Genomic DNA, 118,687 nt, shown 5'->3' with positions numbered 1-118,687 from the left:
ATCCTAGGATTCTCTGGGAAGCCAGGGAGGAGATTGCAGAGCCTTTGTCCTTGATCTTTATGTCGTCTTTGTCGACAGGAATAGTGCCGGAAGACTGGAGGATAGCAAACGTTGTCCCCTTGTTCAAGAAGGGGAGTAGAGACAACCCTGGTAATTATAGACCTGTGAGCCTTACTTCGGCTGTGGGTAAAATGTTGGAAAAGGTTATAAGAGATAGGGTTTATAATCATCTTGAAAAGAACAAGTTGATTAGCGATAGTCAACACGGTTTTGTGAAGGGTAGGTCATGCCTCACAAACCTTATTGAGTTTTTTGAGAAGGTGACCAAACAGGTGGATCAGGGTAAAGCTGTTGATGTGGTGTATATGGATTTCAGTAAGGCGTTTGATAAGGTTCCCCACGGTAGGCTATTGCAGAAAATAAGGAAGTATGGAATTGAAGGTGATTTAGCGGTTTGGATCAGTAATTGGCTAGCTGAAAGAAGACAGAGGGTGGTGGTTGATGGCAAATGTTCATCCTGGAGTTCAGTTACTAGTGGTGTACCGCATGGATCTGTGTTGGGGCCACTGCTGTTTGTCATTTTTATAAATGACCTGGAAGAGGGTGTAGAAGGATGGGTTAGTAAACTTGCAGATGACACGAAGGTCGGTGGAGTTGTGGATAGTGCTGAAGGATGTTATAGGATGCAGAGGGACATAGATAAGCTGCAGAGCTGGGCTGAGAGGTGGCAGATGGAGTTTAATGCGGAAAAGTGTGAGGTGGTTTACTTTGGAAGGAGTAACAGGAATGCAGAGTACTGGGCTAATGGCAAGATTCTTGGTAGTGTAGATGAACAGAGAGATCTCGGCATCCAGGTACATAAATCCCTGAAAGTTGCCACCCAGGTTAATAGGGCTGTTAAGAAGGCATTGGTGTGCTAGCCTTTATAAGCAGGGGGATTGAGTTTCGGAACCACAAGGTCATGCTGCAGCTGTACATAACTCTGGTGCGGCCGCACCTGGAGTACTGCGTGCAGTTCTGGTCACCACATTATAGGAAGGATGTGGAAGCTTTGGAAAGGGTTCAGAGGAGATTTACTAGGATGTTGCCTGGTATGGAGGTAAGGTCTTACGAGGAAAGGCTCAGGGAATTGAGGTTGTTTTCGTTAGAGAGGAGAAGGCTGAGAGGTGACTTGATAGAGACATATAAGATAGTCAGAGGGTTAGATAGGGTGGACAGTGAGAGTCTTTTTCCTCGGATGGTGATGACCAACACGAGGGGACATAGCTTTAAATTGAGGGGTGATAGATATAGGACAGATGTCAGAGGCAGTTTCTTTACTCAGAGAGTAGTAGGGGTGTGGAACGCCCTGCCTGCAACAGTAGTAGACTCGCCAACTTTAAGGACATTTAAGTGGTCACTGGATAGACATATGGATGAAAATGGAATAGTGTAGGTCAGATAGGCTTCAGATGGTTTCACAGGTCGGCGCAACATCGAGGGCCGAAGGGCCCGTACTGTGCTGTAGTGTTCTATGTTCTACAGTAAGATTCTATGTGATTCTAATTTCTGAGAAGATACTGATAGGTCTCATTAATTCACAAAAATCTTTATTGTGTAGGTTTACATTATAAACTGCAGAATATTGATCCAGCAAAATGAAGGAATGTTGATTATATTGCCAAATCAGAATGGTTTGTGACTGGGGGGGGGGGGGGGGGGGGGGGTTGTGTCTGGGTATGATAAAGTTCCCATGGCATTATGACTCCTTTCTTTCTCGCTATTGAGGGAGATATGTTGTCAAAGTAACTTGTTGAGCTGTTATAGTCTAGCCTGTAGGTAATAAGTACTGTAACCATAGTGCTGTGTTGAACAGAATTATTTCAGTAGCATTTCTAGTGGTAGCTTTAGGTTTATTTTCAACCTTGTTTAATGCTCAATCTGGCTCACCTGAAGTAAGTCTCTTTTATACCTGATGAAGAGGTTAATTTCTCTAACTTCTCTTTTGCACTTTGTTATGCACATATCTTTTTTTCCATCCTAGGCAGTCTCTGAAATGTTATGAGGGTCTGTCTCCACTATCCTTTCAGGCAGCCAGTTCCAAACTTCCACGACCTCTGGGTGAAAAGGTTTTCCCTCACATCCCTCGCATCCCCCCAAACCTCCTGCCCAAACCGTAAATCTATGCCTCCTGCACATAGATTGCTCCACCAAGGGGAAAGAATTCTTCCTGTCTACTCTATCTATGTCCCACATAATGTCCTGCCCAGGAGCTGGTTTTGAGTAATTAGTGCCTCGATGCTGGGTATGTTGCTTGGGAGAGGGTGTTGATGTTGGTCTGACATTCTTGCCACCAGGTTTGGTGGATCCTCTGAAATACTGGTGGTATTTCTCCAGTGCTTGAGGTGCCTGTTGTGGGTTGTACAAGTGGACACATATTGGAGCACAGGCATCACTGCTACCTGGTCAACCATGATTTCTGGTTCAGATTCTCGTCCTCAAATGCACTTTTCCTTAGGTGACTGAAGACTGTGCTGCTACATTAGAAGCAAGAATGAATTTATCATCTGTGTGCCTTTGCTGAGTTAAAGCCCCTAAAGAGGAAAACGGTTCATGTTTTCAGGATCTCTGTTGATCTTCATCACCGAGCTTGGGGGGGGGGGGGACTAAGAATGCACAGATATTCAAGGAAAAGACTAGGTTTCTTTATAAATAAGTAATTATTTCAAGAATTTTTTTCTTTATCCACAGTTACTTCTGCCGAGCAGCATTTGCCTCTGTCTTTTTCTGTATGTTTACTTCAGGGCCTTCCTGAAGAACGAGTCTTAATACTTAAGTAATAGTGATTTACACAACCAACTGAAATCTGATTATCCCATGATTGTTATTGCTTCAATACGTACCACGTGTAACAGACCTTTTACAAAGAACAAAGAAAACTACAGCACAGGAACAGGCCCTTCGGCCCTCCCAGCCTGCGCCGAGTAAGCTGTCAAACGGACAGTTCTTCACTGCAATTTCAGTTAAGATTATAGACTAGGTCAGGGTTTTTCAAAGTTGGGGGTCACAGGTGGGTGTCGGGAGGGGTTGTGGAACGATTGATCGCGACATTCCCGATGCGGGAGAAGCGCCCAGTGGTCACCACAGGCATTTGAAATGAGAATGTGGCTGCTACTGGCTTATAAATGAGAACAGAATGAGGCTGTTATAGTCTTCTGACTATAAGCAACAGTAGTGAGCATGTCAGCACGCCCTGCAAGTACACTTGATTTCAAGTGCCATATATGTATATGCTTTTGGTGCCAAATCACAGAGGAGAGTGCCTTCCATTTTCTAGCTGCTAGCAAGCAAGGTAAAAGGATTGTGAAGATGGATTGTTTTGGTACAAGAAAGAGATGGGTACCCACTGACCAGGATCTTTTAGAACATAGAACATTACAGCGCAGTACAGGCCCTTCGGCCCTCGATGTTGTGCCGTCCTGTGAAACCCCTCTAAAGTCCCTCTACACTATTCCTTTATCGTCCATATGCCTATCCAATGACCACTTGAATGCGTTTAGTGTTGGTGAGTCCACTGCTGTTGCAGGCAGGGCATTCCATGCCCTTACTACTCTGAGTAAAGAACCTACCTCTGACATCTGTCCTATATCTATCTCCCCTCAATTTAAAGCTATGTCCCCTTGTGCTGGACATCACCATCCGAGGAAAAAGCTCTCAACGTCCACCTATCTAATCCTATGATCTTCTTGTATGCCTCAATTAAGTCACCTCTTAACCTTCTTCTTCTAACGAAAACAGCCTCAATCCTTCAGCCTTTCCTCATATGATCTTCCCTCCATACCAGGCAGCATCTTTGTAACTCCCCTCTGTACCCTTTCCAATGCTTCCACATCCTTCCTATAATGTGGGCGACCAGAACTGCACGCAGTACTCCAAATGCTGGCCGCACCAGAGTTTTGTACAACTGCAACATGACCTCATGGCTCCGAAACTCAATTCCTCTACCATAAAAGCTAACACACCGTACGCCTTTTTAACAACCCTCTACAACCTGGGTGGCAACTTTCAGGGATCCATGGACATGGACACCGAGATCTCTCTGCTCGTCCACACTACCAAATATGCTGGAGAGAGCTGCAGAGGAGAGTCCACGGCAGGACAGAGCTGTGCTCATGTTTGCTCTGTACAGAGCTCCAGGACCTCTGGTGAACAACCTACAAAGAAGAAATTTGACTCAGGAACAAAACAGTATAAAGGTGGTTTCTTGAATTATGGTTTTGTTGATTATGCCGATGCAAATTGGGATGCAAAACCCACTTGTGTTATATGGAGGGAAGTACAGGGAAATGAGAGGAAAAGTAAGATTGTAAAAGACAAGTGGTGGGTGAAAAATTCATTTTGAGGTTGAGACTGCAGAGTCAGTTAGTAGCTAACTCCAAATGAAGGACTAAGGCTGATGTACCTGACCTGTGGTGGCACATTAAAAGCATGCAGAAGTCCATGATGCTGTCAGCACTCTAAATAGCATCTCCCAGGAGTATCCAGTGCTGAGGTAAAGCAAGCATTTTGTTGCTATTGTCCTTCATGATGACCTACATGTCTTGAGGGTGGATTTTCCATTCTCACAAAGATGAAGATTTCACAAAGGAACTAGCTGAACTCTGCACCTGATCTGCACATTGCCCTCTCCTCCTGTGGAGTGAGGATCATGCGGACCGGAGCAGTCCTCCCCTTTCGCATTAAAGGTAAGTGAATGTGGTGTGGGTCGCGAAGGTTGGCCGGTTGACAAAAGTGGTTCCGGGAAAAAAACAGTTTGAAAACACTGGGGCTACATCATTTATATGGGAGGCCTGATCTGATATCCTGGCACTTAATGTAGGTCACGGTCAACAAAAATTATCTGAATACACTATTTGTACCAGCTGTCAGTTTTTAAAAAAAAAGTCTTTCCACATTGGTTTGATAATCTAATTATTTCATGAACAATCATACAGCTTGTTTTAACAGAAACACAACATACAAGTGCTAATAAACATTACTGTGTTTTCATTAACTGTGCATAAAAATTATCTTGTTTTTATTGATTTCATCCAAAATTCTGCTAGCCCGGTCTTAGCTCGCTTTGAGTCTTGTTCCCCTATCACCCCTGTGCTTGTTGACTTACATTGGCTCCCTGCTAAGCGATATCTTGATTTTAAAGTTCCCACCCTTGTGTTCAAATACCTCCATGACCGTGCTCCTTTCTATCTCTATAAATCTCCTCCAGCCCCACAACCCTTTGAGATATTTGCACATCCCAGTTAGAATTGCTCCACCATTGGTGACTTCCCTTCAGTTATAAAGGCCTCAAGCTCTGGAATTCCCGTCCTACAACTCTGCCCCTCTCTTTGCTTTCCTCCTTTTAAGATGGTCCTTAAAGTCTACATCTCCGGCCAAGCTTTAAAGGCACTATATAAATGTTTTATGTTTTTGCTTTTTAATGTGTTCTTTATCACTCTGTTGTTTATAAATCAAGTAATTGGGTTTCAGTTCAAGTCTGCAACCAAGTACAACATGCATGTAAATGTTCTGATAAGTATCAGTTATTCGGATTATAAATGTGGTTGTGGAGTACAAAGTACCATTCTTGCATGGAACTTAATGATATTATAATTACTATCCTAAATGTTCTACTTTTGTGTCACCCATTTGAACTGTTTTTATTAATAACCAGATTCAACTATTGTTCATTTCAAGTGGAAAGAAAGCAACATAATTGAGAAAACAATTTTGAGCACCACTGCAAAAACTTCCTCTCGTTTCTTACCAGAGTAATTCCCTATTTGGCCATTTTTGAATAATTATAATCATTATAACTAATAAACTTTTAATGCTTATTCCTTGATCTTTTGATTAAGCCACACTGTCTCCGGTGATATATTCCTGTTCAAATCTGCTTCATAGCCTACATAGAACATAGAACAGTACAGCACAGACTTTCAGCAAAAGCTCATTTTGTCAGCATCTTGCTCTGTTGGCCTTTTTACAGCTGAAGAGCATGACTAAGAATACCTCATACTATATATGAATAAAATTAAGGGCAGTTAAAATCACCTTGGTCAAGTACCCAATCTTGAGCACCCGGATCCTGCCACATGTGACTTGGGTAGGTTCAGGTACGCTAGTGGGGTTCTGCCTAAAATATACACGAGGAAAGGATTACATCAGTCAAATTTGAAGCCGTCAAGAACATAGTCAGATTGTAACTTCGGCTCTGAGCAGCTTCCTGCAACTCAGAAGAGGATGAGGTTTGAAGAAACTATGAAATATATGTATTTTTTGAAATTCCCCTTTGTGGGACCTGGATGAACTGTGTCCTGCAAGGAAAGCTTGGGCATTCCCATTCTCAGCTGTGAGGCATGTCCAGGCTGCACTGTTTTTTAAAAAAAAAGGAAGCCAAGGGCCATTGTGATGTATCCCAGGAGCTGAAATAGCTCTGGCCGCATTGCTTGAAACAGCAGGTTAACTCCCTCCTCTCAGCACTCATCCACTCAAACCTGCCACGAGTTAAATTGAGCCACCTTATATTTAGATTTATTGTCACATGTACCGAGGGTACAGTGAAAACTGTTGTTCTGCATACAGACGGCAGGTCGCCCCATACATGAAAACATAGGGACATGCAATAAATACATCAATACTGTATTTGGAAACGAAGAACAGATCTTTTCTGAATTCTAATTTTGAATATATCGGGTTGTTAACTGCAGCTATTACCATAGTTAGCATTTATTCTCCACTTGAGCATTAAGCCTAAGCTTGTACCCACCCTATTCCCAATTCTCTTTCCCCCTCTTTCCTTCAACTGCCTATTTATAAATGCAGTCATGGTCTCAATGCCAGGTGAGGCATTCTCTAGATTCTCAATGCTTTGTGAATAAACAAATTTCTTCTGCTTTCTGTCCTCCGGTCTTAAAATGTTATATGAATGAAACTTCTTGTTTTTGGTAGCTGAGCAGGTGGGATTGTCGGAGACCTTACCTTTCATTGACTGCTTGCTGTCAATAAGCATTGAGCTTCATAACAAATTAGACTTCATTTAGAGGCCTGCATGTCCAACATAATAAGTTCATAAGATTGGAGCAGAATTAGGCTATCCGGTTTCCTCCCACAGTCCACAGATGTGCAGGTTAGGTGGATTGCCATGCTAAATTGCCCTTAGTGTCCAAAAGGTTGGGTGGGGTTACTGGGTTACGGGGATAGAGTGATGTATGGGCTTGGATAGGGTGCTCTTTCCAAGGACCGGTGAAGACTCGATGGGCCGAATGGCCCCCTTCTGCACTGTAAATTCCAAGATTCTATGATTCAGCCTGTCGGTGTTTGCTCTGCCATTCTATCATGGCTGATATGTTCCTCATCTGCTATCTACAATGTTACAGATGCAGAGCTGGATTGCAAAATCTCCCTGGAACACATGACCTAGGAGCTAGGAGTAGGCAGTTCAGCCTCCTGAGTCTAAACACCCCCTATGTGATAATGGCTGATCCCATCCTGGCCTCCACTCCACCATCCTGCCCTTCAAGCCCATTACCAATTAAAAATCTGTAACTCCTCCCTAAATTTACTCACTATCCCTGCGTCCACCGCACTCTGGGGTAGCGAAGTTCCACAGATTCACAACCCTTTAGGAGAGTAGTTTTTCCTCAAATCTGTTTTAAACTTGCTGCTCTTATTTCTGAGATTATTGACCTCTCGTTTTAGAAGCCCCACATGAGGAAGCATCAGTTCCATGTCTACTTTATCCATACCATTTAGAATCTTGTATACCTCAATGAGATCTCCCCTCATCCTTCTAAACTCTAGGGTATAGGCCCAAACTGTTCAATCTCTCCTCATAATTACAGATACAGTTCAGAAGGATGTAGGCTGATGCAGTCCTTTGACTGCAAATTTTCTGAGAATTAGTTTTTTGTTGCCCTGCATACTCTTCAATCCATGCAGGTGCAAGGTATGTTAAGTAGGAAGTTATTTTACAGGAATGAATGACAACATTTATACTACACCATGCTTTTTTAAATCAACATGTTTCTGCTTTAATAAAAAAAATATATATTTTTGGAATCATGGCTCATTATATATTATGTGTAACCCATTCCCTTGAATGGCACACATCCTGCTATCAACTTCAAAACAAAATAAATGTTACTGCCAGAATTTGGTAAATACAAATGCTGAAATACATTGCTGGGCTCAGGATAAACTTGGCTGAGTTTCTGAATAGTGCAAAACTAATGACAAGTTCTGTTGCAGCAGAGGGGAAAGCACTAAATCTAATATGTTTTCTCTGGATATAGCTATAATGTAGTTCCATGACACAAAATAGTACACAAATATGACTGCAATTGAAGTTTGGTAAACTGGTGTCTTGAAGGTTACTGAAGTTGCTGAAATTATATATTGTAGCCTTGATTAAATCTATTGGCGAAGCAGTATTCTACCCGAGTCTTGGACATTGTGTTTTGGCTTATTTATACCCTTAGATCAAATTTACTTTTGTACAGGCATCAACAGTTCCAATGATGTTTTCTCACATGCAACTGCCCATCAGCCAGTTTCTATTTGAGTCTGATGACATTTATTGCAATATGATGTATTTAAATATATGTAAGATACCAGTGGGCTGCAGCTTTGAATGGTTAAACTGACAGCAAAGCTGTCTAATTTGAGATTGTCACAGTGAAAACTCTGTCATCAAACTCACTGATATTTTACGGCTCTGTTTTAGAAAATAAAATTGGTTTTCAGTGTACCATTTTTGGAAAAGTTTCAACATTCCCTTCAGAGTGGCATAGCAACCTTTTCTGATATAAAAGGCAAATACTGCAGGTGCTGGAAAATCTGAAGTAAAAAAACAAAAATGCTAGAATACTTAGCAGATCTGTGGAAGAGAGTTACACTTTTAAGAAGAACCACATTCAACACAAAATTTGAATCTCTTCTCCACCGATGCTACTAGGGCCAGCTGAGTATTTCTAACATTTTAGTTTTTTAGTTCCAATTTTTCTGATGTCAGTTCATAAGTACTTTTCAGCATTGCACTAAAATTTCTGAACACTTTTTTACAATCCCTGTTGGCATAACGGACCGGACAGGAAGATCCCAGAATAGAACCCTGGGTCAAAGACGGTAACTTTACTTTTATTTTAGGAAACATGGTGACAGTCACAGCACTGCCAATTAACTTTTAACAACTAACAAAACCATTTATTAAATATGAAAGGTTTGACCAGAATATGATACTTCTTCAGTCTCACTTATCTTCACAAATGTACACAGATTTAAAGATGACACAGATTACAAAATATATCTCGTGCCCCCAGGGTTTCAACAACACGCCGTCCCTGTAACCCAACAGGCCAACTGGTCAGACAATTACTTATTCTGAAACCAAGTGGCAGATGCCACTCAATCAATCTTCTGTTGATTTCTCTTCAAATCCCCCCCATGACTATTGAGTCAACTGATCTCGCTTCTACCTGAGTGTTTCCAAACTCCATTCTTGAACAGTCACGCCATAGAATCTTATTTTAAGCAATGCTTTCACTCAGCTGTTTTCAGCCAGGATTCACCTCCAGGTTTCCAACTTCCCTCTCTGCATTCCTTTTGTCTTGACTAGCCAGGAGGCTTTCAGACTTTCAATCTCTCGGGGATCCAGACACCAATTTCTTCACAATTGCTTCAAACATTTACTTCACCAGGCCTGTAGTAAGCTATCACCAACATTAAGAGTGCCTCAGATGCCACTGGGTTTTCACTAGCTAACTCCACCAGGTCTGCATTTTTCAGCTCAGACTTTAACTTCAACGAACAGTAGCCTGTTCCAATGGCAATTCCTCTTTGTTCCTTTTTACTTCAATCTTCCTGGAAACTTTTTTTAATTTCTTAGTTTCTAGAACCAACTGTCCTTTAGCTTCTGGACTTCTTTTCTTGTCTATGGTATGGCTTTTCTTCTAACAAAGCTGTTCCCGCTCTAGCTTCCTAGCTCTGACTGCTAGAGGTTAGGTTTAAAATTTAATTAAAAAAAACTTTTCCTAACCTTAAAATGTGGTGTCTGGTTGCTGAGCTACAGCTCATCGTTTCTCCAATGCACTTGTTTACCTTTCAAGTTGTAAACTCCCCAAATGAAATGCAGACACAGTTTGAACTGGAAACCTAACCTCCATAGCATGCAAAAGACTTTTGTCTAACATGAATCTAACCAGAGTTTTACTCTTTTCTACAAAAAAAAAACACTAAATGAAACTCAAACCTATACCTTATTCCATATCCAACAATACACACTTAGATTACCTACAACTACCTCTGCTTCCTGTCACATAGCACCACTGGCTCTATTTTAACCCGGGTACCTTCAGTGTAATGAAAGTATGCAAGAAAAACTATCTGGTTAGGCTCGCGTGAATATATATTGTAAAGTTTTTTTGAAAAACCAATGGGGGAAATAAGCGATCTTCACTGAGAATTTAAAATTAGTTGGTAAATTAGGCATTCCTCTTTTGTAAAGCAGCAACATTTAAATAATATAACTCATGGAAATATTTTGTGTGCACGGAACTGTGTTTTAAAATTGTTTCTACAGGGGCACTTACAATTAGGGAGGCTTAAGCAAGAACGGAGTAGTGGGGGAGCTTCCCTTCCCCTGTGGCGGCTGACTTCGAAGGAAAGATATTCAGAAGAGTGTGGTGGTTATATTTTGACTGAAGTTTACAAGTTTTTATTTTCCACAGAAATAGTATAATTAAATTTATATTTTTGTCTATTTAATTGCAACAAAGTGCCATATATTATAGATAGTGTTTTATACCTTGAATGAACAGTTTCTCGAACTAAACCATCATCATTCCATGTACTGAACTAATGTAACGAAGGCTAGAGGGTTGCTAGAGTGCAGTGTTTGCACTAACACCAGCACAAATCTAGCACTGATGGTACAGCTGCCACGCAACTAAGTTCCACAGACTTCAACAGAAATTAATTCTTTTGAGACCTAGAAAGTGGGAACAAGATGAATTGGTGACTGCTGATTGCACTCCAAAGTGCGCTCTATGCAGCATGCCCTTGACGTGATTTCAGTGATGACTAAAGGAACTGAAGGTCAGAGTAAAGCCTTCCTTTCATCTTATTGCTACACTGCAACTTCCCTGAGGGATAGTTTTGGCAGAACAGTTCCTACACATGGCTGCATCTTGTGGTAAAAAAATCTGTTTTGGATTGGCTTCTTGAAAAAAAAGGGGCTGATCATTCTGTGAAGGATAAAGAATCTGGATGGACAGCTCTGCACAGAAGTATGTTCTATGGACACATTGATTGTGCAATGTTTCTTTCTCAAGGTATGGTTCTCTTTTCTGTTTTGTGCATGTATTGAAAGTCCAGTTAATTTTCTTGCAAAAATTGCATAGCTATCTCATTATACTGGTTGGTTCTGGATTTCTCTAGGCAGGGAAGTTCCTTACCGCTGCCTGTAATATGTTGATTGGTGAAAAAAAATAAGCCAGAGGAAGATCAGCCCTTATGTCGATCTGACTTCCAATGCCATTGGTGGGAAAATATTTCTTTGTAAAAATTGAAATTTACAGCAACTTCCTCTTTAGCAGAGTAAAACATCTGAAGAAGTTTTACAGGAACATTATCAAACTAAATTTGACACCGAGTCTCATGAGATATTAATGGCCAAAGCTTTGTGAGGAAGAGGCAGATTTTAAGATGTATCTTAAAGAAGGAAAGAGGTCACGACGTTCAGGGAGTGATTACATGACTTGGGATTTGAACAGTTAAGCCACAGATGTCAATAGTGGAACGATTAAATGTTAATTTGAAGAAATTGCTGCTATTTAGTATGGTTGCCAGCCCTACAGGATTGGCCCGGTGTCTCTGGAAATTAGGATCAATCGTCAGGACACTGCTGTGTGCAAACCTGGAGAAAAATCACCAGAACATCAAAAAATATTGTTACTTTTGTCATTTTTCTTTGAGCGTTACTCTTTACAGGTACAAAATATTGAAAATGTGAAAAAAATGCTGTTTGGCTGTCAGTCAAGCATCATCCAGTTGGGTAATGAGTCTTTTTGCTTTCTATTTGGCGTAGGAAGGCAGTGCATCACAAGGTTGGATGTGTTAGGCTGACTAATGAGTAGGGTGCGGAGGCAGGGCATGTGATGAAACTGTCCATTTAATCACAGTTGGCAACCCTATCATCCAGTACTGAATGTTGGAAGCAATGTGGCAAGTTAGAAACAAGTTGAGGGGCCACCGCAGGTGGCGGTGAGATAGACCTGGGTGTCATCATCGTACATGTAGAAACGGCACTCTGTTTTTGGACGATGTATTTGAGGGCAGTATGTGCAGTCATGCGAGACCGACAGCTTGTATTAAATTGGATGCAAATCATAAACTGGCATCATTAACAGTGATTGACAATCCTTCGTCATCTAACACAAAGAAACTTGATTTTTGGAGCAGCAGGAGTTCCGGATCGGTCAGATCCCATGGGAAGTTGATAACATTGGCTAGGTAAATGGATAATTCTTAATTTGAGGGATGTAAGTAATAATTTGTGCAAGCACCTTTTAATTTATATATGATGGGCAGCACGGGTAGGACAGTGGGTAGCACTGTTGCTTCACAGCTCCAGGACCCAGGTTTGATTCCCGGCATGGGGTCACTGTCTGTGCGGAGTCTGCACCCCCCCCCCCCCCCCCCCCCCCCCCCCCGTGTCTGGGTGGGTTTCCTCCTGGTGGCTCCGGTTTCCTCCCACAAGTCCTGAAAGACCGCGCTGTTGGGTGAATGGACATTCTGAATTCCCCTCTTGTGTACCTGAACAGGTGCTGGAATGTGCGACATGGGGATTTTCGCAGTAACTTCATGCGTGTTAATGTAAGCCTACTTGTGACAATAAGATTATTATCATAGCATTGCTCCTGTACCTATGCCTACAGAAATTTACTGACACCACCAAAATTAGTAATATGGTGAGCAGCACACATGAATTCAGGAAAGATGGATGGATTAGCAGAGTAGGTGATGGGCATGCAAGTAGGAGGTATAAAAATAATAGTGAAGGAATATATATTGAAAATAGTTATATTATTTGGGAGCAAAGGAGATCTTCACACAGCTCATCAACTGCCAAAAAAGACACAAAGATAGGCTTTAGGTCATGGAACAAAACAGAAAAAGCTGGACAATCGCAGCAGGTCTGACCGTGTCTGTCGAGAGAGAAGGGAGCTAATATTTTGAGTCTGGATGACTCTGTCAAATCTGACATGATTTTAGATATGAAGAAAGCTTATATTGGGGTTGTATGGGATTTATTAGTTTTTCAAAAGAATGAGGTTTTGCATCAATAAAGATATATTGTTTCCACTGAATCAGGTATGGGGGACATAAACTTGGAATTGTTATTGGAATATCAAACAGGAGATTAGTTAAAATGTTGCAGATACAAATTATTGAAACAGAATTGTTAAATCACAAATTGAGACAAAGACTTCCTCCCGGAGATCACTCAAAGGATTAGATTGGTATTTATAAAAGGAAAAATATAAGAAGATATGTGGAAAGAACAGGGTATTGAGATTATAACCCCCAATTGAAGCTAACCTCTGACCAGAAAGGCCCAGTTGCTATAATTAATGTTTTAAAGTCATATGTGCTATTTAAAGTAATGTGATTCTAGACTTTCATGGACTTTCATTTCAGATTTCTGTTCGTTTCTTTGTAGATTGAAAATATCTTGTTACATCCTGTCTTTTTAAACATGTCGCAGTTTATACTTTCTGATTTTTGTTTGTCCATTTTTTCGCAGCATGGGAGTAGTCTTTACATGCAGGATAAAGAAGGTTATCAACACTTGACTTGGCCATGAAAGATAGACCATCACATGTGATTTTATAGAAAAACTGGTATTGTCCTCTCTTCATTGCTCTCAATATGTGTGTTGTAATTAAAGTTTACAAAAAAACTACGGAACATTTGAAATATCTGTTTACTGTTCATTGTAAAATCCTTACAAAACTCTACAGAATCATTTATGAATCAGTGACTGAGTTCTAACAGTTCTTTTAGGTATGGGTACCTGGGTATTTTGAATCGTTAGAAATCTTCAGTGTATACAATACAATTTCGCTGCCACTGCAAAGTGGAGTTAGAGGAGCAATTAGTGACATTTTAAAAGTGAGCTTGTTGCATTATTTATGCAACCAACGAAAGACGAGTGTAAAGCTGCAAATTGACAATCTGTTGATCCAGTGATTAATAGTCTTAAAAAGTCCTGGTTTGCTATGTGACTAGTTTCATTGAAGTCCAATAAAGATTGGGGAGATTCTGATGAGAAAAGATAGTTTATTGGAGGGAGGAAATAGAGGATAGAGAGACCTGCTGTTGGCATTATCAGATACTGTAAGCAGGCCCATCTGCTTCCCCTCTTTGTTGGTTGTGACAAGTAGCAATGCAGGAGGATTGGCAAAGCATTCTAAAAGCACCATAAAATATATTTAATTAGAAAACATGTGTTATTTCTTATTCTGTTCATTTAGGATTCCAACGTTACAGAAACTGATTTGAAATTTGTCCGAATATTTTTAATTCTTTCTATTAACGTCTGTTGAAGGTTGTATTTATTAAACAAACAACTAATTTAGCTATCTGGCTGATCAACATTGTACTTAAGCGGTTTAATGGCTTTTGAATTTTGACATGTATATTCAGATTTATTTTCTAGATCCTACTGAAGTCTATACCTGGGTAACAACACTAATTTTACTCTTGGTCATGGAAGCCACAAAGCAAGCATTCATCCTGAGCTTGTAGACTTCTTCTCCAGGTCCGGGTCTACATCAAGGAGGTACAAATCTTTCTTATGATGAGAATTCATGTTTTAAAATTTGCTCTTAGCTGAACACAGGCCTGCAGATATTAGTTTTTTGCCAATTAACTTGGGTGGAGTGTACAAACTAATCACCTACTAATCGTGAACACAACTAATCGCGAACACAAGCCCAGGTCCATAACACAAACGTGCCTCCCATTCCATTGACCTCCATCATCTATACCTCCCGCGGCCTGGGAAAAGCGGGCAGCATAATCAAAGACTTCCTCCCACCCGGCTTACTCACTCTTCCAACTTCTTCCATCGGGCAGGAGATACAGAATCTGAGAACACGCACACAGACTCAAAAACAGCTTCTTCCCGCTGTTTCCAGACTCCTAAATGACCCTCTAATGGACTGACCTCATTGACACTACACCCTGTATGCTTCATCCGATTGCCATGCTTACGTAGTTACATTGTGTACCTTGTGTTGCCCTATTATGTATTTTCTTTATGTATTTCTTTTATTTCCTTTTCTTTTCATGGTACCTTAATGATCTGTTGAGCTGCTTGCAGAAAAATACTTTTCACTATCTCGGTACACATGACAATAAACAAATCCAATCCAACCTGTGACTGCTTGGTTCAGTTGGCAGTACATTTGCCTCTTAAGTCAGACATTTGTGTGTCATGACCTACTCCAGGACATGAGCAAATAATCAGACTGAGGGAGTGCAATGTTTTGAAATGTGTTATATTTTGGATAAGATGTGAAGCCAAGCCCAGCCTGTTGCTTTTGGGACAGATGTTAAAGACTAAATAGCACTATTTGAAGGCCTCCTACTGGGCTTGCTAACAATTTGGTAATTGATCTCATTTTGCTGTTTGCAGAATATTATGTGAAAATTGGTTGCTACCACTTGTCCACAAAGCAGCAATAATTTCAAAAGTAAATTAAGTGGCTCTGACAGCATTTGAGACATCCTGAGATTGGGATACTGCATGAATGCAATTGTTTATTTCAGCATGATTAATGTTTACACTCCATCTGAAGCATATACATGATGCTGTGTTGTAGGAACGAGATTTTAAATATTGAAAAGGTGTGCAATCCAGTGTTGTTGAGTATTTCAGTTAACCTCCAAACCCATCATACAGAATGTCCCCAACCACAAAGATTAAAATCTCTAAATTTCTACATTTCATAGAAAAAAAAGCATTCATAACTTTTTTTGTAGCACATTGTGATTACCTGTTTGAAGTGATTTATAAGTGGCAGTATTTTTATTATTAATGTTGGTTAGTAGCAGTGGTGGAAAGGAAATTGAAATCAGACAAGTTTAAATCCTAATTGAAGGTGGTATGGAACTTACTAGTTGAGGAATGTGTGTAATCTGCAATAATGCTCTATGATGGAAAAGGAAAGAATGGTACCAAGTTTTGGACATTTGGTGCCTGTTTACCATTCAAACTGGAACATTATGGTGGGTGGTTTGTGCTGCTTTATTGATGATATAAATTTTTATTGTTGTAATACATCTTGAACAAGAGAAGCCGTTGTCAGTAGGTTTACTTCAGCATTATAACCTTTTAGTTGATTCATGGAACGTGAGAAGTTGCTGCCATGGCCAGCATTTATTACACTTCACTAATTGGCCTTGAGAAGGTGGTGGGTGAACTATCTTCTTGAACCTCGGTCGTCCATGTGCTGTAGGTACTTGCACAATGCTATTAGGGAGGCAATTCCAAAATTTGGATCCAGTGACAGTGAAGGAATGGCCTCATGTTTCCAAGTGAGCATTGTTTGTGACTTTGAGGGAATCACAGGTGATGATATTCCCATGCATGTGATGTCCTTGTTCTTTTGGATGGTAGGGGTCATGGGTTCAGAAGTGCTATTGAATAAACCTTAGTGTGTTTGGCAGTGTATCTTGCATATTGTGCATCTGTGGTGGCGGGAGTGAATGCTTAAGGTGCTAATGCTAATCAAACGGGCAGTATGCTGTTGAGCTTTTTCTTAATTCTTTGGATGTAGGCATCACTGGCAATGCTAGCATTTGTTGTGCTCCCTGATTGTCCTTGAAGTGTGGTACGAGCAGAGCAGAATCCCCAAGCTCTGACCCTTTCATAGTAGCACAACATTTGTTCAATGGTGATCTCCAGGATGATATTGGTGCATTCAGGATGATGTTGGTGCATTTTTCAGTGATAATGTTGTTGATGTCAAAGGGAGATGGTTAGATTCTCTCTTGTTGGAGATGGTCATTACCAAGCACTTGTGTGACACGACTACCACTTGTCTAAGGAAAATGTCCCTCCTTTAATCGTGATTTAACAATCGGCTATTCTTCAGTGGATGGCTCACAATCTCCGTGTGAATTTAAATTGCTCTACAGATTGGATAGGTTGCAATAGAAATAAATTAATGTGCTGTTGATCTGTTGAAAAACACAAAGTCCTATTCTATTGATCATACTTCTAAAAGTAATGATTAAGCTAAATTTGAAACTCTGTTTCTATGGTTTGAATCAGAAGTTGCTTTTTAATATATGTTTTGAAGACTGCTTTACAACTTTAAGGCAGATACCATTCAGATGTGTAAGATTGGGATAAAAAAGAAGTAACTATTCAAATAACATGCTTTGTTTTTTCGGTCCAGGTTGTGCTTTGCAAATTCCATTCCGTGTTCCTTCCCAAAAAGGTCAAGTGTACACCTGTGGACATGGCCAAGGAGGGCGTCCTTGGTCATGGAGACGAACAAACATACCTTGTAGGTAGAATTATATCGTTGTTTTTTTATCGTAATTTTTTCCCCTTTTTAGGGGAAGAGAATGCAGATACATTGAAAGTTCATGATACAGTTTTAAAAAAGCTGATACAGCTTTTCCCCTCAAACGGCAAAAGCTGAGCCGCTTGCTGCCAAAAATACCCATACATGCTTTATCTGTATGCTGCAGTGAAAAACTACCTCTTCCAGCAGCAGGGCCTTGTGTCGAACGAGCAGCAAGGGCTTCCAGTATACTGCATTGCTGGTGAAGCCATGCCTCATTTGACACCATGAACTGAAGACGTGCCCCTTGAGGCCAGACTTCAGCTTAGTGTCAGGTACTTCATTTTTCAATGATTTTTAATATTTTCAAACTTACAACTTTTAAGTGCTATTAAGACTTTTACAACAGTTTTTTAAAAAAGTTTGTTGGCATATGTCCCTTTGATCATAAATGTATAAGGGCCCCTCGTCCTCCTCCAAATGGGGGTTCCCCTCTACCCTTCCTCCCCCAGCACCTCATTCTCCTGCTCCAGTTCAGTTTCTGATTAATGGTAACCCCAGGATGTGATGGTGGGGGATTCAATGAAGTTAATGCGGTGTGGATGTCAAGGAGAAAATATTAGATTCTCTGTTGTTGGAGATGGCCATTGTGTGCCATGTGTTACTTGCTACGTGTCAGCTAGAGTCTGGATATTGTCCAGGTTTTGCTGGCATTTGGACATGGACTGCTTTAGTATCTGAGGAGTACAGCTTTGACAGGGCTGTTTTTGCTGTTGTTGTTTCTGGAACCTAGGTTCATCCGGATGATCTGCCCAGTTTTATTCCTTATCCATTTTGTCGTGGTTTTGGTTCAACTGTGCAGTTTGCTCAGCCATTTTTAGAGGGCATTTAAGAGGGCATTTTTTGGTCGTGGTTTGGTGCAACTGTGCAGTTTGCTCAGCCATTTTAGAGGGCATCCACATTGCTGTTGATTTAGAGTCATGGAGGCCAGGCCAGATAAGGATGGCAGATTTTCTTCCTAAAGGACATTCGGTGAATCAGATTGGTTCTACAACATTGACGCTAGGTTCATGGATCACCATTCGACTTTTAATTGAAGATTGGATTCAAATTGTGTGTATCTGTGTGTTGGGATTACAAACCAGGCCTTGGGTTTCTAGATTACTAGACCAGTGACAATACCAAATGCGACCTTAGTTGAGTGTGGTCTGGAAGTCAGAAAATGTAAAAATATCCGAGAGGTTCCGCTGGACTTCATGGTGGTTCCGGTTGCAACCATTGACCAAGAAAAATAGGAGAGGGTTGGTCATCGAATGCGAACAATCAGTAAGAGGGAAACAATTGATTGGCTTCTCTGCTCCTGATGTTTGCCGTCATGAGGGGCGAAGTGAATCACAGAGTAAGTGATCAGCATTTAAACAGAAGGAAGTCCATCAGTTAGTGGGAGCAGATAGTTTTTTGTATTTTAAGGATGACCTCCCTATTAGAATGGGTTGGTTGGTTATCTGCCCCCAGCCTCTTATTCTAATCCACCTCTGTTATGACCTGAAGTGGACATTATTGGTTTGTATTTTTAATTTTGTATTTTTAATTCTCACCCACCCGTTGGGGGGTTAGCGTTACCCCTTAGACTTAATTAATGTTTAAATAAGATTTGTGGAACAATTTAAAAAGTTACCAGAAAGTCTATAGCACTGGATTCCAGACAAGCCATTCAGGATTTGGCCCTTGGTCCTCTGGAAGAGGGCTGGTTCTGACTTTATTCTGAAAGACGAATTACAATATCTGTACAGTCCCTTGTGTGTTGTCATGGTAAGATATTATTGTGACTTCACATCAATGTGCATTTGCTAGTAGGCCTGGCAGAGGTCTACGTTTGCTGAATGTCTGTCCACTAGCCAGCTGCAAAAAGGTTCCCCAATTCGGGAAGTGGATATTGTGCAGCACACAATACTGGGATAACAGTAACTTTGAAATATCCATAGATGTGTATGGGTCGTCTTTCTTGAGGACTGGAATGGTGGTTCCTCATTCTCTTTGGGGGACAGGCGCCAAGACTCCTATCTTGACCAGGTGCTCCAGGTTAGCTTTGACTTTTGGTTGCATGGAATTAAGGCACGGTTCTGGCCTTTAGAAACTTTGGCTGAGAGTCAACTTTGATATTCAATTTAGATAATTTCCTTCCTGTATCTCAAATCTCCTTTGAAAAACAACAGTATGTTTTGTATAACAGCTGAGAGTCCAGTTTCTTCTTTTGTAATGCTGTGTACTTCCGCCCAGTTTAACCGGATCTTCTCCAGCCATGATCTTTCAAGTAAAGCTGGGTAGTTGCTTTTAACCGCAAACAGTGGTAGCTTTGGAGTTTGTCCATTTAGTTCCACGTTAGCTTGGGTTCAGCCCATCATAGGTGAAATTCCTATGTATTTGTTTTCAGAATGATTTTGCAGGCATCAAGGGAAGATGTTTAAGCTTTTCCATTATAAACAGCACCTGGGACCAGAGACACTGCTGCCCCTGTATCCAGTTCCATATGTATTGGTTTGCCCTTCAGCAGTGATATTATTTAACAGTCCTGTGACTGTCGCAGACGTGAAGGGAATTTCTTCTTTGGGGTTCTGTGCCTCTCTGGCCCTTCCGTCCCTGCTGTATGACGTGCAGATTCTTCTTAATATGTCAGACTGCAGATGTCTTTGCCTCTGCTTTGCTTTTCTGATTCAGCTCTTTTTTTTTTTTCACATGCATGCTCCATTGTATCCCTTCTTGCCATACTGACGGCATTCAAGGTCTCTGCACCAACATTTGGATGGATGGTGACCAGGCTTTCCACAATGGTAACCATCTTGACAGCTTACCAACTTGTGTGCATGCTCAGCTGTCACATTATTTACTCAAGTTGATGCATTCAGCTGCGGTGCTTCATTTTGTGGAGGACTGTAATCTCTATGCAAAGTGATGTTAGCCTTTGTCAAGTGGCATTTCTGGATTGTTTCGCCACTAAAGGCCACAGACCAACCTGTCACGGAGGAAATAGTTCATTACTTCACTGAATTTACAATGTTCAGGAAGCACTTAAGAACTGGAAACAGACTGCACAATTGTTTCTCCTTGTTCTAGGCTTCTTTTGTGAAACCTAAATCTTTATACTATGACAAGTGGCTCAGGGAAAAAATGCACCTCCAGGACTTTAACAATGACTTTAGGATTTTGTGCCAGATTTGTCAAGCTGCACCAAACCTCTTAATAACCCAAGATTTTAGGTCCCATCACACTTAAGAAAGTTGCCACCTTTTCTACTATTTTCAATTCCATTTGCAAGGACTTAGAACCTTCCATGTAGGGCTCCACTGTTCGACAGTACTCAAAATGTCCCTTGGGTTTGGTCATTCCAGCCCTTTTATTTGGTGTTTTAAATGCGTTGTCACTTTAAGAGCTGGAACCAATTTTTTTTGTTGTTTGTTCAAATTGCCACTGCAACTTTCGGCGTTCTTTGCTGCGAGTTCCCGCGATTTGGATGTTTTGGCGGGGCTCACCAGCAGCGTGGCTGCTCTGTGTTTAAAATGTTTCAAAACTTCTTAGTTGCTGGTTAAAGCACAGCAAAGATCTGTTCTTTTTTTCTATATGATTCGAGAGGTTATTTTCCTCTCTGACCTTCGCAGGGTCTTTCACTTTGTTTCCCATGCGTCGGGAGTTCTGGTGTTTTGTCGTCTAAACTGGAGCTGTTTTTTCACCAGTATTTTCTTTTTACTAGCTGTTTTGATTTTTTTTTAAATGTTCCAAGTTGTTTTTAACAGTGTTTCTGATTGCAGGCAGTTTCTTTTTCAGAACAGCCACAATTTTTGTAAAATCATACTCAACAGTTTCCTTTTTGTTTAAGTCTGCAGGTTTGTTTAGTTCCAAATGCTGCAGGTCCCTGTGTTTAACTGTCAGCCCTTTTCTGCCATGCAGTACAAATCCAACTTGCAGCTCAGGTGAAAATTAAAGTTTCCTGACTGAGGTCACTTTTGTAGTGGCATTATGTAAAGATCCGTTGTCCTCGTCGCTAGTTGTTTTGGTCCTGGTACCTTTCAAGATCAATCAGTACACAAGTAGATACAGGAGATGATTAACATTGCAATGGCCCTTGATTGCTGCAGCAGTCAAACTGATGAGAACACATGGATCCTGCAATCTCACAATGCACTGGCTATAAAACTACAGCAAGCATACAATACATAACACTGACCTTACTGCCCTATATTAGCTTCTACTTTTCCAAAGACCAAAATCTTAAATTCTGATCTTCCTTTTTAAATCCACTACAGTCCTTCCCCTTCCCTGTCTCATTAACCGCCTCAAGTCACATAGGCACCCCAGAACTCTATGTTCCTCTTGGGTTTAGACTCTTCCTTTGTCATTGGTAGCTATGCCTTAAACCCTTCCAGGTTTTGTGCTCTGGAATTTTATTCCCCAACCTTCCTGCCCCTTCACATCCCTGTCCCCTTTCGGACTTTTAAAAAGCCCACCTCTCAATATCGCTTTTGGACACCCCTTCTAATATTATCTTTGAGTCTATTTTTGTCCTGATTTTCTGTGAAACAATTGGGGATAGATTTTTGCATTTAGGGTACTGTATAAATGCAAGTTTTTGTTGAACCTTTCTGGTCCTCGTGACTCACCTACCTGGCAAGACATTATTGTGCAAGATGTGTAGATATTTCTAATGCGACCTCTTTATTATACATTACTTCATAACTTTATTGTTTTGTTAGGTTCCCCGAATGGTGGAAGGTTTAACAAACCATCATTGTTCTCAAGTAGCAGCTGCAAAGGACCATACAATTGTTTGACAGAAGATGGACCCGTTTTTGCTTTTGGGCTGAACACTTACAATCAGTTAGGTATTGCACCTCCACCGGCCAACAGCAGCATACCAAGACAGGTATTTATGGGATGTTTTTTGGGGTTGCGTGAAAAATGGCCAGTGAGGAGTCGATATCCTTATAATTAATCAATTTTGATTTGAATATTCAATGCAAACTGGAAATTTTCATGTCACTATCAAAAGGTTTTTCAAAATAATTCATCTAGATACTTTAGAGAGAATTTTTAGTGCAAATATATTTCATGAAGTTAAATTTGAAGAAAATTGTGGTTATACTTCAAAACCTGAACAAATTTATTAAGTTAGGTTTTGCCATATTTCATAGGGTGGGAATTGAATTTTGGGATTTGATATCTTCATAACTTTCAAATGTATACTTGAAAATAAATAAAAATTAAGGGCTATGAGGAAAAAGCAGGTGAGTAGGACTAATTGCATATCCATTTGTAAGAGTCAGCATTGAATAGCTTCATTCTGTACTGCAAGATTCTACTTTATGATTGTAGGAGACAAAGTACCAAAGAAATGTGTGACGTTTTGCAGCCACTGACGTTGAACAGTACGGAAATTAATTGTATATGAGGATTTAATCTGGAATTGCGCACTAAATGTCTGGAAGAATGAAATAATAGTTTTAGTTTAAAGCTCTAATTAGTAGCTCCAAAGAGGCTATTGATTACATTTGATGCAGGGCTAAGTATTAATTCTTATTAAAAATGTTGCTTTTGCAATCTAACCATAACCAGCACTTTTGAGTAATGTAGGTTTTATTTTTGAAGAAGTTATGCACTCAAAGGGCGGTAGAGGTTTGGAACTCTCTCCCACAAACATCAGTTGAAACTAGATCGATTGTTGATTTTAAATCTGAGATAGGTGATTTTTGTTAAGCAAGATATTAAGAGATGTGGGCCAATATATATGGAGTTGGGTCACAGATCGGCCATTATGTCATTGAATGGCGGGACAGGCTCGAGGGGCTGAATGGCCTTCTCCTGTTCTGTTTCCCAAGTTCTTTCAACCTAATGTTTCCTAAAACTTCTAACTTAAAAAAAAAACCGAGCTAAATTATCTGAGAAGGCTTAATGGAAACCTTAAATTAGCTTGGAGTAACTACACACTCAGCTTTACAGGAACCATGTTCTGGAATTTATGTTGATCTCAATTGCACATGCTGTTGACAGCTTTATGCCAGTGCACTTTTGAGTATGATGTACCATAATGTTAAGAATTTTTGTAAAACAATGTATAAAAACATGACTGGTTTGGAATAAATACAAATGGGAACTATTTTGAGCTTTTATTTACTTAATGTTTGTGGATCTAAACTTTTTAAAAAACATTTATGAAGGTACAGTCCAAAACTCTTAAAGGAAGAACTGTCATTGGAGTTGCTGTGGGGCGGTTTCACACTGTTCTGTGGACAAGGGAAGCGCTGTATACCATGGGTCTGAATGCTGGCCAGCTTGGTAAGATGTAGAAGCTGTTTCACTTCTAATGCTTGCATTAATGAATAATGCCATTCCAGCTTTGCATGTCATTAAAACCTAGCATGAAGCTGTGACATTTTATACACTAATTATTGTATTTAGCAAATTGTTCTTTTCACTTTGCATGTTCCTCCACTTTCTATATGTATATATATATATATAAGAACATAAGAACTATTATAATCTTTATTAGTGTCACAAGTAGGCTTACATTAACACTGCATTGAAGTTACTGTGAAAATCCCCTAGTTGCCACACTCCGGCACCTGTTCGGGTAACCTGAGGGAGAGGTTGAGAGTGTCCATCACCTAACAAGCACATCTTTCGGGACTTGTGGGAGGAAACCGGAGCACCCAGAGGAAACCTATACAGACACAGGGAGAATATCTAGACTCTGCACAGACATGACAGGAGTACAGACTCAGCACAGACAGGAGCAGGGGTAGACAATCCAGCCCCTCGAGCCTGCTCCACCATTCAATACGATCATGGCTGATCTCACCTCGGCTTCATTTCCACCTTCCTGCCACTTCACATCAACCTTCATCCTGCTGCTAATTCTAAACCTATCTAATCTTTCCTTAAATGTATTGGTGTTTCGGCGTCCAAATAGGGGGAAGACAGATGTGAAATATTGTTCAACACCCCACCAATGTCCTCTGATTCACCCACTGATTTCCCCCTTGGTCCTTAATGGGCCCTACTTTTTCCCTGGTTATCCTCTTTCCATTGATATACTTATAGAATATCTTGGGATTTTCTCTACTTTTACCAGCCAGAGTTTTCTCATATGCCCTCTTTGCTCTCCTAATTGCTTTTCTAGGTTTATTGCACCGTTTATTACCCTCGAGAGAACATATTGGGCTTGTACCCTCCCCGTTTTATCTTGAACGCTCCCCATTGCTTTTCTGAAGAGTTCCCCACAAGTAACTCTTCCAGTCTACAGTGGCCAGGTCCTGCCTTATTTTATTAAAATCTACTCTCCCCAATGCAAAACAATTATAGCCAAAGTTAAATGCAGGGTAAACCTCCTATATTTTGCTTAACCTTAGAAGTGCACACTACTACACGGGTGTGATATTTTAACTTTGAAAACTTTTTATCTTTACATTTGAAAGATAAGACATGGGCTGTTTGGTGTATGGTTGCATGAGCTTACGTGAGATGCCTGCAGCTATTTAAAGGAGGTGATTGGTATTTTAGCCAATCTGAGCAAGATTTGAAACTGTGGTCAAATAGGTGACAGGATATTGTGCCACCCCACTATCTTCAACTTTGCTCATCTTTACCCTCTGTTTTAACATTTTGAAAAATTATTTTGTATGTGGGTGACTTACTGGTTTAAAGCCAATTTATGAATATGAATTATGTAATATAATTTTTGAGAGAACCGTAGGTGATAAAATTGTTCTCCACATACTCTGATAATGTTGCTATGTTAAAAAGTGATAAACATTGGCCCACTATTCTTGCAAACCTGTCTCAGTTTTTAAAGATGCACAATATTTACATTCTTCTGCTTTAAGTCCTTACTTTTTGGTCTTGCCTTTCAAATTTTGGAATGCCAATATTTTTGAGTGTTATGTTACAGTTTACCCTGAATGTGTGTGACTTCCATGAGTACTCTGACATGCCAGTATTTACAATTTATCTGAATTATCGATTCAGGTTACTTAATGGATCCTAATGGTGAACGATGCGTGCTTGTACCTCGGCAAGTGTCAGCGTTGCATCATAAGGACATAGCGATTTCTCTGGCAGCAGCAAGTGATGGAGCCACTGTGGTGTTACAGAAAGAGGAGATGTTTACCTGTTGACAGGCTATCAATGCAAGAAAATTGCATCTAGGTATTTATTTGTCTTCAACATTTTAAAAACTATTACAGTAGGGTTGTTTCAAAGAATAGTCATTGTGTCTACAGGCCTGAAGGTACAAAACTGTATAGCTGATGGTATCTCTGTTGCCAGAGCACAGATTGGAGAACTCAATTTGAAGTAAGTATGCCCAGTTCTTGGTGTCATTGAGTGAAAGTCTAAACTGTTCACATATTATTCAAAGCTCCCAACATGAATCAGCGTGCCTTAGCTCCGGGGTTTACATTTTATGGGTGATTACTTTGATCTTGTGATTCCTGGAATGAAGTGGTTTAAATTATGAAGAAAGATTCAGCAGGTTAGGCTTATAAAAATTTAGAAAATTGTGAGCTGATCTTATTGAAACACAAAAGATTCTGAGGGGGCCTGACGGGGTAGATGCTGAGAGGATAATTTCCCCCTAGAACTAGGGAACTCAATTTCAAAATAAGGAATATCCCATTTAAGATGGAGATGAGGAATTTCTTCTTTGGTTATTAATCTTTGGATTTCTGTATCCCAGAGGGCAGTGGAAGGCTGGGTCATATTCAAAGCTGAGTTAGACACATTCTTAGTCTACATGGAATCAAAGGTTATGGGGGAGGGGAGAGGGCAGGGAGGGAAATGGAAGGATCTATTGATTGATAGAGCAGGTTAAGCGATCAAATAAATGGCCTACTCCTGCTGTTTCTTATATTACTATGTATCTCGTACTTGGGCTGCACTTTGATAAAACAGCATACCTCCTGAGGCATTTCTCTAGTCTTCTAGGAGGTGGCATATTTTTGAATTGAAGGTAATCCTCTTCTGTTGAAACCCTACCATGGAAAATTAATTTTAAGTAGTTGTTTAGTTATCTGTGCTGTTCTGAGATAACAATTTTTCTAAATTATGCAGGCATATTAGGAGGAATGTGAGATAATGAAATAATTAATATTTACTTCTTGAAGAAAGTCTGTTGGTAAGCACTGTAGTACTGCATATTTATTATGTCATTTGTCATGAGAATAATAGTGAATTTGTTACTGTCCAATACTTGTATGATTTATTAACCAGTTAAATGTGCTGTGCACTGTTCTAACCATTGGTGCTGCAAAAGAGATATCCTGACATTGGCAAAAGTAGAAAGGTGATGCGTAACAGTGATTTCAGGTGGCAGCATCATGACCTATGAGCAAGAGTTAAATAATTTAAGTTTACATTACTTGCTTAAGTATAAAATATTAAGTGGACTCGAGAATAAATACAAAGGTAGATAGATCCAGAGGTAGTGGAGTATAAGTTACTGAACATTTAAATTGGATATTAAAATTTCTACACGTAATAGGTTATATATATCACCCATCAGGGTAATAAAGGTGCAAACTCTAGGAACATTCAAGAGACATCTAGTTGGTAGTCTGGTAGCATTATGGAGTTAAATGTAATGCAAGGTAATGTTCTTGATGTATATTGGATTTTCTTTATTGCTGGCATTTGATTGTATGTATGATAATTATCTTTCCAGGAGGTGCTGAATTTAATTGTTTTCTTGGATGTGCAGGCAGTTAAAACTTGAAGAAAGTTCTTGTTACTGGTGGACACCTGGATCATAAAGTTGACCCTCAGGTACTTAATGAAGGAGGAGGTGAAAACATTTGCATTCTTTCCCTGGATGGAGCAGGCAGAGTAAGTGGAGATATTTTCCTCGATGCCTCTGATTCCTAATATTATGATGCATATTATTAGAGCAATAAGTCCTGAAACTCAGAGTATTTGATTTAGCGATGTTTTTTGGTGTTGCTAAATGAAGGCTTGTTGCATCATAAGTATGGAAAATTTGGTGTCCCCACTCGGCTAAATTGCTACTCTTATTTTTTTCAACGATAGGAAATGAATGGAGAGTATGGATGGGGAAAGGTATATTTAGAAAGAAAATTACCGTGTACCCCATCTCATGCAGCTTTAAGTACTTTTTAAAAAAATAGTCAAGTACTTACCTCATATATGGATGGATTACTTATTGCCAAAACTTTCAAAAAATCAATATCCAGCTAGTTGGATAACATTTTAAAGCTCTTTTTCAAGTGTTTAGGTGCAACTGTTTGATGTAAAGCCAACCACAATTTTGGGGAAGAAAGTCTTACCCAGTCAGATTCTATATTTAACTTCATATGGATGATTCTTGATATCCTCCAAAGTGGCCTCGCAAGCCATTCAGTTGGACAAACAATTGTTTTGAAAGTTCCAAAACCATCTTAAGGCAACTAATGATGAGCAATAAATGGAGCTTTGCTAGAGTTATCCACAGAACAAATAGAACAATGAGATGGTCAGCATCCCACTCTTCTCAAAATAGCTGAAAGAGAGCTGATGCTGAAGCAGGGATATAATTATAGTTTGAGGTATTGATTACTATAAAAGGGCAAAGGGTTGTGATATATTTGAAATACTTTGAGCACTGGTGCCATGAAGAGTCAGTCATGGCTGAACATAGGTGTTCAGTTGTGACATGTAAATTAAAAAAACACATTAAATTTACATAATTGTTCCTATTTTCTGATTTCTTCACATATTGAACTAATGCAACATAAAGGAAATAAACTACCTTCTATATATGGTTACGTGACTGGAAAAAAGGGAATGAGCACTAAGAAACTAAGGGTGGTGATAGAGTTCTTTATTTGGTTCAGATTCTCCCTTTGTAAGTAGGATCAGTTAGAGACAATAGTGCCACTTGGCGCAGAAATAGAAATTGTGGCATGTGGCATCTGCTTTGGATTATAGTGCAAATTATATCCTTAAATATTTGTAGAATATGAACCCTTTTTAGAAATTATAGTTTGCTGACAAATCATTTACATTATAAAAATGAGAAATCACATTTGTCAGTTAAGTGTTCCCTTCCAATCTTTGACAGTTTGAATTTCAAGTAATTCAGCATTTGCAAAAGTGCTTGGAAAGACCTTGGGCGTGATTCTCCGTTTTAGAACATAGAACTGCACAGGCCCTTCGGCCCACGATGTTGTGCCGAACTAGACTGAAACTAAGATCAAATCAACCTACTCCCAATCATTCTAGTGCACTCCATATGCCTATCCAATAACCGCTTGAAAGTTCCGATAGAACTTTTGCTAACGCCCGGGGGTTTCCCGCCGGTGTGGGGCTGCCCCACAATGGGAAACCCCATTGATTCGGATGGCGTAATGGAGAATTGGGGCAGAAATATGGCGTGGCGGGGCGGAGAATCCAACCCCTTTTATTTCAAGCTTCAATCTGAAATTTATTCAGCCCTCCATATCTGAGATTGTAGTGTCATGGCTGCCATCTAGTGGTCTTTGCATAGGTGAACATTTTAATCTCTAAAATTTCAGTTTGCTTTTTTGGAATATGGTATCGTTACGAACAATTATTTTTTTTCTCTTAAACGCTGGCCAGCGTGTTTGAGAATGTCGATGCCCAGGATCTGCTCATTCTTTATCAGTTCTTGCAGTTGGCTGTGGCGGTGATATCTGGAGAAGCTGTGAGTGGAGATTAGATCCAGGTTTTAGAAATGAGAAATTTGCTGATCAGGTTTGCCATTTGCCCATTGTGATGGAGTTTGATAATGCAACAAACTGAAATGCCTTTGACTTCTCTTAGATGAAGACTTTTGCCTAGGTTTTAGGAGAGAAATTTTCTTAGAGCCAGTGGAGAAAACAGTATACAAAACGCTCTGGTGTTAACCGCATTTCCAGGTACAGCAGTCTGGCTTAGATCTATGGAAAAGCATTGTTGTCTGTATCTGTAGATTCATCAAAATAATGTTTTTAAAATGCTAAGCCATGTGAGCTTATAGGCCTGGAGAGAATTTTTCTCTGATGTTTGAACTATGAAAGGCCATTTAATTCATGTTTTAGTAATTGAAATATCTGTTACCTTGAATGTATGTTGTGGATGCCATCTAGTGGCTTTTGCATAGTTTAGTATTTTATCTCTAAAACATGAAGCTATTGGTTTTTATATGCCGATTAACTGAACAGCTTGATTGGGTGGACAGAAGGGCCATTATGCATGAAATGTTACATTAGTGATTCAATAAAAATATGCCAGTATGAATTGTGAATTCTTGGAACTGTATCATTATTGTTTAAATTATATAATGTGCTACTAATTATTTGCTATGAGATTTCTGCTATCATGTAATTATCTTATGTATAAATAACAACAGTTGCATTTATATAATGTATTTTAAATAATAAAACGTTCCAAAGTGCTTCACTAGGGTGGAATACAATAAGGGATTTACTGCAGACAACCGGACCAAAGTGGTAGTGGGTGTGATGGTGGAGATCATTGGCCACAAAAATATTTAGGTGAGTGGATGGCCAAAGGCTAGGTAGTTGGGAGTTTGAAAATGCTGTTGGAAGTGACTTATGGGAGCGGATTTTGAGGTTGGATGGAGGAACCGGGCAAATAGATACACGGAAGTAATAAGAGATCTCCTTTGTGATTGAGACTCTATCTCTCTTCGGTGATTGTTGATCTGCTGGCAGAGAGGTGGGCAAAGGTGATTAAGGACAGGAAAGATGTTGACCAGATTTACCCCAAGTTGGCATGCTGGGTTGGAGGATCTGTGAGAGAATAGAATTGACCAGTTGGAGTTGGCATGCCTCGTTTGTCAAATTCAGAGAGGGCACTGAGGAAAATCATGGGCTTATCAAAGTTGAACCAAGACTAGGATGAACATGTAAATAGGAATCTCAAGAAATAATGAAGGTTTGAGTTGGATTTGAAATGGGAATTCACCAGTGAGGAGAGAAATGAAAGGAGGCAAAACCAGGTAACTTAAAGGCAAAGGAGACAAGAGAAAAGGGCACAAGAGGGGTAAGATACAGATAAAAGGGGCGATAGTGGAATCTGGAGCAGCTGCCGAGATGTGAATGCAAATGGACATGGAAAAAATTAGATTATATAGGCATGCCAAAGATTATGACTGACAACTTATTCAGTTATTACCAGGAATTATGAATATTAATTCTGAATCCGATGGATTCTCAAGGCTTCAGCAGAGCGAGGCAATGTACACCTGCTGATCACCACCTACTAGCCTCCCTCATTTGATGAATCAGTATGTTTTTCATGTTGAACATCAATTAGTGGGCATTCTTGTGGGGAAACAAGGATGTAGAATGTATTCTGGGTAAGATTCTTCTGTCTCTCCAATCACTGACCAAGCTTTAAAGTACCTAACTGCCAGCTTGGTTATCAAATGGTAAGATAATTAACATCAAGAAGTGACCGAATTTGACTTCATTCTCGCCAACCTATCTGTTGCAGACACATACTGGCCATGACAGACTGGTGCAAGTCCTTACTTCAGTTTTTCTAAAGACATGTCTCCACATTGATTGCACCATTCTTCTACTGTGAGACAAATTAGGGACAGATTTAGAAACCTAAAACTGGACATCTGAGATGTGAACAACCATTATCAGCAGAATTATATACCACCAGAAGCTTTATTTCCATGTCCCAACACTTCTCTTCGCCCCACAATCACCAAGCCAGAAGATAACCATGCTTCAAAGGGCACCAGATGTGGAGATGCCGGCATTGGACTGGGGTGGGCACAGTAAGAAGTCTTACAACACCAGGTTAAAGTTCAACAGGGTTATTTGGAATCACTAGCTTTTCGGAGTGTAGCTCCTTTATCAGGTGAGTCAAAGGGCAGTGTGGAAGGGCATGTTGGATCATCATCAGGGCTGCTTTAAAATAAGATATCAGCTTGCTACAGTATAGAGCTGCTTGCATGCTAAACATCAGTAGCAGTTGATTTAGTTGGATATAAATCCTAACTGACCGACCAGAGCAAAATTGCATAGCCCTATTATATTTAAATGAAAATTCAGGCAGTTAACTGGAGGGTGAAACTCTATCAACATTCCCATTCTGAATTATGGTGGAACCCAGTACACAAGTTTGAACCTGACTGAAATATTTGCAAGTCAATTTGAGGGAAAGTGATCTTATGATGGGTATGGCAAATTAATTTAGGAAAGTTCTTTAGATACGCAGTTCTATAAAGAGGGTGGCATAATTTAAAGAAAACATGTCAAAGGAAAATCAGAAACGCTGGCAATATTTATATAAAAACAGACAGATGGACTCCGTGCCCCACTGTGAATTCCCCATTTCCTCAGCTACCTCATCGTTCAGCTCTTATCCATGCCTTTATTACTCCCAGACGGGATTAATCCAATGCTCTCCGATCCTTCATGATCTATAAACTTAAGCTCATCCAACGTTCTGATGTTTGAATCGTATCCAATATGATCCATGGCAACTGTCGTAGCTGGTCTCCATGCTTCAAACTTCAACATCCAGTCCTCCAAATGCAATTGATTTAAAATTTTCACTCTTCTGTTTTAAATCCCTTCATTACATTGACCTATCGCTTAAACTTCCACCTCTGTTAACCCTGTCCCACCCCAACTCCGATACTTTTTTCTTGATGTTTCAAGTCTGGATGATGTTGAAACATTAGCTCGATTGACTCTCCACAGATGCTGTTAGACCTGCTGAGATTATCCAGAATTTTCAGTTTTTGTTTCAGATTCCAACATATGCAGTAATTTGATTTGACTATTTACTATTTCTCAAATTAGACAAGAACCAAATGGGAGATTTGGCTAGATAAGACCAGTTTTCTTAACAAAGCATTTGACTACATTATAAACACTTTTGCGGCACTCGTAATGTAAACACACAAAGGTGGATTTGTCCTGTACTGGTGGGATGAGGTCAGAAAGCATTCGCTGTAAATGTTGTCACTCTTGCAGCTGCCTTCCTCAAAACCATGTTGAGCGTGAAAGCCAAGAGAGAAATGGCCAAATTTTCTCTCTACTGCTTGAGCATTGAGCATTACCTGGAGAGAGCAGAGGAATATTGATCAGAGCTGATCACATGCCTATAATGGAACCTGCCTGATTTTCTAGCCATATAAATTAATGAACACAAATTTGGATTGGCTCGTTTTAAGTACAGTGTGGATCTGAAATTCTCTCCACCTGGTTGGTAAACTACAAGTACAAATAGCTGTGTGGGAATATGATGTTGCAATAATGGAAACATGGCTTAAAAATGGTGAGGACTGGACACTTGATATTCAAGGATACAAAGTTTTAGGAAAAGATGGGGTAAAAAAATAAAGAGTGGTAGTATTCATTAGAGAAGACATTGTAGTGTTGCCAGGATGTCCTGAAAACAGGATGTGCGTCTGGGGCAAGAGCAGAATCTATTTGGTTAGAATATGATCGCTGCTGGGGTATTTTGTTGGCCTCCAAATATGGGTGGCAAGGGAAGAAAGCCAATTGTCTTGATTCCTGTGAAGACAAGAGGGGCCCAGGTCAAGAGACTTGTTGAGAAGGCGCAAGATGTTCACACTTGTAGACATTGATAAGAGCAGTTGTGTTGACTGTGGTAGATTGTTTGTCTCCAAGTCACACACCAAGCTGTTAGGAATGTCAGGCTTTACAAATGGTTATACTTTAACTGTTAGTTCCAAGGTGGCATGGAGTTTGGGTGCCTAGAAGATAGCTAATTAGCATTTCCACCTGTATACAAGGCCCATGTGATGCAATATTCATGCAGAGGAGTGTTGAGAGGCAAAGGCCACTGTGATATAACATTAAGATTTTCCTATGTTGTCACTGAACCTCACAGACACAAGTTAGTCCTCAAGAATCAGAAAGCGAGCTAGAGATTGACAGAGCTAGCCCTGCACCTGAAGTAGAGTAAATGCTGACCATTTTGTTCACCAGACAGAAGACAGGTGGGAGCTCATCCACAGGTTGAAGAGACCAAGATTGTGATTTTGTAAAAGAGGCTGGAAGATTCACCGAGCTTTCGCTAATAGAGAGGCATCTGTAGTGCAACCGTCACAATGAAAGTCTGTTCTGGGATTAGAAGGATTCTGGCTGGGAAAGTAAAACAAGCAATTGCGAGTACAGAATAACGTTTGACTAGTTCTGGGTGAATGAAGTATGCACTTAAGGGATAGCATAATGTACAACCGTGACGGGATTTTAGGTGTTTTTATTTCTGTAGTCTAAATAAAAGTTGCCAGCAAAATTCGAGTTCAGTGAATGTCGCTTTTAATTTTTTACTGTAAAATCCTAAAAACGTAAAATCTTGCTATGTGATCTTTTCAGTCACTGGAAATTCAAATATCTTTTTAACAGTTACTGATTTCTACATGGATTGTAACACTGTGCCTGTTAAGACTGAAGCCAAATGAATTGCAGACCTAAGGGATTATGGGTGGGGTGGCTGGAAATACTGTACACTTAGCAACTTGTCAATATAAGCAAATGGGAAGTGAACAGAAGCATGAATCACCTATTGAGCAGAACTCTCTGCAGCAGACGTGAGACTAGTTATCAGTCAGAGGTTATTAGATGTTACAAATGGAGCTGAACACCGAGCAACAGCAAACACCCCTCTGACCCAATCATGGGTGTAAAGTTATTGAAGCAGCTGAAGATGTTGATATTATAGGCACTGGTGCAGAGAATACCATGCCATATAGAATCATAGAATATACAGTTCAGAAGGAGACCATTCGGCCCATCGAGTCTGCACCGGCTCTTGGAAAGAGCACCCTACTTAAGCTCACGCCTCCACCCTATCACTGGAACCCAGTAATGTCACCTCACCTTTTTTTCTGGACACTAAGGGCACTTTATCATGGCCAATCCACCTAACCTGCACATCTGTGTGAGGAAACCGGAGCACCCTGAGGAAACCCATGCAGACACGGGGAGAACGTGCAGACTCTGCACAGACAGTGACCCAAGCCGGGTATCGAACCTGGGACCCTGGAGCTGTGAAGCAACTGTGCTAATCAGCGTGTTACCGTACTGCCCAATATTGATTGACACAGATAATTGCATGCTTTAAGGGGAAATTGAATGCATATTTGAAATGAGTACAGGTATCAAAGAGCAGAGCAGTCAAATTAGTTTTTGAAATGTGATAGCAACGGACTAGCAGAGCCTAGCTAGGCCACTTGGTTTGCTTAGGTATTGTAAATATCTATGGTTCTAGTCATTAATCGCGCAGAAAATGTAATGAGAACTTAATTTTCAACAACCTTTTAGAAAAATAAATCCTGACCCCCCGTCTCTTTTATCAAGGGAGTGGGTATCTGGGTGGGGACTCTCTGCCTATTCGTTTTTTTCTGGCAAGTATATGAGGAAAATGGGTTTCTTTCAGCTTCTACAATACCTCTGTCCACCTCAAGGTCCTTGTTTAAGATACTTTATCTTTCCTTCTCCCTCACCATATTGTGTATAATAGTCTGACTAGGAGTAAAAAAAGTTAGAATTTTGTATCTTCAAGATCATGGATCTTGGGTGCAGTATTTAAGTGTCTATCCAGAAGAATCCAGTGCCAATTTAAAGCTTTTAGAGTTATAGTTATGCTCATTGTCTTTGTTCAGAAATTGATTGTTTCTTTAGAAAAAACCTCCATTTAGTTTACTTATGAACAATTATTTAATTTAATTTCTCTCTTCCCCATCAGGTGTTTTGTTGGCGATCTTCAAGTTGCTTCATGAAACAGTGTCGTTGGGCTTATGGGCGACAAGTCTTCATGTCAGACATTGCTTTGAGCAAGAATGAAATGATTTTTGTAACACAAGATGGAGATGGATTTACAGGACAGTGGACTGGAGCAGAAAAGACATATTTGGAAAAGAAAGGTAAATATTTTTAACTTGTTGCTGCTCTTGTAACTAATTTGATTGAATGGGCCAGTATGTTGAGGCAACAACAAGGGAACAGACCATCTTGGACTGGATGTTGTGCAATGAGAAAGGATTAGTTGGCAATCTAGTTGTGAGAGAACCCTTGGGGAAGAGTAACGATAATATGGTAGAACTCTTTGTCAAGGTGAGGTAGTTGATTCTGAGACCAGGGTCTTGAACCTCAATAAAGGTAACTGATGGTATGAGTCATGAGCTAGCAATGACTGACTGGGAACATTACTGAAAGAAAGAACAGCGTACAGGCAATGGCAGGCTTTCGAGGAACGAATAGGTGAACTCCAAAAGTTGTTTATTCCTATTTGGCGCAAGATTAGAAAGGGAACTGTGGCCAGGCCATAGCTTGCAAGGGAAATTAGAGATAATATTAGACTCAAAGAAGAGGCATACAACTTAGCAAGAAAAAGCAATAGGCCTGAGGATTGGGAACGGTTTAAAATTCAGCGGCAGACTTGGGATTGATTAAGAAGGAAAAAATACAATTTGAAAATAAACTAGCAGGGGACATAAAAACAAAGTCTCTGTAGGTATGTAAAGAGAAAAAGATTGCTAACAACTAATGTAGGCCCTTTACAGTCAGAAATGGGGGAATTCATAACAGGGGACAAAGAAATGGCTGAGCAACTAAATTTGTACTTTGCTTCTATCTTCACAAGGGAACACATAATGTACTGGACATTCTGAGAAGCACAAATTTTAGTGAGGAGCTGAAATAAATATTAGTAAAGAAATGGTTTTGGGGAAATGAATGCGTTGAAGGCAGACAAATCTCCAGGCCTGGTGATGTAAATCACAGAGTACTTGAGAAAGTGGCCTGTTGCACCTTTAAAATGTTTGATGCATTCGACCAGTTTACTTATAGGTGCCCTTATTTGCGAGATGAACAAAGGACAAAACAGGTTCACATTCCAACGCAATTTTATTCACAATTCTATTACTCAGGAAAATATTACTCAGTTCACATTAAACTAGCAGGGGACATAAAAACTAAGTTTCTGTAGGTATGTGAAGAGAAAAAGATTGGGGTTTTGCCCACACTTAGGCTGGCAGGCTTCGATCACTGGATGTTGATGTCTTCTCTGGGTTCGAAACCCAGGACCCTTCTTGTGATGGTTGTGCCTGGCCAACTCCCAGCTGTTTGATGCTGCTTATATTCGGAAGCTTGGATTGAGTCATATGTATACGCCCACAACCGACCATTGTCCTAGCCAGACCCCATTGGTTAATGGGAAATACAGGATACTCCAGTTTATCGATGGTGGTTCAATCAAGACCCATTGTCCTCTGAAACTGCCCTTGTCTGACCAACCATCAGCTCATTAAGGAGTCTGATGGCTTCTTTTGTCTGTCCTTCGTCCTGCTGCAAAGTTGATCATCTGCGTCTGGAGGTTTGTTACATATTCATAGACTTGGAGTAGGTAATCAAAGTCCATATTGCAATAACAGGTTTATGCTTTGACTTAAATGCTTTTTGCAGATGACCAGTATCGATTCCAGCCGGGGTTTCATGAGGCAGTTTCTGTTCTTGGCCTATGTGTATCTTCTCAGCCTGTTTTCAGTACCACAGGCTCTGGAAATGGACCCATTGGTAGTCATTTTCCAAATTCTTGGGACTCTGGAATGGTTCCTACAGATTGGAGAGCAGCGAATGTAATCCCGCTATTCAAAATGGGAGGTAGAGAGAAAACAGGGGACTGTAGACCAGTGAGCCTAATGTCGGTCGAAGGGAAGTTGCTGGAATCCATTGTCAAGGATTTCGTAGCACAGCATTTGGAAAGCAGTGGTGTAATCAGCCAAAGTCAGCATGGATTTCTAAAAGAAAATCATGCTTGACAAAGATACTAGAATTCTTTGAAGATGTAACTAGTAAAGTTAACCAGGGAGAACTGGTGGATGTGGTTTATTTAGAGTTTCAGAAAGCTTTCGACAGTGTCTCAACGTAGCAGATTAATATGTAAAGTTAAAGCGTATGGGATTATGGGTAGTGTCTTGAGATGGATAGAAATCTGGGGCGGCATTCTCCCCTACCTGGCGGGACGGGGGGGTCCCGGCGTAGGGGAGTGGCGCCAACCACTCCGGCGTCGGGCCTCCCCAAAGGTGCAAATTCACCGCACCTTTGGGGGCTAGGCCCGCTCCGGAGCGGTTGGCACCAGGCTGACTGGCGCCAAAACCGGCACCAGCGGCCTTTCAGGCCCGGCGCCGGGGCTGGCCGAAAGGCCTTAGCCGGTTCGCGCATGCGCGCTGGGGGATTCTCTTCCGCTTCCGCCATGGCGGAGGCCGTGGCGGCGGCGGAGGAGAAAGAGTGCCCCCAGGGCACTGGCCCACCCCCCGATTGGGGGCCCCGATCGCGGGCCTGGCCACTGTGGGGGCACCCCCTGGGGCCGGATCGCCTCGCGCCCCCCCCCCCCCAGGACCCCGGGGGCCCGGTCGCGCAGCCGATCCCGCCGCCACCAGAGGTGGTTCAAACCTCGGCGGCGGGAGAGGCCTCCCAGCGGTGGGACTTCGGCCCATTGCGGGCCGGAGAATCGCCGCAGGGGCCTCGCCGATCGGCGCAGACGTCACGCCGATCGGTGGGGCGTGATTTCCGCTCCCGCCAATTCCCGGGTGGCGGAGAATCTCTGCCACGGCGGGGGTGGAATTTTCGGCGGCCCCAGGCGATTCTCCGACCCTGCTGGGGGGTCTGAGAATTTCGCCCCTGGTTAGCAGACAGGAAGCAAAAAGTTGGAATCTGTTTTTTATTCCAGACGGGCAGCACGGTAGCACATTGGTTAGCACAGTTGCTTCACAGCTCCCGGGCCCCAAGTTCAATTCTCGGCTTGGGTCACTGTCTGTGCGGAGTCTGCACGTTCTCCCCATGTCTGCATAGGTTTCCTCAGGGTGCTCCAGTTTCCTCCCACAGTCCAAAGTTGTGCAGATTAGGTGGATTGGCCATGCTAAATTGCCCTTAGTGTCCAAAAAGGTTAAATGGGGTTACGGTGATTGGATGGAGGCGTGGGCTTGAGTAGGGTGCTCTTTCCAAGGGCTGATGCAGACTCGAATGGCCAAATAGCCTCCTTCTGCACTGTAAATTCTTTGATTCTATGAAATTGGTCTTTTTCTGATTGGCAGGTAGTAACTAGTGGGATACCGCAGGAATCTGTGCTAAGACCCCAACTGTTCACATTATATATTAATGGTTCGGATGAGGGAACAAAATGTATTATCTCCAAATTTGCAGATGATACAAAGTTGGGTGGGAGGGTGAGCTCTGAGGAGGATGCAGAGATGCTTCAGCAGGATTTAGAAAGGCTGAGTGAGTGGGCACATGCGTGACAGATGCAGTATAATTGGCTGAATGTGAGGTTATCCTCTTCGGTAGCAAAAATAGGAAGGCAGATTATTATATGATTGAGTAAATTGGAGAGGTGGATACTCAGCGAGACCTTGGTGTCCTTGTGCATCAGTCACTGAAAGTAAGTGCACAAGGGCAGCACGGTAGCACAAGTGGGTAGCACTGTGGCTTCACAGCGCCAGAGTCCTAGGTTCATTCCATGCTGGGTCACTGTCTGTGTGGAGTCTGCACATTCTCCCTGTGTCTGCGTGGGTTTCCTCCCACAGTCCAAAGACGTGCAGGTTAGGTGGATTGGCCATGATAAATTGACCAAAAAAAGTGAGGTGACGTTACTGGTTACAGGGATAGGGTGGAATTGAGGGCTTAAGTGGGTCGGTGCAGACTTGATGGGCCGAATGGCCTCCTTCTGCACTGTATGTTCTATGTTCTAAGTTACAACAGGCAATAAAGAAGGCAAATAGTGACCTTCATAGCAAGAGGATTTGAGAATAGGAATAGGGAATTGTATAGGGCATTGGTGAGGCCATATCTGGAGTATTGTGTGTCGTTTTGGTGTCCTTATCTGAGGAACTTTGTTTTTTCTATGGAGAGAGTGCAGCAAAGGTTTACCAAACTGATTTCTGGGATAGCAGGACTATCATATGAGGAGAGAGTACATTGATTAGGATTATATTCATTGGAGTTTAGTAGAGTGAGGGGATCTTATCAAAACCTATAAAATTCAAACCGGATTAGACAAGAGTAGATTCAGAAATAATGTTCCGATGGTGGGTAAGTTCACAACTAGGGGTCGTAGTTTGGGAATAAGGGGTAAACCTTGGACTGAGGTGAGAAGACATTTCTTCACCTAAAGAGTGGTGGATCTGTGGAATTTGCTACCACAGAAAGTAATTGAGGCCAAAACATTTAATGTCAAGAAGGAATTTGATATCGCTCTTGGGGCTAAAGGATCAAGGGATATGCGGGGGGATAGTGGGATCAATGTATTGAATTTGATTAGCCTTTATCATAATGAATGGCAGAGAAGGCTCGAAGGGCTGAATGGCCTCCTCCTGCTTCTATTTTCTCTGCTTCTATGAAACGAAACAGTTAAAGTTAGTCAAGGAGCCTGTCTATCTAGCTTGGTGTTTGATTGTTGATACATTTATTTGATTAAGACGTTTGGAGTTTTTTAAACATAAAAATATGATGTTCTCTCTGTAACTGGTTATCACTAAGCATACGTAATCTCAATTCTGCCTGAAAATTTAAAAATCAGGTTGTTGAAGTCATGGCACACAGGGAAATCTTTTTGACCTTCCATTTCAGAAAACCAAATGATATTTGAAGGTGAAGATTTAAAAAAAATATATATATTTTTTGTGAAAAGGCTATATCAGCTGATCAAAAGACCTGGATGCAAGAACTTCACAGGTGTAAATATTGATCAGAGATCCAAGCACAAGCTGCTCATGAATTTCCATGCATTTATTTTAATTAACTGATTTATCATGTCCACTTTGTGCGTTATTTTTTTTTCATGGGATGTGGGGGCCGTTGGCTACTCGTCCCTCATTGCTCTTGGGGAGGTGATGATGAGCTGCAATCTTGGACCGCAGTTTTCCATGTGTTGTACGAACACCCACAGGTGCTAGGAAGGACATTCCAAGATTTTGACCCAGTAACAGTTAAGGAATGATGATATAGTTCCAAGTCAGGAACTTGTAGGTGGGAGTGTTTCCCTTGTCTGCATCTGCTATCCTTGCCCTTCCAGGTGGTAGCGGTCACAGATTTGGAAAGTGCTGTCGAAAGAGCCTTGTTGAGTTGTTGCAGTGCATCTTGTAGAGGATACACATTTCTGTCACCGCATCAGTGGTAAAGGAGTGTATGTTGAAGGTGGGGGGTGGGGTGCCATTTGAGTAGCTGCTTTGCTGTGAATTTTGTCAAGCTTCTTTAGTATAATTGGAGCTGACTCATTCAGGCAAGTGGAGAGTATCCCATCAAACTCCTGACTTTTGCCTTGTGGGGGGATGGACAGGCTTTGGGGAGTCAGGGTGAAAGTTACTGGCCACATGATTCCTAGACTCTGACCTGCTCCTGTAGCCATAGTATTTATGTGGCTAATCTAGTTCAACTTGTCAATGGCAACCCCAAGATGTTGACAGTGGTGGGGGTTAAGGGGAGATGCTTAGATACTCTCATTGGCAGTTGTGTGGCATAGATGTTATTTTCAAAAAAATATTTTTATTGGCATCTTCCAGTGTGACAGTTTAACGTTTAGTGCAGCTGATATTTACACAGTATGACATTTCTTATTTACACATTTTACATACATTCCCTCCATTCTCCAACCTATCCCCATAACCCAGTAACCTCACCCAACCCCTTTGGACACTAAGGGAAATTTAGTATGGCCAATCCACCTAACCTGCATATCATTGAAATGTGGTAGGAAACAGGAGCACCCGGAGGAAACCCACGCAGACACGGGAGAACGTGCAGATTCCACACTGACAGTGACCCAAGCCAGGAATTGAGCCTGGGACCCTGGAGGTGTGAAGCAACAGTGCTAACCACTATGCTACTGTGCCGTCCATTATGTGTGCTCTTGTCTGCTCTCCTGAGTCCCGTCCCCCTTTTCTTTCGAGTCACTATTGGCTTCAAACAGGTCTTGGAACAGGCCGATGAATAGCCCCCACACTTTGTGGAAGCCCCGTCCGACCCTCGGATGGTGTACTTGATCTTCTCCAGGTGGAGAAATTCCGACAGGTCTGCCAGCCAGTCTGCAGTTGTGGGAGCACTGTCGTGGCGATTGCTCGGAGGATCATTCCTTTGCAGGGTGCTCCTCCAGCCTCATCCATTCCATGTTAGGTTCTTGTACCAATCCCCTCACCCTCTTGGCTGCCCAGTGGTAGTACTGCAGGTTCGGTAGGGCCAGGCCTCCCATATTTTTCCTCCTTTGAAGTGTCTACTTAGGAATCCTGGAATGGTAGACCTCCCAGTTGAGTCCCTCTCCCGCTCAGGATCACTGGGAATGCCACGCTCTTGCCCCGGTTGAGTTTGTAGCCAAGAAGGCTCCAAACTCTTCCAGGAACTTCATGATTACTTTCAGGCCGCTCTGTCGGTCCGAGATGTAGAGAAGCAGGTCATCCGCATAGTGTGTGAATCTGTGCTCTCTGCCTCCTCTGTGGATGCCCTTCCAGCCTTTTGCATCTTGCAGGGTGATTGTCAGGGGTTCAGTTGCCAGGGCGAACAGGAGCAGGGACAAAGGGTATCCCTACCTTGTGCCTCTGTGCAGCTGGAACTATTCAGAGCAGGTGGTATTGGTTCCAACGCTCAGCTTGGCATTGTACAGGCGTTTCACCCATGAGGAACCCCATCCCTCGCCCAAACTGCTCTACCACCTCAATGAGGTACTTCCATTCGATTCTTGTCGAAGGCCATTTCAGCATCCAGGGAGACAATCACGTCCAGTGGTCTCTCCCCAGATGGGGGTCAATATTACATTTAGCAGTCGCCTGATGTTTGCAATTAATTAATAATCTTAATTGGCATCAGTAGGCTTACATTAACACTGCAATGAAGTTACTATGAAAAGCCCCTAGTTGCCACATTCCGGCGCCCGTTCAGGTACACGGAGGGAGAATTCACGTTTTTCGTAACTTGTGGGAGGAAACCTGAGGAAGCCCAAGCAGACACAGGGAGAACGTGCAGACTCCACACAGACAGTGACCCAAGCCAGGAATCGAACCTGGGACCTAGCGCTGCGAAGCAACAGTGCTAACCACTGCTACCATGCCGTAGTACTTAAAACGAAGAAATTGGTAGAAATTTTTAAACAACTTAATAATGAAACAATGTTCTCTGGAACATGCTGTATCAATCATATACATGTTTTTTGCAAAATAAAATGATTTATTATGAAACACCACCGCTTTAAATGATGGGCTTTTGACGGTTTAACTTGCAAACTTTTATAATTTTCATCAATGATAGTTGGTGGTCTGGGTGGTTATAGTTTTAGGTTTGTTTTTCTTGTTTTTACATTAGTGGTGGGAAACTAATAGTATGAATTATTAAAAATAGGCTGGTTGATTTATTGTTGGTCTCTCACTTGGATTCCCTATTTGAAGTTTCCACTTTGGAAGTTGATATCGACCACAGAAGATTGTTTCAGTGCTTTGGGTAACTATTTTCTGTCCTTGGTGGAAAAGGATACCCGTTATAATATTGTAATGTAACTTGTAAGAATATTGTCATCCTCCTATTTAAAATTAAAAATGTCTAGCATGGTATTTAAACTCGTCACGCACCAAAAAATAGTTGTAGCTGTGACTTTGTAAAATTTGCATAATGCACATCTCAAATATGCAAACATATTGTTTTTCCAGTGGAATTTGTATACCTGCATTTTCACTAAGTAAATCTGACTGGTTTGAATCTAGACTCTGATTTGGCAGGGAAATACTTTATCGCTTGAACTGGTTTTCCTGTTTTTATTAGAGGAATTGCCCAACATTCTGCAAAATCCTTTGGGTCAGTTTGTTAACGCAGCTGGAATGAGCAACAGCTTGTATGAAAGGATTAAACTTGAAAAGCTTCCTTGTGTTCATCGTGCTGTTTCTGTTACCACGGATTTGAATGGACGCAACTTTGCTATTTTACAATCTGACCCAAAAACTAGGTAAGCATTTAGTTTATGCCAAATAACTGTAGATGATTTACATTTACAGGGAGCAAAAACCAAACGGAAGGAAATCCCCTCACCGTGTGTTTTTCTGCATAATGCCCATTAGATTGTGAAAATTCTAATTACTACGTCTTAACATAGCTGGTGATAATGAAGTGTGATAATTTGGTTTCAAAATTCAACTTTTTCTCAAAATTATGTGTTATGTACTGTCTTTAAAATAGCATACAAGACTGAACTATGACGGGGAAGAATTGGCAATTTAGGTTTTTGAGACTCTTATTCTGAAGGGGATAAATATATCATGTATAAATCAAAGACTAATACACTGCATAACTAATAAGGATGGGATTTGACCCATCCTTCCCGTTTTTACTCTTTGGTGAAGACGCTGGCTGGATTCTCCGATTTGATGACTTAAGTGCTGATGCTGGCATGGGGACAATGGCGTTTTACGCCAGAAAAACAGGCCAAAAGCTGCACCGATCCTCCGTTTGGTGGTGGTTGGGGGGGGGGGGGGGGGGGGGGTGTTGGCTAGCAGCCCCGCAGTGTATAGCCCAAAGCAGGTGATGGAATTTAAACTCAATAAAATATCTGGAATTAAAAGACTGATGATGACCATAAAACCATTGTCGATTGTTGCAAAATCCCATCTGGTTCACTTTAGGGAAGGAAATCTGCCATCCTTACCTGGCCTGGCCTACATGTGACTCCAGACCCACAACTTGCTGTCCTCTGAAATGGCCTAGCTTGGCATATCCCTCACTCTACCATTACCACCAAGCTAGGGGATCAACCCTGGTTCAATGAAGAGTGCAGAGAGCATGCCAGGAGCAACATAGGCATATCAAAAAATGAGGTGTCAACCTGGTGAAGCTACAACACAAGACTACTTGTGTGCCAAACCGCATAAGTAGTGTAATATACAGAGCTAAGCGATTCCACAACAAACGCATGAGATATAAGCTCTGTAGCCCTGCCACACCCAGCTGTGAATGGTGGTGGACAATCAAACAACTCACTAGAGGAGGAGGCTCCGCAAGTCTCCCCTTCCTCAATGAGCCCAGCACATATGTGCAAAAGCCCAGGTTGAGGCTTTCGCAACAATCTTCAGCCAGAAGTGCCGAGTGGATGATCCATCTCCGTCTCCTCCGGAGGTCCCCAGCATCACAGATGTTAGTCTTCAGCCAATATGATTCACTCCTCATGATATCAAGAAACGGCTGAAGGCACTGGATACTGCAAAGGCTATGAGCCCTGATAATATTCCAGCAATAGACTTGTGTTCCGGAACTTGCCGCACCTGTTCCAGTACACCTACAACACTGGTATCTATCCGGCAATGTGGAAAATTTCCCAGGTATCCTGTACACAAGAAACAGGACAAAGCCAACTCAGCCAATTACCCCCCTCACCCCTATCGGTCTCTTCTCCATCATCAGCAAAGTGATGGAAGGAGTCATCAACAGTGCTATCAAGTGGCGCTTACTCAACAATAACCTACTCAAAGATGCTTAATTTGTGTTCCGTCAGGGTCACTCAGGTCCACTCAGCCTTGGTTCAAACATGGACAAAATGAGCTGAATGCAACGAATGAGGTGAGAGTGACTGCCCTTGATATCAAGACTGCATTCCATCAAGTATGGCATCAAGGAGCCCTAGCTAAACTGGAGTCAATGGGAATCGGGGGGGAAACTCTACTGTTTGAAGTCATGCCTGGCACAAGGAAGATGGTTGTGGTGTTTGGAGGTCAATTGTTTGAACTCCAGGACATCACTGCAGGAGTTCCTCAAGGTAGTGTCCTCGGCCCAACCATCTTCAGCTGCTTCATCAATGACTTCCCTTCCATCATAAGGTCAGATTTGGGGATTTTTGCGGATGACTGCACAATGTTCAGCACCATTCACGACTCCTCAGATAATGAAGCAGTCCATGTCCAAATGCAGCAAGACCTGGACAGTATCCAGGCTTGGGCTGACAAGTGGCAAGTTACATTCATGCCACACAAGTGCCAGGCAACGACCATTTCCTACAAGAGAATTTTTAACCACCGTCCTATACATTCAATGGCATTACCATCGTTGAATCCCCACAATCAACATCCTGGGGTTATCATTGATCAAAACTGAACTGAACTAGCCACATTAATACTGTGGCTACCGGGGTAGGTCAAAGGCTAGGAATCCTATGGCGAGTAACTAACATCCTGACGCCCCAAAACCTGTCTGAAAGACCATAAGACAGAGGAGCAGAATTAAGCTACTCTGCCCATTTGAGTTTGCTCTGCCAGTCAATCATGGCTGATATTTTTCTCATCCTCATTCTCCTGCCTTCTCTCCAGATAGAACGTCGAACATACAGTGCAGAAGAAGGTCATTCGGCCCATTGAGCCTGCACCAACCCACTTAAGCCCTCACTTCCACACTATCTCCGTAACCCAATAAGCCCATCTAACCTTTTTGGACACTAAGGGCAATTTATCATGGCCAATCCACCTAACCTGCACATCTTTGGACTGTGGGAGGAAACCGGAGCACCCGGAGGAAACCCACGCAGACACGGGGAGAACGTGCAGACTCCGCACAGACAGTGACCCAGCGGGGAATCGAACCTGGGACTCTGGTGCTGTGAAGCTACAGTGCTAATCACTTGTGCTACCGTGCTGCCCACAAATTCTTCAAGTCTTTCTGATATATTCTTGTGGCTTTAATATCTTTCCTGTAAAGGGCTGGAAAAAGCGGCACACTCTGCTCCAAATATGGCCTAACCTTTTGTAAAAATTCAACATCACTTACTTGTTTTTATATTAACTGTTTCGATATATATATAAAACCCCTTGTCCCATTGTATTTTATAGCTTAGTCTGAGTGTATTTATACCTTTTTAGAGATGTATGCACCAACACCCTTAACTCATTCTGCTTAAGCTTTCCTTTCCCCTTCAGTCTCATTATCCTATAAATGTATTCTCATTTCTCCATATTGAACTATATTTGCTCATTTTGTTAACTTGTCCACCCTCTTGTAGTCACATGCATTCTGCTACCATTTGTTGTACTGCCTATTTTGGTGTTCTTGTTGTACTTTTGTCCTTTCACAGAATGTTTAACTTTTTTTTATAGCCTAAATGAGATTCCAAATGTGTCTTCCTCAAGTTTTAATGAAGACTTCAGCGAACTACTCAGGGAGGCCACTGAAACTGACAGTATCCATGATGTCACATGTCAAGTTGGCAATCAGATTTTTCCCAGTCATAAGTATATCCTGGCCATGCGATCCGACTATTTTCGAAAGCTTTTCTTTCCTGATGGTAAAAACACTGAGATCCCCGATGCCCAATTTCAGGAAGGTGATGCAGTGGGGTGTGACCTGTACATTCTGGATAAGATTCAGACCGACATGTTTGCCTATATTTTGCAGTTTATATATACAAATACCTGTGATTTGCTAACTGATGGCTACAAACCAAAAATCTACTGCAAAGATAAAATAGAAACTTATCAAGATCCACTGATATCCAAATTGGAAGGATCTATGCAAAAGTTCAGCTTTTGTGAAGAAGTAAAAGAAAAATCTGCATCTGAGGTTTATGAAAACCAGCCATGTAAAAATCTGAAGACCAAAAGTAAGAGCAGCAAAAAGACCAGAGGACTTAATGAAGAGGCTAATCCAATTAAATTGCTGCAGGCTACGGCAAAGAAATTTGGTCTTGCGAGTCTATCTGCAAGGTAAGACTAGGGGGAGAAGCCCAATTCGGAGTGCAATTTGTATATTTTTTAATAGACGTTAGAAGTTTATTTTTTTTTGTAGAAGAATGCATTGCTCACCTCCATTATTTCTGAACAGGTTTCCTTTTTTCACAGGATTTTGATTTATTTTGATTTCTTTGCATTCCAGGCCTTCGAAAGGCACTCATCTGGGTAAATTTTCATTCTGGACCTCTGATTAGGCATTAATCAGAAGGTCCAATATTAGCATCACCCACCTAATTTTCAGGGGGTAGTTTAATTTGCATAGCATTGTTTATTGTGACTGACATTGAATGTCCTCCAAAAAATGCATTCTCTTCGGTGGATTAGGATGAGGAAAATTAGCTTCAATTGTTGGTTAATTCTGAATTAGTAAGTTCAAAGGTCAACTAATAACTAGAAATACAATTACTATGCTGTTCTACTACAAGTCACATTGTGTAATTTGATGCTTCATTGCAATTTAAATATTGTACTTTGCAGATTAGATGGGGTCAAATTGGAAAATTGGAAGATAAAAGTTGTGCATAAGAAAGGTGGAAGCAAATTGAAGTTCAATCAGAAGAAATGGTAGGTACTGTATTTATCTCTTCAAAAATCTAAGGAAATAATATTAAAACCTGTTCATTGAATTTAAATGCCGTAAAATGCTCTTATGTTAGCGTTAAGGTATATATTCCTTTGCAAAGTTTATTATTTTTGCTTTGTTCCTAACCGTAGCATACTTGGTACATTGAATATCCAAGAATCTTTGACACCCTAACTCTAATTCCTCCATGGGTGGAAGAAAATTAGGCTATTAGTCAAAAAAAGGAATGTGAGAATGATTTGCAAGTACTTTACTTTTGAATTTTATTTGTTCATGAGATGCGTGTTTCACTGGTAAGTCCAGCATTTGTTACACCAGCGTTTTTCAAACTTTTTTTCCGGGGACCATTTTTACCAACCGGCCAACCTTCGATATCCACGTCGGCTGACTTTCGTGACTCACCATTTTCACTTACCTTTAATGCGACAGGTGAGCCTGCTTGGTCCTCACGATCTCACTTGCTTTGTCATTCAATGTTACATTTCTGTATGTGTTGTTCATCAGAGGTCCTGGAGCTCACACCACCACTGCTTTGTCCTGTTGTAGACTCTTCTGAGCAGTTCATACCACCACTGCTTTGTCCAGCTGTGGATTCGCCTGAGCCACGTTTTCCAGCAGGTTTAGTTTTGAAATCCTGGCCTGTTTGTGTCTCTGCCCCTCTCTTCCTTATTACAAAATGATCCATTTAAAATTTTACAGTCCTGTTGCTTGTTTGCTGCTGAGAAAATGGAGGAACGTGATGTCAGTGTTCGGGGTGCATGATGACCTGTACTGTGCCATCAATTCGGGCAAGAAGACTGCATTGAATAAAAACAATCTTCTCCTGGGTCAGCGCACTGACGTCAGAAGAAGCGGTGTTTCTCACTGGGCTCCGGGTATGAGCACTGATGAATGAGCACACAAGCGCAGTGCACCCACGTTCTGAAAGCGGGTCACAGCCGGCATTTTAAAAAAACCGGCTGCTGCGGCGGTTGCGCATCAATTCCCGCAATTGGTTGCTGCGATTGATGGCTCTTCGACCCTCCTGACTCCCGCCCATGGACTCTCTGCCGGGTTGCGACCCCGAATTTGAAAATGACTGTTACTCACCCCTAATTGCTCTTGAGAAGATGGTGCAATCTATGTGGTGTCAGTACACCCACAGTTTTGTTTCAGAGGTCATTCCAGGTTTTTGAGCCAACAGCAGGGTAGGAACGGAAATATAGTTCCTAGAATCCCAAGTATCCTAGATCATGCAAGTAAACAATTTTCAAGAATAGTGATAGCCAGAAAGATATTTATTGGAAATCTTGATGTATCAGAGATGAATTACTATTCTCAAATATTTCTTTTGTTTCTATGTAATTAATTTTAATGCCAAAATTGAAAAACAAATTCAAAGTAAAGTATTAAATGTCAGTTTATACTTTTAAGTATATTTTCTGTATTTTCCAATTTTTTTTCCAGTAACAGCATTGTAGGTATCTATTTTTATTAGATTTAGATGTCTTGTGATGAACCAAACATTAAGCTTCTATTGGTGATGGTGCTAATCTGCACAAGTGCACAAGCACATATTCTCTTCTGGTTTGTGCTGAGTTAGCTGATGTTCACAGCTGGGAGGTTCCTACGCACGAGATGGAAAAGCAGTCTGACTTTGCACATCTCATTGCCAGTCATTTACCTTTGCTGGCAAGTATGCGATTACTTCGGCTGAGATCAGCTCTGCGAGATGCAGATGATTTATATGACCATATAAACAGAAAGCACTTAACTGCCTAGGTTAGCATTTGAAGAATAGTTGCTTGAGGTACCACCAAAGGGCTGCCAAGGCAAATGGAACAAAACCCAAGCATATAGGATAGGAAGGAAACAAATCTCATAAAAAGCTTGTAAAGTGTTGCGTTTTATGTTTATAACCATCGTAACTATTCTGATTATACCTGCCTCTGTTGTAAAAAGTTGATAACCATTTAACTTCATTGTGATTTAAAAAAAATCTCCATGACTTTTTCCAGAAACCCAATTTTTAAAATCTCCATTATATAGATCTTGCCAGAAGCAAACTTTCATTCCTACCTTTGCTTTATTCCCCATTAGTTCCTATTTGTGTGACGTAACTTTGCGATCAGAAGATGGAAAAGAATTTGTCTGCCACAAATGTGTGCTGTGTGCTAGACTTGGTAAAGATGTTCATCTTTTTGACACATGTTTATTTATATGTTTGTTTATATTTCTTTTCAGAAATATTTATGAATTATATTTCTTTATTCCCCAGAATATTTTCACAGAATGCTGAGTAATGCCTGGATTGAGGTACTTATAAATTGTGCTTTATTGTGCAATTAAACCTAGTTGTACTAAACACTGTCGAAAGTGAGAAATATAGCTTTGAATTGTTAGAAATTCCAAGTAAAAATGCTCTGATCAACAAGTGTCTTTCAGTGCTTCAAGTTTAACCATTTTTCAGAACAAGTATTTTGCATAATAAAATGGATAAATGATTACACTAAAAAAGAGTGGAACATACCTTGTGCTAATGTTCTATTTATAATCTGAATTTGGAGGGAAGATTTCAATATGCAACGTGTGATTGGATCATGAAATAAAACTGTACTCCAACTAACTTTTTCTTGATACACTTTAGTTAATGTTGCTGAAGTTGAAAAACTGAACAGTTAAAGAAACGCCACTGTTTTAGGTTCACAGTTCACACAAATTTGCATTGTGTTGCTCCTTTTAGTAACACTTGTTCCTCCATCCCATCTAATTAATTAAAAATAAACTTCTAAACAAGTGTGGTAACTGCACATACGTGTTTTGTCGATGTACCAGTATAAACATCTGGACAAGTGTGTTAACTGCACATACATGTTCAGTCTCCTGCCCCAGTTTAGTAAATATTTTTTATAAGTAAATTTAGAGTATCCAGTTCATTTTTTCCATATAAGGGGCAATTTAGCGTGGCCAATCCACCTGCCCTGCACATCTTTTGGGTTGTGGGGCAAAACTCACGCAAACATAGAACATAGAACGATACAGCGCAGTACAGGCCCTTCGGCCCTCGATGTTGCACCGACATGGAAAAAAAAACTAAAGGCCATCTAACCTACACTATGCCCTTATCATCCATATGCTTATCCAATAAATTTTTAAATGCCCTCAATGTTGGCGAGTTCACTACTGTTGCAGGTAGGGCATTCCACGGCCTCACCACTCTTTGCGTAAAAAACCCACCTCTGACCTCTGTCCTATATCTATTACCCCTCAATTTAAGGCTATGTCCCTTCGTGCTAGCCACCTCCATCCGCGGGAGAAGGCTCTCGCTGTCCACCCTATCTAACCCTCTGATCATTTTGTATGCCTCTATTAAGTCACCTCTTAACCTTCTTCTCTCTAACGAAAACAACCTCAAGTCCATCAGCCTTTCCTCATAAGATTTTCCCTCCATACCAGGCAACATCCTGGTAAATCTCCTCTGCACCCTTTCCAAAGCTTCCACGTCCTTCCTATAATGAGGCGACCAGAACTGTACGCAATACTCCAAATGCGGCCGTACTAGAGTTTTGTACAACTGCAACATGACCTCATGGCTCCGGAACTCAATCCCTCTACCAATAAAGGCCAACACACCATAGGCCTTCTTCATAACCCTATCAACCTGGGTGGCAACTTTCAGGGATCTATGTACATGGACACCGAGATCCCTCTGCTCATCCACACTACCAAGAATTTTACCATTAGCCAAATATTCCGCATTCCTGTTATTCTTTCCAAAGTGAATCACCTCACACTTCTCCACATTAAACTCCATTTGCCACCTCTCAGCCCAGCTCTGCAGCTTATCTATGTCCCTCTGTAACCTGCAACATCCTTCCGCACTGTCTACAACTCCACCGACTTTAGTGTCGTCTGCAAATTTACTCACCCATCCTTCTGCGCCCTCCTCTAGGTCATTTATAAAAATGACAAACAGCAACGGCCCCAGAACAGATCCTTGTGGTACGCCACTCGTAACTGAACTCCATTCTGAACATTTCCCATCAACTACCACTCTCTGTCTTCTTTCAACTAGCCAATTTCTGATCCACATCTCTAAATCACCCTCAATCCCCAGCATCCGTATTTTCTGCAATAGCCGACCGTGGGGAACCTTATCAAACGCTTTACTGAAATCCATATACACCACATCAACTGCTCTACCCTCGTCTACCTGTTCAGTCACCTTCTCAAAGAACTCGATAAGGTTTGTGAGGCATGACCTACCCTTCACAAAACCATGCTGACTGTCCCTAATCATATTATTCCTATCTAGATGATTATAAATCGTATCTTTTATAATCCTCTCCAAGACCTTACCCACCACAGACGTTAGGCTCACCGGCCTATAGTTACCGGGGTTATCTCTACTCCCCTTCTTGAACAAAGGGACCACATTTGCTATCCTCCAGTCCTCTGGCACTATTCCTGTAGCCAATGATGACCTAAAAATCAAAGCCAAAGGCTCAGCAATCTCTTCCCTGGCTTCCCAGAGAATCCTAGGATAAATCCCATCCGGCCCCGGGGACTTATCTATTTTCACCTTGTCCAGAATTGCCAACACTTCTTCCCTACGCACCTCAATGCCATCTATTCTAATAGCCTGGGTCTCAGCATTCTCCTCCACAATATTATCTTTTTCTTGAGTGAATACTGACGAAAAGTATTCATTTAGTATCTCGCTTATCTCCTCAGCCTCCACACACAACTTCCCACCACTGTCCTTGACTGGCCCTACTCTTACCCTAGTTATTCTTTTATTCCTGACATACCTATAGAAAGCTTTTGGGTTTTCCTTGATCCTACCTGCCAAAGACTTCTCATGTCCCCTCCTTGCTCGTCTCAGCTCTCTCTTTAGATCCTTCCTCGCTTCCTTGTAACTATCAAGCGCCCCAACTGAAACTTCATGCCTCATCTTCACATAGGCCTCCTTCTTCCTCTTAACAAGAGATTCCACTTCTTTGGTAAACCACGGTTCCCTCGCTCGACCCCTTCCTCCCTGCCTGACTGGTACGTACTTATCAAGAACATGCAATAGCTGTTCCTTGAACAAGCTCCACATATCCAGTGTGCCCAACCCTTGCAGCCTACTTCTCCAACCAACACATCCTAAGTCATGTCTAATGGCATCATAATTGCCCTTCCCCCAGCTATAACTCTTGCCCTGCGGGGTATACTTATCCCTTTCCATCACTAACGTAAAGGTCACCGAATTGTGGTCACTGTTTCCAAAGTGCTCACCTACCTCCAGATCTAACACCTGGCCTGGTTCATTACCCAAAACCAAATCCAATGTGGCCTCGCCTCTTGTTGGCCTGTCAACATATTGTGTCAGGAAACCCTCCTGCACACATTGTACAAAGAACGACCCATCTAATGTACTCGAACTATATCTTTTCCAGTCAATATTTGGAAAGTTAAAGTCTCCCATAACAACTACCCTGTTACTTTCGCTCTTTTCCAGAATCATCTTCGCCATCCTTTCCTCTACATCCCTAGAACTATTAGGTGGCCTATAGAAAACTCCCAACAGGGTGACCTCTCCTTTCCTGTTTCTAACCTCAGCCCATACTACCTCAGAAGAAGAGTCCCCATCTAGCATCCTTTCCGCCACCGTAATACTGTCCTTGACTAGCAGCGCCACACCTCCCCCTCTTTTGCCCCCTTCTCTGAGCTTACTAAAACACCTAAACCCCGGAACCTGCAACAACCATTCCTGTCCCTGCTCTATCCATGTCTCTGAAATGGCCACAACGTCGAAGTCCCAGGTACCAACCCATGCTGCCAGTTCCCCTACCTTATTTCGTATACTCCTGGCATTGAAGTAGACACACTTCAAACCACCTACCTGAACACTGGCACCCTCCTGCGAAGTCAAATCTGTGCTCCTGACCTCCATACTCTCAATCTCCCGTACCCCAAAACTACAATCCAGGTTCCCATGCCCCTGCTGAATTAGTTTAAACCCCCCCAAAGAGCACTAACAAATCTCCCCCCCAGGATATTGGTGCCCCTCAGGTTCAGATGTAGACCATCCTGTCTATAGAGGTCCCACCTTCCCCAGAAAGAGCCCCAGTTATCCAGAAATCTGAATCCCTCCCGCCTGCACCATCCCTGTAGCCACGTGTTTAATTGCTCTCTCTCCCTATTCCTCATCTCACTATCACGTGGCACGGGCAACAACCCAGAGATAACAACTCTGTTTGTTCTCGCTCTAAGCTTCCATCCTAGCTCCCTAAAGGCCTGCCTGACATCCTTGTCCCCTTTCCTACCTATGTCGTTAGTGCCAATGTGGACTACGACTTGGGGCTGCTCCCCCTCCCCCTTAAGGACCCGAAAACACGATCCGAGACATCACTTACCCTTGCACCTGGGAGGCAACATACCAAACGTGAGTCTCTCTCGCTCCCACAAAATCTCCTATCTGTGCCCCTGACTATTGAGTCCCCAATTACTAATGTTCTACTCCTTTCCCCCCTTCCCTTCTGAGCAACAGGGACAGACTCCGTGCCAGAGGCCCGTACCCCATGGCTTACCCCTGGTAAGTCGTCCCCCCCACAAGTATCCAAAACGGTATACTTGTTACTCAGGGGAACGACCGCAGGGGGTCCCTGCACTGACTGCTTCTTCCCAGTCCCTCTTACAGTTACCCATCTATCTCCAGTCTTTGGTGTAACTACTTCCCTGAAGCTCCTATCTATGACCCCCTCTGCCTCCCGAATGATCCGAAGTTCATCCAGCTCAAGCTCCAGGTCCCTAACACGGTTTTTCAGGAGCTGGAGTTGGGTGCACTTTCCACAGATGAAATCAGCAGGGACACTGACGGCGTCCCTCACCTCAAACATTCTGCAGGAGGAGCATTGTACTGCCTTCCCTGACATCACCTCTAGATTAAAAAAAAAACAAGAAAAAGAAAAAGAAAGGAAGAGCTTACCTGATATTACCTCAAACCCTGCTTGAATGTGCAAACTCCACACGGACAGTGACCCAGAGCCGGGATCGAACCTGGGACCTTGGTGCCATGAGGCAGCAGGGCTAACCCACTGTGCCACCGTGCTGCCTGCCCAGTTTAGTAAACATGATCCTGTATGATTAATTTTAAAGTTGACCTGATTGTTTTTTTCTTCCTACCCCTGACCATCCACCTCTGCATTTTCTGTGTTTAGGCTTCTTGTTGCACAGCATTGGAAATGCCCATCCATTCTGACATTTTGGAGGTTATTTTGGATTATATTTATATTGGTGAAGCTCCAGCTGTTAAAGGTCAGAATTCCATTTATCATGATTTGCAAATCATATTAAATTATGTAAATTATTTTACAAGCCTCGCTTTTCTTAATCCCTTCTGTCAGTAGTTGAGTGCAAGGTGTTGCAAATCAGTTCCAGCACGGAAACAGGCTTTCAGGGATAGATCGGTGCCAGCGTTTGTGCTTCCTCTGAGCCTCATTCAACTGTTTTTCATCTAAACACGTTAAAATATCATTCTAGTTCTTTCTTGTTTGTGCTTATCCTTAAATGCATTTATGCTGGCAACCTCAACAATGCCTGTGGTAGCGAGTTCCATATTCTAACCATACTCATCACCAACAACTTGTCTTGTACTGTGCCATTGATGTAGTAAAATGTCCAGGGCTCATTACAGGAGTGTTATCAAAAAGAAATTTGAAACCAAACTGTTTATTACAGGATATTGGGAAAGATTTTTTAAATCCGTTCATGGGATGTGGGCATCGCAGACTTTGCCAGCATTTATTGCCTGTCCCTAATTGCCCTTGAGGGGGCAGTTAAGAGTCAACCACATTGCTGTGGGTCTGGAGTCACATGTAGGCCAGACCAGGTAAGGACTGCAGATTTCATTCCCTAAAAGACATTAGTGAACTAGATGTTTTTTTGTGACAATCGACATCATTAGAGTTTTTTATTCCAGATTTTTATTGAATTCATATTTCACCATCTGCAGTGGTGGGATTTGAACCTGGGTCCCCATAGCATTACTCTGGTTTACTAGTCCAGTGACAATACGACTATACCACCACCTCCCCCAAGCTGCCAGAAGGAGTGTCTTGAAGGCGGACAAGAGATTTAAGGAGGAAATTTGAGCTTTAGGGGCTTTGTGGCTGGAGACACTGCCATTATTGGTGATGCACTTAAAATCAGGGATGCAGAAGAATTCAGAATTAGAGGAATGCAGGTATCTCAGAAAATTGTAGCGTAATAGGAGGTTGCAGGGATGAGGAGGAGCTAGGCCGTATGAACGAAGGTCTGGGCTGATGAATGACAAGTAACATTCACCCACACAAATGCCAGGCAAGACCATTTTTAACGAGCGAATGTAGCCACCTCCCCTTGACATTCAATGGCATTACCACCACTGACAACTTCCTGGGGTTTAACATTGAGCAGAAACTGAACTGGACCACCCATATAAATACTGTGGCTACAAGAGCTGGTCAGAGACTGGGAATTCTGCAGAGAATAACTGGCCACCTGACTCTCCAAAGCCTTTCAACCATCTACAAGATGCAGGTCAGGGGTGTGATGGCATGTGCTCACTTTCCTGGATGATTGCAACTCTAACACTCAAAAAGCAGCTCCAACACTCAAAAAGCTTGAAACCATCCAGGACAAAGTAGCCTGCGTGATTGGCCTCCATCCAGCACCTTTAACATTCACTTCCTCTACTACCGAAGCAGTGGCAATGTGTGTACCATCTACAAGATGCACTGCAACAACTCACTGAGGCTCTTTTTGACAGCACCATCCAAACCTGTGTCCTCCACCAACGATAAGGACAAGGGCTGCAGATGCCTGAGAATGCAACCACTTGCAAGCTCCATTCCAAGCCACACACTATCCTGACTTGGATCTACATCGCCATTCCTTCACAGTTGCTGGGTCAAAATCCTGGAATTCCCCCATCCCTACCAGCACTGTGGGTTTAACTAAACCAGATGACTGCAGCAGTTCAAGATGGCTGCTCACCACCACCAACTCTGACAATTTGGGATGGGCAATAAATGTTGGTCTAACTACTAAATAACAAAGACACAAATGTGGCGGTGTAAAGCAGATTCTGTGGAACTTCTTATTGAATTATTAGTCAGTATCTTATACTTATGAACCCTAATTCTGGTCTCACTTGTAAGTGGGAAATATTTTCATAACATCTACCTTATCAAGCCCTTCCTTAATCTTGCACGCCCTCCATTAGGTTATCCCTCGGTCTTCCCTCGCAGAAAAAATAAACTCAGCCTGGATACTCTTTCCTGACCAGTATAACCACTCAGTTCTGGTGTCATTTAATTAAGTGCCTTTTGCACCTTCTCCAGTTTGGAAAGATAGAGGCGATCTCATTACAACATACAATATTCTGAAGCGGCTTAACAGGGTAGGCACAAGAGATTATTTCCTCTGGCTGGGGAATCTAGAAAATGGGGGCTCGGGATAAGGGTGGAGTTTATAAGTCTTTCAAATTCTCTAATCCAGACAGTTTTGGATGTATCATGATTGAATATACTCAATATAATATTAACCTCTCAGGAAATAAAGGGGAGTGGGTAGCAAAATGGAATTGAGGTGAATGATCACAATTGTGTGAATGAAAGAATAGATTAGAGGGGCCGAATGCTCTACTCCTGTTCTTGGTTTCTGTTCTTATGTTCAGTGCCTCTGCCTGTTTTATAACAAGATCATCAGAACTGTTGACAATAAATACTGTGTGGTCCAATCAAGGTTCGTTGCAGTTTTAACAAAAGTTCTTTGCATTTCAGTCCTAGCCCTGTAAAATGAATCACTGTGCTTTGTCTGCTTTATAATGGGCTTATTAGCCTGCTATGCTTTCCCAAGATCCTTTGTTCCTCTCCCCTATTTGGATACTTCCAAGTATGTGGCCTCCATATTATTCCTACCAAAATATTTTACCTTGCATTTATTGTTATCAATTGCATGCCCATTCTGCAAGTTTATTAATATCTGCCTAGATTCTATTTTGTCTTCCTCTGCATTAATTAAACCCTCAATTTGGGTGTCATCTGCAAATTTGAAATATTGTATTTTCAATTCCCAAGTGCAAATTGTTTTGTAAATAGTGAACAACTGTGCTTCCAGCAAGGATTTATGTGGACTGACATTGCCACAGGGCTAGGATTGAAAAGCAAAGTAATCTAACTCATTACCTTTAATCTCTACTCTGGTTTCTGTTTTGGAGCCAGTTTGCTGTCCATACTTGTCCCCTGACTCCACTTGTTGCGATTTAATCAAAGGCTTTTTTGAAATTAAATTATATTACACTTGCTGAAGTATCTTTATCTACCCACTCTGTTACTGCTTCAGTGAATTGTTCTAAGCCATACAGGAAAAGGGTCCCAGTCTGTAGGCAAAACTATTTGGTGAAGGCAGGATCTTGCTATGCTATAATGCCTTTTGAGGAAACACAGCCAACCAGCACTCACTGGGCTCATTCTTGAAGAATGGCCAGTTAATTCAGATAGTTGGATGGCAACTTGGCCTGTGACCAATATAATGAGTCAACATCATTGAAAGTTTTGGTTTAAACATACTAGCCTCAGTCACTGTTTAAGTGATGAATTTTTTGTTAAAGAAATGTGCTGAGTTTGCAATCTAAAGTTGACCTTGTACAGCAAACACTGGCACCTAAAATGAAACAATTTTTCTGGGTGAAATTCATGCTGCCTGTTGGGATAGTTCCCTTTGAATTGTTCTTTGGATGGCTCTTTGAAGCATCTCATTTGGGCTCTTAACATCTTTGCTTTCTATGAAATTGTAAGCTTTCATGCCATGATAGGTTTTTAAAATTAAAATTTGGTATTTAGGGTTCCCTGCCTTGGCGGCAAGCACAAACCATTTTTGTACCAACTTGAAGAACACTTCACTGCAACATCTTTCTTTTCCACTGTAGTCAGCCCTGCCAGTTCTGAGTAAGATTATCAGTTTTGCTGCTTGGTTACCTAGAACATAGAACAGTACAGCACAGAACAGGCCCTTCGGCCCTCGATGTTGTGCCGAGCCATGATCACCCTACTCAAACCCACGTATCCACCCTATACCCAACAACCCCCCCTTAACCTTACTTTTTAGGACACTACGGGCAATTTAGCATGGCCAATCCACCTAACCCGCACATCTTTGGACTGTGGGAGGAAACCGGAGCACCCGGAGGAAACCCACGCACACAGGGGGAGGACGTGCAGACTCCACACAGACAGTGACCCAGCCGGGAATCGAACCTGGGACCCTGGAGCTGTGAAGCATTGATGCTAACCACCATGCTACCCTGCTGCCCCTGTTTTTCTATTGTAGGTTCATAGACAAATCAAACTGGGCTAAGATGAATCTGCTAAGGTGAATCTAAATAATTGAATGTGTGGTGTTTGCAGTTAGCAGAGTGTATCAATCTGAGCTAGTTTCAAGCGGAATATACCATCCAGTTTAAAAAGAAAAGGTTTTTCCTCCCCACAGTAACATTTGATGGAGCTATTGGCTTTTTCTATTTCTGTTGCCTGGTGTGTGAGTGAAATGCACATAAAAGTTAAAGACATTTTAAAAAGTTCGTATCAGTAGCTCTTAGAACTGTTTGGAGCGTCTTTCATGCACCATGAAAAGCTCTGAATAATCAACTTGAATTGTCAATATGAAGAATTTTCTCAATTATGCTGAAGTTTGCTGACACTTTTGGTATTGATGGAGAATACAAATGACTATATTATTTATTTTTTCTGATAGAATCGCCAGATGTGGAGTTTATTTGTAATGTGCTCGTGGTGGCCGATCAGTTTCTGATCAATCGTCTCAAGGAAATTTGTGAAGTGGCTATTACAGAAAAATGTGAGGTTCTTCACTTACTTTTTGTAGTAAAGAACTTGAATATTGCTGAAAAGAGACATATTGTCAAAGCTTTTCATGCTCTGAACTCATGATCTCTGGATTACTCATTCAGTAATATAACCAGCACATGACCCTTTGGCAACATGCCTCTTTTCAGCAATACTCTTCCAGCATCCATGTTTAAGAGGTACTAAATCAAGACCGAGCACTTTGCAAAGGGATCCCTTAACAGACTGTAGTACAAATAACATACATGACAGCTTGACATCACCAAAATACTTGCACATCTTAGCTGCCATGTAGTGGTTTCCAAATTTTTTTTTTTTTTTTTTAAATAATTTTTATTGAGAAATTTTGATTTTATACAACAATAACGCACCTTAGTAAAATACCGAAAATAACAATAATATTAACAATCATATACATTCGCCCCATCCCCATGAACAACCCAGCATTTTAACAACAACGCAAATTAACACACTATAAAGTTACAGAATAAACACTACAATAATGCACCCCCCCCCCCCCCGGGTTGCTGCTGCTATTGACCCAGTTACCTATCTCTGAGCCAGGAAGTCCAGAAAAGGCTGCCACCGTTTTTAGAATCCTTGTGTTGATCCTCTCAGGGCAAATTTGATATAAATCCCGCCATGTCACTGATCCAGGTCTCCACGCTTGGGGGCCTCGCATCCTTCCACTGTAGCAGAATCCTTCGACGGGCTACTAGGGACGCAAAGGCCAGGACCCCGGCCTCTTTCGCCTCCTGCACTCCCGGCTCCACCCCAACCCCAAAAATCACGAGTCCCCACCCTGGCTTGACCCTGGATCCAACCACCCTCGACACCGTCCCCGCCACCCCCTTCCAGAATTCTTCCAGTGCTGGGCATGCCCAGAACATATGGGCGTGGTTCGCAGGACTCCCCGAACATCTGGTGCACCTGTCCTCACCCCCAAAGAACCTACTCATCCTAGTCCCGGACATGTGGGCCCGGTGCAGCACCTTAAATTGGATGAGACTAAGCCTCGCACATGAGGAGGAAGAGTTGACTCTCTCCAAGGCCTCCGCCCAAGTCCCGTCCTCTATCTGCTCCCCGCGTTCCTCCTCCCATTTAGCCTTCAGCTGTGGTTTCCAAATCTGATTAGTAAAGCTCTAACAATATTGTTTAGATTAAATTTGCTGTATGATCTGAAATTTTGCAACTCGATTATTTTTAGATATACTTTTTAATTAATTCTTAGGTGTGTGCACAGCTGACGAGGCTCTCATTTACAATCATCCCTAATTGCCTTGAGAACATTGTGGTGAACTATTTTCTTGAACCACTGCAGTTCTTCGCAATTTTTGATAGATTTGTGTGTCTTGCCTGAGCATTACAGAGGGCAGTTAAAAGCCAACACTCATGGTGTGGGGCTGGAGTCGCATATAGACCAGTCTGGGTAAGCGCTCCAGGTTTCCTTCCCTCACGGATATTAGTAAACTAGTTTGGTTTTAATGGCAACCCGATGGCTTGGTGACTAGTTTTATTGATTGGTAGCTTTTTAATTCCTAGATTTTTAAAACTTGAATTGAAATCTCACACTGCTCTGAATTCATGTTCTCTGGATGGCTAGTTCAGTAATATAATCAGCACATGACCTTACCTCCAGTTCGTAGAAATTGTGACCCGTAACTTCCTCAGAGTGGCAATCACTGGCGGATTGTGATTCTGGAGGGACTGCTGTCATTGAAATTCTAAAGCCCCTGTCTCGCCCAACCTTCCTCACTCAGGCTGGGTGAGACGGGAGCAGCAAAACATGCCCTTGGCTCCATCGGTGCAAAGTGACTGATGCACAGAAGGGAAAGAACCCCCCGCCACCCAATTACAGCACCAGCTGCTGTAAAGGAGGTGTTTAAAGGGACAATTTAAAGGGAGACGATAAGTTTGAATAGCGAGTGATGGTTCAGACATTGGTGGGTGGGGGAGCAGGGGAAAGTAGGAACAACGGGGGAAGACCTGGGTTTGGGTGGGGGGGAAAGAGTAGGAACAGTGGGAGATTGATTGAGGAATGTGGAGCAAAAGCAGGCAAATGGAATTAAGATGCCGATCATTCGTGATCTTTTTGAATGGTAGAAAAGATTTGAGGGACTTTAATAGCTTGTACTGTATTGCTATGTCTGCTTGAACATGAACAGACTTCATTATGATCTGTTTTCAGTAACTTTGAAAAATGCTTCAGAACTTTTGGAGTTTGCGGCAATGTACAATGCTGAACAGTTAAAACTGTCCTGTCTACAGTTCATTGGTCTAAATATGACAGCTTTGCTTGAAGCAAGGTAAGAACAATTGTCTCTTGATTTGCTACTTCTTTTCGAATTCAAATTTCTTTTATAAATAGTCTGTTTTTACCTTTTCATGAGGCTACAGATTGGACATGAAAAATGAATATATGATTCATTAGTCAATTTGATATTGTTCATGCTCTTCTATTCTACCATTGGAGCCCAACCTTGCAGGCAATCCTCCTGTAGCTATCTTCCAAAACCCCTATTGCCTTGTTTACCTCACTTCAAAAGCCTCTTAAATTCTGATTGAGGTATGATTACTGTATTATCATCTCCCTTTGCAAAGGATGCCAAGATCTACTACACAATAAACTCTATGTAAATACATTTTGTTATTTAGATTCTCTGAGAATTCTCTAACTACTATTACCACTATTAATATGCAGCTTAGTGCTTCTTTTGAGTTATTTTTGTAACTATAAGAACTATGAAACTGATAGATCAGGGTTGTAGTAGGATTCGCTGTCTTAAATATTTTTAAGAGGAACTCATAATATATATGTGCGCATTATACATTCTTTGAGGAGGTGATAGTGAGAATGCATTCTATATGAATTTTCAGAAAGCCTAGGAAACTAATCGGACATTTTGAATTAAAAAATTATAGGAAAGGAGGAAACAGAATACCGAATGAAGGGAAATTTCTGAGGGTGATTGGAAGAGTGTTGTGGTGTCTCACTGGGTTCTGTTCTGCGACTATTACTTTTCACTGTATATATTAATGATTTGGAAATAGAAGGAGAGGTATCGAGCCATGTACATGACATTAAAATAAATAATTCTGAGGATCAAAGTGGCTTTCATGATCATCAGTCATCTCAAAAATGCTTTACAGCCAAAGAAGTGATTTTGGTGTAGTTACTGTAAGAAACACATAGCAAGAATATTTGAGTAGGGATAGAGATGTTTTACTGTAATTGTATAAGACATTGGTGAGACCACACCTGGAGTATTGTGTGCAGTTTTGATGCCCTTTTCTGAGGCAGGATGTTCTTGCTATGGAAGGAGTGGAGTGAAGGTTTATCAGGCTGATTCCTTGGATGATGGAACTGTCATACGAGGAGAGTCTAAATCGGTTAGGATTATATACATTGGAATTTAGAAGATTGAAAGGAGATCTCATAGCAACTTACAGAATTCTAACAGGATTAGACAGGGTAGATTCAGAAAGATGTTTGTGACGGTGGGGGCGTCCAGAACTAGGGGTCTTAGTTTGAAGATAAGGGGTAAACCTTTTAGGACTGAGCGAGAAGAAATTTCTTCACCCATAGAGTGGTGAATCTGTGGAATCTCTTCTGAGCTCCAACCTATTCCTGACCTACCTTGCTTCATCTCTTTTACACCTTCTCTTCAACAGCATAAAATCCATCACATTTCCACCTCTCTTCATCTCTGAAGCACAGTAAGAAGTCTTACAACACCAGGTTAAAGTCCAACATGTTTGTTTCAAACACTAGCTCTCGGAGCACTACTCCATAGGTGAATGAAGAGGTTTGTTCCAGAAACATATATATATACATATATATATATATATACACAAATTCAAAGATGTCAGACAATGCTTAGAATGCGAGCATTTGCAGGTAATTGAATCTTTACAGATCCAGAGATAGAGGTAACCCCAGGTTAAAGAGGTGTGAATTGTCTCAAGCCAGGGCAGTTGATAGAATTTTGCAAGCCCAGGCCAGATGGTGGGGGATGACTGTAATGCGACATGAATCTCCGGTCCCGGTTGAGGTCGTACTCATGTGTGCGGAACTTGGCTATAAGTTTCTGCTCAGCGAAAGTTCCGCACACATGAGTGTGGCCTTAACCAGGACCTGCGATTCATATCGCATTACATTCATCCCCCACCATCTGGCCTGGGCTTGCGAAATCCTACCAACTGTCCGTGCTTGAGACAATTCCACACCTCTTTAACCTGGCGTTACCCCATCTCTGGATCTGTAAAGATTCAATTACCTGCAAATGCTCGCATTCTAAGCATTGTCTGACATCTTTGAATTTGTGTATATATATGTTTCTGGAACAAACCTCTTCATTCACCTGAGGAAGGAGCAGTGCTCCGAAAGCTAGTGTTTGAAACAAACCTGTTGGACTTTAACCTGGTGTTGTAAGACTTTAAAAAAAAAAAAAAAAAATTTAGAGAACCCAATTATTTTTTCCAATTAAGGGGCAATTTAGCGTGGCCAATCCACCTATCCTGCACATCTTTGGGTTGTGGGGGTGAAACCCACGCAGACACGGGGAGAATGTGCAAACTCCTCACGGACAGTGACCCAGAGCCGGGATTCAAACCCAGGTCCTCAGCGCCATAGGCAGCAATGCTAACCACTGTGCCACCATGCTGCCCCGTTGTAAGACTTCTTACTGTGCTCACCCCAGTCCAATGCTGGCATCTCAACATCATCTCTAAAGCAGTCAGACAGAATCGAAACATTAACTCCGTTTCTCTTTCCACAGATGCTGCCAGACCTGCTGAGGTTTTCCAGAGTTTCCTGTTTTTATTTGAAAAAGTATGATTGCGGTGATTGTGGGTGATTTGATAAAGATGTTTAAGATTATAAAAGGTCTGATAATTTATATGGATGCAGGCTTTTAGAAATTTATACACAGTGAATTGAGGGGCGTGGAGTTGGTGGTCGAAGCAGAGGTCATGGGGTCGATAGCACCCCTTGTCTTTGTGTGGTTTTGCAGCAATGTGCCAGTGACTGATGATATTGATTGAAAACATAGATCTTTGAGGGTTGGGTCTCATTAGCATGTCTGGTGGGCAGAAAAAAAGAGTCTTACTGGTTCTGCATAACTGTAATATTGGGCAGCCTAGCCAGCTTGTAGGCCTGGTAAAGTGGGAGTCTGCCCTTGAAAGGCACCGTAGTAGAGTCTGAAGAGATGTATCGGAGTCTGGTATAAGGGATGGGAGCATTTGAAGGGGGTCTTAAAGGTAGAGAGGTAGAAAGATTCAAGCGCATGGAGCCTATTGGAATGGGAAATGGATGCACAATGAACAGAGTTCTAATGGTAGGGAGGGAGGAAACCACAGAAATTTGAGCATAAAGATGAGAATTTTAAATTGGAAGCCACACTGTTCAGCCATCTGGGGTTGCACTCTTGCATTCCTTCCCAAAATGTCTTTACTTCTAGTCGTCTCCTTGTGAGATTTTGTTAGATCCCACCTCCTTAAACAAGCTTTTGGTATTCTCTGCCAAATGATCCTTTGGTTCGCATTCTATTCTTCTAATTACAAACCTATTTTCTGTGCTTCAACTTGTTGCAGAGGTGGAAATTAAGTGATGTTTCTATGTTTATTGTGAGATGTATGTTATCTAAATGTAACATGAATAGAAAGTCATTGGGTTTGTTGTACCTTCTAACCCACGGTGTGTCTTAACCCGTATACGGTGGACAAATGACTACAAGTCTATTTCCTGAAACAATTCAATATTTATTCGCCATCACACAATTGTTAGAGTTATTCAATCACAAACACATACAACAGAAGTTAAACTACAAAGCTAGTACGCACAAGACCTTAACTTCACTCCAAGTGACTGGCAAGTACCGGGCAGATATGACCTTTATCTGTGACCTGCAGTCTTGTAGTTATCGACGGTTGGTTGTTGGTTTTCTTCGTCCTTGACTCTGTTCTTCCTTCTGCTGGTGTCGTGGATGGTTTTCTTCTTTGGCCATGAAGGTTTGTTGGTTGCTGCTGCAGAGAGATAGGTGATGCAGCACCTTTTAACCTGCTTGGATTTTCGTGCCCTTTGGTAGGCGGTCTCTGGGTCATTCTCAATTATTTCATATGGGCTTGATCACCCTGATCGATCAAGTCCAATCAGGGGCTGCCACATTGATTTTCTGGTGGGCACTCAGTGGCCATGCCTGGAAGTGTTGGGGGCAGGTAAGCCCTTTCAAATATGGAGCTTAGGTGCCGCTGTGTCGGGTAAACAAGTGTGATTGACAGGACAGTTCTATTGTTCCTGGGATGGCCTGGAGGTGGTCTTTTTCTTGGGCTGTTAAAAATGTCTGAGCTGCAGCTTTTGTGTATCTGCAAGCGGAAACCTGTCTGTCCCTGGCTTTGACCATTTTTCCCAGCGTTCTTTGCGGGAGGCCATTTTAGGTGGCCACAGGTTGAATCTTGTGGACGTATTCTGGTCTTGGCCACCAGCTGGAGAGCCGGTGAAATCCCACCTGCCGAGAGCTGGTAGCCAATCGGAATTGAAGGGTCAGTCACAAGGGGACACAAGTTCACGGTAAGGGTCAGGACGTTTGGGGGGATGTGAGAAAAAACCTTTATACCCAAAAGGTGGTGGCGGTCTGGAATGCACTGCCTAGGAGGGTGGTAGAGGCAGGTTGCCTCATATCTTTTTAAAAGTATCTGGATGAGCATTTGGCAGGTCATAACATTCAAAGCAATGGGCCAAGTGCTGGTAAATGGGTTTAGGTAGATAGGTCAGGTGTTTTTCATGTGTCGGTGCAGATTCAATGGACCAAAGGGCCTCTTCTGCACTGTGTGATTTTGTGATTCTGGGTACCACATCCATTTGAGGTCTTTAATCGAGGTGGGAGCCAGGCATAGGTGAGTGATGGTGGAAAGAGTGTTGCGGAATGGGGTCATTGGAAGTGGAGCAATAGAAGGCAGTAGCTTTCAACCCAACCTCAAGGGGTTGCCCCTAACCCCTTTTCCTGAGGCTGGATCCCTCGACCAAAATTAAGTGCTTTTGAGTGAGTGAACTCAGGAACTCAAACAAATATGGCAGGGTTTGCTTGTTGTGCTCCCTGCATGGCGAGCCAACCTTGAGTACGTGCCTCAATTTGCAGCAGCTCTGGAAGGCTGCCCATAGGACTTCCTGCTATGGACTTGATCAGGGTGAAGGTGGGTAAGCACAGTATCTATTTTGATGCCTGTATACCTAAGAAGGAGGGATATACATCGAACATTGCTACTGATTTTTAATTTCAGATCTCTGGACATTCTTAGTGATGAAGTGCTGAAGGAGCTCTCACTTGCTTATAGGAATATGGTAAGAATTCTCAGACCTATTTATAGCATTTGCTACAATAAACCTCCTTGTTAGATTGACTTATCTCCTAGAATTATCAGATGTACTGACTTGCAAGTGAATGGGCACACTATTGTAAAGGGTAATTCTGGTAATGCCCTGTGGGAGCTGTTTGCTGCTGATATAATTGTAGTTTCCGTCTACAAGGGCAGTTCTACAATGATATTTGTATAATGGAATAGGAATAAGAAAACAAGAACTTGCATCTAAATAGTGCCTTTCAAAATGTACCCAGGTGCTCCCTAGCCTATAGTCACTCTAGTAAACTAGGCACATAGCAAGGTCCTAGAAACAGCGGTTAGACAAATGACCAATAATAAGATTCAGTACATTTGGTTGAGCATGACACATACAATTATCCTTCCCTTTGAATATTGTGGTGAGATCTTTCACATTCACCTGTGAGGACAGCTGGGGATTTGGTTTAATGTCTCATCAAAAAGATGAAACTTCTGTCAGTACAATGCTCACCAAATACTGTATTGAAGTACCAACCTAGATTATTTCCTTCAGTCTCTGGATAGTGAGACTTGAACACCTAATCTGGCTCAAAGGCGAGTGTTCTTTGGCAGCACCATCCAAACCCGCAAAACCAGAAGGTAGCAGATACTTGGAAATGCCACCACCTCCAAGCCGCACATCGTCCTGACTTGAGGTTATATTGCCAATCTTTTACTGTTGTTGAATCAGTACCGTGGAACTACCTACATCATGTGGACTGCAGCAGTTCAAGAAGACGACTCAGCATCACTTTCTCAAGGGCAATTATTGATTGTCAATAAATACTAGCCTTGCCAGTAATGTTCACATCCTATGAATGAATTGAGTCAAAGCTGAAATTTAAAATAAATACCGTCTTCTTCATCCACATTATCCTGTTCTGAAATATCAGTTTCTCTGCTAGCATGCTATCCAGCAAAAATATGGAAATAGTTGTCTCAGATGATCTGTACAACACTGAGAGAACTATTGATTGAATTCTGTATTGGTTATTTTTATATAAAAGCAGGATACTATGGATGCTGGAAATCTGAAATGAAAATAGAAAATCAGTAGGTCTAGCAGCATCTGTGGAGAGTCATATGGACTCGAAACAAAAACTCTGTTTCTCTCTTCACACATGCTGCCAGACCTGCTGAGTCTTTACAGCATTCTTCATTTTTACTTTGATATACATTGATCATATGGCTGCTACTATATATTTGTTAACTTTATTTTGCTTTAATATTATAAAAATAGATCATCTATGTTATTTTGCAAATGTTTATTATTTCCTGAGTAGCTATATTTATTATTTTGAGATATTTTAAAAATGCGACATTAATGTTTGTACTTTTGGGGGGGGGAATAATGAATCATTTTGTTAATCTCACTAGTTTCACTCTTGCAGATTAGGAAAGTTGTAATATTGTTGATTATTACCACCAGCAGTACCAAATTAAGAGAGAATTTGTTATTTTATGTATTTCCTTGATAAGTTGAGAGAACAGAATTCTGAAACTTCAGAGTTTTTAAATTATAGATTCCAGCCATGCAAAAAAGGATCATCACCCCTTATCCAAGTGGCCCAGACATCAGTTTCCTGGGCGAAGCAATTGATGATAACTCCATAGCCAGTAAAATTGAATTGGACCTTGAACAAACTTCCAAGTAAGTGAGACCAGGTTATGATAATACCCATGGGTTTTCCTCATCTCTGCTATCTGAAAAGGAACAATGTTGCTGTATGTATAGCCATGTTGGTTGTGACTTCTGGTAAATCTGTTCATATGCAACTTGTTTTTTAAACTAATTTGTTCAAATAGATCAAACAAAGGCAGTGTCTACTTAAATTGTTGCTAATTCTTTTAAATTAGCAATTAGAAAATATTTTTAATGGTTCAATAGTGAAGGCAACCATAATACATGGCTCCAGGAAATACAGCAAGCATTGGCCGTAGTCACCTGTTATGATTGATCTGTGCCTGTCCATTTATGCCGAACAGTAGTCTTTATTGACAGGTTTTATAAAAACCAAGCTGACCACTTGACTAATTCTGTAGAGGTGGCACAGTAGCACAGTGGTTAGCACTGTTGCTTCACAGTGCCAGTGTCCCAGGCTTGATTCCTGGCTTGGGTCACTGTCTGTGCGGAGGCTGCACATTCTCCCTGTGTCTGCGTAGGTTTCCTCCGGGTGCTACGGTTTCCTCCCACAAGTCCTGACACACGTGCTTGTTAGGCGAATTGGACATTCTGAATTCTCCCTCAATGTGCCCGAACAGTAAATTAGGGGATTTTCAAAGTAACTTCATTGCTGTGTTAATGTGAGCTTACTTGTGACACTAATAAATAATATTATTATTGAAATATCACTGGTGACATTTTTCTTGATATCTTTGTAAGTGCACTCGTATAGGAACTTATTCAAATTCTAATGTTGTATTGATGCAGGGGTACAGCATTGGTAACTGTAGCTGTCTGCATATGCATTTGTAAACTTGCTTTATGCTTAGCATGTTATAAGGAACGATGAAATTGGCGTTTCACTTAAGGTAGGTAGTTAGATTCATTTCTGCGTTAGACCAGCTGAGCTAGCAGTGGTGTTGAGTTTAAACTTTGCTATTATACCTTATTATTTAACTTGAATTATTAGCTACTTTGCACTGAATATTTTAGATTTCTGAATAAACTCTCACAAAGGAGTTAATAAATTAGAATTTAATGTGTGAGTAGGCGAAGATTATAAACCTGAAGTAACAACGAGCATGTAGCTTTTTGGTTCTTTAGATCTGGTTTCAAGCCCAGGTATTGGAAGTAGGTTTGTCTCGTGTTGCCCATGAAAATAACTTGGAGATGATTCCCTTTTATGCTTCATTGGACTTCTTTCTACCTTCTCTGGGAAGCATGTATTTTCTTCAGTATAGCTACAATTAGGGCAGCACGGTGGCACAGTGGGTAGCACTGCTGCTTCACAGCTCCAGGGTCCCAGGTTGGATTCCCACTTGGGTCACTCTCTGTGCAGAGTCTGCACGTTCTCCCTGTGTCTCCGTGGGTTTCCTCTGGGTGCTCCGGTTTCCTCCCACAAGGCCCGAAAGATGATGTATTAGGTGAATTGGACATTCTGAATTCTCCCTCTGTGTACCCGAACAGGCGTTGGAGTGTGGCGAATAGGGGCTTTTCACAGCAACTTCATTGCAGTGTTAATGTATGCTACTTGTGACAATAAAGATTATTATTATTATGGGTTCATGTACCAACCCCCCCAGCAACTTTATGCTCATGTTCCAACACACTGAACTGCCATATTATAGAACCCAGTTTGCATAATCCATTTTACACTGCAGAAAAAGTGAAGTATCTTAATTTATGGCATCAAACAATTTCATTTTGTGGTATGGGAACTTAGTAGTCAAGCAATTGGTTCCCAAGTTATAGCACAAAACAGCATTGCACGAAATACTTTCCAGACATTTCGAAGAAGTAAATATCAGATTGGAGAATTATTGAAATCCAAGATATAAACTATCCCTGGAGCATATGGGAGAAACCTGTATTTTAGGAAATGGCTCACTGACTTGTACACAGCTGTAAAAAGGATAAAACTAAATTTAGAAATATATCTTTATCACCAAACATTTGTAAGCTGCTTCTTGCTTTACTTGAAAATTCAAGAGTCTTCCATAATCCAGCAGTGAGATCACGGGATGAATTCTCCACCACGGCACGAATCAACTCCAGCCTCCCGGATTGCCTTTATCCTCTACAGTTCGCCTACCGCTGGAACAGGTCCACAGCAGACACCATCTCCGTGGCCCTGCACTCTACCCTGGAACACCTAGATAACAAAGACACCTATGTCAGACTCCTATTTATTGACTACAGCTCAGCCTTCAGCACCAACATTCCTACGAAACTCATCTCCAAACTCCTTGGCCTGGGCCCCTCCCTCTGCGACTGGATTCTGAACTTTCTGACCCACAGGCCACAATCAGAAAAGATAGACAGCAACTCATCCTCAACACCGGTGCCTCACAAGGCAGTGTCCTCAGCCCCCTACTATACTCCTTATGCACCTATGACTGTGTGGCCAAGTTCCCCTCCAATTCAATTTTCAAATTTGCTGATGACACCACCATGGTAGGTCGAATTTCAAACAATGACGAGACAGAGTACAGGAATGAGATAAAGAATCTGGTGAATTGGTGCGACGACAATAATCTCTCCCTCAATGTCAACAAAACAAAGGAGATTGTGATCGACATCAGGAAGCGTAGTGGAGAACATGCCCCTGTCTACATCAATGGGAATGAAGTAGAAAAGGTAGAGAGCTTCAGGTTTTTAGTTGTATAGATCACCAACAGCCTGTCTTGGTCTCTCCATGCCGACACTATAGTTCCGAAGGCCCACCAATGACTACTTTCTCAGAAGACTAAGGAAATTTGGCATATCAACTACGACCCTCACTAACTTCTCCAGATGCACCACAGAAAGCATTATTTCTGGTTGTATCACAGCTTGGTATGGAGCCTGCCCAAGACTGCAGGAAACTACAAAAGGTCATGAATGTGACACAGTCCATCACGCAAACCATCCATTGACTCTATCTATAATTCCCGCGGCCTCAGAGAGGCAGCCAGGATAATTAAAGACCCCACGACATACTCTCTTCCACCTTCCTCTGTCAGGAAAATGATACCAAAGTTTTAGGTCACGTACCAACCAACTCGAGAACAGCTTCTTCCCTGCTGCCATCAGACTTTTGAATGGACCTACCTCGTATTAAGTTGATCTTTTCTCTATACCTTGCTATAACAGTAACATTATATTCTACAGTCGCTCCTTGCTTCCCATGTATGGGATGCATTGTTTGTACAGCTTGCAGGAAACATTACTTTTCACTGTATACTAATACATGTGATAATAATAAATCAAATCAAATAAAAACCTTCCAAGCAGCGATGTTTGTGTTGCCGGAAAATGGGATTTCCTATTGTGGCCACCCCACGCTGCCAGGAAACCCCATGGTAGGTATGCGTGCCAGCGGAACAGAGAAACCCAACAGCTGAAAATTCACCCCCACAGTTTTATTAAATACTTGTTTGTATTTTTTAGTTAAATTAATTAGTTCTATGATCTTGAGCTTAAATTGGCATGATTTACAACTGTTCATTCCAAAGACCAACAAGTTACTGCAACTCTTTGCTTTTTATAAAAAAAATTTAAGTGAATGTTGAGAAACTTAAATTTAATCCCACATTTTTTGTGTGAAGCTTGTGGTATAAAGCAAGAGGCAATTTAAAATTGTTTTTTCTTTAGAGAAACGCTTCTCAAAAAGGCAAAAACAAAGGCAAAAAAGAAGCAGAGACGGCGTTCAGACAGTTCAGGAGGATACCACTTATCTGATCTCATTCAGAGTCCAACTTCAGCAGGTAAGCCCCAGTTGAAGTAACATAGTGAAGGAAGGGTGTGATCTGCTGATCATTCAATGTCTGGCAGGTATATTTCCATTCAAAACTAAGATTATGCTGTAGTTCCGAGACCGAAAGGTTTAGATGGTTTAGACTTGAGATACACAAAACATGAAGGATTATCTTTTTTGAATGGAGCGGCAAGGGATTGGGGAAGGATTTTTTTGGTTACGATCCTGTCCTTTCAATCTTCGAAAGTTGCCTACACCAGGTGACCAATGTTCTTGGGAAGACCTTTGTGCGGACCGAGTCTCACTTACTTGTGATCCCCTCACCTTTTAAATATCTTCTGAGGCTTTCATCTGAAAAGCCAATACCCATAGACTAACTAGCCTTTAGGAACCGTACCTTAGAACAAGTCCACAAATATGTGAGAGGAGGGGAGAAAGGTGCCTTGGGGAAGACTGTCTTCTAAGTGCTATGCTTTTGTCGTGATGCTTTTGTCATTCTTTGAAAATGAAGAGCCCTTGTACACAACAGTATCCATAGCTCATGAGGCAATGATGGTGGTGATGGTTTGTTGATTAGTGAATTATGCTTATTTTGTAGCGGATTAGCTTGAGAAAGCTAGGCTGAGCAATGTTTCTGAGAAATGGTATGAATTGGTCTTTATGGCTCTGGCAGCGATTTAAAGGGAAAAAACAGAATTGCAGAAAATGCCTCCAAATAAATTGAAATCTGAAATTGTATAGCATAAATCTTCCATCAGAAGTGCACTTATTTGTACCTTGCATTTGAAAATTTCTCCTTTGACTTCTGAAGGGACAGAATCTTGCTGGGATGGAGCTCTGGATGCTCAGCAACCTTCTGATAAATGGCAATGCTTTATGCCTGAACCTAGCCATGTAGTTTGGGAAGATTATTCTTCATGGAAGACAATGAGCCTGACGCGTAAACACATGAACTTTCCATACAGAATTAGATACTAAGTTGGGTGGGTTTTTCATCCGGTCCCACGCCCCAGTTATTGGAATCCCTTTCAACACTCTTGCAATCTGATGAGTTTTTTCTACTTGATATTGTTCAGTGTTATATCATGCATCCTTTAGCTGCTAATCTATGGGAGGTATAATGGTTCTTTTTTTAAGATTAAATATAGTAATGAGTGGGATTTTTATTATAAACCGATATTTTGTGACATAGCTTATACTAGAGGATCACCGTTCTGCTAAATCTCTCTGGCACTTGTATATGTTCCTGTACTGTGGTATTCAAGATTTAGCATACCTGATGTATGCAGGAAATGAGAGGCAGCGCATAGTGTTTTAGAGATGATAATGAGGAAAGGCTGCCATAGAGTTGGGCAGTTGAAAGAGAAAATGGGAGGGGTTGGTGTGGAGGAAGGAAAAGGACTGCAGTTGGAAGAAAGCAGCAGGTTAGGGTTCGTATGTGGGTGGCTGGGTTTGCGATGGTTTGTCGGAAAATGCAGATTTGGGAATACTTGTGTTACAGGTGGCTGGGTTCTGGCATGACATGATTCCTGCTGGGGTGTGGTTGTGTTTTGCTGTTGTGTTACAGAGAAGGACATGAGGTTGACTTGCACTAGAGGGAGGAGTGAGGAAGTTGATGTCTGAAACGTTTTGCCAGATTTGGACCATTCAAAGAAGTCTAAAGACTGATGTAGTGTTTCTGATATATACAGGGAAACAGGAGAAAGAAGTTTGGATACTGGGGAAGGCCAGACATTTTGAAGAAGCTGAGAACTTTGGGGCTTGCAATTTATGGGTAATACAAGAATCTGGGGGTCTGGAAGCACTGAAGAATGGGATGAGAACCAGAGCACCGAAGAAGAAAAACTAAGTATTGACCAAGTAGAAATTTTTGCATTGATGTGCAGCAAAGTTTGGTACACAGGACAAGTATTGCACAGCAGGTGTGTGGGTTACAAAGAATACACAGATAAAGAATATAAAGATATATTTCTAAAGAGAAAATGCTGGAAAACCTAAACAGGTCTGGCAGCATCTGTAGGGAGGGAAAAGAGCTGACATTTCGAGACAAGATGACCTTTGTCAAAGCTTTGACAAATGGTAATCTGGAGTCGAAACGTTAGCTCTTTTCTCCCTCTGCAGATGCTGCCAGACCTGCTGAGATTTTCCAGCATTTTCTCTTTGGTTTCAGATTCCAGCTTCTGCAGCAATTTGCTTTTACTTTATGAAGATATATTTAATTGACCAGTAAGCCAGAGTTCCTCAGCATGATCATATTGAGATCACTACACATTCTCTCTGTGTCTGCATGGTCTCACCCCACAAAACCCAAAAAAGATGTGCAGGGTAGGTGGTTTGGCCATGCTAAATTGCCCCTTAATTTTTTTTAATTGGCAAAAAAGAATTGGATACTCTAATTTTATAAAAAAATATACTGAGATCACTGCTTCCCTTGGGCTGGTCAGGGATAGGTACACCTAGTCAAAACAAAGCTGAAACTCTAAAGGAAATACCATATTACTAGTTCACTTCCAGCTTCTCATGCAACATGTTTGATTATAATTTTTTAAAATTATAAATTTGGAGTACCCAATTCTTTTCCAATTAAGGGGCCATTTAGCATGGCCAATCCATCTACCCTGCACATCTTTGGGTTTTTGCGGCTGAAAACCCACGCAAACATAGGAGGATGTGCAAACTCCACACGGACAGTGACCCAGAGCCGGGATCGAATCTGGAACCTCGGCGCCGTGAGGCAAGCAATGCTAACCACTGTGCCACCACGCTGCCCTGTGTTTGACTATAAATATGACAAACTAGTCACTTGATAGTTCTAAACCTTTGGGAGTCCTACTAAAGATAGTGATACCAGCTCACCTTCCATATTGATTGCATGCCAAGCCTTTCATTCCATAATTAATTCAAATACTTGTGAACAGAGCTAACAAATTGTCAATTGGGTAGTAGATGAATGCAACAAGAGCTATGCTAAAACTGGTAGGTAGGAAACTACGTCGACAGGAACTGTTCTGCTTGAGCTTCAGAAGCAACTGAACGTAAAAGGTGGGGAACACTTTTGGGCAGGAAGGACAGAGTGTAATGCAGATCTGATTCAGCTGCTGAGGAGAACATAAAGGATCAGACAAGGAACAGATCGGATCAAAGGAACTTGCAGCAAAGCAGTGAGTAAACCTAGATGAATGTAGAGGAGGAACGTTGCTGTGATTGATATAAATTGGGAGACGGGACATTTGCAGAGAATCTGGTAACAAGGCCCACCCTATAATTTCAAATTACCATTCAAATACTCCAGCTTGATCCCCAGGTATTCCATGAGGAAATGGACTTTCCAGTTCCTTCCAATAGTGCCAGGCAACTCTGAGTAAGAATAAATATCTTATTTAGATTATTTAATTTTGTATTACAAACACTATTTTTTTAACTCCATAGGTTTCCAGTAGATGGAAATTAAAGAGGTAGCTCAACTTTATAGAACTACAACTATTTTATTACGAGAATAGTACCTTTTCAAAAACATTTGGGCAGTTTGTTACATCTGTATTGTTGTTTACTTGTCCCTAAATGCTTTTAATTTGCTTAGAATAACCAATTTAATACTGCTAATTTAAGGTATGCCATTTAACCAAATTATCTGGATTTTATTTGCCCTAAGAATGGTTAACATCTTGAGATGTGATATCCTGAAATTATACTTTTTGTGATGATGGCCTTTGGTAGATATGCAATGGATGTACGGTAGATGCAAGCCTTTGTGATCTACATGTTAAGTCTTTACAAACATAGTCTGGAGACTAGATTGTACAAGATTTACACAATAGTTTGGCTTGTCATGTCCTTGTGCCAATAATGCATATCTTGTGCATCCTGGACGGTTAGAAATAGGGAAGATTGGGCAGCACGGTGGTGAAGTGGGTTAGCCCTGCAGCCTCACGGTGCCGCAGTCTCAGGTTCAATCCCAGCTCTGGGTCACTGTCCGTGTGGAGTTTGCATATTCTCCCCGTGTTTGCATGGGTTTTGCACCACAACCCAAAGATTTGCAGGCCACGTTAAATTGCCCCTTAAATGGAAAAAAATGAGTTGGGTACACTAAATTTTAAAAAAAGAAATAGAGAAGACAAATTTATGAGGCAGCATGGTGACGCAGTGGTTAACACTGCTGCCTCATGGCGCCGAGGTCCCAGGTTCAATCCTGGCCTTAGATCACTGTCTGTGGAGTTTGCACATTCTCCCTGTGTCTGCATGGGTTTCGCTCCCACAACCCAAAGATGTACAGAGTAGATGGATTGGCCATGCTAAATTGCCCCAAAATGGAATAAATGAATTGGGTATTCTAATTTATAAAACAAAACACAAATTCATGATTTATGTAAGTTGTTTGTTAAATAGTAATCTTTACAGCACCAATAGCTGTGAACTATTCAGCGAAAATAGTTGTTTTCTACTGTGCAAGCACAGCCATTATTTGACTCTACATTATTATTGTGCAAGGCCATAAGGTGTAGCCACCTGGACTGGCCCGTCCCGATTCCAAAATGGACACTCGCAAAGAGTGCAGGGAAAAACGGACAACACTTGAGAAAACAAGCAGGTGCAAGGTTTCCTGTGTATTGAGATTTTGCAGAAACCCAGACAGAACTGAAACCAATAGCCATTAGCATATTACTGAACTATCTTCCAGGGACAAAAAGAAACATTGAAACAATCGCGACCAGGACAGACTCCCCGGCGCCATTGGGAGCTAAACAAAGGCAGGCAAACGGTTACATAGAGCCCGCCCAACGATCATGGGAACGATGGAGAAAATTCAATACGAAACGATTGGGACATGGTCCAATTAATTGGGACCAAGTCCGGGGTCCGCACAGAAGGGCGCGAAACCCCTGGGGGACTTAAAACAGAGTCCCCCAAGTTCAGTTCGCTCTCTTGGAAGAACTCCCACTTGGCATTGGCTCTCAGCGATGAGAGGCCCCGCCAAGCATCAACCAAGTAAGGTCTAAGATCAACGCATGCTACGAGATAGACACTCTTAGCTACTATTCGGTACTAGTTCGAAGCCAGCAGTATCAGAACCAGACAACGGCCATTGTTCCTCTGACTTGAGTGGGCCACTCGAAGCTAAGTATAGGCTTTTAGTAATAGTTGTAGTTTAGTGAGTAGAGTTTATGCATGAGTAATAATTGACTGTAGTGTAAATAAATGTGTATTGATTTCAAACTTACTAACTGTGTGTATTGAGTCATTGAGCAGTACTTGGCTTTGAACCCTGTGGTGGTATCAGAAAGATACCTGGTGACTCTTGAGCAAAGGTAATTAAAACAGAGCAATTAAGGTAAAGCATAACGAGCAACAAAGGGGTCTAAGATTGTTCAGTTTTTCCCATGCTTACTGGTTTTGATTTTTTGCTTTGTGAGTAACGGATATATTTTGACAATTGTTACGGACAGGGGAAGATAAACTGAAACTCCCAGTTCCTTTCCATTCTGTCTGTGGTTCATTTTAGGAAAGGTAGATCTGTGTTTGTAAAACCCTGTTAATGTGACAGCAGACTTCTGTGCGGTTTAAACAAGTATTATTTAGTCACACATTCCCTCCCCCCACCCCATCAACCCCATTGAAAGGTCTAAATGTTACATCAGTCACACGCCACACGATCCAAAATGATGCAGTTGAAGAAGATGGTTGCAAATGTAAAACCGAAAGAATGGCTAGAAGTTCTTTGTGAGTCCATTGAAAAAGGAAACTTTTCACACTCTTAATTGAAGTCCAACATATGATGGGATCAAACATCAGAATTACTGAAGGATTCCTTCAGGGAAGTATGGTATTCAGGTCATGAAATCAGGCACTTGTGGCTAATGCATCACAGGGTTCAGTTATTTTGCAGGCTTACTCAGCTTTGAAATCTGTCCTGGAAAGCTTTTAAAAATATTTTTAAGCCTCTTGATTCTTAAAAGACAAAAGTGGAATAGCCATTCTCTGCAGCTGTTGTATCATTGGTGTTATTCTGCAGTCAGCCCACCGAGTCTTTTCTGAGCTTAGGGATAATAGGATTTCAGTATCAGAGATCCAGTTTAAGTCATATGACCTTGATACACCATTGAAGGTAGAAGGTGGTCTTTCACACTTAACTTGTGGGTAACTGATCTCAACAGCTTTTCGTGCTCCATTGCAAACAGCGTAAGAGTTTAGGAGTCCGTTGAATCTGTTTGGCGTGAGCTCCAAACCATCACGCCAATGGCAGGCGTGAATTCCACAGAAGAGTGCAGTCTGTGAATATCCATTCAAGGGGAAACCCTATAGCCATCCTAACAGTTCATCAGTGTCCATATGTTAGGAAACTAAAAGTAGTTTTAAGGGATTTATATTTGCATTGGTAAACATTAAAAATAAGGTCTAGTTTTAAGTGGGTTTACTTCAATGTTCCTGTGCCGGAAAGAAACCTATAGTTAGACTTCACGCTGGCCAAAGATGTTTGCATGCGTGGGGTTAGTTTCTGTTCCAGCTGGGATTCTATTTTGTTGAGAGAGCTGTGCATGAAAGGTGAATATAGGGCACGATCTGGGCACAACGGGTGAATCGCCCACATGCCCCAAATCGGGCTTGATGCCGCGCTGTTTGCAAGTCACCCGACTCGCTCTGCACAGTGCAATCTGGATCTCGCCCTTGCCTTATGGCTCATTTAAATGGAGTCAACAACCGTGCCTGAGAGACTTCGCCAGGTGTCCTTTTAGTACTGAGACACACAAATGTGGACCGGGGGGGGTTTCTCCCAGGGCATTGGAGACCCCAGGTAGTCGGGGACAGGGCAGGATAGTAATCTACCACTCCACTGGCACCTCGACACTTGTGCCAGGCTGGCTGGAACAGTAGGGTCATGGGGACTTCCCCAAGCTTAGGGGGGGTCAAAAATGTGGGGTGGCCTGAAAAAAGTGGAGTGGGACATCAGCAAAGAAAATGCGCCGTTCAGCAGACGTTAACGCTGAATCAATTAAATGATTCATTTAATGCTGAATGAAACAACATAGTTGTTTAGCAACCCGAGCCCTTGTAAAGTAAAGCAGAACACTATCTTCTTTCGTTTTTAGCTGGCAGCTAAGAGCAGTTGTAGACACGTCATGGAGCAGTGAATCAACTGTCTTTCAATGCTGCTAAGGAAAGCTAGAGAGAGACCAGCTGTCTTCAATGCTGCTAAGGGAAGCTAGAGAGAGACCAGCTCTCAGCATTGCTAGAAGAAAATCTGTATAATGAAATAATGAGCAAAAAAGCAAGCTCCAGAAGAACTATGGGACAGTTGGTTCTGGAAGCTTGAAAATAACACAGGATTTCATTCATGGACCCCAAACAAAGTTGAGGAGAAATTGGTTGGTGAGAATGCTAGAAACGGTTTTCTAAAGTAATCTTAAAGTTTGGAATGTCTTGCTTTCTACTTGGGAAGAAAATATTGGTTGTATAATCAGATTTTGTGCAACAGTGAAAGTCAGTCAAGGCAACAAAAAAAAAACCTAAAAGGGGTTGGTACAAAATCCTGGAAGGAACTCTCTGTTGAAAGTGGAGAGGAAGCTCTGGTCAAAAGAGGGTCGTTTGGAAAATTGGAGTGAATTACAGAAGGTGAAGCACTAAGTGGATGTATTTATACGAGTGTATTTTGGTGTGGAGTTTTGAAACTCTATCGTGACGATCATCCAAGTGGCTAATTAATGGCCACTTAAGGGCCATTTCTCTAGGCCTCTGGACTCCTCTCAGGCAAGGCGTTTCCACTGAGACCCAGATTGTGTCAATCACGATACGTATGTACAAAACATAAGAATTAGGAGCAGGTTTATCGGCCCCTTGAACCAGCTTCACCATCCAATAAGATCATGGCTGATCTGATTACAAACTTCAACCCTATATTCCCTTCCCACCCTCCATTCCCAAGCTCTTTGAGACCTTACCTACTCTCCCCACCCTGGAGCTCCGTACACTTGTCCTCTGGCTCAGGCAGAGTGTTTTAGTTCCTCCTCTACTGTTCCTGCAGGGGCTGGAAAGCTGCCTGCCAATCAGATTGGACGGCAGTTCTCTGAGATGGGACTTCCTCCTGAGTGAGGGGTGCAAATCTTGCCAGCAGCCAATGAACATTTGTTGGGAGTTTTGTCTGCGGGCAGTTGGAGTCACTTTCTGAGTCTTTGGCTGGCGGGAGTCTGAAAATTCGGGCCGTAGGTTTTGCTTTGTAGGCTCCTAATTTGTACTGGGAGCTTAAAAAAAAACATTAGTACAATTCTGCGTGAAATTTTGACTGGTTATTTGAGCCAATATTTGTAAAAATATACAACATTTTAAACGCTATGGATATATTACATTGTGCTCTACACATTGAAAATGGGGTGTATGCAAGACTGTATTGCATTTTATAAATATTACTTCAAGATCAATATTCATTAGTTTTCCAGATTTGCAAAGACCTCTAAAACCCAATTCTGTGGAATCCCTGCAGGAGATGTTGGATGTCTGATTCTGAAGGCAGCTATGCTGGTGGACTAGCCACCCCAGAGAATTAGCTTCACCTGATTTTTCAGCTGGACTCTGCCAGGAGAAATCTGAGGTCTGTATGCTATATGCAGCATGTTGTTGTGCTATGGTAGTATAGTCAATGCAACCAGGCTAAAACACTCTCTTCTTAAAGCAACCTTGCAGCTTGGCAGTCCTTTTCTATTTCCCTAATTTCCTGTCCTTTATCGTACACAGATCTTCACTATTTTACTGACGAGCTGTTGGATTTTGAACATGTGAATATTACTGTTTTAAAATTAAAAGTTTTGTGCATTAGGTTTTATTGACAAAGGAAAGTAAAGTGTACTTGATGGGAGTATCATTAAAAAATGTCTGACAAATATGAAATCTTGAATCAAATAAATATTGCAGAATAGGACTTAGTCACAGTGCGTTAGCAACATAAACATTGCAGCTTCTGGAATGAATTGCATATATTACCAGTTTCAGAAAACTTAATCTTTTTAAGACTGTCAGCAATATGTTTCTATTCTACATAAAAATGGCATTCTTCACATCTCAACTACTCAAATTGAGCTTTAAAATAAAAGCAAACGCTATAAAAGTATAAACTAAACTATTGTAGTTTGCTGCATTGTATTCCATATATTCTCTCGGTATAATTTTCATTAAATTCCAAACAATATAGTTTTCTAATTACTGAAACTGATCTAGCATTTTACCAAAACATTTTAGGTCTAATGTTTCATTGATTGCACTGCATTAACTGCATTAGAAATTGTACAAATCAAATTACTTGATACGTAGCCAATTATTGGCCAGTGTGTGGCTTATAATTTACAGGCATAATCTGGTATGATTTATTTCTGAGGAATCTTTGAGCCCAATTCTCAGCACTTAAATTATGTGCTTACAATATATGCTGTACTCTGTTACAACATACAAAATTAGTTTACTTTAGGCTAGTCCTGAAATTTTTGCCCCCTTGAGGCTGTAACTGGCTATTTTGTGACTTTTCAACTAAAAGATTGACCTTCAATTGCATGATCTTCTTTTGTGGCCAGTTATTAAAATAATTATTCTCCGAATCCCATTGACTTCAGTCTTACTAGAACTCTTTGGAGCCAAACAAAGTGGAATGTCATTTTGATATAAAAGGCAGTCACTCTTACCTCACCTCCTGGAATTTGGCTTCAGTGTCCACATTTGGATGTAATACAGTCTAGAGTCAGGTGGTTCCGGTGGTAACTCAAACCGAGTATCATTGGTGAGTAAGTGCTGTTTGATAGCATTTAAAACTTGTAATTTATCAACAAAGTCGATGACATTTTCCAGTTCATGGTGAGAGCAGGAATGGCACTGACAGTTATCAAAAGTGCCTGAAAAAATGGTGAGGGAGGGGGCTGATTAGATGTGGAATACAAAATGTTCACATAACTCACAAAAAGAGAAACATAGCTAGGACCCATGTGTGTACCCGTAGCAACACTTTTATTTGGAGGAAGTGAATGGAGTCGAAGGAGAAGTTGTTCGATCTGAGAACAAGTTCAAATAACTGGAGGAAGATGGTAGGATGGGGACTGATCATGCCTCCATTCAAGGAAAAAAGGGAGAAGTTTCTAACCGTCCTGATGTGGATGTCCAAGTTGAGAAGTCTGAAGCTTTGCCCTTGTAGTTTTACATTGTCAGAAACCCATCAATTTGGTTCACTGCATTGTAATGTACTAACAGCTATCCATTGCAGTATGTAACTGTCTGTGGTCTTTAATAATGAGAATTTAATGACGAGTTGATCAGTAATTTCAACAGTTTAAAGATATCTTTGCAGTGGTACCTTACGGATGATGTTTTCATGTTTTCAGAATGATGAAAGAGTCCACATTTTTGAGATGAAAAATCCAAACTGAAGATGGCAAAAATGAATGAAAATATATCGCCGACTAAGAGAGAGTCTAACCCAAAACCCATTCCTCGAACCAACTCTGGAAAGGCTACTGGCTGGACAAGCAGTCCTTTCAGGTATATAAATCTCATGTTCTGATTTAAAAGCAGATTTTCTCTTATCGACAGGAATATATAGATTGCAAGTTTGTATGTGAAGAATATTATATGTTGGTTTGTGCATGATAAATATTTTACACAAATGTAGAGATTAGGAGCAGTAGGCATTTGCCCCTACAGCCTGCTGTGCAGGCAGGGCTGACCTGCATTCCACTTTCCTGTCTGACCTTAACCCATGACTGCATTGTCTATTGAAAATCTATTGAGCTCTGCCTCGAGTGAATGCAATGTCCTGGCCTCCATTTTATTGGGGACGAGAACGAGAACTTAACGATCCTTGAAGAAAATAAGCTCTTTATCGCCATTGTAAAAAGGAAACCTTTTATTCTTGAACGGTGTCCCCTGGTTCTAGTTTCACATGAAGAAACATCCTGCGAGGTGAAGATATTCTTGCTAGAAATATGAGGATCAAGAAATGATTGATATTTGAAACGAATTTGGCATATTCTTCATATTAAAGTTGAAACCAAACTCTGGATATGGTAATTATATCATCTATAATGAGTCATAGAAATACAGGCGGCACGGTGGCGCAGTGGTCAGCACTGCTGCCTCAAGGCACTGAGGACCTGGGTTCTATCCTGGTTCTGGGTCACTGTCCGTGTGGAGTTTGCACATTCTCCCGTGTCTGCATGGGTCTAACCCTCACAACCCAAAAAGATGTGCAGGGTAGGTGAATTGGCCACACTAAATTGCCCCTTACTGGGGAAAAATAAGAATTGGATACTCTAATAAAAAAAAAATGAATAAAAAAAGAATCATAGAAATTAGAGCGCAGAAGACAGCCTTTTGGTCCATCATGTCTGTGCAGGCAGTCAGGTAGCCATCATCCCTGATCCCACTTTCCTGATCTTGCCCATGTAGGCGTGGCACTTTTGTGCTCATCAAAAGAACTTTTTAATTGCTCCGAGAGTTTCTACTTTTTTCCACTATTCAGGCAGTGAGCTCTGGAACTCCACTATCCTACAGGTGAAGGAAAATTCCTCCTGAATCCTCTCTAAACCTGTTCTATCTTACTGTAAATCTGTCTCTGAACCCCTCAACCACTCCACCCATATTCACTCCAACCATATTCACTCCAACTAAACCCCTCATAATTTTATATACTTCAATATATCTCCCATCAGGTTCCTCTGTTCCAAAGAAAATATCCTAATCTATCCAATCTTTCCTTGTAGCTAAAGCTCTCCAATTCTGGCAACGCTCCTTTAAATTTATCAAGTACAGTCACATCTTGACTAAAATGCAGTGACCAAGGCTGCACACAGTACTCCAACGTGGCCTGACAAGAGTTTTATATACTTCCAGCATAACCTCCCTGTTCTTTTATTCTACACCTCAGCTTCTAAAGCCAAATATCCCTTATGTCTACTGACCATCTTGACTACCTGTTAGCCACGCTCAGGGATCTATGACATGAACTCCTACATCCCTCTAATCCTCTATACTTCTTAGTTTCCTATCATTTATTATATATTCCCTCACCTTGTTAGGTTTCTCCCAAATGCATTACCTCATACATCTCTCCGTTGAACTCTGTTGTTATTGTTCTGCCTTCCTAATTAGTCCATTAATATCTCCAGCATTTTGCTTCATTATTAACACCTAGCAAATTTCTGTATCATCTGCAAACTTCCTAACCATATGTATTACATTCAGTTCCACATCATTGATGTATGCCACAGAACACAAAGGGACCTAATACTTGAACCCTACAGAACCCCTCTGCAAAGAACCATCACGCCACCAAAACACTCATTGAACACCCTTTGCTTTCTGCTTCTGAGTCCCTTTTGGATCCAACTTGCCACTTTGTTCGGATTATTTTGCTTCTGTGATTCGTCTGCCACCTGGAACCTCATTGTTACTCTCATCGATCCTCCTTGTTACCTGCTCAAAAAATTCAATTTACTTGCCCAAAAATTCAATCACATTAACCAGATGAGACTTTCCCTTAACAAATCCATGCTGAGTGTCTTTGATTAATCTGTGTCTTTTTAAAATTAAGTTTTATCCTATCCAATAATTTTTCCACCACCGAGGTTAGGCTGACAGGCTAGCAATTACTCAGTCTACTCCTTTCCCTCTTTAAACAATGGTACAATGTATTTGTTCTCCATTCCTCAGACACCACAACTATACCTAGAGAGGATTGGAAAATTATCGTCAGTACCTTGTGTATTTCCTCTCTTGGTTCCCATTACAGCTGTGGATCCTTTTCATCCTGGCCTGAGGATTTATCCAGTTTTCAAAAAATGTTAACCCCATAATATCTCCTCTCTTCATATATTAATTTCATCTGATATTTCGCACTCCTCCTCGATTGTTCTTTATTTTATATATTTACTCGCTCACACTCACTCACTCCACTCACTCATCCACCCACTCACTTCACACTTCACTCACTTTCACACTTCACTCACTCACACTCACTCACTCACACTCACTCACTCACACTTCACTCACTCACACTTCACTCACTCACTCACGCTTCACTCACTCACGCTTCACTCACTCACGCTTCACTCACTCACGCTTCACTCACTCACGCTTCACTCACTCACGCTTCACTCACTCACGCTTCCCTCAATCACGCTTTCCTCAATCACGCTTTCCTCAATCACACTTCACTCACTCTTCACTCACTCACCTCGTCACTCACACACTCACTCACACTCTTCACTCACATCCTCTTCACTTCACTCGCTTACCTTATTAAACATCTTTGGGTGTTCCTTGATAACATTTATTATGCCCTAATGATTTCCTAAATTCCTTTTAATTTCACCCTTGCACTATATTCCTTTAGGTTTCTGCAGTATTGAGTTTTTGGTATCTTTCATAAGCTTCCCATTGTTTCATGTTCACTACTTTAAAGTAATGACATCCAAGGGGCTGTGGATTTGTTTGTCCCACTGGTTTTCTTTAAGGCAACATATTTGTTCTGAACTCTCTTTATCTCTTTCTCTGATCTGCTGCTGATTTCCACACTTAGAAGCAGACATCAAGAAAGTATTTATTAAGAAACTGTAAAAGATTATAGATGAGGGAAAGACAGTAGAAAGAGGCAACAGAAGAATGGTGGCTTTAAAAAGAAATGGAGTAGCAGTGGGAAGGAGGATTCAGTGGGGTAGAAATTCATCTTGGGCAGGAGCTCTAGTCAGCGCTATAGCATCAGCCTCATGTGACATGACCTGCCTAATCCTCGTTTCCACTGATGTCAGTTCAACTGAATATCGGATGCAGTATATAAAGGTAGCCAATGAGATTATGACTATTGTGTACCGCTGTTCAAAATCAATTTTGACTCAGAAAGGTTGCCTTCCTTTGCCCATTGTGGACCATTCAAAGACAATACAGCACAGGAATAGGCCCTTCGACCCTCCAAGCCTGTGCCGACGATGGTACCTGCCGAAACTAAAACTGTATACATGGACTTAAGTAAAGCTTTCGACAAAGTACCTCATGGTAGACTGGTACAAAAGGTGAAGATACATGGGATCAGAGGAGAGCTGGCAAGTTGGATATCGAACTGGCTTGGGCACAGAAGACAGAGGGTAGCAGTAGAAGGGTGTTTTTCTGAATGGACTAGCGGTGTTCCACAGGGATCAGATCTGGGGCCTTTGTTATTTGTGGTGTATATAATGATTTTAAAGAAATGTAGCTGGTCTGATTAGTAAGTTCGCAGATGACACAAAAAATGGTGGAGTTGCGGATAGTGAAGAGGATTGTCCAAGGATACAGCAGTATATAAACTTCGAATCTTGGGCGGAGAAATGGCAGATGGAGTTAATCCGGACAAGTATGAGGTAATGCACTTTGGAAGGTCCAATGCATGTAGGAATACACAATAAATGGTAGAACTCCTGCGAGTATTGACAGGCAGAGAGATCTGGGCATGCATGTCCACCGATCACTGAAAGTGGCAGCGCATGTGGATTAGGTGGTCAAGAAGGCATATGGCATGCTGGCCTTCATCGGTCGGAGAATATAATTGAATATAAAAATTGGCAAGTCATGTTGCAGCTTAGTTAGGCCTCATTTGGAATATTGTGTACAATTCTGGTCGCCACACTACCAGAAGAATGTGGATGCTTTGGAGAGGGTACAGAAGTGATTTACTCGGATGTTGCCTGGATTAGAGGGAATTAGCTATGAGGAAAGGTTAGATAAACTGGGTCTGTTCTCACTGAAACGACTGAGGTTGAGAGATGATATGAGTGGCATGAACAGAGTGGATAGTCAGATGCTCTTTCCTAGGGTAGGAGAGTCAAGTACTAGGGGACATAGGTTTAAGTTTAGAACTGATGTGTGAAACAATATCTTTACACAGAGGGTGGTAAATATATGGAACACGCTGCTTGTGGAGGTGGTGGGAGCAGGTACGATAGCGGCATTTAAGGGACATCTGGACAAATATATGAATAGGGTGGGAATGGATTTAGTTAGGGCAGGTACCATCGTCGGCACAGGCTTGGAGGGTCGAAGGGCCTATTCCTGTGCTGTATTGTCTTTGAATGGTCCACAATGGGCAAAGGAAGGCAACCTTTCTGAGTCAAAATTGATTTGAACAGCGGTACAGAATTAGGCATAATCTCATTGGCTACCTTTATATACTGCAACCGATATTCAGTTGAACTGACATCAGTGGAAACGAGGATTAGGCAGGCCATGTCACATGAGGCTGATACTATAGCGCTGACTAGAGCTCCTGCCCAAGATGAATTTCTACCCCACTGAATTCTCCTACTCCATTTCTTTTTAAAGCCACCATTCTTTCTGTTGCCTCTTTCTACCCTCCTTGCTAACCATATCGAATCGTCACTTATTCTCTCTGATCCTTGTTGTTTTTCTCATGTCTCTGCTATCTGGTGCTCTCTCACTCGCTGACTTTCGACCCCTCCCTCACTAAGAGGTGTGGCTCGCTTCCTCTTTTGCTTGTGCGCTGGCTGCCACTCCCTCCCTCTACCTGGGCTCCCTGGCTCTCGCCTCCTGGTGCTCACCCCTTCCCTCCCTGGCAACTCGCCCACTTTCTCTAGCCACTGCTAATCTTGACTGTCCGCCTTTCATACTTGTGATCCCTCATGCCTTGGGAGCCTAGCTGTCATTGCCATTCCCACTCCTGCTTATACAGGCATTCCAATAACATAGTTAGCTGCAACATTTGAAACTAATTTAATTATTCCATATAGATATATACATATACGCAGGACGATAGGAGCAGGAGGAGGCCTTTGGCCCTTTGAGCCTGCTCCCCATTTATCGCGTTCATGGCTGACCATCCAACTCAATAGCCTAAATTGCATGTAGCACAGTGGTTAGCACAGTGCTTTCACAGCGCCAGGGCCCCAGGCTCGATTCCTGGCTTGGTTCACTGTCTGTGTGGGAGTCTGCACGTTCTCCCCGTGTCTGCGTGGGTTTCCTCCAGGTGCTCCGGTTTCCTCCCACATTCCAAAGATGTGCAGGTTAGGTAGATTGGCCATGATAAATTGCCCTTAGTGTCCAAAATATTAGGTGGGGTTACTGGGTTATGGGGATAGATTGGAGGCATGGGCTTAACTGGGGTGCTCTTTCCAGGGCCAGTGCAGACTCAATGGGCCAAACGGCCCTCCTTCTGCACTGTAATTCTATGATTCTTATAACCTTTGATCCCATTCGCCCCAAGTGCTATATCTAGCCGCCTCTTGAATATATTGCAATGTTTAGTCTCAACTACTTCCTGTGGTAGTGAATCCACAGGCTCACCACTCTTTGTGAAGAATGTCCCCTCATCTCTGTCCGAATGATTTACCCTGAATCCTCAGACTGAGATCCTTGGTTCTGGACACGCCACCATTGGGAACATTTTCCCTGCATCTACCCTGTCTAGTCCTGTTAGAATTTTCAAAGTCTCTATGAGATCCTCCTTCATTCTTCTGCCTCCAGCGAGAACAATCCCACCTAGTCAGTCTCTCCTCGTATGACAGTCCTGACATCCTGGAATCAGTCTGGTAAAGCTGCATCATTGTCTTAGTCCTTTTTGCGTTAAGCCAAGACAGTTCAAATGTGACCACAGAATTCTCCTGCACTTCGAAAATACTTTCTTCTTATTTAGTCCTGCGAGTCCTCCCACTGTCGGCCTGCGAGTTATTGGAAATGGAAGAAAATATGCAAAATGTGTCACTATATCAAAGACTAATGCAAGGTGAGCATAAAGCTTTACTTGTCAAAAGTAATCAGAACAAAGTTATTAATGTTGTAGTTCTCGTCCTTGCATTTTTGCATACTGTAGAAAAATGTTTGAACTAGATTTGTTTTTGTGGAAACATTTGTGTAAACAAACCTGTAAAGTTTGCATCATGTCACTAAGACTATGACACATGTAACGCCATGTCTCACTATCAATAAAGCCCGGGCCGTTGTAAAATTCCCCATACCTCCTTTTTAAAGGCTATCTGCTCCTACCCCCCATTTTCGAACTACTTACATCAAGCTAGCTTCTTTTGGAGACAGGACTAGTGTAGTTTTGTTACATTGTGTTTCTAGTTGTTTACTGTGTCTTAATTGATATATTTAGACCTGAGCCCTCACCAAAAAGCCGGCATGAGCTGATTCCATTTTGAAAAATGATTTCATGAGATTTGGCATCATGGCAAGGCAGCACTTGTTTTGTCCATTCCTATTTGCCCTCGAGAAGGCGGTTTGAGCTGCCGCCTTGGTACACCAACGGTGCTGGGAAATTGCAAGACTTTGATCCAGGAGCAATGAAGGAATAGCACTATATTTCCGAGTCATGATGGCCGGGTTGCTTGGAGAGGAACTTGCAGGTGGCCGTGGTCTCGTGCGTCTTCTGCCTTTGTCGCTTTAAGGTAGTATAGAAGTGTTTAAGAAATCATAGAATTTACAGTGCAGAAGGAGGGTTGGTTTAACACAGGGCTAAAGCGCTGGCTTTCAAAGCAGACCAAGGCAGGCCAGCAGCACGGTTCAATTCCTGTACCAGCCTCCCCGAACAGGCTCTGGAATGTGGCGACTAGGGGCTTTTGACAGTAACTTCATTTGAAGCCTACTTGTGACAATAAGCGATTTTCATTTCATTTTCAACCCATCGAGTCTGCACCGGCTCGTCGAAAAAACAAAACACCCTACTTAATCCACGCCTCCACCCTATCCCAGTAATCCCACCTCACCTTTTGGACACCAAGGGGCAATTTAGCATGGCCAATCCACCTAACCTGCACATATTTCGCCTGTGGGAGGAAATCGGAGCACCCGGAGGAAACCCACGCAGACACGGGAGAAAGTGCAAACTCCACACACACTCACCCGAGGTCGGAATTGAATCCAGGTTCCTGGAGCTGTGAGGCAGCAGTGCTAGCCGCTGTACTGCGGGCCGCCCTTGGTTGGTTTGGAAGGTACTGTCACAAGAACCTTGGTGAGTTGCTGCAGTGCGTTTTCTATGTAGTACACACTGTTGCCACTATATGCGGTGGTGGAGGGAGTGAATCTTTAAGGTGGAACATAGGGACTGATCATGCGGGTTGCTTTGTTCTGGATGCTGTTAAGCTTCTTGAGGGTTGTTGAAAGTGCGCTCATCCAGGCAAGTGGTGAGTGTACCATCACAATCCTGGCTAGTGCCTTGTAGATGGTAGATAAGGTTTGGAGAGCGAGGCAGTGAGTTGCACACTTCAGAGTTCCCAACCTCTGATGTGCTCTTGTAGTCGATGCTTATATGCTAGTCCAGTTCAGTTTCTGGTCAATGGTAAGACCGACCCCAGAATGTTCATAGTGGGGGATTCAGCAATGATAATGTCAGTGAGGGAGATGGTTAGATTCTCTCATTGGAGATGGTCACTGACTGGTACTTGAGTGGTGTAAATGTAACTTGGCACTTACCAGCCCAAGCCTGAACATATTCAGGTCTTGCTGCATATTGGCATGGGTGGTTTCAATACTGAGCTGTCACAAATGGTGCTGAAATTTGTGGAATCATCAGTGAACATCCCCACTTTTGACTTTGGGTCGGAAGGAAGATCACTGATGAAGCAGCTGAAGATGGTTGGGCCTAGAGGACACTACCCTGAGGAACTCCTGCAGCAGTGTCCTGGGGCCAGGATGATTGGGTTCCTAAAACCACAATCACTTCCTTGTGCTAGGTACAATTCCAATCAGTGGAGAGTTTCCCCCCCTGATTCCCGTTGACATCAATTTTGTCAGGACTGTTTGATGCCAAACTAGGTCAGATGCTGCCTTGTTGCAGGACACACTCTCACCTCTGCTCTTGAGATCAGCTCTTTTGACCATATTTTTATAGGATAAAGAAGAGTCTGCCTTTTCAGGACACAAGGCAGTTTGGTACAAAACACTTGCTCAAAGATTTAGCACAGGGCTAAATAGCTGGCTTTTAAAGCAGACCAAGGCAGGCCAGCAGCACGGTTCAATTCCCGTACCAGCCTCCCCGAACAGGCGCCGGAATGTGGCAACTAGGGGCTTTTCACAGTAACTTAATTTGAAGCCTACTTGTGACAATAAGCGATTTTTCAAAAAAGTTTTAGTGTCCTTTTTTTAAAAGAAATTTCTCTCCAGAAAAATAAAATTCATACAGACGAGGAGCAGGAGTAGGCCATTCGGCACCTTGAGGAGAAGAGTTGTGAAGACACACGACCCTCTGACTGAAAATGGTTTATCTCATTTCCGTTTTAAATGGTCAACCCCTTATTTTCCAATAGTGACCTCCTAGTTCTAGTTTCTCCGCGAGAGAAAAAAATACCCTCTCCACATCCGCCCTGTCAAGACCCCTAGAATCTTATATGATTAATCAGGTCACCTCTTACTCTCTTCTAAACTCCAGTGTTGCAAGCATAACCTGTCCAATTTTAACCCACTATTCCAGGCATTATCAAGAATTCTGTCACACTTTGAATCCTAACACAAGGCAAGAATTCATACATGCATCTCAGAAATGCATGGATTTAAGCATAGACTTAAAGCAGAGATCTTGAGTCTGCTGGTATGTTATTTCTAGTATAACTGGTCTAAAGTAATCTGGAGCATGAGCCAACGAGTGAACTTCAGGATGGGAGGTGTAGTTTACAGTAGAGAGCCTGGGGGGTGGTGGATGGTAATCACTTGGGAATTACATTACTATGGACCTCCAGTTTCTTAGCAAGTAGGGCTGAATTGTTTTGCAGAGGCTAGGGCCTTGCCCACCGACTCAAATGTCCGGGGTGAACCTGCGTCTGGCAGCCTAGGAAGCCACAGCTGGCTTTTACAATGATCAGGAATTTAAGTGCCCAAGACTACCATGAAGCTACAACTCTTATATGTCCATAATAGGACCAATACAATCCACGGGAAGAACAGCATAAATGTCACATTAGTGGCCATCTTTCAGCAGCGCTGCCTACAAGTTCCTAGGCGTCACATGGCAGACAGCACCACTAATGAAGAAGTACTATAGAGAATTAACATCGTCATCTGTAACGGAGACAATTGTGACGACCAGGACATACATTTTGCCTCCAACGCTTATGCATCACCAGAGTGACCGTCGTATGGAAACCAGCAGATGAACAAAGAAGATGGGGTTAGTCAAAGAAGACTTGGTGAAGTACATTAAGGAAGATTTACAACTATAGGGCATCTGGAGAGATTGCAATGGATCGCTGCCTGTGAAGGAATCTTGCTGCTCGTGGCTCTGCATGTGGGAATTAAGTCAATGTAAGTAAGTGAGCAAGAGAGGGTGTGCCATCTAGCACCTACTCAGCCACTGGTAAATCCTACAGAAGCTGGCAGGTGGGCATACTTGTCATGCCACCCGATTTCCTGCCAGTCCAGTCCTGGGGAACAGGTCTAAAATTCCAACCTATAAGTGGAAAACTGTGTGAAGGTGGTTCAGCAGAGTAGAGATTTTAGTAGGTTGACGCAAGAAGCTTTGCCGCGCCTGAGCAGGTACATGACAGTAGCCTAATGGAAGTGGTAGATTTACTTCTGTACATATAACTTGTAACATGTTTGCACTATTGTATAGAAGCAAACTTAGAAAACCACAGCCTGAAGGTATTGAGAGATGAGAGGTGGCTAGCCTTTAACCTTTCCTTGGGCATAGGAGGTTCTGCACATGCGCTTTTCCTTCCCCCTCCTCTCATTCATATGCATGCACTTTCTACGGACATCTATAATCTGTATGTAAAATTTATCACCAGTAGGAAAAATGTTGAGTGCTCTTTCTGGTGTGGTATAAAATTATCATTTGAATAGACCTCCATTTTAAGTAGCATTTATAAACTGCTGGCTTTGGGACTGCTGGGATGATACGTATCTAGATTCTGACTTCATGGGGTTGAGAGCTTTCCGAGGTCATTTTAATCAGGAAATTGTTTTTCCTTCATTTATTCTGTCCTCCACATCAATTAGATGAGTATCATTTGGTTCCATGCTGTGGGGTGCCTCGAAATTGCTCTCTACTCAAAACAGAGTGATTCAGGAAATCAAAGCTTATTTTAACCGTGGTCGCAGAACCCTATGCAGCTCAGCGATGAAACTGATAGTAAAAAGACTACAGGAATGTTATCTTCAATCCTTTCATCTGGGTGATAGGAGTCCACGGGGTCAAGAAAAGGCTATTCCAGTTATTCAGTTACCACATACTACGGGTCCTATTATCAGCATTGATTTACAGCTGCATGGAATACTACTCGTGTCTACCAAACATTACCATTTAAATCTGGTAATTATTAAACAAGACTAATTTGGCACGAGGGTTAGAAATTCCTAGCTGGTGTTTCCCTTCTAAATTGGCATGGCTTTTTAGGTCTGTGAAGATTATCACCATATGGATGAAGGGTTAGTTATGGAGTAGGAATGAATGAAAACTATAAATATTCTAAATTTTCTATGTAACATATTGCAACTCAGTTTCTAAATATTTGTAAACCTTTTTATAGAAGATGAACATTACTAGTTTTATTATGTTTTACACTATGGTTAAAATGCAAGAGAATTTTATCTCTAGGTTATATGCCAGGTTATCTGCTAATTTCTATAGACACTCAAATAATAATTTGCATTTTAACCTCGCATGTAATACTTTTTTTAAAAACCTGATGGTTGTTTTAACCATGCAATGTTTTCACAGTGGGAATAAGTCAATGTGCCATGGAGCAAAGCTTTCTCAGAAACAGAGGAAGATGATTGCCATGGCAGCTAAGGAACCGAGCACAACAACAAAGTGGACTGCACGCCTGTGAAATCGAATCTGACCATATCATTAACCCCATCAAGACAGGAAATGCTTGGTAAGATGACAAGCATGAACAAATTGATAATATACAAAATAAATGGATCTTCAGTAATTTTTAAGGTGTTTGCTGTATTTTCTGATGTGCTGGCCACACGACCTGATGCCTTTCCTTGTGTTATTTTTTTCCTTTATTTGTCAGCTGCATTTGCATGTCACTTGTAATAAGTACACTTGACATTACATGGTAGCCAGGGGCTGGTTTATCACAGTGAGCTATACAGCTGGCTTGTAATGCAGAACAAGGCCTGCAGCGCAGGCTCAATTCCCCGAACAGTGCCGGAATGTGGTGACTAGGGACTTTTCACAGTAACTTCATTGAAGCCTACTTGCGACAATAAGCCATTATTATTATTATAGATGAGTCAGCATTGAAAGTTGTAGATAATCTCTGGCCTAGACATCCACCTGGGTTAGTGAAGTTTGAAAACTGGATGGCAAATTTCTTGTTAAATAATATAGGCTTCTGCTTTTTTGTAACACAAAACTACTCCTTGCATAATTCTGATGCGTAGCTCATGTGTTTGCTGTATTTGGATCTACAGCTGCACGTAATAACTTCCTGACACGCTTTAATGGGCTCCATCCTTTCCTCGATGTTCTAGTTTAGATATCATCACTGCTCCAGTATACCGCAAGCCTACTTTCACTGGTCAGTATATGTGTTGTGATTCTTACGATCCCACACGCTATGTGAAATGGCCTTATCAGCAGCTACTTAAATAAAGGCCAAACCATTTGCTCACCATGCAAGATTGATGTTAAACAGGGCACATCAGAGCTATCATGTGGGATAATGGATCCCCTGATCAGATCACTGCTTACTGTATATCGGGCAAACTCATCTTTACACCTAATACCATCACTTTTAGTCCTTGAAAAGTGCCCAGTACGCTTGGGATAACCCGGAAGGGTAAGGTGCCTCAAAACTTTGAACAACAGGTGAAGCTAACCATTTTATACAGCTGTTATGCAATAGCAACACAAGTAGTATTCTCCACTTGCAGAATGTTGCCGTCAAGACAAAAGGCATCTGTCTATTTTATTTAACAAAACATTTACCAGTAAGTTTTCAAAATTACTCATTTGTGTGGTAGGCAGTGATGGATTTCAGTGCCTGTGTGAAGCCAGGTATGTAGGCTGTATATCCCAAAGACTGGGGAATCGTATCCAACAGCATGTCCCTTCAGCTTTTTGCAACAGGCAAAGTAGCGACGCTACTCAACCAAAATCCAGAACATAGTGTCCAACATTAGATGTGATGCCACAATTGGACAAAACTTACTAAACACTGCTGATTATGCTAAGAATTACACTGACAATCAATTTAAGATTATCAGTTGGGCTGGCAGTGTGGCTCATGTGTGCTAGACGGTCCATATATTCACACATGAGGTCCTTTCCTTTGCAAGCAGAAATAACATGCCCTCACCAATGCGCTTTTTTCAACTACACAAAAGCTTGTTTAGGGGACAGCAGTTAATGGTAATGCCTTAACCATTGACCTGCCTGGTTTGAATTTCAACAAAAGCTTGGTAATTTACTGATCCCAGATGCATTCTCCAAGGCAACACCTCTATCAATCAGAGTGCAGTGGCCAACAAATCAGCACCCTCTTCCCAAGCAGAATAACTTGTTTCTATTGAGATTTGATTTTCTTGTGAATCTGTCTTGATGAGTGCAAAATGAAAAGCTTTAACGCCATGTTTCTTTTTTCCCAGCAATATTATTCATTTTTATTTAATCAGTCATTTTAGTTATAAATTTGTTAACTGTTACAAAACATTTTCACTTAGGGCGACTCCATTCAATGACCTCTCCTCCCCAAAATCATTCCGTGACCTACTAGTGGAAGAAAAGTCATCAGAAAAAGTAGGTGACTCCCTGCCATCCAGCTCATGGGAAAATAATTCTAAACAACAAGAACAACATAGCAACAAATATGAGCAACCTACCAGGTGAAGAATTTTTTTAAAAACGGCTTACCTTTAGACGGTTTAATGAATTTGTAAATAAACAAAATACTTCAATCGGTATATGGCTAAGCTTGCAGCTAATGAGAATATAGTAAAAGAATTCTGCCATAGATCTAGTTTCAAAAGTACCCACTCAGGAGAAAAGCTTCATCTATAACGGCAGCACTGGTCCGTTCAGCATGCTGCTGCTATATTGAATGGACATCTATAACGGCAGCATTGGTCCGTTCAGCATGCTGCTGCTATATTGAATGTACATCTATAACGGCAGCACTGGTCCGTTCAGCACGCTGCTGCTATATTGAATGTACATCTGTAACAGCAGCACTGCTTCGTTCAGCATGCTGCTGCTATGTTGAAGGTACATCTATAACGGCAGCACTGGTTAGTTCAGCACGCTGCTGCTATATTGAATGTACATGTATAACGGCAGCACTGGTCCGTTAGAGCATGCTGCTGCTATATTGAACGGACATCTATAACGGCAGCACTGGTCCGTTCAGCATGCTGCTGCTATATTGAATGTACATCTATAACGGCAGCACTGGTCCGTTCAGCATGCTGCTGCTATATTGAATGGACATCTATAACGGCAGCACTGGTTAGTTCAGCATGCTGCTATATTGAATGGACATCTATAACGGCAGCACTGGTCCGTTCAGCATGCTGCTGCTATATTGAATGGACATCTATAACGGCAGCACTGGTCCGTTCAGCACGCTGCTGCTATATTGAATGGACATCTATAACGGCAGCACTGGTCCGTTCAGCATGCTGCTATATTGAATGTACATCTATAACAGCAGCACTGGTCCGTTCAGCATGCTGCCGCTATATTGAATGTACATCTATAACGGCAGCATTGGTCCGTTCAGCATGCTGCTGCTATATTGAATGTACATCTATAACAGCAGCACTGGTCTGTTCAGCACGCTGCTGCTATATTGAATGTACATCTATAACAGCAGCACTGGTCTGTTCAGCATGCTGCTGCTATATTGAATGTACATCTATAACGGCAGCATTGGTCCGTTCAGCATGCTGCTGCTATATTGAATGTACATAGCACAGTATTTAGAAATAACCACTTGATACAAAGTTTAACAACGCTTGCATTTTAGTACTTCAAATAATGGCTTTAGATTATAATTATAGACACATAGAAAATAGGAGTAGGCCATTCTGTCCTTCGAGCTGCTCTGCCATTCATTATGATCAAGGCTGATCATCCAACTCGGCTTTGACAAAGAGTCATCCAAACTCGAGGTTAGCTCCCTTCACCCTCTACAGATGCTGTGCGACCTGCTGAGATAGCCCAGAATTTTCTGTTTTTATTTCCGATTCCAGCATCCGCAGTAATTCACCGACCTGTTCCCATTCTTCTCCTCGTCCCCCCCCCCCCCCCCCCCCCCCAATATCCTTTAATTCCAAGAGTTATGTCTAACTCCTTGAAATTACCCAACGTTTTGGCCTCAACTACTTTGTGTAGTAGTAAATTCCACAGGTTCGCCACTCTCTGGGTGAAGAAATTTCTCCTCATCTCTGTCTTAATTGGTCGACCCCGTATCCTCAGACTGTGATCCCTGGTCTGGTTTACCCCGCCATTATGTTTGGAACTATATCTTTTGTGAGTACTGTTGCTTTCTGTGCAAATGATTCAACCCATTTATTAAAAAACTTTTATCTCTTTATCTGCCTGCACTTAAACAGAAGTTGTTTTCTCTTCCAGTTGCAAAATATGCAGTTTCCCTTTTTAAAAGGGTAAAAAGATCCTGCTATTTCTTAAGAGCTGTGTGAAAGTGACAGAAGGATTCAACTCTCTCTCTCTCGCTCTCTCCATTTACAGTGAGAGGATGTTTCAGCACCTTTATAGGAAAATGTATGTGACAGGCTTTGTAGCAGGCGAGAAATAATTCAAATCCTGTCCCAGTTAAACAATCATGAAGTTCATGTGTCAACATCCATAAGACATTCTAGGGTTTTGTTTCTTAATTTGCCAGTTGACTTTATGCTGTTCATCAGGTGCTCGGTCTTGAGTAAATATTTACATTCAGCAGGTGGGTATCAGATCAGAAATAATTTGATTGAGATCTTATATGCATCTTTTCCCTGCAGTAAGTTTTTAATATTGAATTTCAAAATCTTTTGATGCAGAAGGACTTGGACAGGCTAGGACAGTGTTCTTCAAACTTTTTTTCTAGGGACCCATTTTTACCAACCGGCCAACCTTCGGGACCCTACCCGGCCGACGATCGAGACCCTACCCGGCCGAGGAAATTGTTTTGGGTCCCTTTGGCCCTCGTACACGCTCCTCCAATGGAACCTGTTGGATGAAGGTGAAGCCTTCCGGTGTCGGAAAGTATGGAGTTTCCATCTGTCCAAAGTTCTGCGTTTTTTTTCCCTGTAAAGTTTTATCAAATAACCCCCCCCCCCCCGAACTTGTAAAAAATAAATAAATAAAATGAATGAAAAAAATAAAACATAAATGAATAAAATAAATGAATAAAACCCCCCCCCCGAACTTGTAAAAAAAATTAAATGAATAAAATAAATGAATAAAATGAATAAAACCCCCCCGAACTTGTAAACAAAAAGCTGCGACCGTTTAAAAAAATAGCTGCAGCACTGCGCATGCCCAGCCGATGATCGTATGCGCAATGCGGCTGAAGTTTTTTAACATGTTCGCCATTTTAAAGGCCGCTTCCAGTCGGCGTTATTAAAAGCCAGCTGCTGCGCGGGGATTTGCGCGATCGGGAGCGCCGCGAAGGACGGCTCCGCGACCCTCCCGACACCCGTCCGCGACCCACCCGCGGGTCGCGCCCCCGGCTTTGAAGAACACTGGGCTAGGAGAGTGGGAAAAGAAGTGGCAGATGGAATACAATGTGGAAAAGTGTGAGGTTATGCACTTTGGAAGGAGAAATGGAGGCATTGACTATTTTCTAAATGGGAAGATGCTTAAGAAATCAGAAGCACAAAGGGACTTGGGAGTCCTTGTTCACAATTCTCTTAAAGTTAACGTGCAGGTTCAGTCGGCAGTTAGGAAGGCAAGTGCAATGTTAGCATTCATGTCGGGAGGGCTCGAATACAAGACCAGGGATGTACGTCTGAGGCTATATAAGGCTGTGGTCAGACCCCATTTGGAGTATTGTGAGCAGTTTTGAGATGTTTCAAAGGAAGGATGTACTGGCCTTGGAAAGGGTCCAGAGGAGGTTCACAAGAATGATCCCTGGAATGAAGAGCTTGTCATATGAGGAACAGTTGAGGACTCTGGATCTGTACTCATTGGGGTTTAGAAGGATGAGGGGGGATCGTATTGAAACTTACAGTTACTGCGTGGCCTGGATAGAGTGAACGTGGAGAGGATGTTTCCACTTGTAGGAGAAACGAGAACCAGAGGACACAATCTCAGACTAAAGGAACGATCTTTTAAAACAGAAATGAGGAGGCATTTCTTCAGCCAGAGCGTGGTGAATCTGTAGAACCCTGCCGCAGTAGGCTGTGGAGGCCAAATCACTTGAGTGTCTTTAAGACAGATAGATAGGTTTTTGATCAATAAGGGGATATGGGGTTATGGGTAGAAGGCAGGAGAATGGGGATGAGAAAAATATAATCCATGACTGAATGGAGGAGCAGACTCAATGGGCCGAGTGGCCTAATTCTGCTCCTATGTCTTATGGTCTTATAGACCAAAAGAATATGAATTTTAATTAAGGTAGTTTAGCATTTGAATAAACTGGACCATGTTTATCTAGTGCATTGTTTTTTAACTGATTACAATATGTCTTGCAAATGTAGATGATTTCATTTCACTGATTTGTCAATTGGTCATAAGGAAGTACACATTTTTTTATTTCTTCTTTCATGGGATGGGATTCTCCCTGGCAAGGCCTGCACTTATTTTCCATCCCTAATTATCCTTGAGAAAATGATGGTGAGCTACCTTTACCACCAAAGTGTTTGACTCTTACATCATTTTTCCTCAGGAATCCAAAGGAGGGTTTTAAAAAAACAACTTGATTGTCTGTTCGCTTCCTTCTATCCCAGTATCATGCTAACTGTAGGAAATTTCTGGGCACAATTCCATCAGCTAAAGTTTGCAATGCCTTAATCCTACCAGTTTAGCAGTTCACAAATGCTGATCAAGCTTAGAAATGTCAGGGGATTGTTTATTGCTGAAGGTCACTGAACAAATAACATCAATTTGACCGTTGGCACACTTCATGATATATTGGAACATCACCGTACGATGTAGTTTTTTGCCTGGGTCATCAATGTCGAAAATTGAGACCGAGAAGCTGATAAAAGCAGAAATACTTAGACTGGCGAATCTCCTGTGGTTTGGGAACATGATTGTGATGTTTGACTGCTAACCTGGCCTACTTTTAAAGCCATTGTTCAAGCATTTCCTGTGGTTGTGAAAACAGGCAAATTGATTTGGAGCAGTATTTTCAAACTTATTTTTCCTGGGACCCACTTTTGCCAAGCGGTGGTCCTTCTGGGCCCATGTCGGCCGACATTTGCTACCCATGCCATGTTTGCTGACCTTTAATGTGAAAGGGGAGTCTACTTTGTTTTCACAATCTCACTCCAATCAGGTTCACAGGACGAGAGGGTTCATCGTGGGTGTAAACCGCTTCCAGTTCCTCTGTGCCATCTACATCTTTTTGAGAACTGAAAATCTAACCTCTCACATGTAGATTGTGGTCGAGGGCAATAGCGACAAAATGCTTGTTTTACTCTGCACCGGATACTCCTGGGAGATGCTACTACAGAATGCTGACAGTCTCATGGGCTTTTGGCATGTTTCTAACATGGTATCACAGTTCGGATACATAAATACCGTTCTATTTGGAATCAGCACTAAGTTAATAACAGACACTGGGGGTCTCGACCTCAAAGGGAATGTTTTACCCACCAATTTTTCAAAATCAGAAACTTCTCATTTGCAGTACTTCCCTGCATATACCACCCATGGGTCTTGCATCCTTATTTGCATTGACACAATTGACAAAATCATAGCTCAAGAAATCATGCTTTGTTCTCGAGTTACGTTTCTTCTTTGTAGGCTGTTCATCAGAGTCCCTGGAGCTCTGTACAGAGCTAGGACTGTTCTATGCTGCCCTGGACTCTTCTGAGCAGCTCTCTTGAGCAGATTCAGTTTTGAGATTCTGTCCAGTAGGTACACTGCCTATTTGTGTCACTGGAGGCTTTTTACTTGTAAGAAAACAATTCTTCTTGACAGTCCTTTTGGCTTGCTGGCTGAGCAGCTAGAAAATGAAAGAAGCGGAGCTTGGGCAGGAGCTGGATGAGGATCTGTGGGCTGATGCCCTGAGTAGAGTTAATTCCTCCTCCTCCTCCTGCGCCAGGCTCAGCCTAATACAGTTCAAAGTTGTTCATAGGGCGCATATGACGGGGGCGAGGATGAGTAGGTTTTTTGGGGTGGAGGACAGGTGTGGGAGGTGCTCGGCGAGCCCAGCAAATCACGCCCATATGTTCTGGACGTGCTCAGCGCTGGAGGGGCTTTGCGAGGACTATATCCAAAGTGGTGAACACCCGGGTCAAGCCGAGCTGGGGGATAGCATTATTTGGGGTATCGGACGAGCCGGGAGTGCAGGAGCCGAAAGATGCCGGTGTTCTGGCCTTTGCGTCCCTGGTAGCCCGGCGGAGGATCCTACTAATATGGAGGGATGCGAAGCCCCCAAGCGTGGAAGCTTGGATTAATGATATGGCAGGATTCATCAAGCTGGAAAGGATAAAGTTGCCTTGCATGGGTCTGTGCAGGGGTTCTTCAGGCAGTGGCAACCGTTCCTAGACTTTCTCGCGGAACGTTAGGTGGAGGTCAACAGCAGCAGCAACCCGGGGAGGGGGGGGCGGTTGGTTTTTCTTTTTTGTTTAGATTAGAGTGGGGTGTTTTCCTTACTGGCGTGTTTATCTGTTAAATGGTGGTTATTGTATTTGTTGGAAATCCCATGTATAATTTTTTCTTGTTTTGTGCTTTATTCCTTTTCTGTTTGGAGTGTTTTGTTGAAAAGCGTTGAAAATTTGAATAAATATATTTTTTTTAAAAAGAAAATGAAAGAAGCTCTCTGTGATTTGCGCCAAAAGCACATACATAGATGCCGTTTGACATCAAGTGTACATGCAGGGCATATGCCCTGCTCACTGCTGCCTCTTCAAGCCAGAAGACTGCACAGAGCCTCCTTTGTAAAAGTGCCGATAGTGGGCACTTACCCTGCGACCGGAACCACCCCGGGAACGCTGCGACTTGATAGATCCGCGACTCTCCCGACACTCACCCACGGGTCACGACCCGCACGTTGAAAAAATCCTGGTTTAGAGTGTAACTTTACACAATCCTGGCTCAATTATATAAACTTTTTGTTTTATACTTGCATCTTTCCTTTGTATCTTCCTTCTGCACCAAATATTTCAGGACTTAAAGTCATAATTTGGAGTACAAATACCCAAATGGGTCTCTGCGAGGCTGGTTTAGCTCACCAGACTAAATCGCTGGCTTTTAAAGCAGACCAAGCAGGCCAGCAGCACGGTTCGATTCCCGTACCAGCCTCCCCGGACAGGCGCCGGAATGTGGCGACTAGGGGCTTTTCACAGTAACTTCATTGAAGCCTACTCGTGACAATAAGCGATTTTCATTTCATTTTCATTTTCAAATGGGAATACTGTTCTGTTTCTACCTGTTATGTTAATATGAGTAATTATTTTTGATCACCCTTTTCACAAAATCTAAGTTGCTGTCGCTGTAACCATTTAGATTATATATAGATATAGATATAGAAATTCCGCTTTTATATTAGCCATTGTTTATAATTGCATTGGCGATACATTACATGTTTAATCAAATTGAATCTGCATTGTAAATTCTGTGATTGAATAGAAATGGAAATTTACTGGTTTTGCAGTGGTCTCATACAAATGAGAAATTTTAGATCTCTGATGAGGATTTGAGGTTAGAAAGAAATCAACCAGGGCGGAGCAGGCTCGAAGTGCTGAATTGCCTACTTCTCCTAATTCCTATGTTCCTATCTAGTGAGGACTTCTTCTGAAACAGAAGTCTAAGGCCGGAATTCTCCGGCTATGTGTTGACGTTGAGATTGGGATCCCTGCCGTGCGTTTCCTGGCAAGCGTGGTGACTTCAATGGCATTGAGAGCGGTGGGAACAGAGAATTCTGCTGCCAGCGCACTGTGCGCTGCCTCCTGCTGCCGAGAAGCACACAGCTGTGAGGCCAGAGCATCTCTCCCCCCCCCCCCAAAAAGACTATTTAGTAGAAGTTAAATTCTTACTGGTTTGATGATGCATAAGGAAAGGTATTTCCTTTGGTTGGCAAGAGGATCCATCATTCAAATTACTACAGGGATTGACTGGATAGATTAGGATAACTTTTATTAATGGATTACATGAGTACAGATAATTTTGCTGCATGGTGTGGTCAAGTAGAGACCATTGCCTATTTTTTTAAAAAATCAAAAAATATTTATCTTCTGCTTTTGTCAGCAACGTTGATGCCAACGGAAACAGCATTTGGAATCAGCATTGATGGTGTCAGTCAGAATTGCTAACTTCAGTATAGCTGGACCATGGCTTGAATAATGTTTACAGTTTCACTTTCATCATGGTGGTGACCAATGTGCCTGTCTTTTTCTTTGTAGTTTAATTTAACTGAGCAGGCCGCTTAAATATTTTACACAAGCCATGCATGCGCAGTGACTACATTGTGCAGTTGGGCTGCACAATTTAAAGGAGACATTAGTAATGGCGCTCTACGTTCTGAAGGATTTTTGCATTGTTGTGACGTGAACACCTACGACTGACTTTTGTTTGTGAGGTTTTCATTTTCTATAACAAATCTAATATATAGGATGAGGGTATTTACTGGGTATGTTTCTCATATGTAGTTTTACTTGTATTTGTTGGATTATGGAGTGCTGATGGAGTGTTATGTTTACTGGATGTGGCTTTGTGCATGCCATGGAACTGAAATGGAAGGATATATATGGGCTGGGATTCTCCGACCCCACGCCGGCGATTCAATGGGCCAAGTGCCCGCTGAGTTCGGCCGAGTCCCGCCGGCGTGGATCACGAATGGTCCCACAGCGGGACCTAGAAGTTCTGTCTGCGCGGGTCGTCCTGGTGGGGGGACGGGGGATCCGACTCCGGGGGGGTGGGGGGCCTCCACGGTGGCCTGGCCAGCGATTGGGGCCTACCGTCGGCGGGTGTCTGGTTCCATGGGGGCCTATGTTCCTCCGCGCCGGGTCCCTGTAGGGATGTGCCATATTGCCCAGGGGCCGACGCAGAGACGGACCCACGTGCATTCGCGAACACGCGCCGGCTAAAACAGCGGACACCACTCCGGTGCCTACCTAGCCCTCTCTGAAGGGGTGCATACCTGACAATCGGTATTTTCACGCCGGTGTCAGAACGTGGCTGCGTGATTGGAGAATCCCAACCATGATATGTCATTCATTCAGTCCTCACTATCTGAGACTAGTCATTTTGATCAGATGTGCTGAATAACAATGATCCCGAAGAACATCTTTGCAGAATTAAGGGCCACTTTATGTTTTAACTGCATTTTCTCCATGTTGTAGTGGATCATGGGTGCAGGGAAATAGCTCGGTCTCCATTTTCAGGATAATCACAATTGAATCCCGGAATCACGACAGGCACCCAGAATTGCAAGCTTCCTGTCAAATTTTAAGAACCAGTTAATTATTTAAATCTCTTCTGTATTACAGATTTTATTTGTAAACACATTTGTTGAAGGAAAACAATCTTTAGCCTTCTATGAATTTATTTTTGATGCATTGTGTAGCCAACATTATTACTTTAATACCATGACAACTGGGCAACATATAATTCATGTCATTGCAATATTTGCTGCTACTAATGTAGCCAACACAAAAAGTACCTGGTTCTCAAAGACTATATTAATTGATTTCAAAATATATTAAAGATAAATATTTTCATTTTAACAGTCCTTGGTTAACGACACTTACGGAAAGTCCACCAGCAATGACTCCAATTACCTTTGCGGCTATAGTGGAGGAAGAACGTCAGCAAGAAGCTGCACTTGTGAAGAGCAGAGAGAAACCACTGGCTTTGATTCAGGTAACGCTATCTGTAAAATTGTTCTGGGCACAGTTTCAGAAGGTTTTGCAAAATTAACCTCATTTTTGAGATATCGAACAAGCCAATGATATTTAGATGCAGGAAATAAAGGTTTCATAGATGATAATGGTATATAACCTAGCAGGTGTGTTAATGTGTTCCTGATTTGAGCACTACACAATTGTCTATCTCGATGCAAGCAATAGATTTTCTCTATGAACATTTAGAGGCAGAGACGGTGTAGGGAACTTAATGTGGCACAAGAAGCCATTCCATCCACTGATCCTGTGCCAGTGCAGTTCTGCAATTTGAATTCCTTAGACACACAGAATGGATACAGCACAGAAGAGGTCCTTAAGATCATTTTGTCCTGTGTCATTCTCAGTCAAGAGCCAGTACCACTCTTTCCCTGTTTCCCTGCATTATTTTTCATTCGTATGCATTTACAATTTCCTTTCGAAACCACAATTAAACCTGCTTCTGCCGCACGCTAGTCAGTGCAGTCGAAATCATAACCATTTATTGCATAAAACTGTTATTTCTCTTGTCACCTTTGGTTCTTCTGCCAGTCACCATATATTAGTGCACATTGGTTCTTGACCCTTACACCACTGGGAGATATTTCTCCCTATCTACTCTGTCCAGACCCTTCATGATTCTACTCTACTCCTTTCGCCCTGTTTTTCCTGCCCCATTCCTCACATCCTTTTATTTTCTCTGTAGAAGTGTACTCCATAGATCAAAAGTATTATTTTATACACAAGAGACGAGGAGCCATTCGGCCCTTCGAACCTACTTTGTCATTCGATATCATCGTAAGAAATCTTACAACACCAGGTTAAAGTTCAACAGGTTTATTTAGAATCACTAGCTTTCGGAGCACTGCTCCTTCATCGGGTGATCAGTATGACCATGACTGATCCTCAATCATAAATCCATGGGCTGAATTCTCCGATTCTGAGACTAACTGACCCTCAATCTCAATACCATGGGCTGAATTCTCCAAAACTAACTGCTGAGGCCGGCATGAGGTCGAGAAAACGGTCACTGTTCCTCCGTCTGGTGGGAGGCTAGCAGGCACGCAGCGTGGAGCACCCGGCTCTAGCTGCGGATAAGGCCGGAGAATTGCCGGGTCCGTGGCTGTGCATGATGGCGGCCTACAGCGCCGCACGAGGGCCAGGCCTGCCAAATGTGCCCCCCCCCCCCCCGGCCCAGGCTCGCCACCCCCGGACAAACCCCACCAGAGCCCCCAGCCCCCTCCAAAGCTCCCCTTGCCTGCAGATCGGCTCTCCCCCCCCACCCCCCCCCCCCCCCCCCCCCCCCGATTGTGGAGACGCTGGACCTATTCCACATTCCGCAGCCATCATGCCGAGTTTCTGAAAATAAATACAGTAGTCCCCCGTTATACCGCGCTCCGCAATACCGCGGTTCGCGATATACCGCGGGGGGCTTATGGACTCCAACTGTCAGTTGTGGCAATTTCAGCGGCCGGCTCACTTTGATCCGGAGAGGGAAGCTGCTCTCTCAACTGAAACAATCAGCCGGCCGCTGAAATTGACACTGCTGGCTGCTCTCTCCCTCCAATCAGAAACATTAAAACTTAAAAGTTGGATTGGAGGGAGAGAGCAGCCGGCAGTGTCAATTTCAGCGGCCGGCTGATTGTTTCAGTGAGAGAGCAGCTTCCCTCTCCGGATCAAAATGAGCCGGCCGCTGATATTGACACTGCCGGCTGCTCTCTCCCTCCAATCAGCACCCCAGCAGCCACGGCCTGCACCCCAGCAGCCACGGCCTGTACCCCAGCAGCCACAGCCTGAACCCCAGCAGCCACAGTACCCAGCAGCCACAGCCTGAAGCCCAGCAGCCACGGCCTGTACCCCAGGAGCCACAGCCTGTACCCCAGCAGCCACAGCCTGAACCCCAGCTACAGAGGGGAGGGGCGATGTGAGACCATGCTGGTCTTGCAGAGGCCCGATGACCTCCTCCTGTGTTCTCTGCTCACTCCCTCCAATCAGCCGGCAGTGTCAATTTCAGCGGCCGGCTCACTTTGATCCGGAGAGGGAAGCTGCTCTCTCACTGAAACAATCAGCCGGCCGCTGAAATTGACACTGCCGGCTGCTCTCTCCCCCAATCAGAAACATTAAAACTTAAAAGTTGGATTGGAGGGAGAAAGCAGCGGGCAGTGTCAATTTCAGCGGCCGGCTGATTGTTTCAGTGAGAGAGCAGCTTCCCTCTCCGGATCAAAGTGAGCCGGCCGCTGAAATTGACACTGTTTTAATTAGATCCACGGTGGGGGTTTTAAATTTATTTAAAAATCTATGCTAGCGCTTCCCATTGTGAGTCTACGGGGGTCTGACCTCTCCCCCCGCCCCCCGTAGACTCTCAATGGGAAGCGCTAGCATAGATTTTAAAAATAATTTAAAACCCCATCGTGGATATCCGCGGCTCGGTTGCAACGCGGGTGGCTGTCTTGGACCCCAACACCCGTGTTATAAAGGGGGACTACTGTACCACACTTGGCCCATCGGGAACGGAGCATCGGGTGGGGGGGAGGGGGGGGGAAGTAGGGGCCCTCGGGTAACATCTTGGGGGTGGTGTGCACCGCACTCCTGAAGTATGCCATTTTGAGGGTGGCATGGTAGCACAAGTGATTAGCACTGTGGCTTCACAACGCCAGGGTGCCAGGTTCGATTCCCTGCTGGGTCTGCACGTTCTCCCCGTGTCTGCGTGGGTTTCCTCCGGGTGCTCTGGTTTCCTCCCACAGTCCTAAGACGTGCAGGTTAGGTGGATTGGCCAAGATCAATTGCCCTTAGTGACCAAAAACAGTTAGGAGGGGTTATTGGGTTACGGGGATAGGGTGGGTGAGGGCTTAAGTGGGTCAGTGCAGACTCGATGGGCCGAATGGCCTCCGTCTGCGTTGTATGTTCTATGTTCTAAGAGGGGCGGAGCATTATCAAGCACCACGCCCCCGATTTCGGCGCCATCGTGGATTCCCCGGCCAATCGCCGAACGCGATTTTGGCGTCGGAGACCGGAGAATCCCGTCCCATATTCTTGCTTTCTCACCATAAACCTTGATGCAATTAGCCATTAAATCTAAAACATTATCTATCTCTTTGTGAATACATTCAGTGACTGGCGTCTACAGTCTTCTTTGGCAGAGAATTCCACAGATTCACTACTCTTTGAGTGAAGACATTTTTCTTCATCTCAATCCTAAGTGGTCTCCTCCATATGCTGAGACTGTGTCCCCTGGTCTAGATTTCCAAACCAGTGAAAACGCCCTCCCTGTATCTAGTGTGTCCAGCCCTGATGGAATTTTATCGATTTCAATCAGATCTCCTCTAACCCTTCTAAATCTAGTGAATACAGGCCCAATCGAACAAATCACCCCTCGTAGGACAGTCGAGTCAACCCAGGTATCAGCCTAGTAATGACCTGTTTTCAAGTTAAATTTGGTCAAAAAGAAGTAGCCTAAGGCTGACAATGAACAAAACACACATTTGGAAGTTAACATTTCACGCAGCGCTCTTCTTTTTATTATTGTCACAAGTAGGCTTACATTAACACTGCAATCATAGATCATCGCCATCATAGAATTTACAGTGCAGAAAAAGGCCATTCAGCCTATCGAGTCTGCACCGGCCCTTGGAAAGAGCACCCTACCTAAGTCCCACCCTTTCCCGGTAGCCCATCCCCAACCCAACCTTTTTGGACACTAAGGGCATTTTAGCATGACCAATCCCCTAACATGTACATTTTTGGAGTTAAGTTACTGTGAAAATCCCCTAGTAAACACATTCCGGCGCCTTTTTGGGAGAATTCAGAATATCCAATTCACCTCGCAGCATGTCTTTCAGAACCTGTGGGAGGAAACCGGAGTACCTGGAGGAAACCCACGCATAGGACAGTTGCGGAAAACGTGCAAACTCTGCTCAGTGACCCAAGCAGGAATCTAACCTGGGACCCTGATACTGTGAGCAACAGTGTGAATCACTGTGCTACTGTGCCGCCCATCTGAGCAAAAGGCCGGAGAGTAACATGCAGATGCCAAGTTAGTGCAGTTGTTGCAATAATGAAGTTGGGATGCATTGTTCGAAGCTCCGATTCATAAACGGTCATAATTAGCTGGCAACTGCACATTATTGATCACTGACAAAACATTGTTATGTACACATGTAACCTACTTTGGAGTCTGCTCAAAAACAGATGATCAGAGGCTGCACATGCAACTTTAGGCCCTACTTTCTAACCTGTGCAGAAAATAGCAGCAACAAAATCACAGCTGCCGTTGAATACCTCAAACACCATCTCTCTGCACTTTTCTGCGAGTAATGGAATGTTTTTGAAGTATTCACCATTCTAACCTGTAAAACCTAAGCAGCTTTACCTGTTGCCTTCCAGTACTACAGATTCGGTATTCTTGTTGACTGAGCTTGAATGTCTGGAGCCTCAATTTTCAGATTGTTATTATTCTATTTGTTTTAATTTAAACAGTATTTTTTTATTTGTTCTCTGGATGCGTGTCCCTTGCAAGGCCAGTATTATTTTTATTCTTTCATGTGATGTTGAAATTTCTGGCCAGGCCCAGCATTTGTGACCCATCCCTGGTTGTCCTCGAAAAGGTGGCCGTGAGCCGCCATTTTGAACCGCTGCAGTCCAAGTGGTGTAAGTACACCAGCAGAGGAGTTAAGGGCACTTCTAGTTTTTAACCCAGCAACAGAAATCCATAGTCAGCTAGCTGTCATTCTAGATTTGTGGAGAATTTAGCAAAGGTAGACCATTTCCAGTGGCCTTTCAATTGAGGAATTCAGTTAAAAATTACTCTAATGTATTTTCTTCAAGATTTTACTCATTTTTATCTTCAATTTTCAGATTGAGGAACGTGCCATCCAGGATTTATTAATCCACTACCAAGCCTGTGGCAACTCTGAAGAATTAATTATGATAGATCGATCACCACAAGGACCCATAGCAACCCCAGTATGGAGTAAACATTGATTCTTGTATCTCTATCTACAGCTAACAATAACAAATGTCAGTAATTGCTTCGAAAGGGCTGCATTTTCAAAACAGCAGAGGAACAAAGAATTGCTCCTTTCTCTAGCCGATCAATTATTGTGTTTGACCTTAAGTGCTGCTGAGGCAATACTTTCATTTGGAATATATATCTTTAGATACCTCATTTAATTGACTCTGTAAATGAGAATTTGATATATTAGGTGCTAACCAGATATTGTATTTTATTTTCTCTCCACTTCCCCACCACACGCACTTTTGAAATATTTTTAGTTATAGCTGCACAAAATTAGTGGCAGAGTGTTCTTACAGGATAAACTTAATGGATGTTTGGGGAGGAGAACAAAAATGCTTCTTGTTGAGCCAATTAGAAAACATGGGTGCTATTAAAATCAAAATTATTTTAATGAGCCACTACATCTTTAATTTAATAGGGATGAGGGGAACACCTGGTGTGTTACTTTTGTTCTTTGGCAAACTCCAGCTTTTGTATAGAAGGCACAACACACTGAATAGGTTCAATGCATAGAGAACCAACGTAAATTTGATTTGTAAATTCATCATTGTTGTCATGGTGAGGTATGGAGTCCAGGTGTCTGGCCCACAGGAAAGGGAAAGATCAACCATGTACTCGTACCACTTGACAACTGAATGAAAGCATTGTTGGAGTCTTAGCCACAAATCAACCATTGTCTAAACTACAGTTGGTAAAAGAAAGTGGGGAAAAAAGTCATACAATGATCTAGCCATAACTGTTACAGAATTATTTAACAGCTAAATTTAAAAACCCATGGAATCTACTGAAGATCAGCATTGTTTGCTGATGTTGGGGTAGCACATTTGCAGGTCTGTATGATAAAATGCTAGTTTTTATTGCCATCTAAAGACTTGTAATAGTGTCAAAAATTAGGAAGATTCAGTTTATTATACAAAAGCAGAAAACAAAATCTCCAACACTGTCCATATGTTCTCGACAGAAACAGCGAAGCCAAGACCAATGGCAACAGCACATTATTCTTCCCATTGCTATTATTTTAAATTAAAGTTTGATTAAATGCCCATCTGATTTCCAGTAGCATCAAAGTTGTCTTTACCTTTATAGGCTTGGCTCGAGGCAAGCTGCAGTTTAGACTGCCTGCTGACAGACTTAAGATGGCTGACCTTTTGATGACGATAATGATTATTGTTTATACTTGGTACGAGTGGAAATTATTGAGTACAAGTTCTAAATGAAAGCCCCTCTTGAACAACCATGATGCCTCCAACAGCAGTAGCTTTGCTTTTTTATAAACTTAACAAGATTAGAGAGCAATTATGCAATCATGCTAACTATCATATGTTGAAATGTTATTGTAGCAATACAGCTCAAACACTTGTGTTGGTTTTGTAGTGCTGAAATAAATTTCTAATGAGTAATTTGTAAACATAAAATAATCTTGTGCATGGAATAGGGAGAAATGTTTCAAGAAGCATCTTAGCATTTTTCTTTTGCTGGTGCACAGTTGAGGTTTTGAGCTTACACCGAGTCTCTAGTAGATTTGAACATGATGCAAACTGCTGGATTCAATTTTTTTTTAAGCTGGTATGCTGCCTAGCTTTCCTGTTGTGTACAATATTTGAAACAACACAGGTATTTTTGCATTTGTGTTTGAAAGGCCTTATTGTAGGTGTGTGGTTGGGCAATAGAGGTCCTGCATGATGTGTTCGCATTTGCACATTTGAGATTGGAGCTGTTGTCTTTCCTTGTCAAAACTGAAGTGTAATTTTGGACTCTAGCAAGTAATGTATCTGTTAACTGCAATAGATTACTTGGCAAATTAAGTTTAACCACTTGAAAGGAGTGTCACCGTGTAAAAGATAAATAAAGGGGGGAGGGGCAAACAAAAGTAACACTTAAGATGCAGTGTACATGATCCTTCATTGTTTAAAATAAATGTATTTCATCATAATCATGGAGTTTAGTTGTGACTAGTGGCAAGCTGGAAAAAAATGAAAGCAATAAATGTGTATCTGACTTGAATGGGTGATATTTTGTTTAACTACAATACAGTATTTTCAATATGTGCTTTGTTTACAGATCTAATCAATTTTTCCTGTTCATTCAGTTTCAACATTTCAAAGATCAATCAATGATCCAAAAAGAAATAGGCGCTCGAATACTATCCTTTCACTAGATTTTCACCACATGGTGCCATCTCGGTCAAATTGTCTTTCTACTGTCACTGGCAGCACTTTGAGAAAGAGTTTTTAAAAAAACTTTTAAATCTTTTGGATTGGATTGGATTTGTTTATTGTCACTTGTACCGAGGTACAGTGAAAAGTATTTTTCTGCAAGCAGCTCAACAGATCATTCAATACATGGGAAGAAAAGGGAATTAAACAAAATTCAAGAAAATACATAATGGGCAACACAAGATATACAATATACAATAAGCATCGGCATCGGATGAAGCAGACAGGGTGTAGTGTTAATGAGGTCAGTCAATAAGAGGGTCATTTAGGAGTCTGGTGACAGTGGGGTTTTGCAGAAGTGCAGTAGCATTGTTATAAGAATTTCATTGAAGTTTCAATTTCTAAAAGTCTTAACTTTAGCAGAGATCTGTATTTTTCATATTTTCTTTCTTGTAGGAGACTCTACATTGATCACTGAGATTCAGTATTGAGGTCCTCCAATAACCATGATTGCTCCAGTAAAATTCAAATATTTTTGATGGTTTTTAGTGCAGAGTATTAAATGCCTGCATTAAATTACAATCGTTATTTTTTACACTATTGGCAAAATGGCATTAATATCCTGATGGCGAATGAAATAAACTTGAGAATTGCCTGAGAAAAGTTAATTTGAGTCATGTGGAAGTCACTTGTCTATCTGGGAAAAGCCGCCATTGATCTTTACTTACATCAAAGAAAATTCTTTCCCTCTTCCGTTCTTGCACCATTCTTTTCAAGCATTGATGCAATAAAAAGTAAATAATTACTTAAATCACACGTTTCAGGAGGGGGAAAAATAAGTACTGGAAATAAACACAGATCAATTTTTATGCTCACTGGACATGGGTGATGCGAGTGAAGTTGTACTTATTGCACTTGCTCTTTGTAGTTGTTCAGGCAACTGAGTGGCTTGCTAGGCCACTGCATGACAACTTACTTTTTATATTGTGCCTATAATGTGGTAAAACATCCCAAGGTGCTTCACTGGAACATTGTCAAAGTTTAACATCGAGCCAGATGGTGATATCAAGACAAATATCAAAAGCGTGGAAAAAGAGACCGGTTTTAAGGCGTATCTTAAAGGAGGCGAGAGTTTTAGGGAGGAAATTCCAGATCTTTGAGCATAAGCATTTGAAGGCATAGCATACCTGATTAATACACAGAGCAGTAATAATCAATAAATTATGGACTAGAATTATATGTGCACCAGACTGGGTAGAATTCCATAATACGAAAAATAGGAGCAGAAGTAAACCATATGGCCACTTGAGTCTGCTCAATCAATTTAAGATTATGACTGATCCAATCTTGGCCTCAACTTTGCTCACCCACCTGTTCCCTTGATTCTTGACTCTCCATGCTTCAATTGGAATCTTTGACTCCGCCTCCACAACTCGAGAATTTGAAAGATTCACAAACCTATACGACAAGAAATTATTCCTGATCTCTGTCTTAAATGATGCTCCCTTTTTTCAGTGGAATTCTTAAAGAATAAATTTAGAGTACCCAATTCACTTTTTCCAATTAAGGGGCAATTTGGCATTACCAATCCACCTATCCTGCACATCTTGGGTTGTGGGAGCGAAACAGCGCAAACACTGGGCGAATGTGCAAACTCCACACGGACAGTGACCCAGAGCCGGAACCGAAACTGGAACTTCGGTGCCGTGATGCAGCAGTGCTACCCACTGCCATCATGCTGCCCAACTGATGATCCCTTATACAGAAAGTATGGGCCCGAGTTCTAGATTTCCCCAAAAAGGGAAACATCCTCTCAGTATCTAACCTATCCAATCTCCTCGGAATCTTGTTTTTCAATAAAATAACCATTCATTCCTAACTCCAATGAGTATGCTTTCCCATCTATATATCAGTAGCAAATTTGGCTACTGTCTCTTCATGGGGATAGGGTCCCACCACTGATCCCTATGGGGATTTAGTTACAGTTTAACCTGAGCATGATGCGTTTACCTCAACTCGGTTTCCTAATAGTTAGCTTTGCATGTTGATATATTACCCTGAAATCATGAGCTCTTAGCTTCTGGCACCTCATAGAATGCCTTTTGGAAATCCAAATAAACTACCTCTACTGAAACAAAAGCAATTTACTATACTGCAGATGCTAGAATTCACAGAATCACAGAAGAGGTGACTATTAGAAAGGACACGCTCCCAATTGGACCAAACATGGGGAAAATGGGAGGGATAGCTGTTATGGAAATAAATTGTGAACTTGGATCGAAGCACTGAGCAGTACCACATCCACCACCTTATGCGCAAGGCTAAGCCTGAGCAGCTGAAAGTGATGCACAGAGCATACCTGACAAGAACCCAAATGAGCAGATTCTTCCCGAAGATAGAGGACAGATGTGAACGGTGCCAAGGAGGACAGGTCAACATGTTCTGTGCATGTCCCAGATTTGACGGGTTTTTGACGGCCTTCTTCGAGGCAATGTCCAAGGTTTGGGGGTCGGGGTGAAACTGTGCTCACGACTGTCAATCTTCGGGATATCGGACCAGCCAGAACTATTCATTGGGAAGAGGGCTGGCGCTCTTGCCTTTATTTCCCGCCGGAGAATCCTGCTCAGCTGGAGATCGTGTGCACCACCCACAGCTGCAGACTGGCTGGCAGGCCTGTTGGAATTTCTCCACCTGGAGATCAAATTCTCTATTCGAAGGTCAGAGGATGGCTTCCATAAAGTATGGAGAGCCTGGTTGAGGACAACAACCAATAGAGCGAGGAGAAGTGAGGTGGCGGCATGGGGGCCTACGAGACTGCAAGGAACAGACAGGGAGGGGAAGTGGGAGGCCAGCGAGGAGGTGAAACTGGAAAGCAGCCAAAATATATATTAAGGGGGCTCAGAGCAAGGCCACAAGAAACAGCCCCCAAAAGAGAGGTGGGGAGAGGGGAAGGAGAAAACACTGCACACAAGTAAATAGATGATATCTGCCCATTGCATAACAAGCGACCCAGGAAAAGATCCTGAAGCAACAGGGGGGGTGTGGTGTGGATTGATAGAGGGTAAATGTTTTGTTTATTGTCACCAAGGCATATCCTTGTTGAACGTACAGTGTATAAAATGTAAAAACTTCAATAAAAACATTTTTTTTTAAAAATAAGGCGCAAGTAGATAAATGTGCTTTTTCTTATTGCATATTTCTCACGAAGTCAGGCATTTTGACTGAGGCATGTCACTTAATGAGTTGCATCATGGATATGTACCTCTTAAGTCCTGCAATGACAGGAATTCTGTTGGGACAGTAAGGGATCATTGCTATTACTCCAAACATTTGATTTCATCTTGTGTTCGAAGGAATTTTCAAGGAATCTCATCTGACAGGTTTGTCACTTAACTGACACCAGATGGCTCTATCTGAACATTGTGTAGTTTGCCTCCGCAATTCCTGTTGTAGTTAACTATCCATTAATCTGTTTTTGATCATTTGAGAGAAGTATCTGGTGCGGTTGACATTATTTAGCTTAAAAACTGATGAGATGCAGTTGAATTCTCAAATATCCAGTAGCAATAATGTTATACCCAAGGCACTCCATCCCATGTTACTTGCACATAACTTTGTTTTAGTTCTATGGGGTGAGAGCTCACCATGAAAGTGTTCTCATGTTGAGCAGAGAAAAACACATGCGGAATGACCTTGCATTACAGTGGTATGCTTTAAGTATGCTTAATGTAAGTTGTTATTTTCTAATGTGCATTGACTTTCATAGAATTTACAGTGCAGAAAGAGGCCATTCGGCCCATTGAGTCTCCACCGGCCCTTGGAAAGAGCACGCCTCCACTCTATCCCCATAACCCAGGAACCCCAACTAACCTTTTTGGACACTGAGGGCAATTTATCATGGCCAATCCACCTAACCTGCACATCTTTGGACTGTGGGAGGAAACCGGAGCACCCGGAGGAAACCCACGCAGACGCGGGGAGAACGTGCAGACTCCGCAGAGACCAAAGCCGCAAATCGAACCTGGGACCCTGGAGCTGTGAAGCAACAGTGCTAACCACTGTGCTACCGCATTACCCATTCCACAGTCCCTTATCCACCAAAAGAGGTTTTGTTTCTCTGGTGGATTCCGAAGAACTGATATTAATAGGGCTGGTGCAGGAAATAACAAAAATGCCCAAAGAACTTGGGGTCAGAGACGCTCCACAGATTTTAACAGTAGAGCATCATCTGGCTGGTGGGCAGGAAGGATTATTAGCAGCAAAAGGCTGTAATCTGGTGCCTGGAGAATGGTACTGGCCATTTGAAGGAAAACCTGTTCACAAATTAATGCATCACTACATAAAAAGAACAGATTACCTGGTCAGTCATCCATTTGCTGTTTGTGGGTACTTAGATGGGCAGCACGGTAGCACTGTGGTTAGCATTGTTGCTTCACAGCACCAAGGGCCCAGATTTGATTCCCAGCTTGGATCATTGCTTGCGGAATCTACACGTTCTCCCCATGTCTGTGTGGCTTACCTCTGGGTGCTCCAGTTTCCTCCACAAGAAACTTGTTAGGGAGAATTCACCTGTGTACCCGAACAGGCGCCGACAGTGGCAACGTGGGGATTGTCACTGGCCGTGTTAATGTCAGCCTATTTGTGACACTAATAAAGATTATTATTGTAGACTTGATTATTGTCTTTGCTTGCTTCATAGAGTGCATTCCTGCGATTTCCAGTTTCCTGGCCTTAACCACCTCTTCTTCATTATGGATGCCCAATCTATGGAGATGATGGGGTAGTGGTATTGTCACTGGACTAGTAATCCAGACAAGCAGGGTAATGTTCTGGCGACCTGGTTTGAATCTCGCCATGACAGATGGTGAAATTTGAATTCGGTTAAAAAATCTGGAATTAAAAATTGAATGATGATCATGAAACCTTTGTTGAGTGTCCTAAAAACCCATCTTGCTCGCTAATGACCTTTTGGGTGGAAATCTGCTGTCCTTACCTGGTCTGGCCTACATGTGACTCCAGATCCACAGAAATGTGGTTGACTCAGGAGCAAATTAGGGACATGCAACAAATGCTCGCCCTGACTGCGATACCTACATCCCATGAAAGAATAAAGAAAAAAAATGCCATCCCGCACCAGAAGGGCCTGAGAGCTTCCTGTATCTACTTGAGCAGAGGCTTGAACAATCTCCGTGCACCACTCTCTTTGCCTGGCTGAACTAGTTCTGTTCCTAAATAATTTCTCCTTTAACTTGTCGCACTTCCTGCAAATAAAAGGTGCGGCTATGGGTACCTGCATGGGTCCCAGTTATGCCTGTCTTTTTGTTGGTTACATGGAACATTCCTTGTTCTATTTCTACTCAGGCCAGCAAGCACAAATGTTTTTCCATCACATCCTAATTTATGCCGCTTCATGCTCTCATCTGGACCTGGAAACATTAATCGATCTTTGTTTCCAATTTCCAACTCCCTCTCACCTTCACATGGTCCATCTCTGACAGTCCTCTTCCCTTCTTTGACCTCTCTGTCTCCATTTCCGGTGATAGACTAACCATTAATATTCATTTCACCGACTCCCACAGCTACCTCGACTACCGCTCCTCACACCCTGTTTCTTATAAAGCCTCCATCCCATTCTCCTAGTTCTCCCGCCTCCATTCAATCTGTTCCAATGTCACTGTTGAAATGGTGATTCTGACATTTCTGACTTTTTCCTCAACCGAGGTTTCACCTGTGGTGGCAGGGCATTCAACCAGGTTCGACCCATTTCCTGCACCCTGGTCCTCATTCCTCCCCTCCCTTCCAAAATCATGACGGTTCCCCCTTGTCCTCACTTTTCACCCATCAGCCCCTGCATTCAAGGGATCGTGCTCTGTCATTTCTGTCAACTCCAACATGCTCCTGATGTGGTCTCCTCTACATTGGGAAGACTAAATGCAGACTGGGTGCCAAACACGTTTCTGAACTGTTTAGTTCAAATGGTATGAAGCTTCTCAGCTCATTTTACA

General features: G+C 42.1%; 1 protein-coding gene across 1 annotated transcript; it reads left to right on the top strand.

Annotated features, from left to right (window-relative positions):
* Positions 1-11,048: 11,048 nt before the first annotated feature.
* Positions 11,049-112,530, top strand: ibtk (inhibitor of Bruton agammaglobulinemia tyrosine kinase; the record flags this gene model as incomplete). Its single annotated transcript, XM_038801016.1, is given in 40 exon segments — positions 11,049-11,186; positions 11,188-11,211; positions 11,213-11,353; positions 13,823-13,856; positions 13,859-13,905; positions 13,907-13,919; positions 14,738-14,758; positions 14,761-14,845; positions 16,107-16,122; positions 17,487-17,514; positions 17,517-17,566; positions 17,568-17,597; positions 22,346-22,415; positions 22,418-22,515; positions 23,807-23,924; positions 25,614-25,727; positions 25,730-25,799; positions 27,350-27,467; positions 35,343-35,520; positions 43,397-43,577; positions 46,705-47,310; positions 47,815-47,901; positions 50,000-50,082; positions 50,178-50,215; positions 55,105-55,201; positions 59,681-59,782; positions 61,979-62,096; positions 67,069-67,129; positions 68,691-68,818; positions 72,464-72,576; positions 80,996-81,048; positions 81,050-81,079; positions 81,082-81,147; positions 82,966-83,075; positions 89,212-89,301; positions 94,231-94,311; positions 94,313-94,390; positions 96,189-96,350; positions 105,363-105,495; positions 110,367-112,530. Coding segments are annotated over 40 exon segments (3,936 nt in total), but the record flags the coding sequence as incomplete, so codon positions are not given.
* Between the last annotated feature and the right edge of the window lie 6,157 nt (positions 112,531-118,687).

The sequence above is a fragment of the Scyliorhinus canicula genome, chromosome 6 (genome assembly GCF_902713615.1).
Source record: "Scyliorhinus canicula chromosome 6, sScyCan1.1, whole genome shotgun sequence".
Lineage (NCBI taxonomy): Eukaryota > Metazoa > Chordata > Chondrichthyes > Carcharhiniformes > Scyliorhinidae > Scyliorhinus > Scyliorhinus canicula.
The sequence above is the reverse complement of the archived record's forward strand: the minus strand, read 5'-3'. Positions and strand labels throughout refer to the sequence as shown.